This window comes from Hemiscyllium ocellatum, chromosome 3 (assembly GCF_020745735.1).
Source record: "Hemiscyllium ocellatum isolate sHemOce1 chromosome 3, sHemOce1.pat.X.cur, whole genome shotgun sequence".
Taxonomy (NCBI): Eukaryota; Metazoa; Chordata; class Chondrichthyes; order Orectolobiformes; family Hemiscylliidae; genus Hemiscyllium; species Hemiscyllium ocellatum.
In genome coordinates this window covers 138064292-138208470 of record NC_083403.1, presented here as the reverse complement: position 1 = coordinate 138208470, position 144179 = coordinate 138064292, and the positions used below count along the sequence as shown (strand labels likewise).

Sequence of the window (144179 nt, the reverse complement as noted above, 5' to 3'; positions counted from 1 at the left end):
CAAGCCAATCTTGTATCCAAATTGCCAGCTCGCCTTGGATTCCATGCAATCTAACCTTCCAGAGCAGCCTACCATGTGGAACCTTATCGAAGGCCTTACTAAAGTCCATATATACTAAATCTACCACCATGCCCTCGTTAACCTTCCTGGTCACTTCATCAAAGAACTCCAAGAAATTTGTGAGGCATGATCTCCCACTCACAAAGCTATCCTAATCAAACTTTGTCTTTCCAAATGCACATCTACCTTACCTCTCAGAATCTTTTCAAGTAACTTACCTACCATAGCTGTTGGCTTACTGGTCTATCATTCCCAGGTTTTTTTTTTGCAGCCCTTCAGGAATACGGGCACAACATTGCTACCTCACCTGTGGCCTAACAACGATGCAATAATATCACCCAGGGGCCCCACAATTGCTTCTCTTGCAGTGTTGTGGATGTATCTGATCAGGATCAGGAGATTTATCCATCTTCATACATTATAATATGTCCAACATCTCCTCTACTGTGAAATGTACTGTCTCCAAGGTATCACTATTAACTTCCCCAAGTTCCCAAGTTTTCATCTCTTTCTCCACAGTAACCACATAAGAGAAATATTCATTAAGGACCTTGCCCATCTCCTGCAGTTCTATACATACATGTCCACTTTGGACCTTGAAGGGCCCTATTCTCTCTCTAGTTATTCTATTTCCTCTAATGTACTTAACTGGTGCTTCAGTTGGCTGTCAGGGATATCTAAATAGTACCAGATGATTATAGCAGGCCACTGTTACATTTGTCAATGTAACACCCATTGCACCATCTCTTAGCTTCTGGATCAGTGGTGCTGGAAGAGCACAGCAGTTCAGGCAGCATCCAAAGTGCAGCAAAATCGACGTTTTGGGCAAAAGTCCTTCATCAGGAATAAAGGCAGTGAGTCTGAAATGTGGAGAGATAAGCTAGAGGAGAGTGGGGATGGAGAGAAAGTAGCATCGAGTACAATGGGTGAGTGGGGGAGGGGACTAAGGTGATAGGTCAGGGAGGAGAGGGTGGAGTGATTAGGTGGAAAAGGAGCTAGGCAGGTCGGACAAGTCCGGACAAGTCATGGGGACAGTGCTGAGCTGGAAATTTGGACTAGGGTGAGGTGGGGGAAGGGGAAATGAGGAAACTGTTGAAGTCCACATTGATGTCCTGGGGTTGAAGTGTTCCGAGGCGGAAGATGAGGTGTTCTTCCTCCAGGCGTCTGGTGGTGAGGGAGCGGCGGTGAAGGAGGCCCAGGACCTCCATGTCCTCGGCAGAGTGCGAGGGGGAGTTGAAATGTTGGGCCACGGGGCGGTGTGGTTGATTGGTGCGGGTGTCTCGGAGATGTTCCCTAAAGCGCTCTGCTAGGAGGTGCCCAGTCTCCCCAATGTAGAGGAGTCTCCCTACAACCCACCCTCCCATCCTGGCACTTTCCCCTGCCACCGCAGGAACTATAAAACCTGTGCCCACACCTCCTCCCTCACCTCTATCCAAGGCTCTAAAGGAGCCTTCCACATCCATCAAAGTTTTACCTGCACATCCACTAATATCATTTATTGTATCCGTTGCTCCTGATGCGGTCTCCTCTACATTGAGGAGACTGGGCACCTCCTAGCAGAGCGCATTAGGGAACATCTCCGAGACACCCGCACCAATCAACCACACCGCCCCGTGGCCCAACATTTCAACTCCCCCTCGCACTCTGCCAAGGACATGGAGGTCCTGGGCCTCCTTCACCACTGCTCACTCACCATCTGATGCATGGAGGAAGAACGCCACATCTTCCCCCTCGGAACACTTCAACCCCAGGGCATCAATGTGGACTTCAACAGGGCGATACCGCTGCACTTTGGATGCTGCCTGAACTGCTGTGCTCTTCCAGCATCACTGATGCAGAATCTGGTTTCCAGCATCTGCAGTCATTGTTTTTACCATTTCTCAGCTGTTAAATATATTCCAATTTAACTCCCATTTAGTCCAGCTACATATCATTCTTGGTGTATGAAAACATTCTCAAATACTGAGACCCAATTTTCTTTATGCCATTTTGATAAAATTACTCAGCTGTGTAAAACCATTTGATCAACTGTCATGTGAAATGGAAGACGTTCAGACATAACAGCAATCATAAATGGGTCTGATAGGCTGACTGGTATTTGCATGCTTTCTTCTACTATTGAAATAATCTTGTTTTTGGTGTTTGAAATGAAACAGTTCCTTAGAACTCAGACAGTAATCATATGAGACACAAATCATCTCAGTGAATTCAATCATCCTCATCATGAGGGGGATCTGGTGGTCCAGGTCATTCCTGTGGACATTTAGGCATGTGCACACACATGTTGTCATACATGTGATCCATATGATAGCAGGGGTTGGAGGTGATCTCCAGCCTATTGGTTTAACAGATAGTGGTCTGGCAGCCTGCCAGCCATTCACATGAGCAACAAAGGATGGCTCAGGCACGAGTTGACCTTGGGTCCATGTAGATTGCACATCCATTATATTTCCACATTACAAAACCCTGATTCTCAAATGCTGATTCAAAACAAAAGTATCTACTTCTTGAAATTCTTTAAGGCGGTGTTTGTCACACGTTGCTAATTTAATCCTCATCATTCTTCATTAATTTCCCTTTTCTCATTGAGATAGTGTACATTAAATATTGAACTATGTGGAACATACAAGGTTATTTCACATTAACCTTCCTGGAAGACAATCCCCATTCCCCTATCAGTCAGCTTTGCTTGACTTCAGTCTGTAATTACACTTGGCTTGCTGACTATTAGTGGAAATGCTGAATCTGCACTCCCAGCACATTCTGCAAACGTGCTTCATGTAGTTACACAATCACAGCTCATGATTTTCTGATTACTAAAACTTCTGCAAATGAAATCGCTGCTGCTGGAATAACTTGGGAATTCAGCATTCACTGATAAGACACAGATGACACTTTATGGGCACATGTTTAGTTTACACAAGTCAGGTAGGAGTAAAATTTCATGGCCAACTTGCATCAGACACACACAGTCTATATGTTTGACCAGTAAATCATTTTGACTTTATTTAGAGCAATATTAGCATAATGGTAGTGTTACTAGACAATTGATCCAATAATCTGGACTGATGCTTTGGAGAGAAGCTTTAAATCCAACTTTGGCAGTGGCAGAATTTAAATTCAATTAGGGTCACAGAGTCATAGAGATGTATAGCAGGAAAACAGACTTTTCGGTCCAACTCATCCATACTGATTAGATATCCTCACTTAATCTGGTTCCATTTGCCAGCATTTGGCCCTTTTCTCTTTAATCCCTTCCTATTCATATACCCATCCCGATGCCTTTTAAATGGTGTAATTGTACCAGCCTCTGCCTAGCAGCTCATTCCTCACTATGCACCAGCCTCTACATGGAAAGGTTACCATTTAGGTCACTTTTAAATCTTTCCCCTCTCATCTTAAACCTATGCCCTCTGATTTTGGACTCCACTACCCTGGGGAAAAGACCTATTCACCCTATTTGTGCCCTTCATGATTTTATAAACTCCTGTAAGTTCACCCCTCAGCCTCCAACACTCCAGGGAAAACAGCCCCAGCCTATTCAGCCTCTCCCTATAGCTCAAATCCTCCAACCCTGGCAATATCCTTCAACATCCTTTCTGAACCCTTTCAAGTTTCACAACATCCTTCCCAAAGCAGGGAGACCAGAACTGAATGAGTTGAATAAATCTGGAATAAAAAATTGGTCTGAGGAATGGAAATAATCACGTGACAAGATTGTTGTAAAAACTCATTTAAAATATCCTCCTTCACGTGATGATTCTTTAAGCTTTAAACTATATAGAACAGAAGTCTCCTCATTCTATTTCAAAACATACTTTATACTGTGTCGTTTTATAATCTTTCTCATCATTGCATGTCTTAAGGGGTCTTTCAAAGGAGGAACATGAGGTAGAGAGGTGGAGAGATACAGGCAAAATCTTATATGGGACTTAGCAACATGGGCGAGGTGAGGTGAGATTCTTGCTAGACAATAGCAAGTAGCCTATTGAGAGGGATTCTAGAACGTAGAACATAGAATGTTACAGTGCAGTACAGGCCCTCCGGCCCTCGAAATTAATCTAACCTACACTGTTCCATTATTATCCATATGCATGTCCAATGCCCATTTAAATGCCCTGAATGTTGGCAACTCTACTACTGTTGCAGGCCGTTCCATGCCCCTTCTACTCTTTGAGTAAAGAAACTACCCCTAATATCTATCCTTAATCTATCACCCCTCAATTTAAAGCTATGTCCCTTCGTGTTAGCCTTCACCATCTGAGGAAAAAAGCTCTCACTGTACACCCTATCTAATCCTGTGATCATCTTATATGTCTCGATTAAGTCATCTCTCAATCTTCTTCACTCCAATGAAAACAGCGTCAGTTACCTCAGCCTTTCCTCATAAGACCTTCCTTTCATACCAGGCATCATCCTAGTAAATCTCCTTAGAACCCTTTCCAAAGCTTCCACATCCATCCTATAATGTGTGACCAGAACTGTACGCAATACTCCAGGTGCGGCCTTACCAGTGTCTTGTGCAGCTAAAACATGACCATATGACTCCAAACTCAATCCCCTTACCAATAAACCCCAATGCACCATATACCTTCTTAACAACCCTATCAACCAGGGTGGCAACTTTCAGGAATTTATGCACCTGGACACTGAGATCTCTCTGTTCAAGAATTTTACCATTAGTCCAGTACTCTGCATTCTTGTTATTTCTTCTGAAGTGAACTACCTCACATTTTTCCGCATTTAACTCCATTTGCCACTTCTCTGCCCAGTTCTGCATCTTATCTATGTGTCTCGGTAACCCACAACATCCTTCAGCACTACCCAGAACTCTGCCTTAGTGTCATCCACAAATTTACTAACCCATCTTTCTACACCCACATCCAAATCATTTAGACCAATGGCAAACAGCAGTGGCCCCAAAACAGATCCTTGCGGCACACCACTGAGCTCCAGGATAAACATTTCCCATCAATCATCACCCTCTGTCTTCTTTCAGCTAACCAAGTTAAAAATCACACAACATCTGTTGGACTATAACCTGGTGTTACGTAATTTTTAACTTTGTACACCCCAGTCCAACACCAGCATCTCCAAATCATTCAGCAAACCAATTTCTGATCCAAACCGCTAAATCACCTTCAATCCCAAAACTCAGTATTTTGTGCAATAATCTACTGTGTGTAACCTTATGAAACGCAGCTTGGTAAATGTCTTATTAATTCATCTTATTAATATTCAGCTTCCTATCTTAGCAACTGTGTCGAAGAAGCTAGATGTTGAGAATTCTCAGTCTGGAGGTCAGAGTGAAATAGCTGCTACTGGCTGTGAGTTGCCTCCTTGCTGTTAAGCACCAAATTACATCTTGGACCATGTTCTGTGGCTACCAGCCTCATCACAATTTACTTGCAGACCTCTTATGAAACACAGACTCATGTTGTAGAGTACACTGGCAACTCGCACAGAGATGCTACAGCAACGATATTGTTCATGTAGGGACAGATGGCAGATTGGACAAGGCTATGTAACAAGGAATGCTCACCTGCTCTCCATTATGGATCAGGCCAAACCCCCTCAAATATATCAAAGAGATAGCCTCGACCATAACAATTTCTTATTTTAATGTTAAGTGCCAGGTGTTGTGTTCTGAATGCAATTCAATTGGTTAAACTACCAGATTTGAAGCAAAACACACTTTATTCATACACTATAATTAAAATACAATGAAAGACAGAGGAAATTAGAATAATTAACTCTGTTGGAAAACTTAACAGAATAATAGATTGGTTAACTACTAAACAGCAACTGTTCCAATATAGAAATATGCTATAAACACACCTCCAGCACGGGCATATTAAGTAAAACAGATTGTTTCACAAACAATTCTCCAATCCAGGAGTGGAAAAACGTCAAGAGCAAATTCTGAGACAGATGGAGAGAGAGAAAGAGAGAGAGAGAAAGAGTAGCAGATCAAGATGTACTGCAGCTTCCAAACCCAGCTTCAAAGCCCTTGTAGCTTTTACTGAAAAGCTAAAACTAAAAATCCTGGTTCTGTGAAAGCTTGCTCCACCCATTCAGGCTGCCTCTATTATTCCAACCTTAAACAAAACACAAGGCCTCGCAAGCTGTTTACTTTATGACTTTCAATAGACAGCTTTTTACCTCTGCCTTGAAACCTCCCTTCAAAAAAAGCCAGGACAAAATACAACTCTTAAAGCCATGGTATTGTCACATCTCTTAGCAGCTACCTGCACACACCATCTATGCTGTACCATGCTTGTTAGTGAGTTGACACTTCAGCCAAAGTCTGAGGCAATCATGGCAGATGCACAGTGTGTTTATATGGCCATCTCAGAAACTGGATGGGAGCTACTCACCCATTGAGTTAAAGAGTGCCCTCTTTGTCAGGTGGGTCTTCACAGCATCAATCATGGACACAGTCCACACGCAGTCAGGCATCTGGTTGGACCAGTCCAGGGAAGAGGATCTGTCCAAATACACTGGGAAACGAGCAATGGTCAGTCCCATAGGGTTAGCACAAGTAGTTTAGGGAATCACATGTCATGTGCATACTGATGATGTGCTGTGAGCAACTGTGGCTTTGTGGTTGCTGTGCCATTGCACTGCCATTGAGAAGCAATGCCAGTTTGATAACATGTGTCCAGGAGCTGCGGCCTTTGAAAGCTGGCACAGGCCAGTCTTCCCACGGATATGTGCTGAGTGATATGTTGCTCTGGGAATGGTGCAAGTAAGACTGGGGTAAAATCCGATTGAGGATCCCAAAGGTGTAGGGTAAGTAGTTAATGAGGTGAGTTTGGTAGGGTATTGCAAATTTCACTAGGCCTCACAGCAAGAAACACTCCAAAATATTTGATGTAAATCACCCCTTGGCCAGAATAAATAAGATTCAGCCTATAATGAGCGAATTCCAGAGCTTGGGGCATAGGCAACTGGAGATGCAGTCAGCAATGTTGAATCATTCAAATTAGGGATACTCAAGAGATCACAACTAAAAATGCCCAGATATCACTAAGTAGTGGGGGGAGGGGACAAGCTGGAAATTTAAGAAGGAAATTAAAGGGAAAGTGAGAATAAGAGAAGTTAAGAAAGACAACAGAATCAACAGAGCAAAAAACTCAAGAAGGGATCATGCAATATGGTGAAGTGAAATAGGGATTGATAGGAAAGGTGAGGGGAGTAACAAATAAAGAATATTATATATGGATACACGAAGCATAAGAAATAAGGTGGATGAGCTTGAGGCTTAGTTGGAAATTTTCAGGTACGATGTTGTGGGGATAACTGAGACGTGGCTTCAAGTGGTCAGGGCCTGGGAAATGACTATTCAAGGCTATACGTGCTATTGAAAGGACAGACTGAAAGGCAGAGGGGCTGGGGTGGCCCTGTTGGTGAGGAATGATATTCAGTCCCTTACGAGGGGAGACATAGAATCAGGAGATGTAGAGTCAGTATGGATAGAGCTGAGAAATTCTAAGGATAGAAAAACCCTAATGGGAGTTATCTACAGGCCCCCAAACAGTAGCCTGGATGTAGAGTGTAAGTTGAATAAGGAGTTGAAATTGGCCTGTCACAAAGGTATTACTCCAGTTGTTATGCGGGATTTCAACATCCAGGTAGACTGGGAGAATCAGGATGGTGCTAGACCCCAAGAAAGGGAGTTTGTGGAGTGCCTCCAAGATGGATTCTTAGAACAGTTCATAGGGAGAAAGCAATTCTGGATCTGGTGTTGTGTACTGAACCAGATTTGATCAGGGACCTCGAAGTAAAGGAGCCAATAGGAGATAGTGACCATAATATGATAAGTTCTTAATCTGCAATTTGAGAGGGAGAAGGGAGAATGGAGAGTGTCAGTATTGCAGTTGAACAAAGAGAACTATAGAACTGTGAGGGACGAGCTGGCCAATGTTCAATGGTTCAATACCCGAGTAAGGATGGCAGTGGGACAACAATGGCAGATATTTCTAGATATAATGCAGAAGGTTCATTCCAAAGAGAAAGAAAGATCCTAAGGGGAGGCAGGGGCAGCCATGGCTGACGAGGGAATTTAAGGACTGTATAAAGATAAAAGAGAAGTATAACGGAGCAAAGATTAGTGGGAAGCCAGAGGACTGGGAAACTTTTAAAGAGCAACAGAGGATAACTAAAAAGGTAATACATGGAGAAAAAAATGAGTTACGAAGGTAAACTGGCTAAAAATATAAAGGAGGATAGTAAAAGCTTTTTTAGATATGTGTACAGAAAAAAATGGCTAAGACTAAAATTGGGCCCTTGAAGACAGAAACAGGTGAATTTATTATGGGGAATAAGGAAATGGCAGAAGAGTTGGATAGGTACTTTGGATCTGTCTTCACTGGGAAGATAGTCGAATCGGGAGTTATGGGGATAAGGCAGGAACAGGATACTGATTGTGGATGATCAACCATGATGGGGTGGATTGCTCTTTGGAAGGTCGGTGTGGACTTGTTGGGCTGAAGGGCCTGTTTCCACACTTTACAGAATCTAACTGAAGATCAAATTTTAAAATCGAGCAATTACTTTTCTGGAGAAATATTTACAAGTATTATTTGTTCTAAGCATACAGCCCTCAAACAATATTACCGTGTTTTATTGAAATAAAATTGCTCCTAAATCAGAGCTGATTCTCTTGAGATAAACGGTTTGCTTGCAATGTAAGAAAATAAATGAACAGTGAAGCAGGACTAGAAATGGGAATCATGCATGAGCTAAAAAAATGACCAGAACTGAAGAAAACTAGCAAAATCTGAAACAAAACCAGAAAACACTGGAAGTACACATTCAGCACCTTTCAAGCTTGAAAAAAAAACACAGGCTGTGACATCTCAGGTGAATCATTGTAAATCTACACTGAACACTGTTCATCAAAAAGGCATGTTTGCCCCTAGTTGTCCTTGTTTGTTTTCAATTTGTTCATAGAATGTGGGTGTTACTGGCTAAACTGGTGTTTAACATCAAAAGTTTTGTTTGTCTTGACTTTATCTTTTCATCCATGGATCAATGATTGTTTTCAGTCGAGGAGATGATTCAGCTCATTTTTGCTTATGCCACCGTTTTTTCTAAACTGGTACAAATGAATTACATTGGCCTACTTTCTCCATGGTCCTGTGATTCATTATTTACCAGCTTCTTTTTTTAAATCACAATAGTCTCTGCCTCAGGCATTCCCTGCAACAAAGCATCGGCTGCTCCAAAGATTTGGTGATTTCAGAATAAAAATTACCAATATTCTCTATTTATTGTTTTTGTACAACAAACTGCACCAATAATTGCTTATTCCTGGCTCCTCATGAGAGGAAGTAGTTTCACATTCATTTGATCAGACTGTTTTCGCAATCTCATTTATTTGTCTCATTCTTCATTGGCCCAGAAGAAATATTCTCAAATTTTTAATTATAAAATGTCTTCTTAAAATAATGGGCAAACATGTAAAATTTAATTGTAACTAATTAAATTAATAATGAACTAAGTTAATCAATTCAAGCTATTTAATCAGGGGAATCCAAGATGGAGGACAGGAAAGATTTCTGGCTGTAACATACTGCTCCTTTTTTGAGGCATTTTAGGTATTGGAGGTGATTTCCTCAAATTCCAGGAGCAGCAATTATTGTTTTATATACTGTTGCATTGTTTTGGAAATTTGGAGGAAAAAAATAGCCAAAACAACGACATTTTTAAAAGGGAGAGGAACAGACAAAGGAAGCACATGGTGAGGTCATTGCAGGAGAGTGAGAGCGAAACCCACACTGCTAACTGACACAGTAGTGAATCTGCACAGTTACTGCATTTGCTGTTTTAATTCATATATTGCTGGATATTGGAGACCATCTGGGAAAATTAACAAAATTCACGACTGATCTTGGAGGAATCTATTTGGGAGAGGTCACAGCACAGAAATAGATAAGTGAATAGTGTTAAGTATACTCTTGCTGTAAATCTACAACAGTGATTTGAGAGGGTTCTTCCTTGATTATATATTTTATTGAGATACATCTCTTAAGTCATAATTATTAAGTTAGCCTGGAGCAGTGTTTTGTAGAGGAGTAAGACAGTGCTATTTTCTGGGTCTGTAGTTTAGAAGAAGCAAAAATGGTTTTTGGTAGAGTGATATACTCTTTTTGTCAGATGTGGGAGTTTTGGGAGATTTTACAGATTACAGGTTATTGAGGATTATATTTGCAATAAATGCCATTGGTTGCGAATTCTATTAGATCGAATGGATCAACTGAAGAAACACTTAGAGGCAATGAGGAATTTACAACAGCAAGGGGGTGTGATGGATGGTAGTTATAGGAAGGGATATAGTCAGGTAGATGGGTTAACTCCAGGAAAGGTAAGAGAGATAGGCAGGTAGTGCAGGAGTCTTCTGTGGCTATCCCCATTTCAAACAAGTATGCTATTTCGGAAAATGTAGGAGGAGATGGATTTTTGGGGGAATGTAGCATGAACAGACAAGTTTCTGGTATTAAGACTGGATCTAATGCAATGAGGGACACATCGGGTTCCAAGTGATCGATTATGTTAGAGGACTCTCTAGTCAGAAGTACAGACAGATGTCTCTATGGCCAGTAGCGAAAAATCAAAATGTTGTGTTGCCTCCCTGGTGTCAGGACCAAGGATGTCTGAGAGAGGGTGCAGAATGTTCTCAAGATGGAGAGGGCCCAGCAGGAAGTCATTGTCCACATTGGAACCAATGAAATAGGAATGGAAAAGGATGAGATTCTGAAGAGAGAATATAAAAAGTTAGGCAGGCATTTAAAAATGAGGTCCTCGAGGGTAGTAATATCTGGATTACTCCCAGTGCTACGAGCTAGTGAGGGCAGGAACAGGAGAATAGAGCAGATGAATGCATGGCTGAGGAGCTGGTGTATGGGAGAAGGATTCACATTTTTGGATCGTTGAAATCTCTTCTGTGTCCTGTATAAGAAGGATGGATTGCACCTGAATTGGAAGGGGACTAATATACTGGCAGGAAAATCTGCTAGAGCTGCTCAGTAGGATTTAAACTAGAGAAATAGTGAGGAAAGAGATCAATCTGAAACTGGTACAGTTGAGAAAAGAAGCAAGTCAAACAGTCAGGGTAGGCAGGGGCAAAGCAGAAAACAAGGTAAACTGATAAATTAAACTGCATTTATTTCAATGCAAGAGGCCTAACAGGGAAGGCAAATGAACTCAGGGCATGGTTAGGAACATGGGACTGAGATATCATAGCAATTACAGAAACATGGCTCAGGGATGGACAGGACTGGCAGCTTAATGTTCCAGGATACAAATGCTACAGGAAGGATAGAAAGGGAGGCAAAAGAGGAGGAGCAGTGGCATTTTTGATAAGGGATAGCATTACAACTGTACTGAGGGAGGATATTCCTGGAAATACATCCAGGTATGTTATTTGGGTTGAACTGAGAAATAAGAAAGGGATGATCACCTTATTGGGATTGTATTATAGACCCCCTAATAGTCAGAGGGAAATTGAGAAACAAATTTGTAAGGAGATTTCAATTATCTGTAAGAATAATAGGGTGGTTATGGTAGGGGATTGCCATAGTGTTCAGGGTTTAGATGGAGAAGAAATTGTTAAGTGTGTACAAGAAAATTTTCTAATTCAGTATGTGGACGTACCTACTAGAGAAGGTGCAAAACTTAACCTACTCATGAGGTGTCAGTGTGGGAGCAATTTGGGGCCCAATTCTATTAGTTTTAAAATAGTCATGGAAAAGGATGTGCATGTATTTGAAAAGACAAGGGCTGATTCAGGATAGTCAACATGGCTTTGTGCTTGGGAAGTCATGTCTCACAAACTTGATTGAGTTTTTTGAAGAAGTATCAAAGAGGATTGATAAGTGCAGAGCAGTGGACGTGATCTATATGGAATTCAGTAAGGTGTTTGACAAGGTTCCCTGTGGGAGATTGGTTAGCAAAGTTAGATCTCATGGAATACAGGGAGAACTGATTCAAACTGACTCAAAGGTTAATCTTAAAGGTTGTGGTGGAGGGTTGTTTTTCAAACAAAAGGCCTGTGACCAGTAGAGTACCACAAAGGTTAGTGTTGGGTCCACTACTTTTCGTCATTTATATAAATGAATTGGATGTGAACACAAGAGGTATAATTAGTAAGTTTACAAATGACACCAAAATTGGAGGTGTAGTGGACAGCGAAGAAGGTTACCTCAGATCACAACACGATTTTGGTCAGTTGGACTGAGAAGTGTCAGATTGATTTTAATTTAGCTCAATGTGAGGTGTTGCATTTTGGGAAAGCAAATCTTAGCAGGACTTCTACACTTAATGGTAAGGTCCTAGGGAGTGTTGCTGAACAAAGAGACCTTGGAGTGCAGGTTCATAGCTTCTTGAAAGTGGAGTTGAAGGTAGATAGGATAGTGAAGAAGGTGTTTGGTATGCTTTCCTTTATTGGTCAGAGTATTGAGTACAGGAGTTGGGAGGTCAAGTTGCAGCTGTACAGGATGTTTGTTAGGCCACTGTTGGAATATTGCGTGCAATTGTGGTCTCCTTCCTATCGGAAAAGTGTTGTGAAACTTGAAAGGGTTCAGAAAAGATTTACAAGGATGTTGCCAGGGTTGGAGGATTTGAGCTATAGGGAGAACTTGAATAGGCTGGGGCTGTTTTCCCTGGAGCGTCGGAGGCTGAGGGTGACCTTATAGAGGTTTATAAAATCATGAGGAGCAAGTATAGGATGAAAAGACAAAGTTTTTTTCCCTGGGGTGGGGAAATCCAGAACTAGAAGGCATAGGTTTAGGATGAGAGGGGAAAGATATAAAAGAAGCCTAAGGGAAAACGTTTTCATGCAGAGGGTGGTATGTGTGTGGAATGAGCTGCCAGAGGAAGTGATGGAGGTTGGTACAATTGCAACATCTAAAGGCATCAGGAAGGGTATATGAATAGGAAGGGTTTGGAGGGATTTGGACCAGGTGCTGTCAAATGGGACTAGTTAAGGTTGGGATATTTGATTGGCATGAACGAAGGATCTGTTTCCATGCTGTGCATCTTTATGACTCTATCAGTTAATTTTTTTTGGTTACCTATATTATAGCTGGACCCAATTGATTATTTTTTTCTGAGGTGATCAACTGAGTAATTAAGTTAATGTTTGAGAAGTGACCCTCTTTGACCCTTGAGTATTCGATACCAAATTCTCAATGTTTGCCTTCAAAATTTCCATGCAACAAATTGTACAACAAATTGCCACAAATTGTATGATATCAGTTCGGAAGTATTTCTTGAAATGATACTTTTGTTTCAGCACAGTGAAGCCATTGACATAGAACATAGACCATTACAGTACAGTGCCGTTGATGTTGCACTGACCTGTGAATCCTACCTGAAGCCCATGTAACCGACACTACTCCATTTTCATCCATATGTCTATTAAATTACCATTTAAATGCCTTAAAGTTGGCAAGTCTACTACTGTTGCAGGCAGTGCATTCCACGCCCCTACCACTATCTGAGTAAAGAAACTACCTCTAACATCTGTCCTGTATCTATCACCTCTCAATTTATAGCTATGTTCCCTTGTGCTAGCCATCACCATCTGAGGAAAAAGGCTCTCACTGTCCACCTGACCCTTTATCTTATATGTCTCAATTAAGTTATCTTTCAACCTTCTTCTCTCCAATGAAAACAGCCTCAAGTCCCTCAGCCTTTCCCCATAAGACCTTCCCTCCACACCAAGCAATATCCGAGTGAATCTCCTCTGAACCCTTTCCAAAGCTTCCATATCCTTCCTATAATGCAGTGACCAGAACTGTTCGCAATGCTCCAAGTGTGGCCACACCAGAGTTTTTTACAGCTACGACGTGACCTCATGGTTCCAAAACTCAATCCCTCTACTGATAAAAGCTAACACACCATATGCCTCCTAACAACTGTACCAATCTGGGTGGCAACAGGGACACTGAGCTCTTTCTGCTCATCCACACGACCAAGATTCTTGCCATTAGCCCAGTATACTCTGCATTCCTGTTACTCCTTCCACAGTGAATCACCTCACACTTTTCCTCATTCAGCCACCTCTCAGCCCTGCTCTGCATCTTATCTATGTCCTCTGTAACCTACAACATCCTTCAGCATTACCAACAACTCTACCGACCTTAGTGTCGTCTGCAAATTTATTAACCCATTCTTCTACACCCTCATCCAGATTGTTTATAAAAATGACAAACAGCAGTGGCGCCAAAACAGATCCTTGAGGTACACCACTCGTAACTGAAGTCCAGGATGAACATTTCCCATCAACCACCACCCTCTGTCTTCTTTCAGCGAGCCAATTTCTGACCCAAACCACTAAAAATCCCTCAATCCCATGCCTCCATATTTTGTGCAATAGCCTGCCATGGGGACCCTTCTCAAATGCCTTACTGAAATCCACATACACCACATCAACCGCTTTACCCTCAAAACCATGTCGACTATCCCTAATCAACTTTTTCCTTTCTAGGTGATTATAAGTCCTGTTGCTTAAAACTTTTTCCAACACTGTACCCACAATCAAAGTAAGGCTCATTCATCTATAATTACCAGAGTTGTCTCTACTCTCCTTCTTGAACAAGGAGACAACATTTGCTATCCTCCAGTCTTCTGGTTCTATTCCTACACATAATGGTGACATAAAAATCAAAGCCAAAGTCCTCCCTCGCCTCCCTGAGAATCCTAGGATAAATCCCATCTGGCCCAGGGGACACATCTATTTTTACACTTTCCAGAATTGCTCACACCTCATCCTTGTGAACCTCAATCCCATCTAGTCTCGTACCTGTATCTCAATATTCTCCTCAACAACATCGTCTTTTTCTAGAGTGAATACTAATGAAAAACATTCATTTAGCGCTTCCCCTATCTCCTCGGACTCCATGCATAACTTCCCACTACTATCCTTGATTGGCTTTAATCTTTCTCTAAGTCATTCTTTTATTCCTGATATACCTATAGAAAACCTTAGCGTTTTCCTTAATCTTATCTGCCAATGATTTCTCATGTCCCCTCCTGGCTCTTCTTAATTCTTTTTTTAACTCTCAAGTGCCCTAACTGAACCTTCACACCTCATCGTAACTAAAGCCTTCTTCTTCCTCTTGACAAGAGATTCCACTTCCTTAGTAAACCACTGCTCCTGTGTTTGACAGCTTCCTCCCTGCCTGACAGGTACATTCTTATCAAGGACATGCAGTAGCTGTTCCTTGAATAAGCTCCACATTTCAATTGTGCCCATCTCCTGCAGTTTCCTTCCCCATCCTATGCATCCTTAATCCTGCCTAATTGCCTCAGAATTGCCTTTTCCCCAGCTATAACTCTTGCCCTGCAGTACATACCTTTCCATTGCTAAAGTAAACATAACTTAATTGTGTCACCAACACCAAAATATTCATCTACCTGCAAATCTAACATCTGGCCGGGTTCATTGCCCAGTTCCAAATCTAACATGGCCTCGCCCCTTGTTGGCCTGTCAACATACTCTGTCAGGAAACCCTCCTGCACATATTGGGCAAAAACGGACTCATCTAAAGTACTTAAATTGTAGTATACCCGGTCAATATTTGGACAGTTAAAGTCCCCCATAACAACTACTCTGTCACACTCGCTCCTATTGAGAATTATCTTTGCTATCCTTCCCTCTAAGTCTCTGGACGTATTCGGAGGCTTATATAAAACTCCCAACAGGGTGACCTCTCCATACCTGTTTCTAACCTCAGCCCATACTACCTCAGTAGACGAGTCCTCAAACATCCTTTCTGCCACTGTAATACTGTCCTTGAGTAACAAATTCACACACACACTCACCAACCACCCCCCCCCCCCCACCCCCCCCCCCCCCCCCCCCCCCCCCCGCCCAACTCACCTTTTACCATCATCTCTGTTCTTAATAAAACACCTCAATCCCGGAACCTGTAAAAACCATTCCTATTCCTCTCTAAACATGTCTCTGAAATGGCCACAACATTGAAATTCCAGGTACCAAGCCATGCTGCAAGTACAGCCACCTCATTCCGGATGCTCCTAGCGTTGAAATAGCTTCACTTCAAACCGGTTTCTTGCTTGCTGGTGAACTCTTGTGACCTTGAAACCTTATTTTGGACTCTCAACCTCCTGTATACTTGAATGACAATTTGGGTTCCTATTTCCCTGCTGAAATACTTTAAACCCTTCCGAAGAGCAATAACAAATTTCCCCCCACCAGGATATTGGTACTGCTGTGATTAGGTGAAGACCATCCTGTTTGTGAGGTCCTATCTACCCCAGGATGAGCCTCAATTATCCAGGAATCCAAAACTCTCCTTCCTACACCATTCCTGTAGCCCCGCATTCAACTCCTCTCTCTCCCTATTCGTCACCATGCTAGCATGTGGCATGGGCAACAAACTACAGATAACGACTCTGTTTGTTCTAGCTCTAAGCTTCCACCCTAGCTCCCTGAATTTCGGCCTTAAATCCCCATCTGCCTATGACGTTAGTGCCCATGTGGACCATGATTTGAGGCTGCTCTCCCTCTCCCTCCAGGATCCCAAAAACACGATCAGAGACATCAAGTTAAGTTTATTTAGCTCCCCCAACAAATCCCTGCCACAGTTCCAAAAGAGTTCTGACAGAGTGGTTCAAAATGCCAGTGTGAGCAAGACATGTCAAGTTTGAAGTGCTCTGGTGGATTTGTCTTTGACACAGACTCACAATTAGACTGTTCAGCATCGATAGGTGGACCCAAATTCCCCATCTGTCCAGGTGACTCATCACTCCTTTGGACCAGATATCTTATACTTGAATTTTTGGGATGCCTGGTGGGGGTAGAATGCCACAGAAGTGCTTCCACACTACCCAGCAAGTCCTCCTCCAATTCCATGATCTTCAGCAACCTCGCCTGACAGAATTCCACTTGGAAACAATCCTAACAGATTTGTCAGGAATTCGGTCATTGGACTTCGGAGGTCATTCATTTTCATGGACCCCCGGGGCTACCTGTCAATATTCCACTATGGAACGTTCTGCATTAGCAGTGATGTGGGGAAAAAAATTCAAATGTACCTCACTGCCAACTGTGTAGAATTAGGATACCTTATTTCAATTTATAATCAAGTGACCTTGAGAGAGTTTCCAGCATGATTATTATTATTGATAACTATTTCATCTGGTTTCATTCCTGTGTAGGTATGTGTCACGACAGATGCAGAGTTATTGTTCTGTTGTAGCATTTGTTTGGAAAGCAATACTTTTGCAAAGATTGTAAATGATTATCAGTGACTTCTTCTTTTCAGGATTGGCCACAATGTAGTCAGTCAATGGGAGCATTGCCACAAATGGTATAATATCATTGTGGAAGAATCTAGGAGTTCTGAATATAACACACACCACAGATACATTTCCAAGAAAAAACATTACCAAATATAAAACAAAACTGTTATAAAACAACTACAAAGAATTTTGCAGGTAGTAACGTCACTCAATCTGAGGTCAGAATCTGAGAATGTCCTACTTCAGGATGTTAGAAATTTCCTTGAACCATTTTTTTCTCTCAACAACTTAATATTGATTCCTTTAAGATAACCTTGGAACTTGGAACTGCAGCTTTCCCACTAGGGAGAGTTACATTAATCATGCATTCCTCTCCAAATGAGAGAAAAAAGAAACTTGCAACTCTGTCTTGGATCACAGAGTATTTCTTTTCAGGTTCAGTTAACTATAGTTAAGAGAAGGCTGGAAAACAGCAATTTGCTTAAATATGAGTATTTGTGAATAATAATAATGGTAATAGCCAGAGTAATGAAAGGAAATAGAAGAAAAAGCCACAAGTCTCAGGCCCTTCTGCCTGTGGGGACCCCTCGATCAATGGCTGATCTGGAGGCTTAGATTCACTCCTGGTACCATTCAAGGAAAACTCCCGCTCTCGGAACAAAGCTCTCTCTCTCTTATACACTTTCAAAAACAGACAGTACAGAAACAGCTGCTGGTACCATTTTCAGCCCGTAAAAGGAATGTTTTTTTTACATTAGATTAGATTACTTACAGTGTGGAAACAGGCCCTTCGGCCCAACAAGTCCACACCGACCCGCAACCCACCCATACCCCTACATATACCCCTTACCTAACACTACGGGCAATTTAGCATGGCCAATTCACCTGACCCGCACATCTTTAGACTGTGGGAGGAAACCAGAGCACCCGGAGGAAACCCACGCAGACACGGGGAGAACGTGCAAACTCCACACAGTCAGTCGCCTGAGGCGGGAATTGAACCCAGGTCCCTGGCGCTGTGAGGCAGCAGTGCTAACCACTGTGCCACCGTGCCGCCTGTGCCATTCACAGGCCTCAGTCAAGGTCATCCAGCTGTCGAATATCATCAACAGCTTTTAGCCCTTCAACCCATCCTATACAACCTCCTATTCTTCATGTAGTGGCAGCCATTGATGATTAGTATTGTGCTTTGGTTGAAGATAGCAAGTTTCCAGCTTTGTATCACTGTCATGTCTTTCATTACACAGACACAGGTGATTCCCACCACTGCCCCCTCACCGCTTCTCCATCTCCTCTCCCACCCCCACCCCCCAGCCTTCACGTTCCCTCTTGAGATGCTGTACCTATGTCCCCAGTGACCTTTCAACGAACACCCTGCCTGCCATGGCCAATGGATGAGCCTCTTGACTGAGTGTGATAGTATCTCCTGACTGACTGTAGTCCTACTTGACCCCACTAGGGACTGCTCCTCTTTGACTTTCATCGTGGCTTTTCGCTTGAATCACATGCAGTGTCTTTACTGTGTAAGCTGCTGGCACATGCTGTAGGTGTGACATTGACATAGCACAGACCACACAGCACCATTTTCACCACCTTCACTGTGATGTGCTTCCAGCCATTACAATCCGCCTACCTCTCTTTTCCCATTGACAGAAAGGAAATCAGCCTTCAGATAAGCTCAAGAGGGGAGAGTATTAGGAAATGAAGCTTAGAGTTATAAGATGCATCCTGTTTAGATACATGTGTAACTGAGTACAGAGAGACTTGGCAAAAACATGCAAGTCCTAGGCATTCCTGAGTTCCAAAGACAAGTCCGAAAGGGTTGAAGTGGTATGAGGGATAGACCAAATATTGGCATGATGCTGTAGTGTTATTTGATTTATTTATTGTACTTTACAATGTAATACAGTGATACAGCTCTCTAATGCCACTATCAGGCACCATTGTACGACACAGAAAAATAAACCAAAGCATAGAATATAAAGGCAGAAGAATGAAAAAATAAAGAAAAAGTGTCCAGCTTTATAGTCCTTCCTTGTTAAATGCTCGGTCAAGAGCCTTGGGCCTGGTGGCCATAGCAAGTCCCTCTCACCGTGCTGTCACTGCCAGAAGAAAGGTTACCACTTTTTGGTACCATCTCACCTCCACTAGCACCCTTGCTACTGAGTCCTCGACAGACCATACCAATGCAGATGACACCGATGCCATCAGATACTGCCCCAACCCAACTCGCCTCCACTATCGCTGTGAGTCTGCTTCAGGCCCACCTCACCAATGCAGCTGGTGCTGATGCTGCAGGGTCTCACACTAGGCCCAAACCCACCTCTGCCACTGCCTCTATGAATCTGCACTGGACGCTGCCAGGAACCTAAACTCACCTCTGAGGCTGCCACCATGAGTCAGTGCTAGGACCGCCTTATTGATGCAGAAGTCACCAGGAACGCAATTCCGTTTCTGATATCACCGTTATGAGTTCCACTGGGCCTACTCACCAACATCATGCCCTCACCCCAAGGCAGTTCTTCAACAAGAGGGAGGTAAAATAAAAGAGAAAAAGAAAAAAAAACATGAGGACAGAGAGAAAGAAATGAAATGAAAAGGAAAGTGGACAGAGCAGATAAGCCCTGGGATCAGAAGTGCTACCAAAGTGGTTTACCTTATAAGGATAAAACATCAAGGAGGTTGGTGTTCATTCAGCATTCAAGGACATTGTGATCAGAATGATTGAGTTGGATAATGTCCAGAACAAGTAATCAGTGAGCTGCAGGCACCAAGTACCTATTCTGACTTCCATGTCAGGAATTTTCCCCTTCCAGTTTCTTGGAAGGAGAAATGAATTGGAAGTGACTTAGCAACATAGTGAGTTGAGCTATTAATGAGATGCAAGTGGTTGGAAATAAGATAGTTGCCACTCAATCGCAATATTCTGAAGTTTAATTGGAAAATTGGGAAATTTGTTCTTCAACATTGTGTTTCTGATTTTTTTTTCATTTTCATCACATTTTTCCAATTTTCTCACCAATACCCACAGTCAAAGTGGGAGACTAAAGCCCAGTTCCCTCTCCCTGAGGGCAACGATGAGAATTATGTTGGCAGAATTGCAAGAGATCAGGAGCAAGGAGATTCCCGAGCTTAAAGACAAAAAGTCACATTTTCCAAACAACTGTTGAACGACAGGAGGAGATTCTTGCTTGTGAGTAACACAAGGGCGTGGGCGTGGTCGTGGGCGGCACGCTGGCACAGTGGTTAGCACTGCTGCCTCACAGCGCCAGGGACCCGGGTTCAATTCCCGCCTCGGGTAACTGTCTGTGTGGAGTTTGCACGTTCTCCCCATGTCTGCGTGGGTTTCTTCCCACAGGTGCAGGTTAGGTGAATTGGCCATGCTAAATTGCCCATATTTTTAGGTGCATTAGTCAGGAGTGAATGTAGGGGAATGGGTCTGGGTGGGTTGCTCTTTGGAGGGCTGGTGTGGACTTGTTGGGCTGAAGGGCTTGTTTCCACACTGTAGGGAATCTAATCATGTGAGAGAATCCTTCCAGAACCATTCAGAATGTGACGGAGAACAGATAATCACAAATCTCTCGTAGCGTTAATAGAAGATTGTTGAAGTTGTGAAGTTTACAACAGGCGAGTAAATTCTGGAAAGCATGAGTTTGTTTCTCGCTCAGGATTGTCAAAGATTCATTTGAATTTAGAGAACCCAGAAATTGAGGGCTATTTGGGCAAGTTTGGATGTGACCACAATGGGGTTAGAAGCAAATATAGTTTCCTCTCCAATAAGGAATATAGGAAAGCTCAATTACTTTGTGCTAAGATTTAGCTTGTGAATTTCCAGACCATGAGTATTTGGCTAGAAATCTGGAGATTATTAAAATACTGAGAAAATCTAAGCTCTTAGTTCTGAGTATTCATGTAAGAAGACCTCCCAGTTCACAGGTTAGAACTAGAGAGAAACAGTTAATCTAAAAAGACACATTCTCTGTATCTATGTAAAGTGATTGTGTTGGGAAAATTAAATTTTGTTTTGTTATGTGTTTTAAGATCTTTCAAATCATCTCCTCAATTTAAATAGTGTGCTTTGTTTTATTTTATATGTTCCTCTCTTGCAATGACCTCCTGTTTATTGTTAAAGAAAATCTGTGGGCTTATGTTTCATTAAATGACTGCTACATCAGATGAAAAAAAGACATGCATACGATCTATCAAGCCAGATTTTATTCTGGGAATTGACTTATTGGGAATAACATCAGCTGGTATCATAACTCTGGAACTTAAGTTTCCTACATTAAAAAAAAATTCTGATTCCTCTGTGTGATAATGTAATGGGAAAAGGAGACATTTGTTGTGTTGAGAGCCAATGAACTGAAAGTCCAAACTGATTGACATAAACCAAAGTGCCCTCATCTATGGAGAGAATCTTGTGACCTTCCAATGGAGGGTTCATGCAGACCTGATCGGCTGAATGGCCTCTCCTGCACTGTAGGGCTTCTACTTTATGAAATGCTGACATGACTTGTGAGGAGACTTGTGCAGATCTGAACTGGAATCACTTTTCTTCTTAACATATTAGCATACCATTTTCTTGTGGATTACTAGCTGTCATTTGATATATTTTCATGGCACAGTGAAAAGCGCAAAACACTTTCTTTCCCCTGTGTCTCCAGGTATGCATTTAGCCAGCCTTGGTAACTTAACTACAAATAATGGCTTATCATATCTATGCTGCATTTATAAACTTTGCTCAACAAATAATATCCTGCACTGCATTAAGATTTGTGATTGTGTTGTTTTCTTTCCCCAAGTATTCCCTAAGTTCTTCACAGAGTAGAATATACTGAGGATAATTCTGTAAATTCAACTAAACTGATGGTCCCTGATCATGTTAGAATGTGATGATGTGTGCCTTTAAGAGGGATTTGTTCTGTTCTGGTTCTATTCATGAGAGATGTTGTAAACCTAGTGACAAAGTGGCTGTTCAATGTAAGTGGCACAAGAAATAGCTTTGTTTTGTTTTAATATACAAAAGAGGCATGCATGGGTGCAGTCAGGCTCACACAATCCCAGGGTTCTAGTTATTGCTTTTACTTGTTGAAGTTGGGGGTTTGGAGTTGCAGCTGCTGGATACAGCTCTCTCTCTGCTGCTGCAAAAAGCTTGCGTTCTCTCTCTTCTGCCTCATTTATGCTTTCATGTTTTCCTTTCTCCTGGACTGAAGGAGCCAGCAAGGGGGGGGGGGGAAATCTGTTTTGCTGAATTTGTCTTTGCCAAGGGTGTGTTTATTGGATGCTACGATATTAGAACAGTTGATGAGCAGTATTAAATAATATATTTATTTTTATCATTCATTTCTGTAGAGTTACAGCAGTGCCAATTCTCTGTTTGTTTGCATTTTAACTGTGGTATAAGAATAAAATGTGTTGTTACTTAAAGCTTAGTAGTTTGGCCAATCAAATCACATCTAGAATGCAATGCCTTAAACTTGCCATTAGATAAGGTAGAAGTTAGTGTCTGGATGGTCTCCTTGAACTGTTTTGAGGGGGTTTGGTATGGTCCACAACAACAGGCTTACTGCTACCATGGTCTTTAAGTGTAAAGATCTATAGAACCTGTTTGGTCTAGTGCAATAGAGGAATATTACGTCTTGGTCTAACTAGAAAAGGTTCTTATATTGAACAAGAGGAAAGTTATCAGAGGTCAGCAGGTTGCAGGTTACATTGATATGATTGACATTGTTAATCAGGCAATGAGGAGGACCTGGATTCTTGGCATTTTTCTTTGGCTGTCTACAAGTACATATCACATCATCGTAGTTGATGCATATACTACTCCACTGAATTGAACTTTCAGATCCACATACAACATACAACAGATACTTAAACGTTTCGTAAGTAAGTAGTGCAAAGGAAAACATAGGAAAAGGAAAATCGAACAGTAATATTAGTAGTTGATTCTTTTCTTACCTGTTACTAATGGTAAATTCCATCACAAAGTATAAAACTCTCATTCACTCACAAATACATGAATATTTCACATCATAGGTTAATTTTGAACATCTTTCCTTTTGAAATGACATTACTAAAACACCCTGCCAAAAATGTTGTGATAACTTGACACTGAAAACCAAAAGCCCTTGTGCTTAGAGCAAAATCTTTATTCAGAAATAATTACTGATGTGATTGGGGCTCCCTCTTTCAGAGGAATGAACAGGTCAATTTCTGAATGATGAGCAGGACAACACTATAGGAATCAGTTCTTGAACCCAACTATTCACAGTTTATATATTAATAATTTAGATGAGGGAACTGAGGATTGCTCTCCCATAGACAGTAGCTGAGGCCAGAACATTGGATATTTTCAAGAAGGAGTTGGCTAGTATTCTCAAGGTCTGAAAGGATCAGAGAATGTGGCGAGTAGACGAGAAGAGGATGCTGAGATTGTATGATCAGCCATGATCATATTGAATGGAGGAACAGGTTCAAAGGGCTGAAGAGCTTACTCTTGCATTAATTCCTATGTTCCTTTCCAGCTTTATAAAGGAAATTAGGAATGTGAGTGATTCCCCAACACCAACAACAAATACTGTGAAACCAACTTTAACTTTGAAAATGTCCATAGGAACTTTTGCAGACGGGCAATAAAAGTAAATGATTATTGAGCCCAGACTATTGCCTATGTCTGCGGGGTTGTTGCCAATTATTGGTGATGTTGATAACAAATGCACTCAAGTTTGAAAAAACCTTTCTGTTGGCAGCCACTTAGATTAGATTAGATTCCCTACAGTGTGGAAACAGGCCCTTCGTCCCAACCAGTCCACACCGACCCTCGGAAGAGTAACCCACCCAGACCCATTTCCCTCTGACTAATGCACCCAACACTAGGGGCAATTTAGCATGGCCAGTTCACCTAACCTGCACAACTTTGGACAGTGGGAGGAAACCGGAGCACATCCACACAGGCACGGAGAGAATGTGCAAATTCCACACAGGCAGTCACCCGAGGCTGAAATTGAACGCAGGTCCTTGGTGCTGTGAGGCAGCAGTGCTAACCACTGTGCCGCCCATTAGCTGCCACAAAAATCCTGTTAAACCTTGAATAGAAATGACCTGATCCAATATTCCACTCAATGCTGACAAAGGTCCTCAAGCGGGCATTCTTCATTTGTATCTACACAAGACCACTGACCCTCTTTAAAGTTGTTGCCTGTGACACCGAAAATGATTCAGTGCCATTACAGCATTTTTTATACATCTTGGGCCCTCAGACATAGTGCTGACTCCCCCTGTACCCAATGTGGACCAATTTTTACCACCCCCCCCCCGCCTTACCCTCAGCTTACCTAGCAACAAACAGCCCTCGTGTCGCAATTTAGTTTCCATTCTCAAAACAATCAAAGGTTTTCTTTATTGTATGTTTCATAGCAACAGAGTTCCTTCTTGATATTGAATAAACTGTTTTTATAATAAAGAAGCATCTAAAAGATGGAGGGCTTTTAAAAGGCGCTCAAGGTGAAATGGTGATTGAAGGCACAACGCCTGAGCGAGCCAGTAATGTTTGCTGGATCTATTATGAAGTCAAGAATGTGGCCTGCAAATGTTATTGATGTTTCTACAGAATACACATCTCTGTAAAACCTTAAAATGTAAATCCCTGGCTTGACAGCAGACACAAACAAAGTTTCTATCTGCACGCAATTCATCACTCATCGCTCATTCATTTTATAAAATGAGCCAGCTTACAAAGCATCTTTGTAGTTTAGATAACTTACAAGAAAACTAATTTACCAAACTCCAATGTTTTATAGAAGTAGCCTAAAACCAATAAATTGGGGTAAATTATAATTAATAGTCTATCTGATTCATAGTCTAACTAAGGAGCCAATTATTTATAAAATGTCAGGTCATAAAAGAGTCTGCTTTGTACTTTCAATTGTCAATTTATGTAAAAATCTCTGGCTTTGATTAGTGCACTTTACAATGACCATATGCAGTGAGGTATACTAACCAACATAATCTGTTCATCTGAAATCATTCCTGTTTTAAGAATAAGATGACATGGAAACGAATGCAGCAAAAATGTTAATGATAGAGGTAAGTGCACTCTCCTGACATGACAGCATCATTTATCAATATGTCAAATCTTATCCAGAAGTGCATGCTGTGGAAACTATAGTTAATTTAAATGAAAGAGCTTTATTGTTATCTGATATCAATCACAGCATTTATCATTGCAAAACATACCTATCCAGCAAACATTTATCAGTTCATTAAAGAGTGGAATTTACATATCGAAATTTTTGTAATTCAATGCTCCTACAAATATTGCACTGTGGTGGGTGTAAGATTTGAACCCTCCCCATTCATCAGCTTTTCTTTCATTTAACAAGAAAAACATGAAACAATGGGTAAGTAAATTAGATAAAATGAAAGCATATAATCCTGAATTAAAACTGACTTAACAAAGCAGTTAAATATCCTTGAAAAAGTAATGCAATTACTGTCTATTCATAAAATACAAAACAAAGGCTGTTTTCTTCAATTGACAAAAGGTGGTGAACATCTGGATCTACGATTACTCCAAATGATAATTACATATGAATGCTCAAAGCATTTAAAATAGCAGAGAAAGGAATTAAAACAGCAGAACTGAATCAATTAAACCTCAATATAACACATTAGGATACCAAAAACATTTTCTAAACTAAATCTCACAGATTAAATACACATGCTAGCTAATTTTCAAACAACGATTGGATAAATGGACTGGTTTGATGATGTTTATTAAAGCAGAAATATCGGTTAGAAGACACGATGTACTATTATGATAGGATTCATGCTAGTTCTGAGAAAGCTCTCTAAATCAGAATAAGAACTTAATAAATAATTTCTGTGAAACAATTTCACTGCTCAGCACAAACTGGGTGAAACTGATCTTCGTTGGTGGAAAATCAAACAGACTGTGAAAGGAATGCCTTTCCTTTTCATCTTCATTTTGTGTAACACTACACAGCACACATTTTTCATTTACCATAAGACATTCTTTGGTGGTCTTTGAAAATCAATCTGTATGCTGTGAGGATCTGTCTTATCCTGGCGTAGGTTCAATGGATATTGATCCGCTTATCCAATCAAGGCAGTTTTTCTTTATGGTCGGTTGATGTTTTATGGCTCATATATGCTTCTGAGTACTCTTGTGGCATGCTACTGAGCCAAGAGATCTAGGTTCCAGTCCCACCTGGTCCAGAGGTGTATCATATCATACCAAACAGGCTGATTAAAATAACTCTAAGATTCTGGTGCTGGTAAATGCAATGGATCACAGCAGCAGAGTGAGATTGAGGTCAAATTTCCCATTCTCACAAGGTCTTTTGTGAAATATTTGGCATAGATTGGAAGTTTCTCAACACTAATGAGGGCAAACAAAATATGTATTGTACATTAGCAATAAGCTATAAAGTTACTTTGGTCTGTGGAACCTTGTCATTAGCACAGAAGAGAATTCCAAACGTCTACCACCTTTTTGTGCTCAGTGTGGCAGGTTAAAGATAATCGATTGATTGGAGTGAGCAGATAGAAAAATGGCAGCAGTAGAATCAAGTCAGGCAGCATCCAAGGAGCAGGAGAATCGACGTTTCGGGCATGAGCCCTTCTTCAGGAATGAGGAAAGTGTGTCCAGCAGGCTAAGATGAAAGGTAGGGAGGAGGGGCTTGGGGGAGGGGCGTTGGAAATGCGATAGGTGGAAGGAGGTCATGGTGAGGGTGATAGGCTGGAGTGGGGTGGGGGCAGAGAGGTCAGGAAGAAGATTGCAGGTTAGGAAGATGGTGCTGAGTTCGAGGGTTGGGACTTGATTATCTTTAACCTGCTGCGCTTTTCCAGCAACACATTTTCAGCTCTGATCTCCAGCATCCACAGTCCTCACTTTCTCCTCCCAGCAGTAGAATCAAGCTTTGTATATGATTGATGTCATGATTTGCCTGATCTGTTTGGTGATTATTAGAGCTGTGTACATACATAAAACCTCCACAGATCATGCTTAAAATGTACCTCTACTGTTTTTGTTATGGAATGAGAATTGATGAGGAGGTTCATGCATGTCTAACATTATGTCACAAGTAAGCAGCAAAAGTTTTTTTTGTTCATTTTTTTGTGATTTGTAGAGATTCAGCTGTTCCTCAATGAACCTGAGCAGTTAACATGTAATAGATACCTTGTCAGACTTTAAATTTTATTATTTCTTGCAATTAAGTTACCATTATGCTATAGCTTGCTTATGTTGTTGCACTTCTCTGAAAGAAATTGAGGCAACACAATTTATTTTGATTATTTTGTGTACAGTCAGTAAACAGTCTCTAAAATACCAATTCTACAGGCTTAAATAACCGAAAGAGCAAAGCTCTGACACCAGAGGATATACAGGGGCTCCAAGTAGGTAAATCATTATACCACACCGTGTTACTGTCCAAAATGATTATTGAAAACATTACAGAAACAGTACAATTGGAATGTTAACCCAATCTACTCTTCCTCCTGCTCCAAATCTTCCCTGAGTTATCATTCAGGTTTGACTTCTTGTTGTTTCATGTGGCTTTTTTTTGTAATCTCTTAAACATCTCTAGATTATTCCTCTCCTTCCTCTAATGTACGACTTGCATTCTGGAGATTGTTTCTGAGTGACAGTTGCATTCTGAAACCAAGGCTATTTGGGGGCTATACACTCGTGTGTAAATCTCAACACTTTAGGAGACTACTTGACCAGCAGGAAGCATGCCTCTGTGACACAGGAGAAAGCACTTTGTTGCTCTTATTAACTGAAGCATTCATCCAACTCAGAGAGTGAATCCGAGCCCAATTTGATCTTTCTGACTCAGTTATTCCATTGACATACTGACTGAAATATTAGGCCCTCTCTGTAAAAGTCTATAATTCATAAGTTTAAAAATGTGGTGATGGAAAAACACAGCAGGCCAGGCAGCATCCAAGGAGCAGGAAAATCGATGTTTTGGGCATAAGCTCTTCTTCAGGGCTTATGCCCGATACATCGAATCTCCTGATCCTCAGATGCTGTCTGTCCTGCTGTGTTTTTCGAGCACCATATTTTTCAACTCTGGTCTCCAGCATCTGCAGTCCTCACTTTCTCATTCATAAGTGTCTTAATGTTTATAATGAAACACAATGGCCTTTGTATCAACAAAAAAATTCACACTGACTACGAGATTGGAATATACTGCCTTGCAATGAATACCCATGCCACACCATTGCATAGTCTTGTAATTAGACATGTGTCTTCAGGCATTATTGAGACAGTACTAAGTAATTCATTGTTTGATTGGATTTGTGGGTTTGAACTCCCTTGCTGAGATCAGTTCCCTGCTCTCAATATGCAGATGGTATAAAACCAACACTCCCATTTCTCCTGTATCCACTGGTAAGTTAATTTCTAACAGCCTCCTAATTTTCCCAACAGTAACTGGCGCAAAGCAATTTTAAACTTGTATCTCCATCAGCGCAAAGAGCAGAGCAGAACAATGCCTGGAAGTTGCACCAAGATTGTCCATGAACTGTGCAGGATCATCAATTAGAGGATCAAGGTCTGTATTAAATTGCTTTCGTTGGCAGGAAACAAATTCAGCCTTTCTCCTGCAGCACATTTAAATGTCCACGAATAAGTTCCAAGGATGTTAACATAAGCTTTATTTCAAGAGGCTAAGCATTGATAAATTGATAAATTAGTCAAAAATATTGCATGGCATATAACAAATGGAGATTACGTATGAATGGAAAATTAAACTGAACGTTCCAGACTTCAGCAAAGGCTGATATATGTCAGAACAATAATTGCTGTAATGTTGCATTTAACTGATGGTGAGAAGGTGTGGAAGATAAACAAATACACCAGTCAATTAAAATGATTGATCAGTTCTTCTGCTGGAAATTGCACATCTCAAAATCTACTGAGTAGTAATGTTAAAAATTGTTGTTTAAGTGAAATCCAGAAGTTTTGGAACATGAACCAGCAGCATCTGCCTTCATCCACCCAATCTCCCACCTTTGGCTGTTCCTCTGTCAAGCCATTGCCATTTACAGTACTGGAATAAAACCACACAGGCATCACTAGCTTCCATAATCCAGTCAAATGACAGTTGTTCCTGAAGGAGGCATAATAGGAATTCCAGCAAATGTTTAGTCCTGAGCTTGAAACTTTCCCAATGTTCACACATTGTCACGGAGTCATTGAGAATCACTTAGCATAGAAATAGGCCTTTCGGCCTACCAAGTCAATGCCGACCAACAAACGCCAACTGCACTAATCCCATTTACCTGCTCTTAGTTCATACCCTTCTATGCCCTGGCATTTTAAGTGCTCTTCCAGATGCTTTGTAAATATTGTGAGAGTATCTATCTCCATCCTGTCAGGCACCAAGTTCCATATTACCACCATCCCCTTGATAATCTTTTTTTCTCAAATCCCCTCTAAAACACCTAGTCCACCTTAAACCCATGCCCTCTGACCTTAGACACATCTGCATACATTTATTTGCCAGCTGTACCTGCACACATTTCAGATGGATTCATTGGGCAGCGATCAGGAGCTTGAACTCTGACCCCTCCATCAGCTTCTGAAAGCCTGCTCAGATTCTTTCCCTACATCATTATCAGGCCCATTATATCACCCAGATCCCTAAGGATATGTAGTTGTAATGCACAATCCTTCTAATGAGTAAAGCAACAGTTAAAGCAGCTGAAGGCAAAATTTGTTTTACACTGTAATAAATCTCTCTCCAAAGCATAGCAACTGACTGAGTCATTACTTTGAATGTCACAGTAACCGAAATCTACAAAATAGCACCAAGTTCATTACTTCAGATGTTCAATTTACAGAACACAGATGGTCTATTGCCTCCAGCGATACAGTTCTTCAATGGACTAATTCCAGGAGCTGCCTCTTAGTGAAACTCAACAGCTACTATTTCAAAGCTTTCCCCTTCTTTATCACTTAGCAGGCCTCTTGTTACAGAAGACTTCAAAACGAAGGATGGATAAAAAGATCAACATAATTGTCTCACTCCTTCAGTGCACTTCCAATTAACAATCAACTTATAAAGACTTGATGATGATGATAAAGAAATGATAATAGACTTCACAGGAACTGTTACTCAGTAAACAAAGCTGAATGTTGGGAATATGTTTGTTAAATGATTTTTCTAACACTTGACTAAAGGTTTTTTTTGGTCCCCTTGATGAAATGTGACAGAAAAATTAGTGTCTTACAATATATTTGAGTGTGAGCATTGATGAAAAAGGATACATTTTAGATTAGAATCCCTACAGTGTGGAAACAGGCCCTTTGGCCCAACAAGTCCGCTCCAACCCTCCAAAGAGTAATCCACCCAGACTCATTTCCCTCTGAATGATTCATCTAAGGCCAATTCACCTGACCTGCACATCTTTGGACTGTGGGAGGAAACCGGAGCAAACCCGCACAGACATGGGGAAAACGTGCAAACCCACACAGACAGTCACCCAAGGCTGGTTTGTGAACCTAGACCCCCTAGTGCTGTGAGGCAGCAGTGCTAACCACTGAGCCACCATGCAGCCCATAAGTTGAAACTTATTTTTTTGCATATTGGGACAATTTGCAGGAATGTTAATAAAGGAGAAAACCAACATTGTATGAGAAAAAAGAACTAATTGATTGGTATAAGCATTGTCATGGCATTTGTAGCAGTTAATGATTGACCGTTAACTGCCATGTTTCATTTAGATTTCAAATCAGGCAGATAGACTCCAATTAGTCAGGATCAGTGATGACTGACACCTATTTAAGCATACATTTTCTTTTTATCTCTAAATAACAGGACCATGTATGTTATTATATTCAGTTTCATACCACACTGTGACTCTGAATGGCTGTCCAAAATTGGTTGTCAGTGTAATTCTTCGCACACTCTGTTTGATGCATATTTTGGGACATACAGCCCACATCACACCCTGCACTGAAATGCATGTGCCGCATTACTCTTTTGTGTGACTTGACAGCAGCATCCTGTTCATGGTGAACACCACTCCTGTTTCTACTGATTTGTAACACGAGGAAACAGCTAACTTCGCTGGTAACTCAAACGTTTGAGATTCCTTACCCTTCCAGGATAACCTGAAGTGAACTGGGTGCTTTTCAGGACCAAGAATTTAGATCTTAGGACTTTTCATGTGTTTGCACACTGTATTGTAAGAAATGATCTGGTCAGGATCTCCATTATCCTGCACAGGGAATTTGATGCAACCTGAAGATAAAATCTCCATTGTCTTACCAAATCAGAGGGCTGCAGTCTCATTTGAGAAAGAGAGAGAGATGATGGTTTAACCCAAAGGTCACCATACATCAGGTGAGGGTGGAGGTGGAGGTTGACAAAGATAGTCTTTCATGGTAACCACAGCCGGTATGAAAAATGAATTCAAGCTGTTGGTGTCAACCTGCATCATAAATTGCTATCCCAGCCAACTAAGTGACCCCGAAATGCAACCTATTTCAGCATCACACTACAGTGAACAAATGGTTTCAGCTGTGCTTACAAGCTTGTCATTAAGCTCAATTTTCTATCACATGGAAATGTAAGAATCTAAATGGTACTGACCAGTGAAAGGTAGTTGTTTCTTCCTTTTAACCACCATGTGTAATCACCAGTGTGGCTAATTCAATATTTACAAGCAATACAAACCAGGAGATAATGAGGACTTTAGATGCTGAAAAGTCAGAGTCAATAAAGTGTGGCGCTGGAAAAAGTACAGCAAGTCTGGTAGCATCTGAGGAACAGGAGAGTCGATGTTTTATGCAGGATCCTTCATCGGGGTCCTGCTCAAGGGTTACATAGATACAAACATATCTACTTAAACTAAGCTACAAACAAATTAAGTAAACATCAAACTAAACTAAATTCAAGTAACTTAAATTATATCTCACTACTTTACTCTATTTCACTCACCACACCTCCACTGAGGAAAAAACAATGTCTGCAGATGCTGGAATTGTTTTTACCTAGTTGATTTTAACCCTACTGTGAATCCTCTTGCAAGGATGCCTGCCTTGAAGAAGTTTTTTTCCTCTCTCTACAAGAATCTCAGGGAGTCCCTCTCCCACTGCAACTTCCAGGTCATTTCCTCTGCCCTGAAGCTCTTCAACCATGACGTGAAACAAACTCGGTACCACAGCCACATTTGCTACTTGTTCGGACTTGTCCTACCTGCCTATCTTCTTTTCCACCTACCCACTCCACCCTCTCCTCCCTGACATATCACCTTCATCTCCTTCCCCACTCACCCATTGTACTCTATGCTACTCTCTCCCCACCCCACCCTCCTCTAGCTTAGCCCTCCACTGAGGCTCCCATCCCTGGGAGCACCAGTCATTGTACCCATTTTCTTTTCCCCCAGCCTCTCCCTCCCAGAGCCTCACAGCCACCCATACTGATTCCCATGGCTGTATCACGGCCCTAACTAATATTACTGATAAGTCTGTGTCAATATAATTTAAAAAGGACCAGCACGTCTTGTAAAACTGCTCCGTTTTGTGGTGCACCATATTTGTGAGGTAGTCTTGGGGGAGATGCTCCATCACCAGCCTATGCCACCCCATAAGACCTGGTGGTTTTTCCGACATCCAATTCACTAGAATGCTCTTCCTCGCACAATGGGTAAGAATGTTACACAATCTCTTCCCGTGTGCCCCCAGAGAGGGCAAATTTGGCAAACCCAAAAGAAGAAATACCGGACCCACGTTAATTTCAATCCCCAGGATGTCCTTTAGCTCCCTTACTGTAGCACTCCAGTATCTCTGGATCTTACAACATGACCAGTAGCAGTGTGTGAGAGTGCCTATACTAATGTTACATTGGGGACACACTGGTGACGTTCCTCTCTTAAACTTAGCTCACCTCTATGGCGCCATATGAGCCCTGTGTAAGATCTTCAATTGCATGGCCTGCACTCTGCTACATACTGAAATTCTTCTTACATTTCTCCATATATCTTCCCATACCTCCAATGAAATATCCTCTCCTAGCTCTCGATTCCACGTCCTGCAGAGTCCTTCCACGTCCTCCAAGGCATGACCTTTCTATAAATGATACAAATACTGTCTGAAAGAGCACCCGTCCATTGGAGTACTCTTTTCTCCATGTCTGACTTGTAACACTGACCCAGGAGCATGGTCTTCCTCTGTATATAACCCTTTACCTGAAAGTACAGAGAAGGTCCCTATTAGATAGTCCGTATTTCTGGCTTAACTGACTAAGTGACATCAGGACCTCCCCTTCGAACAAATCTCCCAGACATGAAATTCCCTTATTCTCCCATAATCTAAAGCGGTAGGCCATTGCCCCAGGTTTAAATCCTAGGGCTCCCACCAATGGGGATAAACAGCGCGGTCTTAGACCAATTGCTCTCATCTTATTATCCTCCAGGCTTTCACCATATTTAAAATGATTGGATTCTAGCACTGCTCAGCCATGGATTTCATCTTATCTATAAATAATAAATTAACTAGAGGACATCTCGACTGTGAGGATTCAATATCAAGCCAAATCGACTCCGAATTCTCCCCTACCCAGTCACCAACATATGTTGACAGGGCACTTATTTGATATTTCTTCAAGTGCGGAAGATCCACCCCTCCCACACCCTGCGAGAGCTGCAATTTGGTGAATTTAATTAGAGGGCGCCTGTGGCACCACATAAAGGACCCGAGCCAATCATTGAGCCTCCATAACATTCGTCTGGGTAGCAACAACAGAAGCATTCTCATGGGGTACAACAGACGAAGAAGAACATTCATTTTAATCAGGGCTATTCGGCCTAACCACGATAACAGTAACCCCTCCCAACGCTGCAAATCCCGTTTAATCCTCTCCAATACTTATACATAGTTAGCTTTATACAGCTGGTGGAAAGAAGGGGTAATAAAAATTCCCAAATACAAAAAAGCCTTTTGACAACCATCTAGACAGGAACTGCATTCCATCCTTCAGATTAGGCAGCTCCACCTGCATGGTTTCCGATTTTGTAAAGGTCATCCTGTAGCCCAAGAAACTGCCAAATAAATTAATTGTTTGAATCAATTGTGGAACAGACTCCTCCGGATTGGCCAAGAACAAAAGGACGTCATCAGCTTATAGGGTGATCTTATGCAGCCCCATTCCCACCCTTGCTGCCATTATTTCAGGATCCCTCCTGATAGCTTCAGCTAACGGCTCAATTGCCAAGGTGAATAACAGCGGTGAGAGAGAGCACCCCTGTCGACTACCCTGGGGTGTTTGGTGGGGGGAGTTAAAGGGGTGGGGTATGGCACAGATTCCAGCACAGCAGACCATTCAGACCACTGCCATCTTGGAGTTCTAAAATAGATTTGGATGGGGAAATAAAGCACTGTATCCCTCATGGTGCCTGTATCTCTCTAAAGGACTGAAGATAGTTGTAGAGAAACCTCTGGTTAATTTATCAACTAGAGCATAAAGGAAGGGGAACTCATTGGATTGTTCCATTTCAAATGTGTAATGAAGCAGAGAACAGAGTCCATTAAGACATTAAGGAAACACTTGCGTGTAGCGGACTCAAACACAGCAGACAAATCATCTTCATATTGGAAATACGTAAGGAACTTAGAAGTCATTCCGTCAAAGACACCTTTCTCGTGGAATTTAATAATGATGTTTGCTTGAGCTGAAAACTCTATAGCAACACAATTTTCTGGGATTTACATGTGGCACTAAAACTGAACTCAACTGTGCAAGTTGTTGAGCTTGTAAGTTCAATGAATTCTGATTCATATGGTGGTAGCCGGTCTAGTTTGCCATGGTATAGCGCTCACTGCTCTTAATGCCAAATTTAAATCTGTTGTCATTAGACTTGCCTCTCTATGACCAGACACATTTACTGAAAACAAGCTTAAAAAGCAAAAAGCTGGAAATATACGAGCAACAAGGTGATGGGAAATGATCTACAATAGGCTCATGGTTCACTGCATCAGAATATACACAAGCTGCCAGGATGCACAATAGTAATGTCCCTCTATTCCCTACCTTCTCTATGACTGCTATTACATAACGTGGACTAGCTAAATGGTTGTATGAATTGATACAAGCAATCTTGAGCAAGTTTTTGACTTACACAGTGAAGCCTTCTTTCAAATTTATGAAGATCACACAGGACAAACAAATCAAAAGCATTGTTCATAGAACATAGAACATAGAACAATACAATGCAGAACAGGCCCTTCGGCCCTCAACGTTGCACCGACCTGTGAACTATTCTCAGACGTCCCCCTACACTATCCCAAAATCATCCACGTGCTTATCTAAGAATTGTTTAAATCTCCCTAATGTAACTGAGTTGACTACATTAGCAGGTAGAGCATTCCACGCCCTTACCACTCTCTGCGTAAAGAACTTTCCTCTGACATCTATCTTAAATCTATCACCCCTCAATTTGTAGTTATGCCCTCTTGCACAAGCTGATGTCTTCATCCTAGGTTCATTTTGTTCATTGATATTGCTAGCTTATTCATCAATGACCCACTGAAGCTGTAGACATCAACACTACTGCACTGGAAGCTTTATGAATACGTAGGGCCCCTTTTTTTTGCAGACAGAAAGGACAGGTGCATGCACTGCACCTATTTCAACTCAAATAAATGATATCTATTCACTGGTTCATTTCTCATTGTTAAGACCTGACCACACAGTCAACCTGATTTGTTTGAAATCTAAAGAAAACCTGGTAGTTATCAATTAATCATCATTAACTGCTGTATTCCTCTTCAAAATGAAATTACCATCAGAGTTCACTTAACACTCTCCTCTCATCCAGTATAAATGTTTTTTTTTCCCTTTGTTGCCATGGAAGTAGCAACAGGTTTGGAAGGTGCTGTCAAAAGAGCTTGATTGAGGTGTTGTAGTTTATCTTGGAGATGGCACATGCTGCTATCACTGTATGTTACTGGTGAGGGGAACGAATGTTGAAGATAGTGGATGGGGTGCCAATTAAGTGGCTATACCACAAACAAGGTTTTGAATAGTTTAAGCATCACTGTTATGCATTTTTAACTTCAGATGTCTGTGCAACAGAGGGTCACCTCAGGAAGTTAAAGGTGCATCATCCATAATGGTTTTCTATCCATTACAAATCATTGAGGAATGTCTTCAAACATTTCCAATATGTTCTTTTGGCTTAACAGATTAGGAGTGTGGAATCTAAAATTTACTTCCACATGATTTTCTTACAGATTTGATGGCTGAAGACATGGGAATCAAATATTTAATTACAACAGTGACCATTTATACCAAAGAACAAAAAAAAAACTCAATAGATATTTGTAGTTCAAAAAAGAAATTCTGAGTTGGGATTGTACAAAATGATGAGGAAATAAAGTCATACTTTATTGATAAAGTCACCAAATCCCTCCAAGAAAGGTACATAAACTGTTATGCACAGCTGGGGAACTTGACACAAAAATGAGATGTCAATTTTTGTCAGGTGGTTACAGGTTGGGTAGACTGCAGTGAAATTGGGGTATGTCATTATTAATCAGTGAGGAATATGAATAGTTGTATTTAGACTCAGTAAGCTGATACATCTGCTTCATTAAACTCATTAGCTAATAAGTACAATGGGTGACATAGTAGCTCAGTGGTTAGCACTGCTGCCTCACAGAGCCAGGGACCTGGGTTCAATACCACCCTTGGGTGACCATGTGGAGTTTGCATGTTCTCCTCATGTCTGTGTGGGTTTCTTGCCACAGTCCAAAGGTCTGCATGTTAGGTGGATTGGCCATGCTAATTTGCCCATAGTGTCCAGGTTAGGTGGATTAGTCATGGAAATGCAGGTTTATTGGGAGGGTCTGGGTGGGATGCTCCTTGGGAGATTGGTGAGGACTCAATGGGCTGAATGGCCTGCTTTCATACTGTAGGGTTCTATAAACCGTACATGCAAGGAGCCTTTTAACAGTGTTGGCAGAATTGACCAAAACCACCTTCTCAGCTTCACCATATCCCTGCATGATATAATCAGAAACATTAAATGAAAGAGCTGGATGAAGAGAGAAGACAGCAGGTTCGTGTGGAAAGTAACTGCTAGCACAAGATGTATTGGGCTGAATGGCCTACTTCTGTGATTATGTAATCCCCAAAGAGTGCTGCTGGTGTGACAGAAAATAGTATGCTTTAAATTTTTATGCTTTCATTTCTGGAAAAATTCTGATTTATTACATAAATAAATCACCAGAGCTTCTTTTCAGGCAAATAATTTCAATATACTTTCTACAGAAAGCCCAACAGTGTTTGAAGAAATTACCAATCCTGTTCTCCTGAAAGAATAAATGGACAGCTGATGTAATGCTGTCTTTTTCACATGTCTGAGCTGGTGTTTAAAGTGACTGGTGATTTCTCACAAAGCCATTCCTTGTCACAAGTTTATATAATTTTGTCTGATGTTTGCAAGAGCTACTCAGCTTTGTGGTTAATTAAGAGTTGTCTCTTATTAGAAGCTAGTGTTTAAGTCAAGCATATTCCTGCCTCCATTTAGGGTGGATTAGAGCCAGGCTGAGTGTCAAAAACAAACAGCTTTATGCAAGTTATGTACTCATAGCTCAACAGTTGCTTGAACAGAATGAAGGGCTCCGGCCCGAAACATCGATTTTCCTGCTCCTCGGATGCTGCCTGACCTGCTGTGCTTTTCCAGCACTACGCTAATCTTGACTCTAATCTCCAGCATCTGCAGCACCCACTTTCACCTGATGAAACAGACCTGCCAGTCTCTATTGAACTTCATTTTGTTTATACCAATGGAAAGAAAACTGACTTGGCTCAACATAGGGTGTATGATGTATTGGTGGAAATATTTTAATTGGAACATCTGGTTGAGAATTCCTGCAGACTGCTGAAATCAGGGCACCCATAGTAAACATTCAAAAATTGACAGATATTTCTGCTTCATGAGGAAGTATCATTTCGGTAGCCATGATGTGGAGGTGCCGGTGTTGGACTGGGGTGGACAAAGTTAAAAATCTCACAACACCAGGTTATAGTTCAACAGGTTTATTTGGAATACTCGCTTAGAGAGCTTTCCTCATCACTAGTTACCTGATGAAGAGCAGTGCTCTGAAAGCTAGTACTTCCAAATAAACCTGTTGGACTTTAACCTGGTGTTGTGTGATTTTTAACCTCATTCAGGTAGAATATTGCTGGAAATCAATGATGCACAAGTATGATTTCTGCAAGTCCTTGTGAGTACCACCCTCTCTTGAATTAAAGTCCCTGTTTCACAAGGGTGATAGTCACTGCATCATAGGTTATTTTGAAACACTTTGGTGGGTGAAATTGGATAACATCCACCTGGCAAGGAAAGTTGCTTATGTATAGCACATCCACACAATGTAGGATAAATCCATATCAGCCAATTCTGCCCAATTTAGCTATTCTCGATCATCAGTAAAGTGACAGCAAGGATTGACCATAGTGCTATCAAGTTGAACCTGCTCAACAATAACCTGCTCACTGATGCTCTGCTTGGTTTCTGCCAGGGCCACTCAGCTCCTGGCCAAAGAGCTGAAATCTATAGATGTGGGGAGACTCGCTGCTTTTGACATCAAGGCCACATTTGACCAGTTATGGGATCAAGAAGTCCTCACAAAACTGGAATCAGAGGAAATCTTTCCACAGGTTGGAATCATACTAGGCACATAGGAAGATGGTTGTGGTTAGATGACTAGATTCCCTACAGTGTGGAAACAGGCCATTTGGCCCAACAAGTCCACACCGACCCTCTGAAGAGTAACCCACCCAGACCCATTTCCCTCTGACTAATGCACCGAACACTATGGGCAATTTATCATGGCCAATTCACCTGACCTGCACATCTTTGTGACTGTGGGTGGAAACCAGAGCACCCAGAGGAAACCCATGCAGATGTAGGGAGAATGTGCAAACTCCACACAGACAGTCGCCTGAGGCTGGAATCAAACCTGGGACCCTGGTTTTGTGAGGCAGCTGTGCTAACCACTGAGCCACCGTGCCACCCTGTTGCTCTGGGATATCCCTGCAGGAGTTCGTCAGGGTGGTGTCCCAGACCCAACCATCTTCAGCTGCTTCATCAATGACCTTCTCTCCATCGTAAGGTGAGAAGTAGAGTTCGCTGATGTTTGCACAATGTCCAGCACCATTCATGACTCCTCAGCTTGTGCCTATATGCAGCAAGACCTGGGGAGCAGGCTGTGGGCTGACAATAACATTGCTGCCAAACACAAGCCAGGCAGTGACTATCTCAATCAAAGGAGAATCCAGACATTGTGCCTTGATTTCCAAAGACATTGCCATCTCTGAATTCCCCCAATATCAATTTCCTGGGATTACCATTGACCAGAAACTGGATGCAAATACTATGGGTACAAAGGCAGGTCAGAGGCTGGGAATTATGTGTGAATGACTTACCACCTAACTTCCTATTGTTTTTCCACCATCAACAAGGCACAAATCAGGAGAGTGATGGAATAATCCCCATTTGCCTAGATGGGTGCAGCTCCAACAAAACTCAAGAAGCTTATAATCATTCAGAACATACCAAACCAACCGACTGATGTCCTAATCTTTATCTTCCACATTCACTCCCTTCATCAAAACTGCCCAGTAGCTCTTCTTCATTTCTTTTACTTTTTAATTTTTCTTTGATTTCTTTTCTTTAAAGCCTGGAGAGTGGCGGGTGAAGGAAGAGGCCTCTGGCAGCTGTGGCAGAAATACCAGGACTCGAAAGTTAAACCAACATGGCGGTCTCCTGGTGTGGTAGTCCTCTCCTGGAGTGGAGGTCTCATCCTCATGGGGAGGTCCTCTGTCTTTGGCATCCAGGTATTCCAGTGGTTCGGAAGGCAGTCTCATTCAGGATTGGAGTTCTCTGCCTGGCATAGTGGTCTTCTTCAGCGGAGGCTTCGGGCCTAGCAGTCCAGCAGCCTGGCATGGCAGTCACAGCCTAGAATGGTGTTCTCGTACCTGGAATGGTGGTCACATCCTGGAATGGTGGTCACGTCTTGGAATGGCGGTCTCGTACCTGGAATAGTGGTCACGTACCTGGAATAGTGGTCATGTACCTGGAATGGAGGTCACGTACCTGAAATGGTGGTCACATCCTGGAATGGTGGTCACCTCCTGGAATGGAGGTCACGTACCTGGAATGGAGGTCACATCCTGGAATGGAGGTCATGTACCTGGAATGGAGGTCACATTCTGGAATGGTGGTCACATCCTGGAATGGAGGTCACGTACCTGGAATGGAGGTCACATCCTGGAATGGAGGCCATGTACCTGGAATGGTGGTCACGTAACTGGAATGGAGGTCACGTACCTGGAATGGTGGTCACACCCTAGAATGGAGGTTGCGTCCTGGAATGGTGGTCATGTACCTGGAATGGAGGTCACGTACCTGGAATGGTGATCACATCCTGGAATGGAGGTCACGTCCTAGAATGGTGATCTCATACCTGGAATGGTGGTCACATACCTGGAATGGTGGTCACACCCTAGAATGGAGGTTGCGTCCTGGAATGGTGGTCATGTACCTGGAATGGTGGTCACATCCTGGAATGGAGGTCACATACCTGGAATGGTGGTCTCGTACCTGGAATGGTGATCATGTCCTGGAATGGTGATCACATCCTAGAATGGTGGTCACGTCCTGGAATGGTGGTCTCGTAACTGGAATGGTGGTCTAGTCCCTGCTGAATCTTCCAGGTATTCCATCATTCCTTCAGTGCCTTTCCTTGATTCCAGGAGCTATTAACTGAACTGTTCTGATTGTCTTAATTTTACTTCCTTTATTATTATTATTATGTATGACTTCTGTTATTGATGTAGGTGCCGTGGTGGGGTAACTTAGAGTCATAGAGATGTATAGCATGGAAACAGACCTTTTGGTCCAATCCGTCCATGCCACCAGGTATCAACATTTCACTGTATTTTTCATGTAAAAGTACGTAACAATAAATTTCTATTCTATTCATCTGCGAGATGTACTGCAGTAAATCAACAGGGAATCTACAGACGGCACTTTCCAAACCCGCACCCTCTACTAACCAGAAGGATAAAGGCAGCATATTTTTTTCTCTTTATTCGTTCATGGGTTGAGGTCATTGCTGATTTATTGCCCATCACTAATTGCCCAGAGGCCAGTTAAGAATCATCCACATTGCTGTGGGTCCAGAGTCACATGTAGTCTAGAACAGATAAGGATGGCAGTTTCCTTCCCTGAAGGAGATCAGTGAATCAGATGAGTTTTTCTGACAATCAACAATGGATTTATGGCCATCATTAGACTCCTAACGCCAGATGTCTTTTTTTATTGAATTCAAATTCCACCATGGCGGGATTCAAACCCAGGTCCACAGAACATTATCTGGGTTGATAGTTCAGTGGTAATATCGCTAGGCTATGAGAGCATCACAAACTGGAAGCTCCCTTCCAAGCCACTCACTGTCATAGCCAAACTCTGAGCACTCCCTTCCAAACAGCACTGTGGCAACTCCTAGACCTCAAGGAGGACTGCAGAGAATCAAGAAGACATCTCACGACCATCTTCTCCGAACAATTAGGGATACATCATAAATGCCTGCCCAGCTACAGACACCCAATATTCTATGAATTCATTGTATTTAAAAAGACCCCAAAATCAGGTGCAAGGGTCAGGATGCTCAGTTAACCCACGTATGTTAATTGCAGTGCAGGCCATGTACAAATGTTAAGCAGTCACTCGTGATAGATATATGTTCGCAAACAATGCTCACTTCTTTGTTGATTAGTTGCTTGCACTAACAAAAGTGCAAATCACAACTTGCCAGCACTAATTAGATTTTGTCTACATTGTGTAAAGGTGAAGCAGGTCCTGGTGGTCTTGTAAAATCAAATCTTACTTGGGCGGTTTGCCAAGAGAGGCACAACCTGTGTGTGTGCAGGTTGCAGGTTTTGGTGCTCAACTAGAGGCATTGATGGAGCAGGCTCTTTATTGAGGGTCAGGAGGTATGGACTCAAAAGGCAGAGGGAGTCGATGTCCATGGAAGTTAATGGTAGGAGTCTATCACTGAAGGATATATTGACCTTCGAGGGAGTACCATGCAGGTTTACCAGAATGATACTTGGAGTTCAGGGGTCACTTATGAGGAATGATTATATAAAATAGGCCTTTCTTTCTCTAGAATTTAGAAAGCTATTCTAGAGAACTCTGATCGAAGTCTTCGAGACATTAACTGGAAAGGACTGGGTAGATAATGATAAACTATTTTCACTGGTTGGGGATTCCAGAACTAGGAAACATAGTCTGAGAATTAGGGCCAGGTCATTCAGGGGAGATGTTGGGAAGCACTTCGACACAGAAAGCGTGGTCAATGTTTGGAACTGTCTTCCACAAATGGCAGTGGATGTTGGATCAGTTGTTAGTTTTAAATCTGAGATTGATTTTTTTTGTTAAGTAAAGGTAGCAAATACCATGGGCCAAAGGCAGGTTTATGGAGTTAGGCCACAAATCAACAACTAATTCATTGAATGATGCTACAGGCTCAATGGGCTGAATGGCCTCCTGCTACTACAGTGACATGAATGAAGTGCAGCATAACATTCAATGATCCTGTATGAGAGATCCAGGTCAGAGAAAGTTTCTTCCAATGCCGTATCCCACTGATTGATCCTTTTACATTTTAAACTGATCAACATGTTTAATAGTGCAGGGTTCAGAGAGGAGTGGGACCATTAGTCTCCAAAATGATAGCAGTGACATCAAGTCATCATTCTGCCATAGATGAGATGCTTAGCATAATGCTAGTGAATTTTACGATACCTGCATCAATGTGTCATCTGATATGTCTTCCACCATAAAGGTGTCACAGATCCACTTTGGAACATGAAGAGCATTTATAGCAACTCCAAGATCGATTTCTCTGCCTTTGTGAGATTATACATTTCCTATTTACATGGTATAATGTACTGGTCCTGGGATTCTTCCTCATGTAAATATAACACCATACTCATTGGTTTGATAGCTGTCAGGCATATTTTTTATTCATTTGTGGGATGTGGGTGTTGCTGGCTGTATAGCATTTATTATCATCCCTAGTTGCCCTTGAGAAGGAGGTGGTAAGCTGCCTTCTTTAACCACAGCAGTCCACCTACTGTAGGTTAACCATAATGCCAGTAGGGAAGGAATTCCAGGATTTTGACCCACTGACAGTGAAGAAACAGGTGTTATATTTCCAAGTCAGGATGGTGAGTGACTTGGAGGGGAACCTGAAGGTGGTGGTGTTCCAATGTGTCTGCTACCCTTGTCCTTCTAGATGGAAGTGGGTTTTGAAGATGTTGTCTAAGGATCTTTAGTGAATGTCTGCAGTGCATCTTGTAGATAGTGCAGACTGCTGGTACTATACATTGCTGGTGGTGGGAGTGGATATTTATGGATGTGGTGCCAATCAAACGAGCTGCTCTATCCCAGATGATGTCAAGTTTTTTGAGTGTTATTGGCAATGCACCCACTCAGATAAGTGGGGAGTATTCCATCACACTCCTGACTTGTGCCTTGTAGATGATGTTCAGGATTTGGGGAGTCAGGATGTGAGTTACTCACCACAGTATTCCTAATCTCTGATCTGTTCTTGTAGCCATTGTGTTTTTGTGGTGAGTCCATCTGAGCTTCTAGTCATTAGTAACTCCAAGGACATCGATGGTGGGTGAATTCAATGATGTCATCACAGCTGAATGCCAATGGGTGGAGATTGGATTGTCTCTTATTGGTGATGGACATGGACTGGCATTTGTGTGGCATAAGTGATACCTGCCACTTGTCAGCCTAAGCCTGGATATTAGATTAGAGTGGAGCTGGAAAAGCACAGCAGGTCAGGCAGCATCCGAGAAGCAGGAAAATCGACGATTTGGGCAGGATTCATCAGGAACAGAGACAGGAAGCCTCCAGCATCTGTAGTCCTTATGTTAGCCTAAGCCTGGGTATTGTCCAGATCTTGCATTTTAACATAGACTGTTTCAGCACTTGAGGAATCGCAAATGATGCTGAACATTGTGCAGTCATTGGCGAACTTCCCCACTTCTGACGTTATGATGGAGGGAAGGTCAATGATGATAAACAATATTTGTGAGGGTATGTATTGTTTCCTGTGCCAAGCAGGTATTATAGCCAGGCATTAGATGATAGTGTATGCTCCCTTTTTATCCACTTTGTGAGTGACTTACAGCAGCATGCTTTCAAATAAACATCTTCACTCGAGTGCTGTAATTGTCAGGAACAGACAAATTACATGTTTTAAAATAAGGTAAATGTCTCAAGACCTGAGTATAATGCAAACATACCCACTCTCCTGCTCATACAGATACATAAATATTCGAGATAAGAATTACAATTACAAAGGCATGCATTTAGGATGTATAACTTCAAGAGTTTCATTGATTTTCTCTTATTGTGAAGATTTGAAATGATCCAAGACTTTGGTGAATGAAGAAATACTCTAGTTTCTGAAGAGGACGGAGTTGTTGCTGTTTCACTTCTGCAACAATAGATTTCTCTTGTTCCTCTCCAGCCAAGCTTTCCATAGTGAAAGCCTGCAGCAGATCCTTGGTATCATTTGTCACGTGGAGAGTTCAAGTCTCTGCCTATGTGTTGTTCAAAACAGGTGTTTCTTAAACATGGTGGTCTTTGCCAGTGTGGTTGTTTAGGTCTCTGTCTGATCCGAATATTTCTTATGAGAATCTTTGATCAAAACCTTGGGTCATATAAACTACTGGGCACAGGGGTGAAGTTGAGAAGATGACTTGAGCTTACAGGTCCAGAAGAGACATGCTGCGGATGGACAGCCCAGCAGGTTAACGTCAGTAATGATGGGACTTCTCAGTATGAAGAGGTCCCACTCCCCAGCAGTCTCAGTTTGCACCAAAACTAGATGGTGATTGCTGGAAAGATTAAAAGCAGGAGAAAGTGAGGACTGCAGATGCTGGAGATCAGAGCTGAAAATGTGTCGCTGGAAAAGCGCAGCAGGTCAGGCAGCATCCAAGGAGCAGGAGAATCGACGTTTCGGGCATGAGCCCTTCTTCTCCTGCTCCTTGGATGTTGTCTGACCTGCTGCGCTTTTCCAAGATTAAAAGCAGTCCAAAGGAAAAAACCCAATACATTCCAGCAACCAGATAAGTCCTGAGCAGGGAGAGTTTTGGCTCCCTTAGCAGGAGGGGACAGAGTGGGTGGTGGGGTGGATTTGAGAATCTACTTGAACAGGAACAAAGGAACAGCCACTATCTCAGAGAGAGGGATATCCGCATTGCACACAGAACAACACAGTATCTTCCTTTTCTTCCTAAGAATTCAAACCCATTCTTAGAGAATCATGCTGCCCATGTCAATCAGATTATGGCTTTAGCAAGATAATTTAATACAGGGGTCAATGATTCTTGAATTAGATGGGGTAATTGCCAATTATATCCACCCTCCATTATGGAAGTCAGGCAGGAATAGGAGATGCCAATGGACGGGGCATCTGCCCAATTTTACATGCCCCTCCCACCCTCACCAAAACATGGCCAGAAGATGCATGTAAAATCTAATTCCGTGTAGCTGCCAAGTATTTCTTTCCATTGTCCTTAAATAGACCATTGTCAGATAATAAACCCAACTTTCCCTCATCCCCATGCATTGTTAAATTAGATCTTTTCACACCCATTTTCTGCACTGCAAGCTTGGAGTCAAAAAGTCTAGAATAGCATTGTGAAAGCAGTCTTTTTATTAGTTAGAGTGTAGCCACTAACCACAGGAAGGGTTATTTGCATTGAATGACTTCATCAAAACTTATCCAGACATGAAGATTAGTTCAGAGTTCTCAGTGTTGTGTATTGGCAGGAAACAAAAGGCCACTTGCCATGTTAGCTCTGTTTTGTTTTATAGCAAAGTGTCCATTTGAGATTTTATAAGCTCATATTTATAGCTCCTTAGCTCATACTGTGGGAGCACTTCACTGAGAGTCTATCTTCCCTCTAATTCCCTCAGGAGCCTCCATTTCCATGTCTGCATTAATAATCTCCCTCTCGAAAAACTTCAAAAAATTCTCAGACCAATGTTTACTTTCAATTGTTGATCCGTTCCCATAAATCGCTTCTGCAGTTATTTGAAGTTAAAAATCATACAATACCGGGTTATAGTCCAACAGGTTAATTTGGAAGCACTAGCTTTCGAGCGCTACTCCTTCATCAGGTAACTAGCTACCTAATGAAGGAGCAGCAGTCCAAAAGATTGTCCTTCCAAATAAATCTGTTGGACTATAGCCTAGTGTCGTGTGATTTTTAACTTTGTCCTCCCCAGTCCAACACCGGCAGCTCCACATCATGGCATTTATTTAAATAATTGTTGCAAAGTCAGCCAATCCAATTCAGACCTAATTGCCTGTCAGTGACATATTTCCTGCCAAAGTGTTCTAAATGTGAGAAAATATGAAATAAGGTCATTCTTTTCACATATCATAGAATTTTCCTTAGAATTTTCTCACTTCTTGAGATAAACAAAAAATATATGAAAAATATAGGAATGTTTATTATATAAAATATCTCCAGGTAAAATTTAAACTTGTTACCCTAATTATTCTTCAGACATTGGCCTGTCTTTTACTTTCTGTCAAGGTCAGGACTGCACTTGACGTCTGTAACGCACACATTGGCATCCACTCCCAGAGACTGTGTCATGGATTCCACATTTCTCAACAGGGTACATTGTTAAGATACCATCCCATAGCCCATTGTAAACCTATCAATTGACAAGAAAGTCCATTGCTGCAAATATCATTGAAGAAGTTACACCTCATAGAACTGCATAATATGTTCAAAATTATTTGTAGAACTAAATTAAAGATCTGGAATTTTAAACCTTTGTTATAATGAACATATCTTAAATGCATTTTAAATGTTTCTTTATGTTGATACTTCACCTTCAATCTAATTTAATGTTTGTTTATTCATTCACAGGATGTAGTATCACTGGCTGGGCCAACATTTATTGCCTATCCCTAGTTGTCCTTTAGAAGATGGTGGTGAGCTGCTATCTTGAACTGCTGGAGAGTTGAATCCCAGTTAGCTGAGTGTCCTTGATAGCATATTCTGCCAAATGCTGAATCAAGTCAATGGTAGTCACTCACACTTCACCCATAGAAAATTTACATTGGTATCTGATTCAATAAATTAAAAATGAAGAGTAAATTGCAGTTAACCTACAACTGTGTTGTTTGTAAGAACCACTTCGATGTGATTTATGTCACGATGCATTTTTTCTCACCATCTTTCATTTTTCACGTTGGCTCAGTGGTTAGTATTATTGCCTCACAGCATTAGGGACCCGGGTTTGATTCCAACGTTTGTTGACTATCTGTGTAGAATTTACACATTCTCGCTGTGGTTGGGGGTTTTATCCAGGTGCTCCGGTTCCCTCCCATAGTCCAAAGCTGCACAGGTTAGGCGAATTGGTCATGGGAAAGCTAGGGTTAAGGGGATAGGGAGGGTGGGGGTCGTGGATCTGGGTGGGATGCTTTCAGAGTGTCAGTTTACACTCGATGGGCTGCATGGCCTCTTTCTGCACTAGAGGATTCTATGATTTACTGCTTACCCACTTACTCCTGACAGATTAAAACTGCCATCAGGAAAGAGGAAAAACACGTCACAGAATGCAAATCTTTGTGGGCAACTTTTGTCGAGGTGAGTCACAAACACCCTTACCTCACTGTTAACCACAATATCCAGCCTAATCTTTCAATAAGCCAACAACATCTGAAGCATGAACATCTATGGATTACCTTTATCTGGTTTTATTATGGTTGATTTTCCAGCAATAGTTAGAAAATTATACACAGACTACACCAAAATTTCGAAAGTATTTCAGATTGATTAGGCTTCCGACCAGTCGAACTAAGTCAGAACATTATCCTGATAGTAGTATTCCACATCTTCTCTTCACTTTCTAAACTTAAACTCAACTCGAATCTTAACAAGCCAATTGAACATTATCTAAAACAAGTCAAAGTTTTTGGCAGAGGAAAACAGTATTTGAAAACAATTCATAACTTGGCACATAGAGTTGAGAGAAGCGCATCCCCCTGTTTAAAAAAGGCATTTGATAATATGAAGCAGGACAGGAACAGTGAAACATTATTAAAGCCAAATAAAACGAACATCGCGCTGCATGGAAAATTCCACTTCAGGAGTTATGTCACATGTTAAATCTGTTACATATTGTAATTGTATTTAATTCAACAGTAAGTTGGAAAATGGTCCTCACTTTAGAAAAATTAACAGCTCATAAATTAATTGTTGAATGTTAAAGTTTATTATATTTATTTAGTTATATCATGTACAGAGGAGCTGTCTCAGCCGATTGAAGCATTTCTTATCATCTACCCTTTCAAACCCTCCATGAATTGGATTTGTTTCAATGAGGTCCCCTTCATTCTTCAAATTTCCAGAAACTATACATAAATTATACTAAATGTCTCTTCATAGGACATTCCTTTCATCACTGGAATCAATTGAGTGAACTTTTGTTGCACTCTATTTGTCTTGGAGATAATGGATTATGCCCAGGTATTATGTCACTTCTAGATTAAACATTGGCTGCAGAGGCTGATTCATCAATGTCAGCACCAGCCTTAGTTGTCACAGATAGATGGCATTGACCCAAGATCAACCAATATGTTTTCCCTTTCAGCCCGCTCCTTGACTGCTCATTTCTTTTGTCCTCTGCTTTTTTCCATGCCTTTCCTAAGTGCTCACTTTCAGGCACTCTGATCAGGGTCAAAGGGCTTCCCTTGCATTAACTTCCTGGTCAACCTGAGGTCTTCTGCTATAGATGTTCTTGTATCACAAGGCAACTGTTGCTTGCATGACAATATTAAGTTGACCATAGAGCATATCTTTGGGGATGTGATTATCATCCATCTGGTTCATATGACCCAGTCAATGGTGTCACCAATGACTCAAATACACAACTTGGAGATCTCTGCATGCTGCTGTTAATCCATAGTCAACAGTTTTTGTCTGCCAGGAGAATGCCCATTGTTTTACTTGGAGATGGAAACTGTTCAGCAGATTTTCTATGCTTCTATGACAGTTCATGCTTTGCTACTGTAATAGTCAGTTGGTTGAATATTTGCTTAGTTTGTAGTTAGTCAATGTTTGACTTCTCAATTTTGACATGGCATCTTGGGCCTTGGCTCCCTTGTTGCTGATCTTGGATGCAAAGCAAAGGTTGCCGTGAGTTATTGATCTGAGTGGATAAAAAGTAGAGCTGGAAAAAGCACAGCAGGTCAAGCAGCATCAAAGGAGAAGGGGAGTCAATGTTTCAGGCCAAGGTCTTTCATCAGGACTGGTGTCCTGGTGAATCATCAGGAGTCCTGATAAAAGATACCAACCTGAAACACCAATTCTCCTTCTCCTCTGAGGGTGCTGACCTGCTGTGCTTTCTCCAGCCCCACCGTTTATCCACTCTGACTCTCCAGCATCTGCAGTCCTCACTATCTCCAGGGAATTATTGATCCAAGATCCATGATGCTGGCCAGGGTGACATTGTCCATGTTGATTGAATTTCTGTGCCTGGTACATTACTCTGTATTGGTCTGCCTGACACTGATTGTCCATCTGTCAGTTCAAACAGCTTATAAGCTCATGAGAACTGATCCACCAGCTATTGAGAGGGAGCTACAGTTTGTTCTTGGACTGTAACAATTCACACTCTTGGACTGTAACGTTATACACTCTGAGAATAGGATTACAGTGTCTTGAACTGTAACATTATCTACTCTTGGATTGTAACATTACACACTCTCAGCCTATAGCATTACACAGTCTCGGATTACAGGATTACAGGGTCTTGGTCTGTAGCATTACTCAGTCTTGGATTGTAATATTACACACTCTTAGACTAGAGGAATACACAATACACACTCTCTGACTGTAACATTACACACTCTCGGACAATAGGATTATATACTCTCAGACCGTAACATTACACAGTCTCAGACTACAGAATTGCAGACTCTTGGATTGTAACGTTATCCAGTCTCAGATTGTAACATACACAGTCTTGGGCTGTAACATTAAGCTCAGATTGCAACATTACACAGTTTCCTATTATACCATATCATGCTCTCAGACTGTAACATTACAGACTTTGGTCATTATGTGCATTCTTGTTGATTTCAACTTTGTGCTGTCAGCTCTGGCATGCAGATAGACATCCTCATTTCAGTCACCAATCGTGTACAATAGCAGCATGGGAAAACATATGCCAGAGAGAGTTGGCACTAAGATACAGGTGCTCTTTACCTCACTGCTGATCTCTAAAGTGTCTGTTGTAATTGACAAAATTCTGTGCATCTTGTGAGAAGGAAACAAAAGATACTCGGGATGTCAAAGAGGCCAGGCTATTTTCCACAGCAGTTTAAAGAGTCTGCTGATGAAATCAAACGCTCCAGAGATAACTCTGAAGAACTCTAATGTAGAACGACCTGTGCTTTTTGTGGTAATTCTCCTATAATTGTGGAAATGAGTAAATCACCTGTCAGCTGTTGAGGTGCCGGTTTTGAAGCTGTAGTAAGTCTCGGGGTACAGTGTGAGACCAGGGTCTGCAAACTGCCTTTCCCCTCAGCACTCAACAAGGTGGTGCCCTGATTTCTGTTGCAATTCCCTTTATTCTTGGACAAGCTGACTACATCGTTCCTTCCTGCAGAGATGGGATTACAGAGATACTGCCTTGTTGGCTTTTCACCTTTGCAGTATTTCAGATGGAATGCCAACGTTTCCTGAGGTTTTCCTGAGCTTTAGTTGAGTTTTAATAAAGTGGAAGCTTGCTGTGTAACCCATCCATAATGCAGACAGCTGTTGCGCTGCTAATGTTGTCTGTTGCTTACGGTTTGAGGTAGCCCACATTCCTTTTCAACTGTTTGCTTGTTCCATGACCAACTCACTGTTTGTGTTGTGTTAACAATGATTTCATTGTTGCTGGGCCTGCACCTTTTTGATTCCTTCACATATTGCTCCCACATTCCAGGATTTAGCAATAAGCAGTACAGTCGGTTCGGATATAACACGATAGATCCACTCTCGTGCGATCTTGCATTATAAGAAAATCGCTCAATTGCCACACCATTTAAACTAAAGGGGCTGGCCTCACATTATAGCCAGTATAGGCATAGAAAGTTTGCATTCAACAAATAACTGTCTAAATTCTTCAATCGTGTTAAAGCCAATTTGTGTTGAAGAAACTCACGTTATAGCAGAGCTGACTGTGTGCAGTATTATTGGCTGCAGCACTCTAGCTGAGCTGAGATCTGATTCAAGCAACTTGGAGAACAGAAAGATCTTGTTTTCAGGGGACTTGCTTATATTTAATTAGGGATTTCCTCTTTCATGCATAATTGAGTCCAACTCTTTCCAAATGGCTTTGAATCTGTCAGTGTTCCTCTGATCTCTTTTCCCACGCACTGAGTGCAGAGTTGCACAGATGATCCCATTTTGACACTGTACTCCAGCATTAATTGATGTTGAGGAACTTCCTGGGTTTTTTCCAGGTCAGTGACATAGCAAATGTTGATCCAAAGTTGAACTTTCTTCTTGCAATTGTAGTTTCCTGAGCTGAAACCTGACACTGCTACTCACTGATTGGTCTACACTGTGGTTTTAAAAATGGATGAGTACCCTGCTGAGGAGACCGCATCTGGTGGTGATGAAAGCTGACTGGTGTAATGGCTTCAGACAGCTCTAGAACATTTGGCATTGCATGGTTCATGGCAACAGCACAGGTCATAGACTGATAGAGCCATAGACAATGGAAACAGACCCTTCGGTCCAACTCATCTATGCCAACCAGATAGCCTAACCTAATCTAGTCCCATTTACCAGTACTTGGCCCATATCCCTCCAAACCCTTCCTATTCATATACCCATCCAGATGTCTTTTCAATGCTATAATTGTACCAGTCTGCACCATTTCCTCTGGCAGCTCATTCCATACACACACCACCCTCTATGTGAAAAGGTTGCTCCTGAGGTCACTTTTATATCTTTCCCCTCTCACCTAAACCTGTGCTCTACAGTTTTGGACTCCCCCACCCCAGGGAAACGAACTTGTCTATTCACCCTATCCATGGCCCTCATGATTTTATAAACCTCTATTAACCGTCAGCTTCCGATGCTCTAGGGGAAACAGCCTCAGCCTATTCAGCCTCTCCTGATAGCTCAAACCCTCCATTGTCCATTACTGGCTGCTTGCTGATCCCCTGATGCCCTTTCCATGGTGGCCAAGCTGTGTAGTTGGAACCAACTTCAGTATTGACGTCACCATGTCAGTACAGTCAGCAGTGCTGGGGATTTCGCTGATTGTGCCATGAGGCTCCTCACTGAATTGATCCTTGCTATCTCAGTGAGAGCTTAATGCCTGAGGCATGGGGGCACCTGAGGTTAACCAGACCATGTCTTGTTGACAAACAAAGAGTGAGGAGTCTCTCTGAATGTTCTGTATTGTGGGTGGGAGAGGCAGGATTCCATTATGATGGATAAATGATTTTTACTGCAAAACCCACTCCACACGTGAACGTTGCCTCTTGGTGTTTCTCCTGCCTGCAGAATGGTTGGTGTTTCTGCTTTTAAGGGACTCATGTTGAGCGAGGCCAGTTTTCTGCAGCACAGCATATTGCCCATATTGAAGTTTGTAAATTCTTTGTCAATCACACTTGTCTTTGGTACCACCAGCAGGTTTTTTTGAAGGCAAGGGTACCTGGCCCTTACATTTCAGCCTGTAATGCAAAAGACTGTCTTGTCAAGGGCTCAGCTTAAGACCCACCAGTCAAGTAATGACCCTGTAAACTCCAAGCACCACTGAAGCAAGCAGGGCAGGTCATGACATGGCATGACAGAAACCGACTAGCTGGCACAGCAATCCAATGTAACGGAGCGATCTCTCCCACTGTTGGTAGTGACACTTGGCACTGTTGTTTCCTGATGAAGGGCTAATGCCCGAAACGTCGAATTTCCTATTCCTTGGATGCTGCCTAACCTGCTGTGCTTTAACCAGCAACACATTTTCAACTGTTGTTCTGCACCAACTGAATTGAAAAGTGTGTTGCCAGAAAAGCATAGCCAGTCAGGTTACATCTGAGAAGCAGGAGAGCTGCCGTTTCGAGCATGAGGAATTCCTGATGAAGGGCTTATGCCCGAAACATCGACTGTCCTGCTCCTCAGACGCTGTCTGACCGACTGTGCTTTACCAGCACCACACTCTCGACTCTGATCTCCAGCATCTGCAGTCCTCACTTTCTCCTGCATCAATTGAATGACTGGTTCTAATGAATAACTGCTGCTTCTGATGTTGTGCCAAAGTAATGTCAACTCAAGCATTCTCTCCAGGGTATGGGCATTGGAAGATAGTATGGCAAGCCTGCAATGCCCAAGAATCACTCCCTCCCCACCCCCCCCAGCATTGTTAGTATTGTCCAATGAGAATTATAAAACCAGCGCTGAGCAGTCCCAGCTCTGTGCTGGATTTGTGGGAGTCCTTCTTGAAAATAGAAAATTGACATTTTGGACAAAAGCCCTTCATCATTCCTAATGAAGGGCTTCCGCCCCAGATGTTGATTTTCCTGTTCCTTGGATGCTGCCTGAGCAGCTGTGCTTTTCCAGCACCACACTCAACTCTAATCTCCCACATCTGCACTCCTCACTTTTGCCTTCTTCCTGAAAATGACTATTTCTCTCCAATTGGAGTCTGCTCCTGACTTCCAAATAATTGTCATCTAAATATGGAAATGTTTTGAACTGCTGTGGAACAGTATGAACTTCAAATTCCAAGAAATAGTACATGATAAACACTGATTTAAATTACACTTTAATATTTAGAACACATTTTAAATCTTGGCTATATACAGAAAGCTCAGAAAATAAATAAACTAAATGTATGGCTTGGTTCAAGTTTTATCAAATGCACTTAGCATGTAGGAAGTTTACTTTGGAATAATTTTCAGATCAGCCAACAGTAATTTATCTGGTTCAGTTTGTTACTGTTAATATGGACGGTGAATTGATAATAGGAGACAGTAAGGGATAATAAAAATAAACAGAAGCTACCGAAACATTCCTGGTGGCTAATATTGCGGGTTATCTGTGAAGAAAAGAGAAACGTGAACATTTTGGATGTGGTAAGCTCATTAAAGTCCATCCAAACTACTCTCGATCAGTATCATTTGGTGCTGAGTGCACCCTGGTATAATACAGCATAGCAAGAGGCAATTCAGCCCAAAACTGCACTGGCTCCTTTAAATAGCACTCCTTCCCCTCCACCCTGTATCCACATTGCTTACTACACTTGCAAGTTTTGTGTTATATTTTAATTTGAGATTTCTGTCTTGTACTGCACAGAAAGAGGCAATTCAGCCTAGGTCTGCACTCGCTCCTTCCTGTTTGTAATAGATACTCCCCTCACCTTTACTGTGTGGTCATTAGCATTTATTTATTTTGTCAGGTTTAATAGGTCAAAAAGAACTTCATTCTCTTTCACTCAAGAAAACCTTAGAATTGGCTCCTTCATTTTTTTTTATCTGATTCACTAAGTTTAATTGAAGTCTGAATAGCTTGGAACTAAAAAAATAAGAACTATATGTTTGGACTGACAGAGGGGAGCTGTGACCTCTCATAGCCATAGTCATGAGCAGGCAATGTGGATGCAATGTGTTCATTTAGTATCCTTATTGCCCCATATAGAAGGCATGATGGAGGTTCCTCTTTGTCCTTCATCAGCCCCACTGTGTCTCATAGGCAGAGACCTGAAATAGCTCCATGAAGGCCAGTAACCTGTCATCAAGTCACCCTTTATTGGCACGTACATGACACTGACCCATCAAGCTCAGAACCAGCTCCTAGAGTGAACAGAATCCCTGACACTCCTGTTTTTTTTGTGCTTTTTTTTTCCCCAGCACCCACGGTGTGTGTGTGCAGCTGTGAGACACAGTGAGACACAAAGTGTACAAATCTTTATTCAATTTCCACCACCAGGAAAAGTAGGAAAACACCCGAGTGGCCTGTGACAAGCAGTGCCCTTCACATCAAAGGGCAATGCTGTGTGATCAAAACAGAGAAGGGGAGGGCAGGGACTAAATCAAAATAGAGTTGGAGGGGGAAATGATGCACTCCACTCCCTGCGGTGCCCATCTCTCCCTGAACAACTCCAGGGTGTTGGTGGACACCACGTGCTCCTTCTTCAAGGACACCTGGGCCCTAACGTAACCACGGAAGAGGGGCAGGCAGTCGGCCCTAACGACCCCCTCCACGGCCCGCTGCCTGGACCTGTTTATGGCCAGTTTGGCCAGGCCCAGGAGCAGACCCATGAGGAGGTCTTCAGACCTGCCCTCCCTCCTCCGCACCAGGTGCCCGAAGATCAGGAGCGTGGGACTGAAGTGCAACCAAAAGCAGAGGAGAAGGTTTTTCAGAAAATCAAAGAGGGAGTGCAAACGCCCACACCCAATATACACATGGTCCACGGACTCCACAGCACCACAGAACAAGCAGTTGGGCTGGGAGTCCGTGAACCACCGCAATCTGCGGTTGCAGGGGACTGCTGCATGCAGCACCCTCCACCCCAGATCCCCAAGAGAAAGGGGGAGGACTCCCGCGTAGAGGGCCCTCCACTGGGGATCCCCACCACCCAGTGGCAAATGGGCGCGCCAAGGCGTGTCCGGGCGGTGGATGAGGGAGAAGAGGTGGACGGTGTGCAGCAGCAGTCGATATAGGGCACACCTTTTAACGTCCTTGAACGGGACAAAACTAAAATTCCGGAGGCGGCTCAGATTGTGGGGCACAGGCTCCCGCGGGAAGTACGGGACCCTGTGACCAATGTGAAATTCCGTTCGGGCTGGGGTGAGCGCAGACGGGATCCCACCGCACACCTGAGCGTCCTCCAACTGGTGCACTATGTCGGGTCCGAGCACCGCTGTTTTAAGGCGTCGGATGTGGGTGGCCACGTACCGGACATCTACTGCTGCCCTCTCGCTATGTCTTGCGGCAACGTCCAGCCCAGGCCCCCGGCACCCAGCACGTCCCCGACCCTGGTCACCCTCGCCGCCACGGCCCTCCCCTCCGACAGCCACTCGAACCCGCGAGCACGGAGGTGCGGATTCCTGAGCAACGGCTCCCTGACGACAGCCGCTACTCCTGCCGGAGGGTAGGCGCGTCACGATTCGACCATGTTCCAGACAGTGATCAGGTCCTGGTAAAAGACAGGCAGCACCTTGAGGGCGACCTCCAAACCGCCACGGTCGACGAACAGGAGCTGCGTGTCGTAGTTGAGGTTACGCACCTGGCGGAAAACAAACGTCGCCAGGGCGCACCACCTAGGAGGAGGCTCGACGTAAAGGTATCACACTCCTGTTTATTTATTTTAAAAAAATTTTTTTTTCCCTAATTAACCCCACACTACCACCTAACTGCGGTAGTGCTTATTTTCCCCAGCACCCATGGTGTGTGTGTGTAGTTGTGAGACACAGTGAGAGACGCAAAGTGCACAAATCTTTATTCAATATCCACCACCAGGAAAAGTAGGAAAACACCCGAGTGGCCTGTGACAAGCAGTGCCCTTCACATCAAAGGGCAATGCTGTGTGAACAAACAGTGAAGGGGAGGGCAGGGACTAAATCAAAATAGAGTTGGAGGGGGAAATGATGCACTCCACTCCCTGCGGTGCCCACCTCTCCCTGAACAACTCCAGGGTGTTGGTGGACACCGCGTGCTCCTTCTCCAAGGACACCCGGGCCCTAACGTAACCGCGGAAAAGGGGCAGGCAGTCGGCCCTAACGACCCCCTCCACGACCCGCTGCCTGGACCTGTTTATGGCCAGTTTGGCCAGGCCCAGGAGCAGACCCACGAGGAGGTCTTCAGACCTGCCCTCCCTCCTCCCACCGGGTGCCCGAAGATCAGGAGCGCGGGACTGAAGTGCAACCAAAAACAGAGGAGGAGGTTTTTAAGAAAATCAAAAAAGGAGTGCAAACGCCCACACCCAACATACACATGGTCCACGGACTCAACAGCACCACAGAACAAGCAGTTGGGCTGGGAGTGCGTGAACCACCGCAATCTGCGGTTGCAGGGGACTGCTGCGTGCAGCACCCTCCACCCCAGATCCCCGAGAGAAAGGGGGAGGACTCCAGCGTAGAGGGCCCTCCACTGGGTATCCCCACCGCCTGGTGGCAGACGGGCACGCCAGGGCGTGTCCGGGCGGTGGATGAGGGAGAAGAGGTGGACGGTGTGCAGCAGCAGTCGATATAGGGCACACCTTTTAACGTCCTTGAACGGGACAAAATTAAAATTTCGGAGGCGGCTCAGGTTGTGAGGCACAGGCTCCCGTGGGAAGTACGGGACCCTGGGGCCGATGTGAAATTTCATCCGGGCTGGGGTGAGCGCGGACGGGATCCCACCGCACACCTGAGCGTCCTCCAACTGGTGCACTACGTCGGGTCCGAGCACCGCCGTTTTAAGGCGTCGGATGCCGGTGGCCACGTACCGGACGTCCACCGCTGCCTGCTCGCTATGTCTTGCGGCAACGTCCAGCCCAGGCCCCCGGCACCCAGCACGTCCCCGACCCTGGTCCCCCTCGCCGCCACGGCCCTCCCCTCCGACAGCCACTCGAACCCGCGAGCACGGAGGTGCGGATTCCTGAGCAACGGCTCCCTGACGACAGCCGCTACTCCTGCCGGAGGGTAGGCGCGTCGCAATTCGACCATGTTCCAGACAGTGATCAGGTCCTGGTAAAAGACAGGCAGCACCTTGAGGGCGACCTCCAAACCGCCACGGTCGACGAACAGGAGCTGCGTGTCGTAGTTGAGGTTACGCACCTGGCGGAAAAAATACGTCGCCAGGGCGCACCACCTAGGAGAAGGCTCGACGTAAAGGTATCACACTCCTGTTTATTTTTTTTTATGCTGTGCAATCAAACAGTGACATTCCTGTTTATTTTTTTTTCTTTTTCTTTTCTTTTTTCTTTTTTTTCTTATTTTTTTTAACACTCCTATTTATTTATTTATTTTTTTTATTAACCCCCACACTACCGCCTAACTGCGGTAGTGCTTATTATTTTTAACCCCAGCACCCATGGTGTGTGTGTGCAGCTGTGAGACACAGTGAGAGACAAGGTGTACAAATCTTTATTCAATTTCCACCACCAGGAAAAGTAGGAAAACACCCGAGTGGCCTGTGACAAGCAGTGCCCTTCACATCAAAGGGCAATGCTATGTGAACAAACAGTGAAGGGGAGGGCAGGGACTAAATCAAAATAGAGTTGGAGGGGGAAATGATGCACTCCACTCCCTGCGGCGCCCACCTCTCCCTGAACAACTCCAGGGTGTTGGTGGACACCGCGTGCTCCTTCTCCAAGGACACCCGGGCCCTAACGTAACCGCGGAAGAGGGGCAGGCAGTCGGCCCTAACGACCCCCTCCACGGCCCGCTGCCTGGACCTGTTTATGGCCAGTTTGGCCAGGCCCAGCAGCAGACCCACAAGGAGGTCTTCAGACCTGCCCTCCCTCCTCCGCACCGGGTGCCCGAAGATCAGGAGCGTGGGACTGAAGTGCAACCAAAAGCAAAGGAGGAGGTTTTTAAGAAAATCAAAAAGGGAGTGCAAACGCCCACACCCAACATACACATGGTCCACGGACTCCACAGCGCCACAGAACAAGCAGTTGGGCTGGGAGTCCGTGAACCACCGCAATCTGCGGTTGCAGGGGACTGCTGCATGCAGCACCCTCCACCCCAGATCCCCGAGAGAAAGGGGGAGGACTCCAGCATAGAGGGCCCTCCACTGGGGATCCCCACCGCCCGGTGGCAAATGGGCACGCCAGGGCGTGTCCGGGCGGTGGATGAGGGAGAAGAGGTGGACGGTGTGCAGCAGCAGTCGGTATAGGGCACACCTTTTAACGTCCTTAAACGGGACAAAATTAAAATTACGGAGGCGGCTCAGGTTGTGGGGCACAGGCTCCCGCGGAAAGTACGGGACCCTGGGGCCGATGTGAAATTCCGTCCGGGCAGGGGTGAGCGCGGACGGGATCCCACCGCACACCTGAGCGTCCTCCAACTGGTGCACTACGTCGGGTCCGAGCACCGCCGTTTTAAGGCGTCGGATGCCGGTGGCCACGTACCGGACGTCTACCGCTGCCCTGCTCGCTATGTCTTGCGGCAACGTCCAGCCCAGGCCCCCAGCACCCAGCACGTCCCCACCCTGGTCACCCTCGCCGCCACGGCCCTCCCCTCCGACAGCCACTCGAACCCGCGAGCACGGAGGTGCGGATTCCTGAGCAACGGCTCCCTGACGACAGCCGCTACTCCTGCCGGAGGGTAGGCGCGACGCGATTCGACCATGTTCCAGACAGTGATCAGGTCCTGGTAAAAGACAGGCAGCACCTTGAGGGCGACCTCCAAACCGTCACGGTCGACGAGCAGGAGCTGCGTGTCGTAGTTGAGGTTACGCACCTGGCGGAAAAAATACGTCGCCAGGGCGCACCACCTAGGAGGAGGCTCGACGTAAAGGTATCACACTCCTGTTTATTTTTTTTTTATTTTTTTTTTCAGAGGACAATGCTACACTTCTGTTTATTTTTTTTTTCCTCTCTTTTTAGTGCTTATTATTTTTATCCCCAGCACCCATGGTGTGTGTGTGCGCAGGTGTGAGACACAGTGAGAGACAAGGTGTACAAATCTTTATTTAATTTCCACCACCAAGAAGAAAGGAAACACCTGAGTGGCCTGTGACAAGCAGTGCCCTTCACCACACTCCTGTTTATATCTGACAGCCATGGGTCCCTGACTGGGGCTATTAACCTGGTTCAATCAGAGAACTCACATCCTATGAAATTCACCTGGCTGATCTCATTCCAATCACTATGAGATCAGTAGTCAGAACTGGTCAGACCACATCCCAATTTGTTTCAGCTCTTCCAGGAGAGAATTGTAGAAACCTGGAAGGAAAAAATACATTGTTGTAAAAGTATATTAAAAATATATGGAACTAGGCCTGATCAATATATTTGGATTTGGAAAAGTCAATATTCAGCATTATAATGCAGAAAAGTTACATTGTCATGGCATCATAATTAAATTCAAATAATATTCCAGGAAGACAGTGGAACAATGAAGCCAGCCCTAAAATCTGGTCAACTTCAGTTGAAGCAGTGGAAGGTCATCTGCCTGATTAACTGAATCACTTAAACATCTTAGAGACAAACCAACAGTGGCTTTCAATGAGATGACACATCACATTTGATAGACTCAAATCTCTTTTCCATTTACATAAGGACAGTTTATCCTTATGTCAGACGTTTTCATGCCTCTGGGAATACAGATATTAGAGGATTTTAATTAACTTTTCCAATATCTCTAAATTCTTGATAGAGTGCCTTAACTCGCCTGTTTCCTGTCTGTTAGAGAGATTAGTATTACAGATTAATTCAATAGTGAGATTTCTGTGTATGTTCAGTTCGATAAACCCAAAATATCAACAGTCACTAAGGCTGCTCATTCACTGTAACTTGGCCAGTGATGTATCAAACAATAAGATTATATAAACAAAGATGATTTTCATAAGGATGTTGCAAAACCAATTTAAACAGAAGAGACTCCTTTGGGCAATTAGATTGCCAGGAGAAAGTGAGGACTGCAGATGCTGGCGATCAGAGCTGAAAATGTGTTGCTGGAAAAGCGCAGCAGGTCAGGCAGCATCCAAGGAGCAGGAGAATAGACGTTTTGGGCATGAGCCCTTCTTCAGGAATGAGGAAAGTGATGCTGCCTGATCAGTTGCACTTTTCCAGCAATTAGATTGCCAGGAAAGTAAATCAAGACTAAAATCAGGCAGCCCAAAAACTGGGTTCTCAAACATACTAAAAGGCTATAGAGCTAAAAGGAGGAACCTCAGCAAAGTCATCAAATGCTTGAGATGAAAAGTTATAAATTACAATTATTTCCCTCGAGGACTGAATTTATGGTTCATGTTTCCGTTAGCACTCATTTAGATAATCTCAAAGTTAAAATCTTCCATGCGTGCTAGCAATCAGAGAACGTTACAGAAGAAAATTGTTTCTGAGCTTGAGAAAATATTAAAGGATGGTACCCCTGTGCAGTTTTAATGATACTGCTAAAAACCAGTTAATCCCAAAAACTGAGTACTTTCAGTAAAAACATCTGTCAATGACCAATCTAATTTTAAATCGCTGAAGATGATTTTTAAAAAATACAGAACTAAACGATAGTTTGGTGTACAGAAGTATATTTTTTTTAGATATTTACAAGCATTTTCCAGGTGTTAATTAGAGGTTAGTATTGTTGCACCAAGATCAGTTTAATTTCAGGTGCTTTAAGAAAGTGGGCATTGTTAGCAGAAACTCAATGCTCTATTGAGTAAATGGAAGATAGCAAAATCTTGACATCTTCTTTACACAAAATTTGATGGTAAATTACTGAGATTTTTAATTGTTTCTCATTGAAGACAAACTGAAGAAGGGCTCATGCCCGAAACGTCAATTCTCCTGCTCTTTGGATGCTACCTGACCTGCTGCGCTTTTCCAGCAACACATTTTCAGCTCTGTCCTTCGCCAGCACCTACACTGTCTTTCAGAGAATTAAAGAAAATGACAATGAGACGTCAGTGCAGGGCCATTTAATTCTCATCCAGCTCTTTGATGGAACCACACCTGCTGCTTCTCCCATTGGTAGCAGAGTGGCAGCTGCTGCAATCTACGGGTCTTGTGACAATTTGCTCTTTCCTTTGATATTGTCTTCAGATTTGGAGCGATGGCACAGGTAACCAACCATACTGTTCATGTCCATGTGGACAGTTAAATTGTGGGGTGACATCTGAAAGAGAACAGCATTTTACTGCATGGATGTCAGAGCCCTCAAGTCTATTGTAATGATACCTCATGCCATGCTCTAATGCAATATCGTGGAAGCTTCACAAAGAAGTCAATGTTATAATCTTCAGAAGGAATTTTGAAGAGCTTATCCTTATCCAAATGTTTACTGCAGAACCAAAGTTTTCTCACAATATTGGGGGAGTAAAACTCTGCAAGTAAGCCTAATGATGTGGAGATGAAACTGTGGGGGTAATGCTACGAGATTAATACTCCAAGCTCATTATCTGGAGATATGGTTCAAATCCCACCATGACATTGATGAAATTTGAATTCAACTAAAAGGCCAATACTTTAGTCCAGGTTAACGGTAATCATCTGGTTCACAAAGGCCTATAGGGATTGAAAGCCATCTAATCAATCTATGGCCTACCTGGGACTCCGGGCCCACAGCAATCTAGTCGACTCTTAACTACCTGTGGGGCAATTAGAGATGGGCAACAAATGCTGGCCTAACCAGAAATGCCTAAACCCCAAGAACAAATTTTTAAAAACTTCCTTCCAACAAGAAACAGCACCTTTGTATAGCTTAAGTAAATAAGGCAGATTCAGCTATTAAGGAGATGCAACTTCTTGGAGATAAGGCCATTACCACTCTTTGGGGAGACACTGAAGTCACCATTTCAAGAAAATATAATTAATGTTGAAATTGTGATTTTTCTTCCTCCCCCATTGTTGCCATATTTTTCCCCAACCATTTTTTTTGCCATGCCCAAGCCACACCAGGGAGAGGAAAATTCCTCCCATTTGTTTGTCAAACGTTCACCTTATTTTTCAATCTTGCTCTCCTTTGAGGCCAGCATAATATTATGCATCGTCGCCAGTGTTTGTGGGGTATAGTCAGGTATATTGGTGTCTCAGGCCAATTTGCAACCAGCAGATTGCACAGAGGGTCCCACAAGCTTCAGACAAGCTACTGGCTTGAGATTTCTTCTTTGCCTATAGACAATTTCTTTCAAAGGGGGCCACACTAATTTTATTTGGTTTCATCAGATGCAGGAACCCTAGGTGAACTACTCTCAGTCAATATCATAGAACACAGAACATAACAGTGCAACACAGGCCCTTCCACACAGCAAAGATAAAGGCAGATAGTTTTTAACCAAAACACAAAAATAATTCATTAAATCATGTTTCTGGTTAGATGCATACATATTAAATAGAGTCATACAGCATGGAAACAGATCCTTTGGTCCAATCAGTTCATGCCGCACATAATGACACAATCATAGAGATGTACAGCACAGAAACAGACCCTTCGGTCCAATCCATCCATGCTGACCAGATATCTAGTCCCATTTGCCAACACGTGGCCTATATCTCTCCAAATCCTTCTTATTCATATACCCATCCAGGTGCCTTTTAAATGCTGCAATTGTACCAGCCTCCACCACTTCCTCTGGCAGCTCATTCCATACACACACCACCTTCTGCGTGAAAACGTCCCTTGACATAGATCTTTCCCCTCTCACCATAAACATATACCCGCTAATTCTGGATGCCCCAGGGAAGAGATTTTGTCTATTTATCGTATCCGTCATCCTTATGATTTTATAAACCCCTATAACGTCACCCCTCAGCCTCCGGAGGTCTAGGGAAAACAGCCCCACCCTATTCAACCTCTCCCAATAGCTCAAGTCTTTCAACCCTGGCAACATCTTTGTAAATCTTGTCTGAACCCTTTCAAATTTCACAACATCCTTCCGATAGGAAGGAGAACAGAATTGCATACATATTCCAATAATAGCCTAACCAATGTCCTGCAGAGCCGCAACATGACCTCGCAACTCCTGGACTCAATACTCTGATCAATAAAAGAAAGCATATCAAACGCCTTCTTCACTATCCTATCCACCTGCAACTCCTCTTTCAAGGAACTATGAACCTGCACTCCAAGGTCTCTATTCAGCAACACTCCCTAGGACCTTACCATTAAGCATATAAGTCCCGCTAAGATTTGGTTTCCCAAAATGCAGCACTTCACATTTATCTAAATTAAACTCCATCTGCCACTTCTCAGACCTTCGGTCCATTTGATTAAGATCCCATTGTAATCTGAGGTAACCTTCTTTGCTATCCACTACACCTCCAATTTTGGTGTCATTTGCAAACTTACTAATTACATCTCTTATGCTCACATCCAAATCATTAATATAAATGACAAAAAATAGTGGACCCAACACCGATCCTTGTGGCACTCCGCTGGTCACAGGCCTCCAGTCTGAAAAACAACCCTCCACACCACGCTCTGTCTTCTACCTTTGAGTCAGTTCTGTATCCAAATGGCTAGTTCTCCCTGTATCCGTGAGATCTAACTTTGCTAACGAGTCTCTTATGGGAACCTTGTCAAACGCCTTACTGAAGTCCAAATAGATCATGTCCACTGCTCTGCCCTCATCAATCCTCTTTGTTACTTCTCCAAAAAACTCAGTCAAGTTTGAGAGACATGATTTCCCACGTACAAAGCCAAGTTGACTATTCCTAATCAATCCTTTCCTTTCTGAATACATGTACATCCTGTCCCTCAGGATTCCCTCCAACAACGTGCCTACCACCGACATCAAGCTCACCGGTCTATAGTTCCCTGGCAATTCACAAGTTAAACTAGTCCCATTTGCCTCTGTTTGGCCCATACCCTCCAAACCTTTCATATCCATGTATCCAAATGTATTATAAATGTTGTAATTGTACCCGCATCCATCACTTCCTCAGGAACTTCATTCCACACACCAACCACCCTGTGTTTTAAAAAAACTCTATAGAATCCATCTACCAGGCCCACTGTCAAGGAAAGGCTGCCAGTATTCTCAAAAATCCATCCCACCCTCGCAATGTTTTTCTATAACTTCTACCAGAGAGAGGGTACAGAAGCCCGAACACACACACACGCACACCAGCCGGTTTCATAACAGTTTCTATCCTACTGTTGTTAGAATACTGAATGGACTCTCAAACTCCTAACATGCACCTGTACCTGTGTTTTTGTTTTTGCCACTGTTTACCTATTATTTATTTACTTATCTATGCTACTTAACTCTGTGATCTGCCTGTATTGCTTGCAAGACAAAAGCTTTTCAATGTGCCTCGGTACATGTGACAATAAATTCAATTCACTGCCTCTTGAGGAAGGGAATTTCAAAGACTCTCAATCCTTTATCAAAAAAATTCCTCATTTCTATTTTCAATGGATGTTTTTATTTTAAAACTTCGACCCTTTAGTTCTCGCTTGTCCCATGAGAGAAAATTATGAAGTAAATCTATATAAATTCTTGGTTTGGCCACACATGGTATACTGTCTGCATGATTCCAAAAATATTACTGCAATGCTAGAGACAAAAAAAAATGATAAAAACAAATAGGCTAAGTCCCTTTTCTCCTGAGCAAAAAGAGGGAGTAACTTTGAGGTCTTTCAAATTTTGGAAGGTCTTAATAGAGAAGACATAATGATGAATGTTTCCATTTGTGGAAAATTAAAGTTGTATACTATCATGATAAAATTAAATGGATAGGCCATTACTAATGCCTAAAAGTGAATTGGAGAGACCTTGCAGTAGGATATTGAGTGTTTCTGCTTCTCCAACCCAGAATGTGATGGGCAAAGAATACAGTACAGTTAAACAGGCTGAATATTAAGCAGCAAATTCTTGCAAGTGGTCAATGGGAGCAGGTCAAGGCTGGAGAAATCCTGATCAGCCATCTGATGGAAAGAACATTGAAAACTCCACTATCACTTTTCATAGCTGTTAGTGTGAATGCTGCCAGTGTTTCAACATTGTTTATGCTTGTGTGTTACAGACCACTCAATGTATTAAAATATATGGGGATGGCGATGGGACAGCGCTGTTATTGCTAGACCAATTAATCCAGTCACCTAGGTAATGTTCTGGGGACCTAGGTTCAAGTCTTACCACAGCAGATGCTGGAACACTAACTCAATTTTTTTAAAAATCTGGCATTAAGAGTCTAATGATTATCATGAATCCATTGTCAAGTGTTGGGAAATACCCATTTGTTTCACTGATGTCCTTTAGGGAAGGAAACTGCCATCCTTACCTGGTCTGGCCTACATGTGATTCCAAACCCACAACAATTTGGATAACCCTCAATTGCCCTCTGGGAAATTAGAGATTGGCAATAAATGCTGCTTAGCCAGAGACATCCACACTCTGTGAATGAACAAAAAAGAAAGAATGCAGTGACATGGAATTAATTTGATTAGGAAAGATTTATAGATGCATGGAGTAACAAGTGAGTTTCCATTTAGCTGCTTGAAATAATAAGTTAAAAATCACACAACACCAGGTTATAGTCCAACAGGTTTAATTGGAAACACACTAGCTTTCGGAGCGACGCTCCTTCATCAGGTGATAGTCACCTGACGAAGGAGCGTCACTCCGAAAGCTAGCGTGCTTCCAATTAAACCTGTTGGACTATAACCTGGTGTTGTGTGATTTATAACTTTGTACACCCCAGTCCAACACTGGCATCTCCAAATCATGCAATAATAAAAGTTTATTATTTTGACAAGCTTGCTTTTACCAAGTCTAGCTGTTATGGATCACTTAATTTCACGTTTCATACCTCAGGAAGTGTCAAAACCTGTTGCGAATTTATTGCACGCAAGCTCAACATGAAGCACAATTCAGATGGAGAAAGAAAATCTGCAGATGGGAATGAAACACGGTGCAGGGATCACACTGCATTGCATTAGTGATGAAATGCAGAATCTCTACCAGGATCAGGGTTTCCATACCTGTGCTATCTTGCCAAAATGTTGAACAGAAGACCATTACAACTGGAGTTGTTTGAACGGATGCCAATGCTGCTGTAAGGAGCTACATTGTAAATATAGCTTAGAGATACACAAGGGAAGAAAACCCCATTTCTTTGGCTCGTCAGCAGGAATTATCCTTTGAGCGATTATTAGGGATAGACAACAAACACTGGTCTAGCCAGCAACACCCACATCACACAAATAAGTTTTTTAAAAAAACTTGCACTGAGTTCTAGATTTAAAGCTGGTATCAATATTCCCACTCGTGTTATATCTTTCTAATGCACGTTTTATTACAGAACACTAGCTTAACGTGAAATTAACGCAGCATATGAAAAAACCATGATCCAGTAGGATGAACAATACGAGTGTGTGGAAACTGGAAATATTTACATGTCAATGCCCACCATGATTGGACAAAATGTGTTTCTTTTGCAATCATCAGTATTTATTTTGCATTTATTTTGCAATTTACTGAGATTCTATCAGTCAGAAGACAATGAAGGTGACAATTTTTGCAACATGGACAGTACAATTTATAACTTCAGTTTAAATTAGAAGCCTGGACATATATTGTCTTTTGAGAGAGAAGAGGAGAAAACTGCAGAAAGTGAACAGCAAAGGTCTCTGGAGAAATTATGGTATGGTTAGTTGCACTAAGCAGCTACATTCTCTTTCATTTGTTAAACTATCCCATTGATCTAATACCTCATCACTGGTGTGTTTGCATCCCAGTGCTCTGATACTCAATCAAGTGTAACAGCTGGGTCTATCTTTGTACATGCCAATATTTTCAAGAAAAATTCAGTACAGGTATAGATTGAAAGGCACTGCACATTTTCTGGTCTAATTGATGGGCTGTGCTCACAGTGGTAGATCCAAATACAACTCAAAGTAGGACCCTGCTATGAAATCGGAGACTGCAGGACTATGATTTCAAAAGAAAATTTGAAAATAATACTCACTCCAAATTTCCATTTCAAAATTGTAATCCAAGAAAAATAAAACTTGTGCAAAACGTTTACACTTTGATAAATGTGCATTTTCACAAAATCTGATGTAGGAGTTGGGAGGTCGTATTGCAACTGTATGGGATGTTGGTTAGGCCACTTTTGGAATATTGTGTGCAATTCTGGTCTCCCTCCTATAGGAAGGATGTTGTTGTGAAACTTGAAAGGGCTCAGAAAGGATTTAAAAGGATGTTGCCAGAGTTAGCGGATTTGAGCTATAGGGAGGGGCTGTTTTCCCTGGAGTCTTGGAGGCTGAGGGCTGACCTGATAGAGGTTTATAAAATCATGAGGGGGATGAACAGGGTAAATAGACAAGGTCTTTTACCTGGGGTAGGGTGTTCCAGAACTAGAGGGGCATAGATTTAGGGTGTGAGGGGAGAAGTTTAAAAGGGACCTAAGGGGCAACTTTTTCACGTAAAGAGTGGTGCATGTATGGAATGAGCTGCCAGAGGAAGTGGTGAAGGCTGGTACAATTATAATATTAAAAGGCATCTGGATGGGTATATGAATAGGAAGGATTTAGAAGGATATGGGCCAAGTACTGGCAAATGGGACTAGATTAGGTTAGAATATCTGGTTGGCATGGATGAGTTGGACTGAAGGGTCTGTTTCCATGCTGTACATCTCTAAGACTGACATAATTTTTGATTAGAAATGGTGGAGGTAGTTTTCCTTTTCATTGCATGGGATAGCAGCTCACCCTTTTCATACATAATTTGCTTGATTTTCATTTTAAATTGTTGATTCATTATGGAGAGGCATATTAAAAACTAAACTTTGTGAAAAGTCAATGCAGAGGAGTAAGAAAGCAGACTAACTCTCTAAACATCAAAAAAGTAGTAATGTTATCCTAGATTCTAATTCTTTAATCTAATGCAAACACGTTATTAGATTCAATATTTACAATATTCTAGTGGAGATTGACACATTTGTAGTTATTCACATATTTAGCCTTCCTACTTATTTAAAGTCTTCAAAAACATGCTGAGTTTGAAGATCAAGTTTTCTGGGTGGCACTCACATCACACTATAGTTCATAGACGCCTGATTTCCTGAACAGAACAATGACTTTTGACTGCTCTTTACAGTCTGGAAGGCTGCATGAGACAGCTATATCCTGTTATTTCATAAACAAGTGACGCCAGAGACCAAGAAGCATACAGTGAGTTACTAGCACCAATTTATCTCTACACAACAGTATTATCAAAGAATTGCATTGTTGAGTTTGGAGATGATTTCTGGGCATTGTCAACAGTTATATTACTTAGAAATAGGTGCACACACAATAAGCCATTAATATGCAATTGCAAAGTTCTGTTTTTCTAACAAACACAAAGATTCCATTACGTTTTACTGAAAATAATCTTTATCACCCACACCCTCACATTGCCTCAAAGCTCAGCAGTTCCAAAGCTGCTTTTGTTTTTAAGCAAGGAGCTAGCAATTTACAGACACCAGATTCCCTCGGGTGTGAAGTAAAACTTTGCTGATCAATGATGCTTCAGTGTTGGTTATTTAATTCACTCCACCAAAATTATATTTTAGTCGATATTACGTTGCTGGAATATCACAAGTCACCATAATCCTCTCAGACCATAGGGCTGCTGTTTAACCTGAGTGGTTTAACCAGAGGGTCACCTTGCCTCAAGTGAGTGGAGATGTTGAGGAGGGCACTTCTTCACAGTAACCTTGCCAGTGTGGAAATTGAACCCATACTGTTGGCATCACTCTGCATTGCAATCCAGTTGGCCAGCCAGCCCTCAGAATATTGTGATGCTGGTGAAGCCCGAGGCAAAATGACAGGCACCAATTATTTCCAAATTACTTCCACTTTCCTGTAGGGGTGTAAAATGTGCCCAACCTTTATCAAGCAAGTACTTGATTGTTTTGCTCCCTAGTTTTATTTAGGATTGGTTGTAATGTTGGTGCATTAAGAGAGAGGAGACAAACCTGCATCCAGCAGATGCCAGCTATCTATATGTGACTCCTTTCATTGGAGGTGGGGTGTGCATAAGGAAGCTAAGTGGCAGATTTGGCATTAGGGAGATGGTACTAATGATGCACTTGTTCAGGTGTGTATTGGCACTTTCTAAGTGAAACCCCATTGAGTGTTAGCAGCTACATAGAGTCATTTGAAAATCTTATTCAGTCTTCATTGAAAAACCAGTCAGGTGAATGTTCCAGCCAGTTATTGGGAGAGATCAGTGGGTGGTAGTCTGTGTTTCCATCAAAGTAGTAAACTGATCCAGTTGATCAAAGACAATAAATGGTCCTCTGTAGGCTACAGCAGCACTGGAATATCACAGACATGCTTGTAGCTTTATAAACAAACTTCACACATCTGGCAAACAATGCTTCTTGTCACTTTGAAATGAAGTGGTGTAGACAGAGTTCTCTTAATGGCAAAGTTTATTTTGGACTTGTCTCTTTTTTATAATAGATCTTGCTAACGTTAATGCATTTTGGTTGCCCCAAAGTACTGTTAACAGTCATTGTTTTTACCAGAATATAAACTTAGATTAGTCTTAAAAAACTTGTTTAGAAAGCTTAGATCAGTACAGAACATAGAAAAAACAGATTGGAAAATAGCTTGAAAAATGCTAATACAAAGATAATCTCCAATTAATTACTCATTAATTTTCCCAAAGGATAATGTACAATTATACCACAATAATACCAATTTAAGAAGGGTACCCTTCTCAAATTTGTACATGTCCAAAATCCAGTTAATAGCAAATGAAACAAAGTGTACTGAGTGTTTTTGATAGTTTCATATCAACTAATATTTCTTAAGGGCTATAACAGTCAATTATGACAATAAACACAATACTTAATTCTTTTTGCCCTATTCTTATTTCATCAGGATAAAGTACCATTGTTTTATTAGGTGATGCAAAATTTAATTTTACAAAAATGCATTAGGTTTTCAGTCACATTCACCACAATTTCCAGGTGCTACAGTGGAATTAACTACATCAACATTGAGACAGAGGCACCCTACACCACATCTAGAGGACAGGTGCTTAATCTTACACAAAGCAAAAACTCCTCACAAACCTTTCTGTTCGTTCATAATCTAAAGAAACATGAACACTTGCTACAATCACGTGGTCAATATATATGCGAAGATTGGAAGGTGACTGGAAAGTGAAAGTTACCAAAGCACTTTCTAGCTGCCCACCTGAACGAAACTGGCCATTTTACTTCAGCGGTCTTTCTGACACTGCTGCCATTACCCTGCAGTTTCCTGGCTGCCTGTGGTTGGAGGCAGACAGTCAATTATCAACGCACCTCCTGTTTAGGCTGGCAGATAAAACAGCAGGATATACAGATTTAAAATGACTTTCTACACTCCCTGTCCATGCTCACATAAGGCTTGGCTCTGGGTAAGGTGCACAAAGCATCTTTCACTGTGGATACATAGTCCATTGCCTATTATTGAGCTTGTGGAAAAGCACAGAAATCATCACATCAGAAAAAAAGTGTGACTACATTTTCTCTCACTATATTCGTCACCCTGATGTCCAGCAAGTAGGCACTGGTGGAGTAACTTTTGATTGTTGAAATTAGTAGTTTTGTAAACAGTTTGGATAACACATCCTCTTTTTTTAAGCATCTTCTAAATCTTTAGATGAGGACTTAGCATCATGTCTGACTACTACAACAACTAAATGAATATCCTTTACATAAACAAAGTTTAAATGATATGCAAGAATTTGGAAACCAATTCAGCCTTTAAGAAAAAGATTAAGAAAAACTTTGTATATTTGTATCATATTTTGACTCCATGAAAATAGAGTCCCTACTCAGTTACAACTACAGTCATCCCTCAATTTTACATCCGTGCATACGACATTACAACATACTATGGGAGAAAAGGTGCAAGGGGTGAATTGGTGACATTGGTTTTGTGTGTGTGTGTGTGTGTGTGTGTGTGTGTGTGTGTGTGTGTGTGTGTGTGTGTGTGTTGCAAGCAAGAAAGGAGTCATCAAGAACAATTAAACATCTGCCCGATTTCCCAAAGGTGGCAAAGACCAGATGACTCATTAGAGACTTGAAACAAAACTAGAACCTATTCCACTCAAGTCTGCAAAACCAGCAGGGAACATGTAATCTGCCTATTTACATTGACATGTGTAAGATGCTTTATTATACTCCATAGGTATATTGATCAAGTTAACCCTCACATTCTAATATAATGTTTAATTCAAAAGTTCTTTTACATCCCTTTCAAAACCTCTAAAAAAAACTATATTTAGCAGTTAAGTAGAATGGAAAAATTACTGCTTTACATTTCCTATATTTTATATTACCTCATACACTCGGAATAATTTCCCTGTTGTTTCAATTTTGCCAGAGAGAAAGCTATCTTTACAATAAATATTGCAGTTTCTGGACAAAAACAGGGATACTTGTATATGATCCAAAGGCAAGCATTTTCCCAGTCCCACCCAGTCTTCATTCCCAATGTTGCTCCTATATTTTAATGTGGCCACTACCTGCTGCATTACATCATTTATTGAGCTGAAAGAACAGACTGGAGTCTGAAGATCAAAGCAATGTCTGAGCCACAGCTTCTCACCAACAGATATATACATTTGAAAGCTAACATTTCTGACCTTGACATAAACAATTGTAGAGATGGAGGAATTCAATACCCAATTGTTAGTGAATATTGCAAGCTGACACTTAGAACTGATAATAATGCCAAGAGGCACGGATATTTTTCAAGGCCTTTATTTTTGAATTTCCATAAGGCCTTAATTTGTAAGGCTATATGCCACCAGGAATTTCTTTCTTGTAAGACAAAGAAAGAAAGGCATGACCTGATAGTTCAAATATTTTGTTCGTGAATCATTGGTGTATGTCACAGTTTTCTTCTTTGAGATTTACAATCCTGATAAACCGATTCTCACTACATATATAGGGCAATGCATTTATCTGGCTACCATGACCTTGGATGGGAGAGAATCAAAAACTGTAGCTATCTTGCTGCTAATTTTCTGATTAATTTTCACTGATTTAATTTCTTAATTTTCACTTAACTATGGGCAGGAATTTTCTAATTCAGAAGTTTCAGCAACTTGAATATGTTGCTTCTTTGCCTCAGAAACATGAAAGTGGCTATTTTAATTGTCTCTTCCATCCATGAGTGCAATTGGACCGTACGATGAATTGCTGGTAGGTCACGGAGGTTACTACTTAAAGCATTTGTGAGATATTGCTGGAGAGTCCTTTCAAAAGAGATCAAATGAGTCACTATTCAATTTCTCATTCTCTTGAATGTATTTCAGAATATCCAGTTCATCCATGTCAGCTGCCGTGTTTTTAAAGGAACGGTGTTCTGTTGCGGGATTGCTCCTCATTTCAGAGGACAACGCTGGTTTTTTGGGCACAGTTGGTTTAGCGGGCACAGTTGGTTTGGCGGGCACAGTTGGTTTGGCGGGCACAGTTGGTTTGGCGGGCACAGTTGGTTTGGCGGGCACAGTTGGCTTGTCTTTATTGCTGGAACTTAGCTTCAATAACTTCTCCAAGTCATCTTCAACCCTAAAAATGAAGAGCACAAGAACAACATGATCATGTATTTGATAGATGTACGTATTTTGTTTTTTAAACATGTTACATGTTGGAGTGTGAAGCAGGTGGCCGATTGTCCCCTCTCCCTACCCTATCATGGAAAATCAGTGTCAATCTGACTGGCAGAGAGCTCAGTGGTACTAAACGGTGCAGTGAGAATAGCAGTGGTGACTGGGGGCAGGTAAGCTCCAGCTGGGTATATAGCTAGCAGTTGGACTTTGGTCTCAAAAAAAGCAATGATTTTGCTCTAAAAATATTTCAGTTTTTAAAATTTGTACTGGAGTGCACTGCATTTGACATTGAGAGTTTCAATGAGTGCAGGAAACAGATATCCCACAGAAATCAGTAATTCAAATCTAGTATTTCTTTTTTAAAATTGGCGCTTCCAAGTTTCGTATGACTGATCCCAGATTTTAAATATAAGTCATATGTAGGCAGTCTATTCTCAAAGAAGTGAACCATTTAAAAAATCTGTTAATGTACTTTAATAATTTGATTCTGAGGCGGTACGGTGACACAGTGGTTAGCACTGCTGCCTCACAGCGCCAGAGACCCGAGTTCAATTCCCACCTTTGGCGACTGTCTGTGTGGAGTTTGCACATTCTCCCCGTGTCTGCATGGGTTTCCTCCAGGTGCTCTGGTTTCCTCCCACAGTCCAAAAATGTGCAGGTTAGGTGAATTGGCCACACTAAATTGACCGTAGCGTTGAGTAAAGGGGTAAATGTAGGGGAATGGTCTGGGTGGGTTGCACGTCGGCGAGTTGGTATGGACTTGTTGGGCTGAAGGGCCTGTTTCCACACTAAGTAATCGAATCTAATCCCGTGGAGATGGAACAGCACATATGAAGTTCTAAGCTGGCAGCTAAAATGCAGGTGGCCACATTTAAGGAAGAAAGGAAATGTCCAAACAATGTGATCAATGCACAAAGACATCAGGATAAATGGTTGAGGAGAGCAATGAAAAGCAAGTTGTAGATTTATTTACAGTTAACACACTGGGTAAAATGTAAAGAGTGGCAGAGTCAGTGGGGAACTTCAACTCACTGGGGAGGAAACTCCAACTCAGAGCTGCTATTTAACTGAATCGGTGAGTTTCCCTGCAGACCCAAACCACCATCAAGGACACTAGCCACATCTGGTACTATACACAGTCCCAGATGGAAGGTGTGTGCACCCATGTGTGTCTGAAGGACAGATTGGCTAAAACTGCAACTACCCACTTACAGGGAATCAGTTTAGCTCAATTGGCTGGATTGTTGGTTTACAGCAGTGTGATGCCAACAGCATGAGTTCAATTCCCATGACCGGTTTGAGGTTACCATGAGGGACTCTCCTTAAACTTTTCGCTCATCGGAGCTCTGATGGCCCTCCAGTTAAATCACCACCAGTCGCTTCTCTCTGTTGATAAAAGAGCAGCCCATATGGTCTGACACAGGGGAGACAGGACACAGAGTCTCTCTGGCAAGACTATGACAGCGGCGACAAAACAACAACCCCCTTAAAATTGTGGACAGGTCAAGGGGTGTGTGGACAGGTCAAGGGGTGTGTGGACAGGTCAAGGGGTGTGTGGACAGGTCAAGGGGTGTGTGGACAGGTCAAGGGGTGTGTGGACAGGTCAAGGGGTGTGTGGACAGGTCAAGGGGTGTGTGGACAGGTCAAGGGGTGTGTGGACAGCAGGTAGTTATCCCCTGAAATCCTATGGCCATTATTCCATGCCTACTGTTGACTCACTGGTAAATTTCTCCACATTACATTTAAAACAAAGCAACTTTAACGAATTGATTTTACCACCTCAGGTATGTTTCCAGTTTGCTTACTGGCAAATGGGTACAGGATCCAGTTTGGATCACAAAAGATATCCACATGTAACATCCCAAGATTAAAGGACGTAGAATTGAGTGTTGCGACGTTTTACCAGTGGAAGACAAGGTAAACACTTACAGGAATTACTACCACTGCTATCTCAGAATATCTAAGGGTCAAAATTTGTCATACTGACCAACAGCAAAGCACTTGTCCCGGAAAGCCTAAGAATCAAGATAATTGCCCATCCTGTTAACAATTAAATACCTGAATAGTTCTTCAGTGCTTTCATCAAAGTTGACATTTGTAGCACCAACGTGAAGATCAAAAGCAGCTGGAAGTAATAAAGGGTCACCTGCTTGGACAATTCCTCCCAAGTCTGGGTCCTCAAATAATCTGAAAGCAGCTACAGAAAGGGCTGGTATTAACAGGCAAGTTATCACTATATTTTGTACATTTCAATTTGAATTTCCTGCTGGTAGTCCGTGCAATACGTGTCCTTCCAATGAACCAAAATCTGATTGTGTTTATAAAGTCCTTGAGGTGAATTATGAATCTGTCTGCAATATGATATACACTAGAAAAGACAGATCTTTTTCTGTAATTAAGGACCCTTCCATGTTGGGGGGAAAAAATGTTATCAAGCTATATGGTTTTGGCCATGTATTAGTGATTGAGAGATAGAGGAAAAAGGAAATGGATTAGTTAGCAAATTGGATGCAGTAACAGAAGCGGATTTCTCATCCACACTGAACAATTTGGTGGGCGGCATGGTGGCACAGTGGTTAGCACTGCTGCCTCTCAGCGCCAGAGAGCTGGGTTCAATTCCTGCCTCAGGCGACTGACTGTGTGGAGTTTGCATGTTCTCCCTGTGTCTGCGTATGTTTCCTCCGGGTGCTCTGGTTTCCTCCCACAGTCCAAAGATGTGCAGGTCAGGTGAATTGGCCAGGCTAAATGTAGACAGGCCAACAAGAGGTGAGGCCATACTGGATTTGGTTCTGGGTAACGAACCAGGCTAGGTGTTAGAATTGCAGGTAGGTGAGCTTTGGGGACAGTGACCACAATTCCGTGACTTTTACTCTAGTGATGGAGAGGGATTAGTGTGCACTGCAGGGCAAGAGTTACAGCTGGGGGCAGGGAAATTATGATGCAGTGAGGCATGACTTAGGATGCATGGCTTGGAAAAGTAGGCTTCAAGGGAAGGGCACAATCGATATGTGGAACTTGTTCAAGGATCAACTATCGAGTGTCCTTGATAAGTATGTACCTGTCAGGCAGGGAGGAAAGGGTCGTGTGATGGAGCCGTGGCTTAATAAGGAATTGGAATCCCTTTTTAAAGGGAAGAGGGCGGCCTATGCAAAGATGAGGCGTGAAGGTTCAATTGAGGTGATAGAAAGTTATAAGGTAGCCAGGAAGGATCTAAAGAGAGCTAAGAGCAGCAAGGAGGGGACATGAAAAGTCCTTGGTTGGTAGGATTAGGGAAAACCCAAAGGCTTTCTATAAGTATGTCAGGAATAAAAGAATGGCTAGGGTAGGAATAGGTCCAGTCAAGGATCGTAGTGGGAAGTTGTGCATGGAGGCTGAAGAGATTGGGGAGACACTGAATGAGTACTTTTCATCAGTATTCACTCAGCAACAGGACATTGTTGCTGATGTGAATATTGAGTCACAGTTAATTAGAATGGATGGTTTTGAGGTATGTAGGGAAGAGGTGTTGGAAATTCTGGAAAGGGTGAAAATAGATAAGTCCCCTGGGCCTGATGGCATTTATCCTAGGATGCTCTGGGAAGCAAGGAAGGAGATTGCCATTGGCCTTGATTTTTATTTCCTCGTTGTCTACAGGAATAGTGCCAGAAGACTGGAGGATAGCAAATGTGGTTCCCTTGTTCAAGAAGGGGAGTAGGGGTCACCCTAGTAACTATAGACCGGTGAGTCTCACTTCTGTTGTGGGCAAAGTCTTAGAGAGAATTGTAACGGATAGGATTTATGAACATCTGGATAGGAATAATGTGATCAAGGATAGTCAGCATGGTTTTGTGAAGGGCAGGTCGTGCCTCAAAACCTTATTGAATTCTTTGAGAAAGTGACTAAAGAGGTGGACGAGGGTAAAGCGGTGGATATGGTGTATATGGATTTAAGGCGTTTGATAAGGTTCCCCATGGTAGGCTACTGCAAAAAAATACAGAGGTATGGCATTGAGGGTGCGTTAGAGGTTTGGATTAGGAATTGGCTGGCTGGAAGAAGACAGAGGGTAGTAGTTGATGGGAAAGGTTTATCTTGGAGTGCAATTACTAGCGGTGTTCCGCAAGGATCTGTTTTGGGACCATTGCTGTTTGTCATTTTTATAAATGACCTGGAGGAGGGGCTAGAAGGTTGGGTGAGCAAGTTTGCAGATGATACGAAAGTCGGTGGAGTTGTTGACAGTGAGGAAGGATGTGGCAGGTTACAACGGGATATAGATAAGCTGCAGAGCTGGGCAGAAAGGTGGCAAATATAGTTCAATGTAGCTAAGTGTGAACTGATTCACTTTGGTAAGAGTAACAAGAAGATGGGGTATGTCCACGTACACAGATCTCTGAAAGTTGCCACCCAGGTAAATAGTGCTGTGAAGAAGGCATATGGCGTACTGGCTTTTATTGGTAGAGGAATTGAGTTCCGGAATCCTGAGGTCATGTTGCAGTTGTATAAGACTCTGGTGAGGCTGCATCTGGAGTATTGTGTGCAGTTTTGGTCACCATACTATAGGAAGGATGTGGAGCACTGGAACGGGTGCAGAGGAGGTTTACCAGGATGTTGCCTGGTATGGTAGGAAGATCGTATGAGGAAAGACTGAGGCACTTGGGGCTGTTTTCATTGGAGAAAAGAAGGTTTAGGGGTGTCTTGATAGAAGTGTACAAGATGATTAGGGGTTTAGAAAGGGTTGACGATGAGAACCTTTTTCCACGTATGGAGTCAGCTATTACGAGGGGGCATAGCTTTAAATTAAGGGGAGGTTGGTATAGGACAGATGTTAGGGGTAGATTCTTTACTCAGCGAGTCGTGAGTTCATGGAATGCCCTGCCAGTATCAGTGGTGGACTCTCCCTCTTTATGGGCATTTAAACGGGCATTGGATAGGCTTATGGAGAATAGTGGGCTAGTGTAGGTTAGGTGGGCTTGGATCGGCGCAACATCGAGGGCCAAAGGGCCTGTACTGCGCTGTATTTTTCTATGTTCTAAATTGCCCATAGTGTTAGGTAAGGGGTAAATGTAGGGGTATGGGTGGATTGCGCTTCGGCGGGTCGATGTGGACTTGTTGGGCCAAAGGGCCGTTTCCACACTAAGTAATCTAATCTAATTTTAAAATTATATCTTGAAGCGGTAGCAGTTCTCAATGTGACCAAGCATCTGCTAAAAATGTTTTTAATGTCAGAATTAAAAGATTAAACAAGAGCTGACACAGAAGGAAGTGAACTAAAGAATAGGAACACATGACAATTTTACAAATCATCTTTCCTCAATATCTAACTGAGCAAGCTGTCATTAAAAATTAAATTTACTCACATTTTTAAAAGTGTATAATTGGAAAACTCTTTGCATTAGTTGGTCATCAACCTGATTATAATAAACATGAAAAAAGTTTGTGTTCATCTGCTAATATGCTTTACACATGTTGAGAATGATATATTTTGCTATTTCATGTGCAAAGATCTGTCTAAAATATTTAGTCCTGATGTGTACATGTTTTAAACTCAGTTCAAGTTGAATCCTCTTAACAGACAGCTGGCTTTGTTCTGGGAAACAAGAATCGAAGGAAAACATATCATGGTAACACGTACAAAAGGTTGTGATCAAGCTGATGGATGAAATTGGGGATACTAACATGGTGCCAGCTTGATCTAGTGGCAATATCCTTCCTTGAGTCAGAGGATCAAAGGTTCAATTCCAATTTTAGGGTTTTGAGTACATACATACATACATTTCATTGCAATTCGGATGGAATTCACAGCTAGTGGATGAGATGTTAAACAGGATAACAATAAGTGCACAGACACGAGTAGAGGCAGTATTCATTTGTATAATAATTAAATAATTGAAACACTATGAAGATGGTAGGACAGGTGGTGCCTAACTGCAGCATTGTGAGAGGGCTCATGGATGCCAATACACCCCAAGTCAATTACGTAATGCAATTCAAGGACCTGTAGCCTGAGAAACTTCTGCTCAGAGTCAATGAGCTGGAGTGAGAGCTTCTGGATGCTGGTGTGTCAGGGAGGGAGAATGTAACCTTGACATGTTGTTCTATGAGACAGCTACATCCCTTAGACCAGAGTCGTCTTGACCATGACAAGGAGGAAGAAATTGGTCCTTCGTCACCCACTGTTCCAATAAAGAATTGTACAATTTACATCCGAGTTTAATTATGTTGCATGCATCAATCTGCACCTGTTCTACTGGCGCTGCAACACTTACAAAGGTATATTTGTAGATAACTTTACTGGTTGTCTAAAAGAGTCATCAACATATGCAAAAGAGTCATGTAAGGACAGCCAGGCCCCTTCTGCCAAACAGAGGGCCTCAAAAGCAGTTTGCATTAGGCCTGTTTCCTCTGGTTTTCCTGCCTATCAAGTGGGTGTCATTGTGTTCCTTTTTAAGGCTTGCCCTCTTATCAGTTCTACATATCTCCCAAAAGATTGCTGCTGATCTAGGATTGGTCCTCCATCCCTTTAAAACCCCACAATCTACTCCAGAGAGCCATTGCTCATGAGATAAACAAGCCAAAATGGATCTTACAAAATGAGTGAGCTACCGTTTGAGATATCAACTGATACTTGGAAGGAGGGGATTAATCTTATGAGGAGGTGATGCCAGTATCCATTAGTGTTGAGAAAAATGCAGACAATTGTATTACAACGAGATACACAGAGGACTTGACAGGGTGGATACTGATAGGAAGCTCCGGGGCTGGGGGAAACTATAACTAGGAAATGCAGTTTAAAAGTAAGATGCTTCACATTTAAGACAGATGAGGAATTTTGCTCCCGCCAATTGGTTAGAAATCTTGGAAACTTTCCTCCCCAGGGAGGAGTCATGGGGGTTACTGAATAAGAATAATGGCAGCAGATGTATCGGAACACCACCCCATGGGGACTCCCCTCCAATCCACTCACCATTCTGGGTGAAAATCCTGAAATTCCCTCCCTGAAGGCATTGTGGGTCTACCCCCAGCACGTGGACTCCAACGGTTCAAGAAAGCAGCTCATCACCACCTTCTCAAGGGGCAACTGGGTGGGTGGAGACAATAAAACCTGGCCAGCTAGAGATGCCCACATCCCACGAGTGAATAAAAAGAATATTGCAGTGGTCAACAAATATTTGATTAACAAGGGAGACAAAAGGTATTGGGAGTGGGCAGGAATGCAATCAGATCAGTCACGCTCTTTTGATTTCTTTATAAATGTGAGGTGCTGCATTTCGGAAAGGTAAATTAGGGCAGGAATTATACATTTAATGGTCAGGTCCTGGGGAGTGCTGCTGAAGAGGGAGACCTTGGAGTGCAGGTTCATAGTTCCTTGAAAGTGGAGTCACATTTACAGAGGATAGTGAAGGCGGCATTTGGTGTGCTTTCCTTTATCGATCAGTGTATGGAGTACAGGAGTTGGGAGGTCATGCTGCCGCTGTACAGGACATTGGTTAGGTCACTGTTGGAATATTGTGCGCAATCCTGGTCTCTGCTGTGGAAAGGATATTGTGAAACTTGAAAGGATTCAGAAAAGATTTACAAGGATGCTGACAGAGTTGGAAAGCTTAAGCTATAGGGACAGGCTGAATAGGCTTTTTTCCCTGGAGCATTGGAGGCGGAGGGTTGACCTTATAGAGGTTTATAAAATTATGAGAGGCATGGATAGATAAAGAGGTAAGGTCTTTCCCCCAGGATGGGGGAGTCCAAAACACGAGGGCATAGGCTTAAAGGTGAGAGGGGAAAATTTAAAAGGGACCAAATGGACAAGCTTTTCACGCAGAGGGCGGTGTGTGTATGGAATGAACTGCCAGGGGACGTGGTCAGGGCTGGTGTAATGGCAACATTTAAAAGGCACCTCCATGGGTACATGAATTGGAAGGGTTTAAGAGGGATACGAGCCAAGTCCTGGCAAGTGGGACTAGATTAATTTAGGATATCTGGTCAGCATGGATGAGTTGGACTGAAGGGTCTGTTTCCATGCTGTACAGCTCTATCTTATTGAATGGCAGAGCAGACTCAAGAGTCCAAATTTACTACCCTACTCCTAATTCACATATCCGTCAGAACAGAGGTCAACACATTCACATGAGCAAAAAGGAGACCTTAATTTCACGCGAGCCTTAGGCTTTACAATAGACGCACTCACTGACTCCATGTAGCGGTTAATGTACCAAGAAAGGACCGTAACCAATTTCTATCCTAAATCCAAGCAGTATGTTCTGAACTTCTATCAAGTTAAAATATGTAACTCCGTTTGTGGATATAACCACATGAATACATTCCACTACAGATACCTGTCTAGAATGAATATCATTACAGTTAGTAAATTGTCATGTCTTATTTATATACCTTAGAAATAATAAGCTTGCACTGTAAATTGTCAAAGGAAAGATTCATAAAAATAAGGCTTCAGGAAAATATCTATCATCTCATAAACTTGGCAAATTAGCAATGTGATTGTAGGATGAGCTGTATCTGCAATACAGGTTACCCAGAGAAATCTTAATTAAGTGACAGACATCTCAATCCAATTCAGTCATTAGACAGATCATTTGCGGTGATCTCAGTGGACAAATGTTATTGAACTAACTTCAAATGAAACAAATCAATAGCTGCATTAAAAAGCAGACAGATGTATACTGGAGGTGAACATGTGCAATCTCTATTAGGACAACTGCAGGAACTCCACATCAGTGAAAAGGAGGAGTAAATGCAATTATTAGCTTTTAAGTCAAAACTCACCAGCGTTCAGAAAGGATTTCTTTGTGGCTGGGTTGGTGAAACTTTTCACTGGTTCAAAAAGCCCAGCATCAGCATCCACTTCCTCATCAAAAAGTGTCAGGTTCGGTTTAGTTTCCTGGTTCGAGGCCTCAGTTTTCTTCAATCTGTAGCTGGACATCAACAAATCAAGGAATCAGGACGTTAAAGGCAATATCTCTCTCCACAACCCTTCCTCCAAACTTAAACAATTAATGGCTCTACAAAGTTTACGTTTTTAAAGACGGGCCGTCCAATAATTATAATACGGTCAGTTTTACTATAACGCAGTAGTTCCGTTCTTGTGCAATTCCCTGTTATAGGAAAATCGCGTATTAGCTGCACCATTTAAACTAATGGGGCCGGAGTCACATTTTAAACCAACAGTTTAAAATTTCATAATTAAAGTATTGCCAAATCACCAATTGCGTTGTAGCTAATTTGTGTTAACGAAACGTGCTTTATACAGAACAACCTGTATTTCCAAACGACTTATGTTTAAATGAAATTTTTAAGCCATTAAAAAAAAATTCATTGTTCCGCAAATTCAGAAAAGTGGGATTTTAAAATTCATAGCCATATAGAAACAGACTCTTTGGTCTACCCAGTCCATGCCAACGATAATCCCAAACTAAGTCCCACCTGCCTGCTCCGGGCCATATCCCTCCAAACATTTCTTAATCATGTTGCAATCTCTGTGGTTGTCATTTACAAAACATTGAAGAAGAATTAAGAGTAATTGTCATTGTGAGCACTGCTCTTAAGCAATGCAATTATTATTAGTTAACATTTAAACTTAAAACTCGGTCACTGTGATATTGCTTAGAACATCCTCCCCATCTGTATTTTTAAATAATATAATTTCTGGTCAATTGCATTGATTGTTTCTATTTTAGGGAACCATTGTACATTTTTAAAATGTGCTGATTGTGGAAATAGCACAATTCTACTTTCTTGAGAGTGGAGGGGGCGAGGAGCCAGGAGTATTTGAAGATTGAAGCAACTTGTTCCGAGTCTGAGTCAGCCGACAGGAAACCCTGCCTATTAAATGAGTCCTTCTGGCTTGAGTCATGTTCCTGGGCTAATTATGGCTGGGTCACCACTACCAACTTTCCTTTCTCTTAGGTTTATTCTCCACCTAAGGAGAGTTATATTTGGCTGGGAGATGGGGGTTGACAGAAGTGGAGCACTGGGGAGGATCTGACCAGCTGAAACAGATGAATTAGGCCAGTTGGCCCCTTGTACCTGCTCTGCATTTGATAAGATTAGGGTGAAACTGATTGTGGCGTGAACTCCATTTCCCTGTTGAACTCTAAACTCACCAACTCCCCGATCAAGTAAGATTCTCTCAGTTTAAGAATAGCACATGACTGAGCCTGCACTGCTCTCTGGGGTAGAGAATCCACAGACCAATAACACGGAGGAAATAAAAAAGACCCTCAATTAATAACCCATCGGGGTCATTACTGTCCTTTAGGAAAGGAAACTACCATCCTTACCTGGCCTGGCCTACATGTGACTCCAGAACCACCGCAATGTGGTTGACTCTTAATTATCCTCTGGACAATTAGGGATGGGCAATAAATTCTGGTGACAAACTCTTATCCCATGAATGAATAAACATTTTTTTTTAATTTTAATCTGTTCATGTTTCTCCCACAAGGGGAAATATCTTCTCTACATCCTGTACTAATATTTTGTGACTCATGTACTGGGACAGTTTTGTTGATATTCATAGAACAGAGAACATTACAGCACAGTACAGGCCCTTTGGCCCTCGATGTTGTGCCGTCCTGTGAAACCAATCTGAAGACTATCTAACTGACACCATTCCATTCTCATTCATATGCCAATGCAACGACCATTTAAATGCCCTTAACATTGGTGAGTCTACTACTGTTGCAGGCAGGGTGTTCCACGCCCCTACTACTCTGAAACTACCTCTGACATTTGTGCTATATCTACTACCCCTCAATTTAAAGCTATGCCCCCTTGTGCTATCCATCACTACACGAGGAAAAAGGCTCTCACTGTCCATCTGTCCTAACCCTCTGATCATCTTAAATGTCTCAATTAAGTCACCTCTCAACCTTCTATCTAATGAAAGCAGCCTCAAGTCCCTCAACCTTTCCTCCATACCAGACAACTCTTAATAAATCTCCTCCGAACCCTTTCCAAAACTTCCACATTCTTCTTATAATGCGGTGACCAGAACTGTACGCAATACTCCAAGTGCGGCTGCACCAGGGTTTTATACAGCTGCAACATGATCTCATCGCTCCAAAACTCAATCCCTCTACCAATAAGAGCTAACACACTGTATGCCTTCTGAACAGCCCTATCAACCGGGAGGCAACTTTGAGGGATCTATGTACATGGACACAGAGATCTCTCTGCTCATCTACGCTATCGAGAATCTTACCGTTTGCCCAGTACTCTATATTCCTTCCAAAGTGAATCACCTCACCCTTTTCTGCATTAAACTCCATTTGCCACCTCTCAGCCCAGCTCTGCAGCTTACCTATGTCCTCTATAACCTACAACATCCTTCAGCACAATCCACAACTGTACCAACCTTAATGTCATCTGCAAATTTACTAACCCACCCTTCCAAGCTCTCATCCAGGTCATTTATAAAAATGACAAACAGCAATGGACCCAACACAGATCCTTGCAGTACAGCAGTGGTAACTGAACTCCAGGATGAATATTTCCCATCAACCACCTGTCTTCTTTCAGCTAACCAATTTCTGATCCAAACCACGAAATCACCCTCAATCCCATGCCTCCATATTTTGTGCAATAACCTACTGTGGGGAACCTTGTCAAATGCCTTACTGAAATCCATATACACCACATCAACGGCTTTAACCTTCATCCAGCTATTTGGCCACCTTCGCAAAGAACTCAATAAGGTTTGTGAAGCACAACCTACCCTTCACAAAACAGCGTTGACTATCCCTAATCAACCTATGCTTTTCTCTTATAACCTTTTGCAACAGTTTACCCACAACCAAAGAAAGGCTCACTGGTCTATGATTACCAGGGTTGGCTCTACTCCCCTTCTTGAACAAAGGAACAACATTTACTATCCTCCAGTCTTCTGGTATTATTCCTGTAGACAGTGACAACATAAAAATCAAACCAAAGGCTCAGCAATCTCCTTCCTCATTTCCCAGAGAATCCTAGTTAAATATCCTGGGTCTGATGGGATTTATCCTATTTTCACACTTTCCAGAATTTCTGACACCTCCTCTTGAACCTCAATCCCATCTAGTCTAGTAGCCTGTTTATCAGTATTCCCCTCGACAACATTGTCTTTTTTAAAAGGCATCTGGATGAGTGTATGAATAGGAAAGGTTTGGAGGGATATGGGCCAGGTGTGGACAGGTGGAACTAGATTGGGTTGGAACATCTGGTCAGCATGGACAAGTTGGACCGAAGGGTCTGTTTCCATGCTGTTCATCTCTATGACTCTAGTGTGAATACTAATGAAAAATATCCATTTAGCACTTCCCCTATCTCCTCTGACTCCACGCACAAGTTCCCATGATGGTCTTTGATTGGCCCTAATCTTACTCTTGTCGTTCTTTTATTCCTTATATACCTATAGAAAGCTTTAGGGTTTTCCCTGATCCTATCTGCCAACAACCTCTCATGTCCCCTGGTAGGAGCTTTGGAACTTAAGCTTCAATCCAGTCTTGATAGATGTTTTTAAATCAATCTGTTTGGATATTTATAACATGTTCAGGGCAGTTGGGACTTGAAACTGGGCCTTTTGACCCAGAGGTAGTCCACAAGAAAGTTACCAAGCCTCGATATAATGACCTGGTTCCCAGTCAGACTAGACTGTCATTGTAACATTTACAGCAACTGGCAATTTAACTCAGTTAGGAGGGCTGGTGTGGTGTTGCGTAGGGAATAAAGCAACAATAATGGATTGGAATTTTTTTTAAAAAAGGCTTTGCAAAATGTCTTCAAATGCACTCACAGTTATTGTTAAAAATAAAGTTCTAAACTGTTGGAAATTAAATAAGCCACCTGTGACATTTGTAAATTCTGGATTAGTGGTGCTGGAAAAGCACAGCAGTTCAGGCAGCATCCAACAAGCAGCGAAATCGACGTTTCGGGCAAAAGCCCTTTATCAGGAACGTCGATTTCGCTGCTCGTTGGATGCTGCCTGAACTGCTGTGCTCTTCCAGCACCACTGATCCAGAATCTGGTTTCCAGCATCTGCAGTCATTGTTTTTACCTCATTTGTAAATTGTCAACCCATATTGGTAGATATCTGGGGGAAGCAAAAACAGCAATTCATGATTTTTTTTATTCCAAATCTCTTGAATTTTAAGGATTTGTCTCGATTTATCGTCAGAATAGCAAAACTAAACCTGCACTTTAAATAACCGCTTTAACTAGTTTGTCCTTTGGGGTTTGGCTTCATGACAGAAAAGATGTTACCAAGACTTCAGTTTCCAGCCCTTTTAGACTTCTTCTGTCTATGTTTCCATAAAGTATTTTCTTCTTTTTGATTTTACTTCAAAACATGTTTAATTGCAAATCCGTAATTTCATGATTTTCATTGTAAACAATATTCCGTTGATTAATACCCAATTTTCTTATTCAAATCTACACGTAAGAATACTGTACTGCATGAAACCATTGAAGCTAATTACTTTTGCTTTCACTAAACCTGCTGGAGCTGAAGCATTGAATTGTTTTTTGAAAAAAAAATTGCCCGCTCTCATTTTTTAAAACAAGGTGGAACTGGGAGCTCAAAGTTGCCATACCCAAGCTTTCAGCATCTAACAATGGGACCTTCACTCTGCTTCCTGCAATTGGTTTCCATCTGAAAAAGGAAGCAATCTGCACAAAACGTACTGAGTTTAAAAGTGCAGCAGGTAAGTTCAGACAGGAAACATCTTACTGCCCTCCCGCTGATACTGTGTACCTTAAAGAGGGAGTGTGCTGGATTAGAGCTTGTCCTATAAATAAAACATTACATTGTACTAAAATTGGCGTCACTGTAAGAAATTAACAGAAAAGCAAAATGAAATAGGATTAAAACCCAAAGGATTGCAGGTCTGAAATAAAAATAGAAATTGCTGGAAAAGCTCAGCAGGTCTGGCAGCATCCGTGGAGAGAAATCAAAGCCAATGTTTCAGGTTGAGTGACCCTTCCTCAGAACATGAAGTAGAATCATTCGATTATATTGTCTCTTTATATTATGCTGCTTTCCTCTAAATGAACTCAAAGCAATTAGGGTGACACTGTGGCTCAGCGGTTAGCACTGCTGCCTCACAGCATCAGGGACCCAAGTTCAATTCCACCCTCGAGCAACTGTCTGTGTGGAGTTTGCATGTTCTTCCCAGTTTCTTGCAGGTGCTCCAGTTTCCCACTACAGACCAAAGATGTGCAGGTTAGTTGGAATGGCCATGCTAAATTGCCCCATAGTGTCCAGGGATATGCAGGCTAGGTGGATTACCCATGGGAAATGCAGGGTTAACAGATGGGTCAGGGTGGGATGCTCTTTTGAGGGGGTCAGTGTAGACTTGATGGATGAAATGGTCTGCTTCCACACTGCTGAGAGTCTGGACAATCTGACCGCAGTTTTGCTCTGAACCCAGTGAGGACATCAATGGGTATTCATACCCTGACAATTCATACTTCCTATTAAGCATTCTTCACAAAATAACTGATTACAATCGGCCACACAATTTAAAATCTCACTTTCCAATCTTCAGCTCTAGGTAATTATCCCTTTCTACAGCGTCAATGCATTCCGAAATGGGGAGCAGGCAGGAGTATGGGGTTGGCACAAACAACTGATGGAGCAGATTTGATGGGCTGAATAGTTTAATTCTGCTTTATATCTTATGATCTTTTGGAAACCAGGTACCAATTTTCTAACCGATGGATGTATTTACACAATGTAATATTACTTATCTGCCTCCTCCAGCACTGTGCCCCAGAGGTCTCTTTTTATCTGTGCTTTCAGTATTTAATCAATCTATGCTGTTGACCTGTATTTCTTAATCTTATTATTACAATTAAATACCATGTACAATGGCAAAACAATTTGGTTCCTCAAAAAAACAGCGAAGTTTACAGTGTTATTAAAGATTGGTTACTTTGTTAGTGTTGAGCGTTTACATGACATCCACATTCAAGTGCTTCCACAGAAGTAGTAATACACTACTTCCAAATATCAGAGTCAAACAGCATGGAAACAGACCTTTCAGTCCAACCAGTCAGAGTCAGAGCTGAAAATGTGTTGCTGGAAAAGTGCAGCAGGTCAGGCAGCATACAAGGAGCAGGAGAATCGACATTTTGGGCAGGAGCCCTTCTTCAGGAATTCCTGAAGAAGGGCTCATGCCCAAAACGTCGATTCTCCTGCTCCTTGGATGCTGCCTGACCTGCTGCACTTTTCCAGCAACACATTTTCAGCTCTGTACTCCACCATCTGCAGTCCTCACTTTCTCCTAGAGTCAGAGATGTACAGCATGGAAACAGACCCTTCGATCCAATGCCAAACATAATCCCAAACTAAACTAGACCCACCTACCTGCTCTGGCCCATATCCCTCCAAATCTTTCCTCTTCGCGTACTTAACCAAGCGTCCTATAAACGTTGTAATTGTACCCACATCCACCACTTAGTTGGGAATTGCATTCCACATGCAAACCACTCTCTACATAAACATAATTGCCCCTAATTGACCACGAAGCATTCAGAAACGCTGCAACTAGATTCAGCCTCTGCCCTGAAATGTGGACAAGGAAGATCTGCCTGACTATAAAGACATAACATTGAAATTTCTGTTGGTTTATTTTACAGATTTTTAGCAGTTTTTTAAAAAATTTAGATGCTGAAGAGTCCATTAGAACGGAGTTTAGCCTTGACAAGCGCAAGCATTCCTGGCACCTGCGGTCAGTTTGAGATTCAAGCAAGTGCGTAACTATTGACTACGCACACATTGCACTGATGCTAATGTTTGTAAGGTACGGACGACAGTCAAACTGAGGGAGGATTCCGTTGTAATTCAGCCACATACATAATTTAAATCCAGTGTTAAATTGCAGCAAAGCACAAGACGATTGTTCTGGTCATTTAAAAGTGCAAAATGCAAAACAACTGTGAAAGCATCATTTAGAATTAAGTTCCTCTGCTCCCATAAATATTTAGAACTACCAAGGAGAAAAAGCAGCGTTGATTTGATGGTTATTGTTTCATTCAAACTCACATATAACTTTCAATTTGAACTCTCCGGGCAATTTACTTACTGATTTAAAACACAATGCCATTTTATTAGTAATTGGAAAAGGAAGCCTCAGAGCACTATTTTAAAGTGGTTACATTTCTGGCAATCACCCTCAACAGGAGGTTGAAACTCCTGAGTCATCCTTTTGTAATTATATTTCTGTACAATGTCCCCAGCTGCCCTGTTTTAGCTGGGGTCAGACTTTAAGTGATAAAATGTAAAACTGATTCGCAGTGGAGGAGAAAATGAGGATTGGCAGCTGAGACATTGCTGTTCAATTTTCTATTCAATGATCAGAAGTGACTCCAGTTATGAACACTCCTGAAGTATATAACTGCAAATGACTTCAAAGAAGTGACATTTACAAAATAGTGGTGAAAGTGAGGACTGCAGATGCTGGAGATTAGAGTCAAGATTGTGGCACTGGAAAAACGCAGGTAAGGCATCATCCAAGGAGCAGGAAAATCAATGTTTCAGGCAAAAACCCTTCATCAGCATTCCCAAAGAAGGGCGGGCTTAATCCCAATCCCAGAATGTCAACTCTCCTGCTCCTCAGCTCTTGCCTGACCTGCTGCGTGATTCTAGGCCACAGTCTCAATTTATACAGTAGTCCTCAACAGAATAGAAAATATGCTTTTTGCAAGTCCATTGCTCATTGCTCTTTGCTCAGTTAAAAAGCAAAGAAATGTTACTGAACACTGCCGAGATATTTGTATCGATAGTCGCAGGTGAGGTGCCTGAAGACTGTAGGTTGGCTAACATGGTGCCGCTGTTTAAGAAAGGTGGTAAGGACAAGCCAGGGTAAGGCATTCAGCAAGGTTCCCCATGAGAGTTAGCAAGGTTAGATCTCATGGAATACAGGGAGAACTAGCCATTTGGATACAGAACTGGCTCAAAGGTAGAAGACAGAGGGTGGTGGTGGAGGGTTGTTTTTCAGACTGGAGGCCTGTGACCAGTGGAGTGCCACAAGGATTGGGGCTGGGTCCACTATTTTTCATCATTTATATAAACGATTTGTAGGTGAGCATAAGAGGTATAGTTAGTAAGTTGGCAGTTGACACCAAAATTGGAGGTGTAGTGGACAGCAAAGAAGGTTACCTCAGATTACAACGGGGTCTTGATCAAATGGGCCAATGAGCTGAAACGTGGCGGATGGAGTTTAATTTAGATAAATGCGAATGCTGCATTTTGGGAAAGCAAATCTCAGCAGGACTTCTACACTTAATGGTAAGGTCCTAGGGAGTATTGCTGAACAAAGAGACCTTGGAATGCAGGTTCATAGCTCCTTGAAAGTGGAGTCACAGGTAGGTAGGATAGTGAAAGCAGTGTTCGGTATGCTTTCCTTTATTGGTCAGAGCATTGAGTACAGGAGTTGGGAGATCATGTTGTGGCTGCACAGGACATTGATTAGGCCACTTTTGGAATAGTGTGCGCAATTCTGGTCTCCATCCTATCAGAAACTTGAAAAGGTTCAGAAAAGATTTCCAAGGATGTTGTCAGGGTTGGAGGATTTGAGCTATAAGGAGGGGTTGAATAGGCTAGGGCTGTTTTCCCTGGAGCGCAGAGGCTGAGGGGTGACCTTATGGAGGTTTATAAAAACATGAGGGGCATGGATAGGGTAAATAGGCAAAGTCTCTTTCCTGGATTGCGGGAGTCCAGTACTAGAGGGCATAGGTTTAGGGTGAGAGTGGAAAAGATATAAGAGACACTTAAGGGGCAACATTTTCAAGCAGAGGGTGGCACTGTATGGAATGGGCTGCCAGAGGAAGTGTTGGAGGCTGGTACAATTGCAACATTTAAAAGACATCTGGATGGATATATGAGTAGGAAGGGTTTGGAGGGATATGGGCCAGGTGCTGGCAGGTGGGACTAGATTGTGTTGGGATAGCTGGTCGGCATGGACTAGTTGGTCCAAAGGGTGTGTTTCCGTGCTGTACATCTCTATGACGAAGCCCAACATGCAACTGGTCTCTGCACGACTACTTAATGAGTTCTGCATGTGTGTAGTTATTAAAAAGACAGAGTCCTGTTCTCCTAAAAAGGTTTGGTAAGTAACTTCTTGTTTAAACATACCTGTCCAATTGAAAAGCTGTGAGATGGTCATTGTACTTTCAGAATGATGGATTCCTAATTACTCAAAGCCTGACCTATTTTGCTGCCCATGATTTGGACTTTTTCATTACACTAAGCTTGCAGTTCAATTTCCATCTGGGTGCCCAATTTTAATAATGTTTCTGTCCAGCAAAACCATCGGAGAGATCACAGGTTTGGAAGGTGCTCTAAGGATCTTTAGTGAATTCCTGCAGTGCAACCTGTAGATGATACACACTGCTGCTACTGAGTGTTGTGGGGGGTGGGGGGGGGGGGGATATTTGTGGATGTGGTACCAATCAAGCAGGCTGCGCGGCTTTGGATAGTGTCAATCTTCTGGAGTGTTGAGGCATGGGAGGAGAATGCCATCACACTTCTGACTTGGGTCTTGCAGATGATTGACAGGCTTTGGGGAGTCAGGAGGGGGGTCGGGTGGTAAGCCACTCACTGCAAGGTTCCTAGCCTCCAACCTGCCCTTGCGAGCCCAATTCAGTTTCTGGTCAATGATAACCCTCAGAATGTTACTACTGTAGTACGCAATAATGACAATACCATTAAATGTCATGGGGCAATGGGTAGTTACTCTCTCATTGTAGATGGTCATTGCCTGGTCTTTGTGTGGCAAGAACGTTACTTGTCACTCTTCAGCCCAAACTTGGATATTGGCCAGGCCTTGCTACATTTGAACATGGATTGCTTCAGCATCCTAGGAGTTGCAAACAGCGAACATTGTGCAGTCATCAGCAAATATCCCCACTTCTGACCCTACAATGGATGAAGGTCATTGATGAAGCAGCTGATGATTGGGCCTAGCACAATCCCCTGAGGAACTGCTGCAGCGGAGATGACTGTGATATCCAGATATGACTTCTTGTTCCGGGTAGAACTCCAACAAATAAAAAGAATTTCTCCCCTCTCCCCCCAATTTTCATTGACTCTACTTTTACTAGGTCTCTTTTGACTGAGTGGGGCGTCAATGTGCTCTCAACGTCAAGGCCAGTCACTCTCACCGCACTTTCAGAATTCAGTTCTTTTCTCCATTTTCAAATACGAATTGTAATGAAGTCAGGAGCTGAGTGGCCCTGGCAGAACCTGAACTGATACCTGACTTTACAATGTTATGCTGTTGCTTGATTGGTTGGTGAGACAGCCCTTCCCATTTTGGCAGGAGCACCCAGGTGTTGGGAAGGGAGGACTTTGCAAGGTCAACAGGTTTGAGTGTGCCTTTGGTGATTCTGGTGCTGAGGTCAGTGCCTGGTGAGACTATTTGTGAGACATTTTAGCTGTTTTATACAACTAACTGGCTTAATAGGCCAATTCCAATGGCAATTAAGAGTCAACATGTTACTGTGGGTTTGCAGTTACATGGAGGCTAGACCAAGTAAGAGTGGCAGCTTAACTTCACCAAAAGGACACAAGTGTACTACTGAACAATGTCTTCACGGTCATCATGAGACTTTTAATTCCAGGCTTTAATGAATCCATGTTCCTCAGTCTGCTGTGGTGGGATTTAAACCTGGATTCTCAGAACATTACCTTGGGTCTTTGGATTCATTGTTCATGGACAGTAACCCCAAGATATCACCTGTCACAAAGGATTAACCATATTTTGGCTACATATTAAAATGGACAAGCAGATGAGTAATCATACAATGTTTCTGAACCAGAGGAATTGATATACAACTTCATCTCAAACATAGAATGTCTGGTTTAGGTATGTAAGGTTATAAAGCACCTAGAGTGCTGGGAACGCAGCCAAAATTCTCTGACAAAACAGCAGACCGACTGGCGATTTTTAGCATTTCTGCAGATACTGGAGCAGTCTGGAATTGCATTTTGCTGGGCGGCATGGTGGCACTGCTGCCTCACAGCGCCAGAGACCTGGGTTCAATTCCCGCCTCAGGCAACTGTCTGTGTGGAGTTTGTACGTTCTCCCCGTGTCTGCGTGGGTTTCCTCCGGGTGCTCTGGTTTCCTCCCACAGTCCAAAAATGTGCAGGTTAGGTGTATTGGCTGTACTAAATTTACCCCTTCACCTAACACTACGGGCAATGTAGGGGAATGGGTCTGGTGGGTTGCTCTTCAGAGGGTCAGTATGGACTTGTTGGGCCGAAGGGCCTGATTCCATACTAAATAATCTAATCATCTTCTCAGTGTCAAAAGCACACAGTTTAATTCTTTGCTGAGAGTAGTGTTCAAAATCTGCTGTCACTTCACAATAAATCTGACTATTTTGTCAGAATGCCTACACGCTATATGTTTGTGCTGCAAAATCCTAGGATCTGGCTCAATTGCAGTTGTTAGATTAAATTTCAAAGTATGCAGTTTAAATCTTACCCTCAGGTCTATCTGATTCAGTTAAAAGACTAAACAACAACCGAAACACAGACTATTTCAACCGGAAACTGAAATTTAATGGACGTCTAGACCAGTAATCAAGAGTTGCCAACACATTGACAGCTTTCAATAGGAGCCCTGAACAAACATCAGAGCACCTTCCTATTAAAAGTTTTTTTTATTCTAAATGGAGACATTTTTGTTGGGTTTGACTTCTTGGATGCAACAGAATGCCAAACTAGACAAAAACTTGATGGAACTTAAAAAGTAAAAACAGTTTCCTCAGCAGTTTGGGAAATAAAGTTAAAACTTAAATTTTAAGATCAAATTTGATCTTTCCAAAAACCCACCACTTTATGACACACCGAACTACATAACAGTTGGCATAACATTGTTCCAAAAGGCATTCAAGCAAGCATTTTGTACAACTTCTGTCTCAAGCTGTAGCCTTTGATGCTTTTGTAGATAACCATTTTGAAAAGAGGTACAGAATAAAAACCACATGTTTCAAAATATTTTTTCTGCATAAATCGAGTGACAACAACTTTCAGAACAGCGAGCCATTCCACACGGTGTCCAGAAGTGAAAAATAAACAGTTAGAGGTTTCACTGATTTTATCACTTTAACAATTATTAATTCAGCTACGTAACTATCCAGTGTAAACTGCACAAAAATTTTAAAGTAAACAATAAAAATAAACTGCAAAGAGTATGGGCTGTGGATCAGAGCACAGCCACATACAGATGCTTATGCACAGAATACTTAATCTTTTTAATGTCGTATTTAGGTACCCATTGCAGATTATTCCCACAGGGAGGAAGGGAAAAATCCAGTAACTTTTCTGCATCTTTTAGCAGTCAGCTTGAGAGCTGCCCTGGCCAAGAATATTACAGCAGGAACTCTGCACATTGTATTAACTGGTAGTGGAGCTAATTGTGGAAACACGAAGGGAAGAAACATTGAAATGTTTACTTACAAAGCTTTACACTTTAAACAAAATTGTTCAACTTTTTACAGTGCTGATTTTAACTTCCAGTATGACAATGCCAGAAAGGTAACAAATAAATTAAGAAAAGCTAGCCACACAGAAGGTTTACTTGAGTCAGTTTGATTTGGCATTTCACAGCTTTCTTGACTTAACATCGCCGATCAACAACTTCAAATCACAACTTCTGCCTTCACTTTTGCAAGGTAGCTGCTGGTAATAACTGTCCTATTCATAGTTACACCCTTGTTTCTAGTTCACCATTGTCCATATTTGACTCTATTATCATTCTTACATTGAACTTAAGGTGATGGCCACCAGTTCCAAATTGTCTCTCATTCAAATTATTTGCCCCATTTAGTTTCTAGAACTAAGAGAAGCAATAATCTTTTCACTCTTATACTAAAAACTTCAAACATTTTAGAAAATGTTTGTTCATGGATTGAAGGCATCACTGCTAAAGTCAGCGTTTATTAACACATCCCTAAAGGCACGGCCCATTGGGGGAACATGATTAAGCGCTCTCTTTGTGGGAATTGTCATTGTCTGGCACTTTTTAGATTACTTACTTGATGGGCGGCATGGTGGCACAGTGGTTAGCACTCCTGCCTCACAGCGCCTGAGACCCTGGTTCAATTCCCGCGTCAGGCGACTGACTGTGTGGAGTTTGCACGTTCTCCCCGTGTCTGCGTGGGTTTCCTCCGGGTGCTCCGGTTTCCTCCCACAGTCCAAAGATGTGCGGGTCAGGTGAATTGGTCATGCTAAATTGCCTGTAGTGTTAGGCAAGGGGTAAATGAAGGGGAATGGGTCTGGGTGGGTTGCGCTTCAGCGGGTCGGTGTGGACTAGTTGGGCCGAAGGGCCTGTTTCCATACTGTAAGTAATCTAAAAAAAAACTTTTCTGACAGGATCCTTGCCACTTAAAATCCCTTGTCAAAGTTACGTTGCATACAGACACAATGTGTCAATATGCACAGTTACTAACCCTCCTTTCAACTTCATAATGCAAAGATGGTCACTGAAAAACTAGCTGAAGAGTTTCCGGCCTAGCACAGAGTTTTGGAACAACATCAGTCTCTCATTGCTGGGTCAGATTTATCCCCCATTCCTAATTGCAATTGTACCAAATGGCTTGTTAGACCATTTCAGAGAGCAGCTAAATCATTACTGGTCATTCTGATATAACGTATGTCCCACTAACACGAATTAGCTATAATGCAATTGACAAACCGTGGACGCTGTTTGGATAACACACTCTGTACTGAACAGGTAAAGCGAGTTTCTATAGCGATCTTGTACAGCACGATTTTCTGTAGCAGTTTTCCATAGTGTGATTTTCTTTAGCATGGGAATGAAGAACATAACTGTTGTGTTACAGCAGAATGACATTTAATTACAAGCTCACAAGATATGAATCTTGGAGTCTGCAGGCCAGGCCAGGAAATGATGTAGATTTCATTCCCTGAAGGATGTTTGTTTAAAAAAAAAAGATTGCTGGAGAAACTCAAAGTCTGGCAGAAAACAGTTTTAATGCTTTGGGTCCAGTGACCTTTCTTCAGAAAGGAAACATACGTATTTTTACAATCAAAGGTAGCATGGTTAGTGGAAGGCTCGTTTTTTGTGGAATTAAAATTTCACCATCTGTTAGGGTGGGATTTGAACTCTTGCTCTCAGAGTATTTATTCAGCTCTCCAGGTTGCTAAAGTGATAATACCACTACACCACAGTGCAATCTAGCATCTGTGATGATGGAATCTTTAGGGCAAGCAGAGGTGATTATACGCCCGACACCCCTGGCTGGAAATGAGAGATGCTCTCTGAAAACAGTCAACATTTTTGACAAAGGTATTTGTTCTATATGGCAACAAACTTTTATGCCTTTACAACCTCAGCACAACAAACCAAAAACCCAATGTAATCTCACGACCTACACGACACAGATTTTTCAACTCACTCATCTCCAAATTTGTTAAATCTTCCAGAAAATAAATCTCATGAGTTTAATAAATTTATTTTGAGCGCACACTCAAAAATATGGTGTTATTTGGAAATCAGCTAAATGATCTTAATTTTCTGAAAGTTCTATTGTTTAATAAACTGAGAAGGGGAGAAACAAAAACATCTTCAAAGAGTAGGCAATTTTGAAAAGTAAATATCAGAGCTCCTTTGATTGTTTTTTTGGAACTCTGTCCCGATGAATTCAAGATGATAAACTTTGAGTATTACTGAAAAACAGAGACATGCTATCAATGTTATTATTAAATTCTAACAGAGGATGTAGTTAATGCAGAAATTTAGATTCAGATCAGAGAGTCCGGGTTTCTGCCAAATAGATAATTAATAAATATTTTTCTTCATCCTATAATTTGATGACCCTGGATGGATTCAGTTTCCTCGGTTCTGATAGACATGTGCAGTGAGTCATTACCAAATACATAGATTTTTCACATAATGGCTCAGTTTCAGCAATCCATTTTGAAACCACTTGGGAAAAAAGATTTTACATCTGAACAATTACATCACTCCCATCCATTTAAAAAGGAAATGCATTGCCTTTTTGCCTGTAATAGCTTAATCTATTCATTTCTGATCCCATTAAACATCATAGTCCTCAAATTCTGCAGAAAATTGTCAAAGCAAATAATGAACTGAAGCAACACTCTCACTTGGACTCAAATGTTTCAAAATAAAAAGCTATTTTCTGAGATTACAATCTGAAAATGACAAATACAGAACTCTCAATAACACAGCAAGCGACAACTGCCCGAAAAAGGTCCACACTGTGCTCCAAACCAGCCTTTGGCCATTTTACTCTATTCCACACTATCAGCGTACCCTTCTATGCATTTCCCCACTCCCCCTCACTTTACATAACACATTTTCCTCTTTTTAAATAATTAGTTCATGGAATGAGTCCTTCAGTGATGGGCCAGCATTTATTTCCCATCCCTAATTGCCCACAAGGTGGTAGTGAGCTGCCTCCTTACACCGCTGCGGGTTATGTGCAATAGGTAGACCCACAATATCCTTGGGGAGGGAATTCTAGGATTTTGACCCAGCAACAGTGAAGGGACAGTGATATAACGGAGGTGCACGGTGGCTCAGGCGTTAGCACTGCTGCCTCACAGCACCAGGGGCTCAGGTTTGACTAACTGTGTGTAGAGTTTGCACATTTTCCCCATGTCTGCATGGGTTTCCTCCGGGTGCTCCAGTTTCCTCCCACAGTCCAAACATTGTGCAGGTCAGGCGGATTAGTCATGCTAATTTGTCCATAGGTGTCAGGGGTGTGCAGGCTGGGTGGGTTAGCCATGGGAAATGTGAAGTTATGGGGCTAGGATGGAGGGTGTAGGTGTGAGTGGGATGCTCTTTGGAGGGTCAGTATGGACTCAAATAGCCTACTTCCATCCTATAGGGATTCTATGATATATTCCAAGTCAGAATGGTGAGTGGCTAGGTGATGTTCCCATGTCTAGATTAGAGTGGTGCTGGAAAAGCCCATCAGGAATGAGGTGTTCCCATGTATTTGCTGCTGTTGTCCTTCTAGATGGTAGTGGTCATGGATTTGGAAGGTGCTGTTTAAAGGACCTTGGTGATTTTCTGCACGAGTAAACACTGCTGCAACTGAGCATCAGTGGCAGAGGGAGTGAGTTGTTTGTGTAATGTCGTACCAATAAATCAGGCTGCTTTGCCCTGCATAGTGTCTAGCTTCATGAATATTGCTGGAGCTGCACTCATCCAGGTAAGTAGGGTTATTCCATCACAGTACACTTGTGCCTGGTCAATAATGGGCAAACATTGATGACTCAGGTGATTATTTACTTGGTAAAAACAATGACTGCAGATGCTGGAAACCAGATTCTGGATCAGTGGTGCTGGAAGAGCACAGCAGTTCAGGCAGCATCCAACGAGCAGCGAAGGGCTTTTGCCTGAAACGTCAACTTTGCTGCTGATTATTTACTTGCTGTAGGATTCCTAGCTTCTGATCTGCTCTTGCAGTCACTATTTAACTAACTAGCCCAGTTCAGCATCTGCACAAACGGTAATCCCAGGATATTGAAATTGGGAATTCGACGATGGTAATGGCATTGAATGTCAATGGACTGATAGTGAAATGGTCTCTTGGTGGAGATGGTCATTACAAGGCACTTCAATGCAATGCAAGGCAAGTCTGGATATTGTCCAGGTTTTCTGCATTTGGCTGTAGATTACTTCAGTATCTGAGGAGTCACAAATGGTGCTGAACATTGTGCAATATTCAGCAAACATCATCACTTTTCACCTTATGGAGGGAAGGTCATTGAAGATGATAATAATTGGGCCAAGGACACCACCCTAAGGAGCTGCTGCAGAAATGTGCTGAAGCAGAGCTGACCTTTTTCCAACAACTTTCAGATATAACTCCAACCATTTCTGGTTTCACAACATCCTTCCCATAGCAGGAAGAGCAGTACTGCACACAGTATTCCAAAGATGCCCATCTAATGTCCTGTAAAGCCACAACATGAAATCCCAACTCCTGTATTCAATGCACTGACAAATAAAGGCAAACATACTAAATGTCTTCTTCATTATCCTAATTACCTGAGACTCTACTTTCAAGGAACAATGAACCTGTATTCTGTTCAGCAACACTTCCAAGGACCTTACCATTAAATATATAACTCCTGCCATGATTTGCCTTTCCAAAATGCAGCAGCTCTCATTTATCTAAAGTAAACTCCACCTGCCACTCCTTGGTCCACCTGCCCATCTGATAAAAATCAAGTTGTACTCTGAGGTAATCTTCTTGGCTGCCCAATACACCAGTTTTGGGGTCACCTGCAAACTTACTAACCATTTCTCCACTGCTTGGACACCCCTTTGTGAAATGGAAACCAGAACTACTCCCAGTGTAATCTAACCAAGGTTCTGCAAAGATTTACACCTTTACTTTTAATTTCATTCCTGTAGAAATTTATTTTGCTCTTTTTCCAGCTTTGTTAACCTCTGTCGCTACTTTTTGTAAAGTGTAAAAATGTTCCTTTAAATTCCTTTATGCCATTTAGACTTTCTCCCCTCACTCCCAAACACAAAAATAGATAGCCTCCTGATACCTTCTACCATAATGCAACATCTCTTAGCTATATTGAAATTAATTTGTCATTTCCTTACCCATCTACATTTTTAATGTCTCTTCAATTTTGCTACACTCTTCAGTATTAAATGTCCCATGAAACTTGGTAATATCTGCAAATTTGACACTGCAATTCTGATTCCACAATCAAAATCACTTCTTTAAATTGGATATTTCTGCAACAATTTCTGTCACTTAAAAAAAAATCACTCATGGTTGTTCCTGGGTGGCCAGTATTTATACCAGGGCAACTGGGGACTGGGCAAAGGTGGTGAGCTGCCTTCTTGAACTGCTGTAGTTCATGTGAGTTAGGTTGACCCTCAATGCCCTCAGGGAGACAATTCGAGGAATTTGACCCAAGGACAGTGAAGGAACAACAATATATTTCCAAGTCTGGATGGGGAGTGGTTTGAGGGGGCACTTGCAGGCTGTGGTGTTCCCCATGTATCTGCTGATCTGGACCTTCTTGATGGAAGTGGTCGTGGATTTGGAAGGTGCTGTCCAAGTATCTGGTGAGTTTCTGCAGTCCATCTTGTAGATACTGATGCTACTGAGTGTTGGTGACGGAGGGAGTGGATGTTTCCCACTTTCAGTCAGTGTGTACCTACCTTTAAGCTCTAGCTTTTGTAGCTAGTTTACTATCCATTCTGCTTTTGTGAACAAATCTTCATTTAAAGAGATCCCACACTTCACAACCTTTAAAAATAAAGAAATAAACTGCAAAACTACAGTCTGGCTTTATGATATCAATCAGAAGACTCTGGCAATGTTTACTCCAAGTCTGAACATGTGTACTATTTTAAAATCATTTGGCTAGAGCCTTTAAAAAAATTTTAAAGGGTTATAAGTTTCATGCAATTACGCTCCAGACCCTCCCAATGGAACCTTTAATTGATTGCCTGGAGAATTAAAGTAGTACTATAATTAACTGGTGCATTTAGTAATGTTAAGTATACTCATTATAAACGAACAGTTAAATATTCTCCCTAAAGTCAAACCCTTTTTCCAAGATTGTAATTTACTTTTGCGTCTCAATGATAACATATGAAAAGCTACAATAATTTTAGACTCCACTTTCTTGTAATGCATGGATTTTTGTAAGAAATTAATTCTGACAAATTTAAGTCCTCTATCTTGATTTACATTCTAAGGGAGACAATTAAAATTGTAAAGAGAAACTCAAGGAGCACGTTCAAAACATTATTAGATGAAAGAGTTTCATACTGTAGAAGGTTCACCATTACAAACAGCCAGGTCAAATCACTGACAATTAAAATCTGCAAGGGATTTACAGATCAATGTTGGATTAAGTTATAAAACACAACTGGATCTAGTTTTTCATCCCAAAAACTGCTTTATACAACCAATGACTTTTTGATATGGTTCTTGTTCAATTGCTACTAAAATTAAAAAAATCATAAATATTTTGCTTCATTATTAATAGTGAAGAGGTTTAATAATATTTTCTACATCACACTGCAAACTCCCTGCCAATAGAAAATAATCATGTGTCATCAACTTCCATGTAAAGATGATGGGCTTTGTAAATGGGACTCTCAATTTTCAGATATTACTTACATAGTTAGACTGTGACATGCCAAAGGACTCAGTCTTTTGTATCTTCAACCTACATCAATATAAAGCAATCTATCCACTCACACAAGGATGATTCAATTTTATCACTAATAATTTGCATACTATTACTAAAACTACATGGGCAATGATCAGATTGAAGGTTAAAATGGCAGTGAAGCAGATGCAATTGTTAAATGTTCAAAATTTGCAACTCTACCAAATTTAGGATTGAGAATGTTGAAACGAGGTTAGAATGTGGAAATACAGCAAGTTGCACTCTGTGAATCATAGCAAGATATTTCTCTCAGTTTCTCCCCGTCTAGGCCTGGTTTACATAAACATTTCACTTTGGCTTTAAATCTAATCTTTCTGGCAGATAATATTTATCCTGAAAGACGTCAGACCACAACTGGAATGCAGTTCCAGGTACGTTATCAAAAGGAAAGATAGTGACATTGGAGAAGTGGCATTTACCAGAGAAGGTTCATTAGATTGATACCAGGTATGAAGGTAGCGGCGCATGGCTGCAAGTGTGGAGTGGAGGATCCGGAGGGAGGTCTGTTGTTGGAGGCTTCAGATTTGTTGCAGGTACTGGTTGTCCTGATTGGGTCCAAATTTTGTTGGTCTGAACGTAGTCCGGAGTCCATGCGGGGTCAGTCGGTTCCGTAGACAGGTGCTGAGGAAGGAGATGTAGCTGTGGTAGCGAGTCTGTTTGAGGACATGGCTGAAGAGCTCAGGGCAGAGGAGATGACCTGGGGGGTGCAGTGAGAGGGGGACTCATTGAGATCCTCGTAGAGGGAGGAGGAGAACTTCTTCAAGGAAGGCATCCTTGCATGAGGATTCGTAGTAGGTTAAAATCAACTAGGAGAAAGTGAGGACTGCAGATGCTGGAGATCAGAGTTTAAAAGTGTTGCTGGAAAAGCGCAGGTCAGGCAGCAAAGGAACAGGAGAATCGATATTATGCCCGAAACGTCGACTCTCCTGTTTCTTTGATGCTGCGCTTTTCCAGCGACACATTTTTAAGCTCTGATCTCCAGCATCTGCAGTCCTCACTTTCTCCTACCAGGTATGAAGGGACTGTTTTTTTGAGGAGAAATTGTACACGTTGGGCCTGTACTCATTGGAACTTAAGAATGAGAGGTGACCTGATTGAAATGCAAAGATTTTGAGGTGATTTGACAAGATAGATGCAGAAAGATTGCTTCCCTTCTGGGAGAGTCTGGAACCAGAGGACAAAACCTTGAAATAAGGAGTTGCACATTTAAGACAGAGATAAGGGGGAATTTCTTCTCCAAGAGGATAGTGAATTTGCAGAATCCTTTACCCCAGAAGGCTGTCGAGGCTGGGTGATTAAGTAAATTCAAGGTGGAAATAGACCTTTTTTTTGTCAGCAGGTGAATCAGGGGTTAAGGGAAAAAGGCAGTGAAGACGATTATCAGATTAGCCCTCATCTTGATGAGCAGCAGAACAGACTCGCTGGGCTGAATGGCTTTCTTCTGCTCCTAAATCTTATGGTCATAAATGTGTTCTTTTGGCAAATAAACTTCCTTATTCGAATGGTTCTGAATTTTTTTTTTGTTTCTGATACACCTTTGTCCATGTTATGAAATTTTCATACACAACAAACCATTTTCTCCGTATAAAAATTAGTGATACAGTGCAACACGCATCTATTATTTTTGATTCAGTTAATCTCAAACAGAGCAGGGATGGCCAGCGGGCTGGAGAGAGAATGATTTGTTGACTGGGGATCCATGCGTGCGGTCAGCAGCCTGGGAGCCCTTTCAGACCACGTGTGGGAACCTCTGCTTCACGTCCTTTATAAAAAGATAAGCATTACAATCTTTCTAATTTTAGTTCTTACTTTTCTAACTTGTACTACAAATAACTAAAGGTAACGCAACCATTTTTCTCTTTATTTCTCGATCTTGTCTCTAAGATTTGTACCTAGGGTACTTTGTGGCACCATTGTAAGCATTTTTGCTATACTCCTGGACTCGAGTGCGTGTGACAATAAATCCAATTCTGTTTTATGCACACACATTTTGTCAAGATGAAAGTGAACATACTGTAGTGAGGAAACAAAATTTCACAAAAAGAAACCCTGCAGCCCAAACTGGGAAATGCCAACACCAAAACATGAATAACGTCATAAAAGGAGAAAAGCTGTTAATCAAACTCTCAGACACACCAAATTCAAACTATCGCACAAGTGGCTTTCTGAGACTGTGCTGCCCTCTGCAGACATGGATGCAGAACTGCCTTGGTTAAGGATTTCACATTGTGCACTTGGACAGTATTTTGTCCCAATTTCCAACTTGCTGAAAATAGTTTGTGATGCCATATACTGTTTGGCTAAGCAAGGTCAGAGGGTGAAATAGGAACTTCACTGCATGGATGGGCAATTTCCTGTGATAAACCTGGGGGTGGACTTTCAGATCTCTTCCACGCTAGACAAAAAGGCTTCATGTTATTGAGCTGGAATTTGGTAGGAGGTGGATGCAGTAATCAGCTTGTGCACTTGCACCTTTGCCAGGCAGTGAGATAACAGTTTAACAAGGGAAGAACCATGAAGAGCACAGGGCCAACCATTGTAGGTACTTGACTTGGGCTAAAAACTGGCCAAATATTGGTACTCTGACTAGCCTGGTCAACCTCCAGGAAACTGCGCTGACTCCCAAAATCTATCAAGGTCAACCTATTGAATAAGTGGAAGGTTGCTCCCTGCAGGTTTGATGGTCACTTTGCTTCAGATTAATTTTCACTTCAGTCACTGGGCAGATCTGACCCTGTCAGGTTTGGATACTCCTGGGCCATTATCCTAGCCAGTGAGACCACAGATCAGGAGGTCTTACTGTTTTTGTTATTCCTACAGCAAAGTAGGAGAGAGTTAGCTGACAACAGTCTGCTCAATGCAGAACGAGAAAGGAAGAGAGACAGAAATCAACCTGCAAATCTCACTACAACTGACAATGAGCGGGTGCTTTTTAAAAGCTCAGTGTCTCAACATGCCCTACCTTTATTTCAAAAGCTGGCAAGTCTTTAATTTTTTCTCTTTTGGTTTAATTTCTTCTCTTGGCATTTTCTCACTTAATTTAATTTAGTGATTGTCTTTTATCTCCTAGGTTTCTCCATAATCTATTGCTTTAGGCCCCAGTTTGGTTCACCACTACAGAAGCATGTGCTTCAATTATCATACCACAAGGCCAGGTGAGGCTGCTGCACCTTTTTAAAAATGTCAAATTACCATTCGCTCAAAACACCTGAACTACCATATTCCATTAAATTTTATTTGAAGTTGTCTGTACAAAAGGTAAGTTCTGATGCCAAGTTTGAAATTAACATGCAATCTGCTCAATTACAGACACTGAACACAGACAGGAAGCAGAGCATGCTTTGAAGTCATACCGAAATTTACAATTGTAGAAAGCTATGACAAATTAGGAGTGCAGAGATATTCATGCATTGCATACTCGGGCATTGTTTTAATAAATTGAATGCTTTTCTTTTGCAAGTTAGATGTATTTTACAAGTTAGCACCATTCAGATGCTTTTATTCCATTATTCAGTCATATGCATTAAGGCATGAGATTTTTTAACTGACTGTAATTTATAAGAACCAAAATAAACTTCAAGACTAGAATCATGAATGACTTGGTTTAACATTCCAAAATTTGACAAGAAGCACGAATGCATGAGAATGAGTTCTATCAGATTGAAATACAGGAGACGGTGCTTCTGAAATGGAACTTCTTGTTTACCTGCTTTTCCGCAAGGTTTTAAATCAGTTTATGAAACTGTGGGGACAGAGTATGTCACATCGTTGTCTCATTTACAGCACTGTAAGCCACAATGTGGTAGAGGCTGAGGAACTGGAAGAACAGGAGCAGCTCTCAGAGGAAGAGGACTTTGAACTGGAGGACTCTCTCCTCACCCATGACTGAGTTCAGTTGGATCAGACACTACAAACCAGACAGGACTTGACGGACAGCCGGTTCCAGTCAATGGGAGCTGGGTCCAGCAGACCATCCATCAGCTGTAAAACACTCATTGGTGATGGTGCCAGCATTGAGACAGCAAACTGCAGCTTCAACATAGAAACAAAGATGATAAGACCAGGAGAAGACTATTCGAGTCTGCTTTGCCATTCATCAGGATCATGGCTGATCATCCAACTCAATAGCCTAATCCTGCTTTCTCCGCATAACCTTTGGTTCCATTTGCCCCGAGTCTATATCTAGCTGCCCCTTGAATACATTCAATGTTTTGGCATGAACTCCTTCCTGTGGTAATGACTTCCCCAGACACACCACTCTTTGGGTGAAGAAATGTCTCCTAATCTCCACCCTAAATGGTTCACCCCGAATCCTCACCTCTGGACTCACCCAACATAGAGAACATCCTCCCTGCAACTACCCTGTCTGGTCATGTTAGAATTTTATAAGTTTCTATGAGATCGCCACCTGTTCGTTTTGCTGGTGTTTGCTTTTACAGGCTGCCAATCTAAACTCTTGTTCAGAATTGTCAGATCGCATGCCTCTACGTGACAATTCCCTCTTGGACAATGACAAAATACAGGCCCGCAGTTGTCAGTGGGAATGGAGTAATGGCGACGTTGGAGGGTGTAGGAATGGACAGGCAAAGCACACACACCAGTGGTTTAACAGCAAGTGCAGCAAGCTAACGGGCAAGGATATGTCTGCCACAACTGCTCAGTGCTGTAAGCAGCCGGGTTTTGTGGCTGTTGTGCCACAGATTTGCCTGTAAGGGCAATACCAGACTGCCAACATATAGCCAGACGTACAGCAGCCTTTCAAAGATGGCAAAATCGTCTACGACATGGTCTATTGGTGGATTGCCAAACGGGTGGCAAATTGCTCTGGGCACAGTGACTGTAGGATGGGGACTAGTGCAAAGTGAGACTGGCCCCATAACAGTGGGGTGGGAAGTTAATGAGGCAAGTTTGGCAAGACATGACCTTCAAACACTCAGGGGAAAAAAAATTCAGCACAAAGAATCTGCACAGGGACAATGACAGCTTAAAGTGAGTGGACAGATAATTGGTAGATGAAGTGTAATAAAGGAAAATATAAATTTGTCCATTCTGGCAGGTAAAATAAGAAAAGCAGCATACTAGCAAAAATGGAGGTAAAGCTCAGGTACAGAGGAATAAAATAAAGAACTGAGGATGCTGGAAGTCTGAATCAAAAACAGCAATCACTGGAGAAACTCAGCAGATCTGGCAGTATTTGTTGAGAGAAAGCAAAACCTTCTGGTTCTAAAGACTCAGTTGGTCTTGACTCTGCTTTCCACCGGCAGATTTGCTGAGTGTCCCCCAGCAACTTCTGCTTTTGTTTCAAGTACGGAGGAATCTAGGTCTTCTGGCCTCTGAATCTCAAAGTTAGTGTGGGTGCAGTAAGTGATTAGAAAAGGCAAGTGGAATGTTGTTTATTGCAAAGGGAATAATTATGGAAACAGGGATGTTTTGTTCAGGTCATGCAGGCCATTGGTGTGAGCACCGAGTCAGAGTCAAACAGCACAGAAACAGACCTTTCAATCCAATTTGTCCATGCTGACCAAGTTTCCCAAACCAGACCCACTGCCCATATCCCTTTAAACCTTTCCTTTAACATACCGTTCCAAATAACTGTACCTGCATCTACCACTTCCTCCTCATTCCACACGCTAACCACTCTGAGGGGAAAAACATTGCCGCCCCCCCCCCCCAGTTTGTTTTAAATTTTTCTTCTCTCATCTTAAACGTATCCCCCCCGCCCCAGTCTGAACTCATCCACCCTAGGGAAAAGACACCTGCTATTCACCATTCTATACCTCTCATGATCTTATCAACCTCGTCAAACTGGAGAGTAGTGCAGAATTCTGGTCGCCTGACTTAAGAAAGGAGATCATGGAACTAGCAGCAGTTCAGGGAAGAGTCGTTCATTCCTGGAATTCCTGAGCGGAAGGGATTATTTTATAAAATTGCTTCCATTAGTTTTTGGATGAATAAGGAGTGATCTTAATGAAATACAAGATCCTGAGGGGAATTGGCAGGGTAGATGTGGAAAGAATGCTTCTCCTTATTATAGAGATGCAAAATAGGATACGCAGTTTAAAAATAAGGGATCGTCTCTTTTAAAAAGTGCAGCTAGAACTTGGTTCTCTCCGTTTAAATGTGTGGAACTCTCATCCTCAGTGAGCAGTGAAGACAGTCAATTGATATTAAGACACAGGTAGACATAGGACTAAGGAAGTAAAACCTCAAGGTAAGTATAAACATGGAGTTGAGGCCATCGTTCGATCTACCATGATCTTATTGAATAGCAGAAGAGGTACAAATAGCAGAGAGCCTACTCCTGCTTCTAAGGTGAACATTCAAATAATTCATCTAAAGTGAGACTTCCTTCAAGTGCATACAGACTACACAAACACATGGACAGATTGCCACTGGATCTAGACAACAACAGGAAATAAAAGAAACGCATAGAGGCAGGTGTTGGAGTATGTCAAACAATCTTCCATCCAAAACTCAAATTGGCACAAGGGTCGGAAAGTATAGACTCACGTCTCTTGCAATTGGGAAGGAAATGTCGATGAAATGACTGTCCAGCTACAACACTATTAAAGCTGCAAATGCCTCAAAATATTCAGGAAAGAGATGGTTTTCTTTTCAGCGGTTCTAGCACTGTCTCAACGGTTACACTAAAAATACAATCCTTCTACTTTTTCCCTTTCTGTAAAATGACTTCATAGCAAAGTCTGATCCTGCTGTGTAGAACGGTCAGGTGTAAACAGCTGTGGAAGAGGACAGTGGATAGTTTGCAAACAAGGAGGCAGGTTTACATTCCATTCAATAAGGCCAGGCATGCAGAAAGCAAAAAGGCAGACACAGGTGGAGCTTGCAGGACAGACTCAGACAGACAGAGACACACAGAGTCAGCAGAAAGTTCTATACCTAATACAAAGTAAGATGGTCGTGGTTGTCGGAGACCAATCATTTCAGTCCCAGGACACTACTGCAGGAATTTCACAGGGTCGTGTCCTATGTCAATCCATCTATAGATAGTTCATCAATCACTTTTCCATCAACATTGGCCAAATGGGAGCACGTTTGCTGATGTTTGGTTATGGAGCATCATTTGTTGCTCCTTAGATACTGAAGCAGTCTGTATTTACCCATAGCAAAGGCCTACACAACATCTGGGTTTGGACTGATAAGTGGCACATGGCATTCTTGTCACAGAAGTACCAGGCAGTGATTATCTCCAACAAGAGAAAGTTTAAATATCATCCTTGATGTTCAATGAGATTACCATCATTGAGTACTGCAATTCTAACACTCTTGGAATGACCTGGATCAGCTAGTTAAATACCGTGGCTACAAACGCAGGTCTGACAACGGGAATTCTAAAGCGAGTAAGTCATTTTCTGTGTCTCCAATGTCTGTCTGCCCACTATGAGATTGTGGAGTGGAGCTCTTACAACAACAAAGAAACTTGACACCATTCACGACCAAGCAACTCACTCGAGTGGCATCCCTTCCACCATCTTCAACATTCACTCACATCACAACTGATACACAGTAACAGCAGTATGTACCATCTACAAGATGCACTGTAGACACTCTCCAAGGTCATTTCAACAACAGGCTCCAAATCTGCCACCACTACCATCAAGAATGGCAAGGGCAGAAAATGCATAGGAACACCGCCACATGTAGACTCCCCTCCAAGACACAAGACAAGAAATATCATCACCAGTCCTTTGGTCGCTGGATCAAAACTCTTGAACTCCCTCCCAGACAGCATTGTGGAGCTACCTACAATCTTTCTTGAGTAGCGTGCAATTTTTAATCTAAAGAAAACATTCCCAAATAAAGTGAGTTTTTTTTAATGATTATAATTAGGACATCTGTAAAGTTTTCACTGACACCCTTTGATGGGAACTCTCTTGTCCAGAGGATTTTTCACTCCAGTGTCATGATCTTTTTCATTATTGATTTTTTTCTTGGTATACAAAATAATATCTGAAAAGGTTTGCACCAGCAACAAGTACTTCATCTCCACACTTGGTAGGAAATTATTTAGGTATCTCTCCTGGCAATCACAACCTGAATAACATGTGGCACATTAAAAGATAATTTGTACTGCTGTTGTTCTTGTATTAATGTTTTTTGTCAATTGTCAACATTAGATAATCACAAGAAAGTCATGAACAAGCTATTTTATACTGGGGAAACAAGATTTAAATGAAAAGAGAAAGAGAAAGACTGTACCAAACTAGTCAGCCCTGCCAACAGTAAGCAATTCAAAACAATTTGTTGATAAAGTCACAATCAGCTCTTCATAATAGAAGTTACAGCTTCATAATAGGAGTTAAGTATTTTAAGATTATCTGATCCCAAGTCCATTAATTCTGTTGGGATGAAATTATTGAAATATTGGAAGAGTACTCTGTCTATTAAGAGTAAGTTCTTTTAATTCCAACACAAAAATCTATAACGTGGAGGTGCCGGTGTTGGATTGCAGGGAACATAGTCAAAAATCACACGAAACCAGTTATAATCCCTCAGGTTTATATGAAATCACAAGCTTTCAGAGTGTCACTCCAAGTAAACCTGTTGGACTATAACCTGGTGTCGTGTGGCTTTTGACGAAAATCTATAGAGACACACATTCCTGTGATTTGTTAACTGAGGCACAATGACCACAAACTGGGAGTATGCCTCTTGCCAATATAAAGAATAGAACTGAAAACTACATTTGGTTTTCAAATATCAAGCATTAACTTCAGAAAGCCTCCAAAGCATTTCTCCCAACATATTGTCCTTTCAAAGATCTCCTATCCAAACAGGAATCAAAACAGTGAGTCAACTCTTACAGGCATTGACTCACAAGCAGATCTACCTTCTTGTGTTTTAAAGTCTATTTAAGCTACTTTAAATTGACAAAGGATGCTTTAGATTTTACAGGATTTTCATACATCCAGTCTCATGAATGAGATGAAATTGAAGGTGGGGAGAAAAGTGAGGATGCAGGGGTGCTAACTTTACAAAAACGGGAGAACTGCTTCTTCACTGGCTATTTGTACAGCCAACTGGCAGGAATCCCCAGATTTAGGGGATTTAAAACATAGCGAAGTGGAGCCCTACAGGCACAATTGGGTCATTCACTAAAATAAAATAAAGAAATGCAAATACTGGAAATCTGAAACTATAACAGAAATCACTGGCAAACCTCAGCAGGACTGGCAGCATCTGGAGAGAGAAAGCAGTTAATGTTGAGTCTGGTGACACTTCATTTGCACGATTTTCATGCCCTGTCGTGGACCTTGACACTGGCAAGCTGGGTCACCAGAAGGTGCCAGCCAATAAGCAGCCAAGAGTTTCATGGCCCATTAGTCCTCCAGGGTTGAGGCCTACTCTATGAACAGTGAAAAGGTAAGTCCTCGTTTTGCCTTCTTCTCATGAAGTGAGGGGGGGGGGGGGGTTTGGAGCAAAGGGTAGGAGATGGCTTCTAGAGGCCACCTTGTTGCCCTTCATTCATGCCTCGGAATGTCTCCAATTCTCCCCCAACCAACAAACAAGGCCTTGTTTCCCACTGAAGAAACTAGCCAGCCCTCTCACCTGATGGGGAGGCACAGGGTTGAGTAATCTTCAACAACTCCTATTCTCAAGGATTTTCCCAGCACTTTCCCAGCTCTCCAGAGTCAACGTGCCCAATTTCCCTTAGCATCATCTCCAGGGAGAATAAGATCACCCCCAAATATTCAGATATTTCTGCAGTCACCTCCACACTTGCATCCAAACATTGTACATACAAATTCAAAACAAGAGTAGGCCACAGCTCATATCGATACTCTTCAGCTCTCTCATCAGTTAAGAATCTACCTACCTCTGCATTAAAGATATTCATTAGTCTGGTCTCCATGGCTCCCAGGAGAGAGTTCTATGACTCACCCTCCAAGGGAAATATATCCTCATTTCTACCTTAAATAGAAGGCATTGGATTTTTAAAAACTCTGGTCCCTTAGTTCTAGTTGTCCACTCATGGAGCAACATCCAACTAGTGTCCATTATGTCAAATCCCCTCAGGATCTTAATTACTTCAATAAGATCACCTCTTATTCTTCTGAAGTCTAATGGATACAGTCCCAGATAATCCCTCCAATCAAGCAGCAGTCAAGTGAACCTGTCTGAACTGCATCTAATATATTTTCTTAAATAAGAAGAACATATTCTAGAGATGGTCTCACTAATGTCATGTAGGAGAATGTGAGGACTACACATGTTGGAGTACCAGAGTTGAAAAATGTGGTGCTGGAAAAACACAGGTCAGGCAGCATCCGAGGAGCAGGAGAATCGACATTTCGGGCATGAGCCCTTCTTCAGGAATGAGGCTGGTATGTCAAGTGGGCTGAGATAAAAGGTAGGGGGCAGGGAATTTGGGGAAGGGATGTTGGGAATACGATAGGTGGAAGGAGGTGAGGGTGAGGGTGATAGGCCGGAGAGGGGGTGTGGGCGGAGATGTCGGGAAGAAGATTGCAGGTCAAGAGGGCGGTGCTGAATTGGAGGGTTGGGACTGAGAGAAGGTGGGGGGAGGGTAAATGAGGAAGCTGGAGAAATGTACATTCATCCCGTGTGGTTGGAGGGTTCCTAGGCGGAAGATGAGGCGCTCTTCCTCCAGGCATCACGTGGCCAGGGTCTGGCGATGGAGGCGGCCAAGGACCTGCATGTCATTAACTGCCCCTCCCACTCCACTAAAATGTTCAGCAATGGGGTGGTTGAGTTGGTTGGTGCGGGTGTCCCAGAGGTGTTCCCTGAAACGTTCCGCAAGTAGGTGGCCTGTCTCCCCAATGTAGAGGAGACCACATCGGGTGCAGCGGATACAGTAAATGATACGTGTGGAGATGCAGGTCAATTTGTGACGGATACTGAAGGATCCATTGGGGCCTTGGAGGGAGGTGAGGGGGGGAGGTGTGAGCGCACGTTTTGCATTTCTTGCGGTTGCAGGGGAAGGCACTGGGAGTGGAGTTTGGGCTGGTGGGGTGTGTGGACCTGACGAGGGAGTCGTGGAAGGAGTGGTCTCCACAACGCTGATAAGGGTGGAGAGGAAAATATATCCCTAGTTGTGGGGTCTGTCTGGAGGTGACGGAAATGACGGAGGACGATACGATGTATCCGGAGGTTGGTGGGGTGGAAGGTGAGGACCAATGGGGTTCTGTCCTGGTGGAGGGGCGGGGTTCAAGGGCGGAGGCGCGGGAAGTGGAGGAGATGTGGTGGAGAGCATCATCGATCACGTCGGAGGGCAAATTGCGGTCTTTGAAGGAGGAGGCCATTTGAGTTGTTCGGTCGTGGAATTGGTCCTCCTGGGAGCAGATGCGGCAGAAGCGGAGGAATTGGGAATATGGGATGGCGTTATTACAGGGGGCAGGGTTGGAGGAGGTGTAATCTAGGTAGCTGTGGGAGTCGGTCAGTTTGGAATAATTGTGTGTTGAGTTGGTCACCCAAGATAGAAATGGAGAGGTTTTTTTTAGATTAGATTAGATTACTTACAGTGTGGAAACAGGCCCTTCGGCCGAACAAGTCCACACTGACCCGCCACCCAGCCAGACCCATTCCCCTACATTTACCCCTTCGCCTAACACTATGGGCAATGAAGCCTGGCCAATTCACCTAATCTGCACAGATTTGGTTTGTGGGAGGAAACCGGAGCACCCGGAGAGAACCCACGCAGACACGGGAAGAATGTGCAAACTCCACACAGAGAGTCGCCTGAGGCGGGAATTGAACCCGGGTCTCTGGCGCTGTGAGGCAGCAGTGCTAACCACTGTGCCACCGTGCCACCCACAAGGTCTAGGAAGGGGAGGGAGGAGTCTGATACGGTCCAGGTAAATTTGAGGTCGGGCGTGGGTGGTGTCCTGAAAGTAGGTGGGGAGTTCTTTGACTAAGGGGGACAGGACAGTGTCGAGGTATGCAGAGATGAGTTCAGTGGGGCAGGGGCAGGCTGAGACAATGGATAGGCCGGGACAGTCAGGTTTGTGGATTTGGGGGAGGAGGTAGAAACGGGCAGTGCGGGGTTGTGGGACTATGAGGTTTGAGGCAGTGGATGGGAGATCTCCTGAGGTCATGAGGTTATGGATGGTTTGGGAGATGACGGTTTGGTGGTGGGAGGTGGGGTCATGGTCAAGGGAGCAGTAGGAGGTGGTGTCCGCAAGTTGGCGTCTAGCTTCAGCGGTGTAAAGATCGGTGCGCCAAACTACTACTGTGTCTCCCTTGTCTGCCAGTTTGATGGTGAGGTTGGGGTTGGGGTTGGGGTTGGAGCGGAGGGAGTGGAGGGCTGTGCGTTGTGAGGGTGAGAGGTTGGAGTGAGTGAGAGGGGTGGACAGGTTGAGGCGGTCAATGTCGTGGCGGCAGTTGGATATGAAGGGATCGAGGGCGGGTAAAAGGCCAGCACGGGGTTCCAGGTGGATGGGGTGTGTTGGAGGCGGGAGAAGGGGTCGTCAGAGGGTGGGCGAGAGTCTTTGTTGAAGAAGTAGGAGGCGAAGACAGCAGAAGAAATGCTCGATTGCTTGCCACGTGTCGAACTCATTGATCCGGGAGCGTAGGTGGATGAAGGTGAGGCCTGTGCGGAGGGGGAGGTCTGGAGGGATAGTGAAAATACGGAAGGGCTAGGAGCTAGGACCTGGTGTGGGGCTGGAGCTGGGAGTGGGGGTGGAGTTAGTCATGGGGGCGGCGTGGTCCTTGAGCAGGTGAGTGACGTCACTGGGGGCAGAAGTGGCTGCGGCGACGGCCACTCCAGGGGTGGAAGTGGCGCATTGGGCAGAAACAGCGCTGGTCCTGGTGACCGTGGATCCGGTGGCAGCCGCGTATCTGTCGGCGTATTTATCAACACCTTATCTTCACGATGGACATCCAGTCCTTATACACTTCCATCCCCCATCACAAAGGCCTCCAAGCCCTCCGCTTATTCCTCTCCTGCTGACCCAACCAGTACCCTTCCACTGACACCCTCCTTCAACTGATTGAACTGGTCCTCACTCTTAACAACTTCTCCTTCCAATCCTCCCACTTCCTCCAAACCAAAGGAGTAGCCATGGGCACCCGCATGGGCCCCAGCTATGCCTGCCTCTTCGTCAGATATGTGGAACAGTCCATCTTCCGCAGCTACACTGGCACCACCCCCCACATCGATGACTGTATCGGCGCAACCTCGTGCTCCCACAGTTCATCCACTCTACTAATACCTTCCATCCCGGCCACATGATGCCTGGAGGAAGAGCACCTCATCTTCCGCGTAGGAACCCTCCAACCACATGGGATGAATACAGATTTCTCCAGCTTCATTTCCCCTCCCTCCACCTTCTCTCAGTCCCAACCCTCGGATTCAGCGCCGTCCTCTTGACCTGCAATCTTCTTCCCGACCTCTCCGCCCCCGCCCCCACCCCTCTCCAGCCCATCACCCTCACCTCCTTCCACCTGTCATATTCCCAGTACCCCTCCCCCAAGTTCCCTCCCCCCACCTTTTATCTCAGCCCGCCTGGCACACCAGCCTTATTCCTGAAGAAGGGCTTACGCCTGCTCCTCGGATGCTGCTGTGTTTTTCCAGCATCACATTTTTCAAATCACTAATGTCATGTACAACCAAAGCAAAACATTACTACTTTTATATTCCATTTGCCTTCCTAACCTCAGGAAGGGTCACTGGACCCGAAATGTTAACACTGATTTCTCTTCACAGATGCTGCTAGATGCTTTTCCAGTAATTTCTGTTTCTGTTCCTAATCATTTGTTGTGCCTGCACATTAAAGGTTTGAAATTCATGTACCAAGACACCTAGGTTCCTCTGGAGAACTTGGAATTCTGCAATCTCTTCCATCTAAATAATATGCAGCTTTTCCATTTTTCCTGATAGTTAACTCTTCAATTGCCACCACCCCCAACAACTCCTCCGCCACTCTGTAAATCTAGGCTCATGCCTCCAAACCTTAGTTGCCACTACCCTAATTTGAGACAAAAAAGCTGCAGATGCTGGAATCCAAGGTAGACAAGCAGGAGGCTGGAAGAACACAGCAAGCCGGGCAGCATCAGGAGGCAAACTGCCCTAATTTGTACCAAGCTCTGCTCAGCTATCAACACTGCCATGCAAAGTTAAATTAAATTAATTCTCCTCCCAATGTTCTTTTCCCTTTATAACCTTCACTGTGCACATTTCTGCAAACAGCCTCCAAACTTCCATAAATTCAACCTTTGTCCAGACTTGGGCTTGTTATACAATCCCGGCTCCCTCTGCACGGTTACTGGCAACTACTACTGCAGTCATCTTGACTCTAACCTCTTAGATTCTCTCCCAAACCCCTCTCTCCTTCTTCAACTGCTTTTTAAAACCTGTTTGTTCAAGTATTCTAAGCGCACCAATCTCTACTTCTTCAGCTCAATCTCAATTCGTAGCATTTACCTTTTTGAAAGCACTTTGGGACCAACCTTTTGCACAACTCAATCAGCAACATAACTGCAAGTCGCTTGGAATAAATATTTTCCAGGTTTAATTAACTGTCAGTCATACATGTTTACTGATCTGGGTTTGGTTGGTCGAATCTTAGTTTGTCACTCTCTCAGGCATTATGAACAACTGATAAAACAAACCTTCATATTGAATTCGTACACATGACAATTAAAAAGTCCCCTAAGAAAGTAACTCTTCAATATGCAACAGAATATAAATAAATTATGGACACTGGAAACTCAGCCCTGGCAGCTTCTGTGGCAAGAATACAAAGTTAATGTTTCAGATCAAGTGACCCTGTTCCACCTGCTGATTTTCTGCAACAATTTCTGTTTTTGTAATACGCCCACTTTTAGGATTGTTACACTTGCTGTACAGACATGTTGTAAATAAAGTTGAATTCAGCCCTTTGCAAAATCCAAATGGCAACGTGGAGCAAGATGGAACAGGTCAATGAGAAAGGTTTGCTGCTTTACTAAATGAGAGACCCTCCCAGGTTGAATTGGAAAGATACATAAAAAGACAGACATAGGAAATACTTCATACTTTATTGTTGGTTCAGGAACAAAACTGAGCAATTGCTGCTGCCAATATTTTTCAATCATAAAAAAATATAGAGCACCTTTTGGTGTCTTTTTTGGGAAATAAAATGACCTTGGAAAAAATTCCTCAGTTACTACTCTGGCCAAGGTAGGACTGTACTGCACTCACATGGTTTCAGTGGAAAGATAGTCTGGAGACTATGTGAGATCATAAGATCGTATTGCACAACAAACGATTTCCACATTCCAAACTAACAAAAATAAGCCAGGATATTCCAGGCGCAGACTGTGGAAATACACAAATGAAATAAAAGATGAACATGCTCTGGCAAACATTATGTACAGCATACCAGTCGTTTTACATTGTTGCCATTTACAAGGTTCGTCAAGTCCTTTCTGTATTGGGGATTCTTGATCCTTTGGAGCCAGTACTGGTTGTTCTACTCAACAGCTACTGTTTAAAGATTTGTTAAAAAAAAACAAGAAACCCCCACCCCCCTGGAAGTGCTTGGGGGAAGAAAAATTAACTTAAAAAAACTTACAGAAAAAGGGAAAAAAGCCATTATTTTGAACAAAACTAAACTTAGATTTTTAAAAAGATATTTTCAATTATGCTGAAAACCACAAATCAAACCTTTTGGTGCTGAAATGGGAAGAATATAGGAGTTTGGAATGAGTTTCACAAGAACAATGGAAGCCACATCTGCAAACAGTCAGGGAGCTCTCTGCAGCCATTAATCACTACTGACTGGACTGCAAAATTCCAAATCGATAGCCTTTGAGAGTCAGCTTCAAACTATGGCCCTCTCTATTTCCAGTAGATCAATTCAAGATCCAGCTGCATCCTCGCCTTCAATGCAAGTTAAAAGCCCAGGGGATGAGCCAATCAGATATGTTGGTCCCAACAGTGTGAAACTTTCTATCTTTGTGCTTTTCATGAAGTATCATTTTTCCAAACAAAACAGACATGTTTCAAACAAAACCATTCCGTTTTTCCTTCACTACAACCTCCTAATTATGCAATTTTAATTTTCTTCTCATTCCTCATTGTGATCTAAATACCAGTTACATCCATTTCAGAGATGCATGTAACTTTTTTTTTAAAAGAAGTCTTAGTTAGCTGAAAGTTGGCCTCTGAAGACAATTTCAGTCAATTATACAAAGGAGCTGAAATAGAACAGTTCTCCATCTAAGTTTAGTGTTTGTGACAACAATCAAGAATGAACAAATGAATTAACGATTGCATTAGATCAAAAGGAAGCCAGAGAAATGGTAAACTTGAGGATTGGGAGCCAGTAAAACTCAAAAAAGGTGAGAGGGGAAGCTGTTCAAGAGAGGAAAAAGAAAATGTGAATGCAAACAAAAGGGAAACAAAGGTGGAAAATAAAAATGTTTTCAGAAATGGGGAAAGGAAAGGATTTACTCATACAAATGAGGGCCCATTACAGGTGAGTTGGCAGAAAATACAATGGTGTGCCACAGAGTTCAGTGCTAGGACTTCAGCTGTTTGCAATTCATACCAATGACTTAGATGAAAGGATGGAATTTACAGGTGGCACAAAGAGAGATCGGAAACTAAGGTGCAAGGATGACACAAAGAAGTTCCCAAACTATGTTGCTAGGTTAAGTTTGCAGACAAAGATGTGGCAATACAGAATAATTTGATAAGATGCAAAATTTTGGCAGAAAGTAAAAATGAAGCACATTACCTAAGTGGTAATGGAGCTCTGAGATGTACAGAAATATGGCTGTAATGATGTGCAAAATATTTGCATGTAATTACATTTATTATAAGCGGAATTGATTAGGTATATAGGGACATTACAGGTTACTTTTATAGCGTACTATTAGACCACCTCAAGTAGTGTCCAGTGATAGTCTCTATATTTAAAGGAAGAATATATATACATTGGTGGCAGTTCAAAGAAAGTTTGCCAGACTAATACCTGGAAAGGGCAGGGTTTCTTATGAGGATGGCCTGGACTTGTACCTACTGGGATTTAGAAGAGCAACTTTCATTTTAGACTAGATTCCCCACGTTGTGGAAACTGGCCCTTCGGCCCAACAAGTCCACACCGACCCTCCGAAGGGTAACCCACCCAGACCCATTTCCCCTGACTAATACACCTAACACGATGGGCGATTTAGCATGGCCAATTCACCTAACCTGCACATCTTTGAATTGTGGGAGGAAATCGGAGTACCGGGAGGAAACCCACACAGACACGGGGAGAATGTGCAAACTCCACACAGACAGACAGTCACCCATGGCAGGATTCGAACTTGGCTTCCTGGTGCTATGAGGCAGCAGTGCTATCCACTGAACCACCGTGCTGCCTCTTTCAAGATGCAGAAAGTCCTGAAGGGTCTTGGTAGGATAGATGCGGAGAGGATATTTTCTCTTACTGTAGAGTTTGGAACTAGGGACATTTAAAAATGAGGGTCACTCAGTTAAAACGGATTTGAGGCAACTTCCTTTCTCTCCAAGGGTTTCAAGTCTTCGGTGGCTTTAAATGTTTTCCAGGCAGAAGTAAACAGATTCCTGTTAAACATAATGGTCAGATGGGCTTTTCCTAACAATCAAGAATGGATTCATGATCATCATGATGCTCTTATTTCAAATTGCACCATCAGCTGTGGCGGGATTTAAACCCCTCCTCTCACAGCATTAGCTGAATTCCTGGATTAATATTCTAACAGGAATACCACAAGGCCATTACCCCACCCCCACCACCCCCTTTACAGCAGAGACGGAGATGTAACTGACATTTTCAATATCACATAGGGATTTGATCGTTTCTTCCCACATTCTCCATTTCCATTGGCCAGTAACCATAGGAAAAAAAAAGTTTTGCCAAAATCTAAGAGGGAAATCAAGAAAAAGATTTCTCCATACATAAGAACTAGGAGCAGGAGTAGGCCATCTGGCTTCTTGAGCCTACTCCACCATTCAAAGAAGATCAGGGCTGATCTTTTCATGGACTCAGCTCCACTTACCCACCCTCTCACTGTATCCCTTAATTCCTTTATTGTTCAAAACAAAATCTACCTAGCTTTAAAAACATTTACTGAAGTAGCATCAACTCATTCACTGGGCAGGGAATTCCTTAGTTTTACAACCCTCTGGGTGAAGAAGTTCCTTCTCAATTCAGTCCTAAATCTGCTCCTCCTAATCTTGAGGCTGTGCCCTCTTATCCTGGTTTCACCTTCCAGTGGAAACATCTTATCTACTTCTACCTTCACTGTTCCCCTCATAATTTTATATGTTTCTAAAAGATCCCCCTACCACCCACCCCTCCATTCTTCTACATTCCAATAAGTATAATTCCACTCTACTCAGTCTCCTCATAAGCCAATATCCTCAACTCGGAACACACAAAAGAACTGTTAACATCTGGAAGAGACTAAGTGGTGCAATTAGATCACAGAGGAACTTGCAAAGGACAACTGGATGCCTAGATGAAAACATATAATTTGTAACGTTACAAAGAAAAACCGACTGAATGCCAAGAGCCAAATGTGTCAGCTTTGCAAGATTTTACAAAATATCAGACTATTTTGAAAAAAATGAACCCAACAGAGAGAAAATCAGCACATTCATCACAGAGATCCATGTCTAATAGATTTCAAACTTTAGCTGTATTGGAGCCACAAATAAGGGATGCTGAGAAATGGCATTTTTGGAATAGGTAACTTTTGTTTCTAGCATGATCAAGGATGCCAATTACAGTATCTCCAGTTTTCTGATCTTTAACTAAAATTTATATTGTCTTAGTATAAATGATCTTTTTTCAAAATGCTTAAATATGCTTTAATCATTCAAGGTGAAGCAACTATTTCCAAATTTGAAATGGTAACACTTCTAGGAAGCATCTCAGAGCTTTTACTATATTAAAAAGTGGTTGATAAATGCTAGTATGCTTGACTTCTGAAATTATTTAAAGCAGACATCACTATCCCACCAAACTGTTGGAATTATTGAGATTAAGCTGACGGCATAATTTGTTTAGGGGCTTAACGTCTCACTGAAAGATGAAAGGAGAGGTAGAGTTAACATCTCTAAATCCTCATTAGCAAATAACTATGTGGGAAAATATCCAATTTCATGTTAATTTTGACACATAAGACCACTTTGGACAAATAATGATACTTCAAATATGAATTAATTTTTAAAAATACCTCACAACACCCAGCGGATCAGAAATTTCTTCAGTCTTCTCCACAGCAGGCATAAGAGTTTTTGATGACCTCAGCACACCAATATCTTCAGAGGTCTCTTGATTGAAGAAATCTCCAGAGTCGTCCCCGTCTTCTTGCAGTTCCTCATCCATAGAATTTTGAGTTTTAAATTTCAAATCACCAAGGTCTTTCGTTTTTGCTCCTATAAGGAAAAAGGTGAATTTTGTTTTTAGAATTGGCAAGTTAACAAACTAAATGTAAAATGGCAGCAAACAAACATTTTGAAACATTGCCCTGGAAAGAGAGTACCGCATCTCACTCTGCAAAACAATATTGCACATTTCTGGCAAGAGAAGAAAATAAGCCTCAAACATATGCACGTGAAGTATTGTTGAAGCTCGTAACTTATTTCTCCAGCTTGAGTTAAGGATAAGTGTAGCTGTCCTGATAGTTATATTCGTAATACGCTGGATTATACTTTTAACTCTCACCATTTCCTAATCTCTAGTTCAAAGCTTCTACTTTTCTTCATATTTCATTAAAAATCTTGACAAAGTATGAAGGAGGCCAATATCTCCACGGCTAAATTATCGCAGAATACAATCTTGTAAAGCAAGGTCACCCATCTAGAAAAATGTACACAGAATCAAGAAAGACATCTCCCATAAAAGTCACATGACTGTCCTTGTTGGTTCATTATAGCCTCAAAATCAGACAGCGCGCTCAAAGGAAGACATTCAGACAAAAAAAAAGAACTGTGGATGCTGGAGGTCTGAATCAAAAACAGAAAGGACCACAGCAGAGTTAGTATCATCTGTGGAAAGAAAACACAGTTAATGTTTCAGTTTCAGTGACCCTTCTTCACAAGGGGGGATATTCAAAAGTTGATTAAACTTCTGACAACAGAACAGACAGGGAGAGGGGGCAGGGGATGGGAGTTCGGACTTCAATATTTACAAATTGCTCTCTCTCTCTGGAAAGAGAATTTCCAAAAAACGTAATTGGCCAGTCATGATAAGAGACTCATGTTACATATCTCGCCATAAACAATTTTAATACATACTTACACTTAGCTATTAACTGCGATGTTCTTTACAGAGTAAATTTCAATGGTGGTTCCACAATTAACTAAACATTGTTAAATTTATGCAGCAAGAAAATGAGGAGAGTAAATGAGCGATACAGATTGACAGTTCATGGGCCACCTCACAAACAGCCGGCCTGGTTGTGAAACCAACTTCAATAAATGGCACGGGTGGCATGTGTATACAGTCTTAACTAAACCATCAGGAAAAAGCAATTTAAAACTTCTAAATGTCCTACTTTTAATTTCTTAGGCAATACAGCAAATTTTCCAAACTTCTGGAGCCAATATTTTTTCCAAACTGCTTAACTTGCATCTCTTTAATGGGCGAGACGTGCTCACCTCAACTCTCAACCATCTGCAACCCAAGCACAGTTTGCCAATTTATTTCCCAATTGTTTCACACATCTGGTCTCAGCCTCACAACAACCAACATCAAACAACAATGGCCACCAACAATAAGGTCTCTTTGGGCAGCTCAAACATGCCCTAGGAACACACACCATATCCTCCACAAACAAACAGGTAGACCTTCACTCTTGCTGTACAAACAAATTCACATCACTTAATCCCTCAACAAAATTAAAGTTAAAAACATTGAATGACAGATTTATATAAACCAGACATCCACATTGTCTCAATGAAGACTGGAAATAAAGATTATTTTAATAATAATTGTAAGACATGAACAACTTTAACAAATATGCATATCTTGCTACTTCAACTACATTTGTTTTTGTCAAAAGGAACTAGTCTTGTCTGCTGCAGCTACTTAACACTAATTAAAAATCCCATTCACAAGATCATGAAGTGGTGCATAAAATATATTAGAGTAAAGATTAGATTCCAGGTCTCCTATCAACATTCTCCTGCTTTTGAAAAGGAATCCCATTAAAAAGTCATACATTTCACTCTGCTCCTTGACCCTGACCCCCTCCATAATAAAAATGCCATTTTAACTCCTCTACAATGCATTTAGAGTCATAGAGATGTACAGCATGGAAACAGACCCTTCAGTCCAACTTGTCCATGCTGACCAGATACCTAAGTTAATCTAGTTTCACTTGCTAGCACCTGGTCCACATCCCTCTGAACCTTCCTATTCATATAACCATCTGGATGACATTTAAATGTTGTATTTGTACCAGCCTCCACTTCCTCTGGCAGCTCATTCCATACCCATACGACCCTCTGTGAAAACATTTCCCCTTAGGCCTCTTTTACATCTTTCCCCCCCCCCCCCCCTCCATCAGGATGAAGGGCTTGTGCCCGAAACGTCGAATTTCCTTTTCCTTGGTTGCTGCCTGACCTGCTGCGCTTTAACCAGCAACACATTTTCAGCTCTGATCTCCAGCATCTGCAGACCTCACTTTTTACTCCCCCATTCCAGAGCAAAGACCTTGCCTGTTTATCCTATCAATGCCCCTCATGGTTTTCTAAACCTCTAAGGTCACCCCTCAGCCTCCAATGCTCCAGGGAAAACAGCCCCAGCCTATTCAGCCTCTCTCTACAGCTCAAATCCTCCAACCCTGGCAACATCCTTGTAAATCTTTTCTGAACTCTTTCAAGTTTCACAACATCTTTCTGATAGGAAAGAGACCAGAAATGCATGCAATCTTCCAACAGTGGCCTAACCAATGTCCTGTACAGCCACAACATGACCTCCCAACTCCTATACTCAATGCTCTCACCAATACCAAACGCCTTCTTCACTATCCTATCTACCTGCAACTCCACTTTCAAGGAGCTAGGACCTGCACTCCAAGGTCTCTTTGTTCAACAACACTCCCGAGGACCTTACCATTAAGTATATAAGTCCTGCTAAGATTTGCTTTCCCAAAATGCAGTACCTCACATTTATCTGAATTAAACTCCATCTGCCACTCCTTAGCCCATTGGCCCATCTGATCAAGATCCTGTTGTACTCGGAGGTAACCTTCTTCGCTGTCCGCTACACCTCCAATTTTGGTGTCATCTGCAAACTTACTAACTATACCTCCTATGCTCACATCCAAATCATTTCAACCAGACAATTCAAATTCTAACCATAGAGACAGAGACAATAACAATGTTTCAGTTACTGGATTTTTCGCATCACTCCAACATGTTCTTCACATTATTCCACTGCCCAAGACAATTCTAATGCCAGAGGCCTCAAACTACGATTAGTGAACTTTGAAACACGAAGAACAGTTTAGAAAAAGAGAAATACAGGCTGCATGAGATCTGAACACTCACCTTCTCCTCCTCCTCTCCCTTACTTGGGTCAAAGACAGAACTCAGCTCCAGGTTACACTGGAAAGTGTCTGACTTTGAAAGCAGCTACAAAAGGTCCTTCTGAAAACTAACTGCTCCTGATATCTACATTACAATAGAGATGATTAGCAATCGTAATGCATGCTATGTATAAACAGGAATAGATCCAATATATTTTGCAGTTCAAGGGTTAATGCAAGTAGTCTGTTAGGTTTTGCATTGAATTTAGCTCTCTTTTTCAAAGTTCACTTTGCTCTGAAGTTGGACAATCTTAAATAAAACTCAACTGTCTGGTTGTTACAGTCTGTATCTCCTAATATCGCTCACTCCCTTCCCTGTTACAGCCAATATTGCATTGTTTTGACAAACAGCAAGTTGTCGGACCGACTGGAAAAGAATCAAGAATCTACTGGCAGTTGGGCAACTGTTCCTGACATCTTTCTGGATAGAAAGAAGAATTTGGATCTTGTTTAAAATAGCCAGAATGATACTATTTCAGACTTAAACAAATTAGTTCGTTTGTACATTACCAATTCTAAATGCTTGTTAGTTGACCTAGTTAGATATTACAACAGAGGCTAAAATCCTCCTATGGCCCGAACGAACGTATTAAGGTTTAATGCAAGGAGCTTCTATACACACACACACACACACACACACACACACACACACACACACACACACACACACACAAATAACTCATTTGAGACATAATAGTAATCTTATCCCCAAGCTCATCATTTTGAGTTCCGTGTCGGAAAATGAATTTTATCTCAAATATTTCAGTCATATATTTTATTGAGAACCCAAATATTACAATCAACCACCATTTCGACTGGGACAACACATCTATCCTGGGACAGACTAAGCAAAGACATGCCAGAGAATTCCTAGAGGCCTGGCATTCCAACCACAACGCCATAAACAAGCACATAGATCTAGATGTCATCTATCAACCCCTCAGAAAACGAACAGGAAATGACATCACCACAAACCCCAGGAACCCCATCCAGGAGAAAGATATAAATAGAAAGCAGGAGACAACAGCTTCGCTTCACTTGGAGGTCGCCACTGATGATGTTACCTAGCCAGGTAATGAAACGTCTGGATATCAAACCTACAGCTTAGTGAGCAAACCTACACTCTATTACTATCAACGCTCCACACTGGAAGTAAACCATCTCATTTGTTGAAATTTCACAACTACATATCTTTAGCGTTTACGTGAGTCATCAGAAATATGTTTACACACAAAGCACATAGGGGTGGGTGGGGGGTGGAGGTGGGGGAGTCAATCCTACAAACTGGAGGATGACAAACATAAGCTGTCTATTTAATAAAGGAGGGGTACTGAAAACAGAATGGTGAATTGCTAGAGTCCGAGGGGGTCTTGATTAGCTCCATTAACTGCACAGTTAGTTTGGATGCAGACTGACTGCAAAAGCACGAGTTCAAATGAGGAAACTACATGGAGGCTTCAGGGAAATGTGGATTAGTTGAGTGAGTGGGGAAAGGTATGGAAGTTGCAGCATAGCATGGGTGACTGTGATGTTATACACTTTGGTGTGACAAATAAAGGCACAGAATTATTTAAATATATTGGAAATGTGGATGTACGCAGGGATCTGAATGTCCCTGCAAACCAAAGAAAATACTTAGACAGGTGCAACAAACAATTAGGAATGCAAATATATATTGGCCTTATTACAAGTGGATGAAAGTTCAGAAGTTTTATATCGTCTTAGTAAGTCTTGGACTTGAGCACTGTGTGTGCAATTTTTGATCTTTTTGCCCAAGATATACTTGCCAGGGAAGGAGTGCAACAGAGATTCACTAAGATGACAACAGTGATTGCAGAATTGTTGCACAAGGAGAGATTGGCTTGAGTGGACCTGTGTTCGCTGAATTTTAAAGGAATAAGGGGAGATCTGATTGAAAGGCATACAATTCCAACAAGGCTAAATAAAGCAGATGCAGGGAGAATGTGCACTCTGGCTGGGGAATCTAGAACCAGGAGAGTGTGCCTTAGGACACAGGACAGACCATGTAGAAGAAGTGAGACAAGGTGAAATTCACTACCACAGAAGGCTGAGGAGGTTGGGTCATTGATTATATTCAAGAAAAAGATAGAGATATTAGAAGCATTGTGGGATATGGAGATAGTCTGCTGTTACCATATTGAATGGTACAGCTGGCTCAAACTTTATTGCTATTCTGCGTCAAGCCAACTTGTGTTTAAACGCTGCCATCTGACACTGAAGCAGTTCAGTTTGCGCAGGGATTGATTTCCTTATTTGTGGCCACAACACAAGGAAGTCTTTTAAGAAACACCAATTTCTTCTTGTACTGAAAACAATTACCTAAAAACTCCAACAACTCAGGGCTCGATGCGAGAGTTGTGTCCTTCGCAATGAATCTGAAGATTTCATCAAAAATCACTCTTCTTTCCCTTATATCAGCGTCTGCCACGAATAAAACTTTTCTAGGCATGGGGGGCAGTTTTGCCTTTGGATACTGGGTGATCAGCTTTTGATACAAATCATCAATCTCACTGTACTTCTTGGATACCTGAAAAGCAACAAAAAAAAGTCTAAGTTTTGTTTTACTTTACAAACATCAACACTAAGCATAACAAAAGGGCCTGGGATTGGCCTCAGAGTAAACCTGTGGCATTTGCTGATGTTTGCTCGACGTAACCCGTACTTGCTTTGGATGGAGGCTGTAGAAAAACTGATCTCAGCTTCCAATGGCTTGAGCTAATTGTCAGACCAAGCAGCGAGGTTGTGACAATCGCTGCCAAACCACACACCTCTCAATGCCACAAGCTGAAGACACTGACCTGCAAGATCAATCTTCTGCTTGTGAACAGGTGAGGTTATAAACTCTTAAAGATAATGGTCTACCAATCAGCCTGCTCTCTGCCATGCCCAACCTGTGCCAGTCAATGGGACTGAGGAGTGGCAGGGATGAGGAGAGCAGCAGAGGCCATTTATTAAAAAAAACAAAAGTCAATTCAATTCACAATAATTATAACCCTCTGTTCATTTTCTGGACGATGTTGTAGGTATTTGAAGGACGTCCCCGATTGTCAGCTCTGACAAGACCCAATACAGTTCTGAAATTGATGGTCCTTGTCACTTTAAAAAATGTGAACTGCAGAGGAACCAGTTTTAGATGAACTGTAACTTCTGGAAATATTTACCGGGAAAATAGAACAAGTCCATGGGATTTTGATGATGAGTGAGTGCTGTATTAAGCATACTTTTTTTTAAAAAAAGACTATGCAATAAACTAAAACTCAGAAGGTGAAGTTTGTTGAATGTACAATACAGCAGTATTCTTAATACATGATTTTATTGAAGCGAACCTATAATTTTATTCTATAATATGTGCCTCACATTGCTGCACATAACCACAGGAGACGGAAAAACACATTGGTACATAACTGCTTTCAATTCAAAACATCATTTTTATACAAAAAGACAAAACAATGTAAACATCATCTACGTTGAGTTACCCATGTTACTACTTTTCTGTTCCATTTTGTTGTTCCGTCAGTGACTGTATATACGTACTGTATTACATTCTCCTTCAAATACATTGGTCTCGAAATGGGAGACGCGAGTTTCACTGACAATAGTTATTATTTCTTGCAATAGGGTAGCGAGATAGACAAGCAGGAGGCTGGAAGAACACAGCAAGCCAGGCAGCATCAGGAAGTGGAGACGTTATTTCCTGAAGGGTTACACCAGAAACATTGACGTCTCCACCTCCTGATGCTGCCTGCCTTGATGTCTTCTTCCAGCCCTCTGCTTATCCACCTTGGATTCCAACAACTGCAGATTTTTTTTGTCACTATAGGGTATTGAGGTCTCTTCGGGCCTCTCTTTGGATCAATGTATCCTTTTAAGCTTTCTGGGCTGGTTTTACTGCTACTTCCTGCTAATCCATTCTGTAGGACGTCACTCCCTTGATTATTTCCTTCTTTTTCAACTCTTGTCTTTCAGAGTGGCATCGAGAGCAACTGGAACGTCCCTCAGAGATGCTGAATTAATCACCGGCTTCAAGATGACAATCTTCTAGTCAAAAAAAGAAGGGTGTTTTGCTTTAAAACCTATTCCGCAGTCACTGGCTCAGTGTGCTCGGACACGCTGCAAATCTCTTTCGACACATCGAAGGTTACCAGTCCAAGCTGTAGACTTGTTCCAGATAAGTGGCATCTGGTTGTGGTCTTTAAACAAGCTCCTTATTCATGTCCCTGCCATAGGGCCGGCAGAAACATCAGAGTCGAAAAGTGTAGCGCTGGAAAAGCACAGCAGATCAGGCTGCATCCAAGGAGGAGGAGAGTCGACGTTTTAGGCATAAGCCCTTCATAAGAAATGTGATGGTAGAGACATCTGTCCTCTCAGTGTGATTATGGTGCCATCATATGGTCTTTAGGCCACTTTTGAGGGCTTCATTTCAGAGATACTTAGTACTGTTTGTGAAGGTCATGATGTTGCATGGTGCACTAGTATCTAACTGATATTTTACGTTGACCTGATGTACTCCTTCTGCAGCCCTCAATCCTATAGTTACATCTCAGCTAGTCCCGCCTACCAACTTGATTAAACCATACAACAGGTTGGCTCAAAGTGGCTTGGCAGAATTTTCAGTTCCAGTGGTAATCCGTACCCAGGGGACTGCAGATGTTGGAGATTAGAGTAGAGAGTGTGGTGTGGGAAAAGCACAGCAGGTCAGGCAGCATCCAAGGAGCAGGAGAATCGACATTTCGGGCATGAGCCCTTCATGAGGAATGAGGGTTGTGGGTCAGGGCTGAGAGATAAATGGGAGGGGGTGGAGTTGGGGAGAGGTAGCTGGGAAAGGGATACGTGGATGAAGGTGAGGAAGAAGGCGATAGGTCAGAGGGAGCACTGATGCACGGTTCCAAAGGGTGGTGCCAAGTTGGAGGCTTGGGACTGGGATAGCGCGGGGAAAGGGGAAATGAGGAAGCTGTTGTAATCTACACCTACTAGTTCTGCTTCTCTGACATCAACTTGTGTGTAAAATGATTGTTTCTTGCAGTGAGAACACTGCACTGCCTACACTGCACAATACTTTCTTTTGCTATGCATGATGTTCTCTGAAGTATTTAAATTCTGCCTTTTGCCTGTGATTGGCCTATTGTTTGTCCCTGGAGGATCTGTCTGCATTATCTGGTCCGTTCCGTCATGAATTTGATCTTGCTGATGATTCATAACCTCAGTACTTCAGCACATCAGGGAAAGTTGCTAGATGATCCCTGGTACGGAGGGATTATTTTATGAGCAAAGGTTAACCATTTGGGGATTCTACTCACTGCAGTTTAGAAGAATGAGAGGTGATCTCATTGAAATATATCGGATTTTTCAATGGGTTTGACAGGATAAATGCTGAAAGCATGTTTCCCCTCACGGGAGATTCTAGATCTAGAGGGCAGAGTCTCAGAATAAAGAGGCTCAAATTTAAGACCGAGATAAGGAAGAATATCTTCTGAAGGTTGGGTCTTTAGAACTCCTTGTCACAGAGAGCTATGGGGGCAGAGTATTTGGATCTATAGAAGGCTCAGAAAGATAGATTCTTGTTCAATAGGAAATCAAGGCATACAGGAAAATTGCAGGAAATGGATGTGAGGAATGTTGGATCAGCCATGATCCTATTGGATTGTGGACAGGCTCGAAGGGCTGGACTGGCTTCTCCTGTTCCTATTTCCTTTGGCCTTATTGGACTCCAGACAAATCTGACTTGTGACATCTATCACAATGACCTGCAGCTGCATAATTTTACTGTTCTGTCCTTTTGTAGTTACTTGGCACCTCCCAAAGAGGGATCCTGTCCAAACTGAGCAAAGAACCCCAGGGAGGTCCGGTTTACCCACCACGGTGTGAAGGGCAGAATGCTGTGTTTGGCCATCCTCTCCTGACCCTCTTGTTGCCCAAGTCTCAATCCCTCCCTTACTGCTCCCTCACCACTGACAGTTTCAAATAGGCCAGACATATCATACTTTGAGTGGATTTAATCTGGGCTTCAATATCACTGCTACATCCTCCGACAACCTCTGTATCTGCCATTCCCTCACGCTCGCCAGCCCCAACCTCAGCTTACATCACACCTGGACTCCATTTTCTCTTTCACAGCTCGAAGGATCACAGACCTTCCTCACAGACCCTTTGGATTACATTGAACCAAGCTATTTGACTCAACTCTCTGTACCAATTCTGAACTACTCCAAGGACATAGTAAGTCAATGCCCTCATAGTCTGACCTTTCTCACACAATTGGATCCCATTTCAGCTTTTATTTTCTGCTGCTGTTGTAAAGTCCTTGTTGCTCATCCATCAAAACTGTGCACAGCTGCAACTTTGCTGTAAATGGAGAAAAGGGAATGTTCAACAAGACCTCGGTATCCTCGTGCACCAATCACTAAAAGTAAACCTGCAGGTGTAGCAGGAGTACAGACTTTTGTAGGGTTTACTTTCCACACAAGCTTCATGACACTATGTCAGTGTCCTTCTATTCTACTGTTGTTAGCATTGCTGCCTCACATTGCCAAGGATCTGGGTTCGATTCCTGCCTTGGGCAACTGTCTGTGCAGAGTTTGCACATTCTCCGTGTCTGCTTGGGTTTCCTCCGGGTGCTCCAGTTTCCTCCCACAATCCAAAAATGTGCAGGTCAGGTGAATTGGCCATGCTAAACTGCCCATTAGTCAGAGGGAAATGGGTCTGGGGGGATTCCACTTCGGAGGGTCGGTGAGGACTCATTGGGCCAAAGGGCCTGTTTCCACACTGTGGGAATCTAACTAATCTAAATCGAAACCTCCTAACTGCATCATTGCTATCTACTTTAGCCACTCGTGTGTGGTGGGAGGTTTCTCATCACTTTTTCCTGACAAATTAGCTCTTTGCTCTAAGGGTCACCTTTCCACAATTCTGGATTCTAGTTTCTCTAAACGTACCACAATACTTTATATTTTTAAAAAGTCTCCAACAAAATCTTCTCTGGAAAAAAAAGTGAAAGTAAATCGAAATATCTAAATCGTGTATGGTATTGGCACTCTCCCCTTCCTGGTTCAAAAAGGAAATCTTCTCAATCCTTTTCAAGGGTTGCAAATTCTTGTTTGTAGGATAGGGGATCAAATATAGACAGAACAAACAATCGCACTTCTCAAACTAGCATCTGCCTGCTCAAACCTTCAACTTTAGTGCCATCTCATGGCTTCCTCAAACCATTACATCTCCTATAGGAATGCAGACAGGATAAAGAATTCAATTTTTAAAAATTATTTACTTGTGAGATGGGGCATGGAGGGCTAGCAAGCATTCATTGCCCATCCCCATTTGTCACCGAGAGGGTGGGAGTGAGCTGTGTTGTTGAAATGCAGCAGTACTCAGTATAGGGATGCCTACAGTGCTGTTGGGAAAATTTCAAGATTTTGACCTTGAATGATGAAATAGTTCTTAAGTTAGATTGGTGTGTGGCTTGCAGGTGAACTTGCAGATGGTGCTGCCATAGATCTGCTGCCCTTGTCCTTCTGTGATGTGGAGGCGCCAGTGTAGGACTGAGGTGGACAAAGTTAAAACTCACACGACAGCAGGTTACAGTCCAACAGGTTTATTTGGAAGTACAAGCTTTCAGAGCGCTGCTCCTTCATCAGGTAGCTAGTGGGGCAGGATCACAAAACACAGAAAAGATTACAGTGTCATGGAGTTTGATTTAGATAAATGTGAGGTGCTGCATTTTGGGGAAGCAAATCTTATTTGGACTTTACACTTAACAGTAAGGTCCTGGGAAGTGTTGTTGAACAAAGGGACCTTGGAGTGCATGTTCATAACTCCTTGAAAGTGGAGTCGCAGGTAGATGGAATAGTGAAGGCGGCGTTTGGTATGCTTTCCTTTATTGGTCAGAGTATGAAGTACAGGAGTTGGGAGGTCATGTTGCAGTTGTACAGGACATTGGTTAGGCCACTGTTGGAATATTGTGTGCAATTCTGGTCTCCTTCCTATTGGAAAGATGTTGTGAAACTTGAAAGGGTTCAAAAAAGATTAGCAAGAATGTTGCCAGGGTTAGAGTGTTTGAGCTATAGGGAGAGGCTGAACAGACTGGGGCTGTTTTCCCTCGAGTGTTGGAGGCTGAGGGGTGACTTCCTAAGTTTATAAAATCATGAGGGGCATGGATAGGGTAAACAGGCAATGGCTTTTCCGTGGGGTGGCAAGTCCAGATCTAGAGGACATAGGTTTAAAGTGAGAGGGGAAAGATAGAAAAAGGGGCAACTTTTTCCATGCAGAGGGTAGTGCGTGTATGGAATGAGTTGCCAGAGGAAGTGGTGGAGGCTGGTACAATTGCAACATTTAAAAGAAGTTTGGATGGGTATATGAACAGGAAGGGTCAGAAGGACATGGGCTAAGTGCTGCCAAATGGGACTAGATTTATTGAGGATATCGGGTCAGCATGGATGGGTTGGACCGAAGGGTCTGTTTCTGTGCTGTACATCTCTCTAACTTCTGAGAGGGAAGAGAGGGGCTAATGGTTAAAGTGTGGGGGATCCAGCTGAGGGCCCTGTCAATAACAATGCTGGGAAATGCTCAGTTGAGGAAGAAGGTGGACATTTCAGAGGACCTTTGTCCACGTTGGCATCATCAGAACAAATGCGACGGAGACAGAGGAACTGGGAGAATGAAACAAAACCTATACAGGAAGCAGGGTGACATGCTGGTGTCATCATTGTAGTGACTAGGTTCTAGAAACGTGAATCAGCTCCCCCTTTTTGTGAATCCCCTTTCAGCCAGTCACAGCAAATATTGTCATTTCCTTCACAGCACAGATCACACTTCAATTAAAATAACGGGCTCGTCAAAATGAGGAGCCAATCACAAGGTTTTCCTGGGTAACTACTCACCCAGACATCAAACACACAGAATTCAGGGAGCAAATTGAGAAATGAGAGACTGTCAGTACAGGGAGGAAGGGTAAAAGCAACACATTTAAAAGTGCTGCGGCTTTTTGAGGTGCTGGATTTTGCCCAAGGCCACCGTTGTTTAATGCTTGGCTAGAATCCCCAACATTAGCAGAGTCAGTAGATAACTTTGGAAACAAAATATAGGGCCAGGTAAAGGCCATTCAGCCCACAAGCTTGCTCTGCTATTCAACATGATCCTGGTTGATCAAACTCAGTGCCCTGTTCCTGCTTTCTCCACATATAACTTGATCCCTTTAACCCTAAAATCCATATCCAAAATTACACTGAAAGCCATAGTCTTAGAATTGCCCAACATGGAAATCTTCAATGTTTTGGCCTCAACAGTTTCCTGTGGCAAAGATTTCCACAGGTTCACTACTCATTTCTTCTCATGTGTCCTAGAAGACCATCTCCTTATCCTGTAACCCACTGATTCGAGACTCCCTGGCCACTGAACAAAAGTGTTGACTGCAGATACTGGAAATTAGAGCCAAGAGTGTGGTGCTGGAAAAGCACAGCAGGTCAGGCAGCATCCGAGGAGCAAGAAAATCCATATTTCGAGCAAAAGCCCTTCATCTCTGGCCACTGAAGTTATCCTTCCTAAAACTACCCTCTCAAATCTACTTGGAATTTTATAGATTTCTAAGAGACCCTGTCATTTTTCTAAAGTCTAGTTAATATAATCAAAATGATCCAGTCTCTCTCCAGATAACAGCCCCACCATCCCAGGAATCAGTCTAGTAAACCATCGCTGCACCCTCTCAATAGTCAGAACATCCTTCCTCAGATAAAGAGGCCAAAGCTGTACACAATACTCCAGGCGTAGTCTTACCAATGCCCTGTATACCCCTTTCCGCCTTCTGCAAAGACCATTCCCTCCGTGACTACCTGGTCAGGTCCACGCCCCCCCTACGACCCACCCTCCCATCCTGGCACTTTCCCCTGACACTGCAGGAACTGTCAAACCTGTGCCCATACCTCCTCCCTCACCTCTATCCAAGGCCCTAAAGGAGCCTTCCACATCCAAAGTTTTACCTGCACATCCACTAATATCATTTATTCTATCCGTTGCTCCCGATGCGGTCTCCTCTACATTGGGGAGACTGGGCGCCTCCTAGCAGAACGCTTTAGGGAACATCTCAGAGATACCCGCACCAATCAACCACACCGCCCCGTGGCCCAAAATTTTAACTCCCCCTCCCACTCTGCCGAGGACATGGAGGTCCTGGGCCTCCTTCACCGCCGCTCCCTCACCACCAGATGCCTCAGAACACTTCAACCCCAGGGCATCAATGTGGACTTCAACAGTTTCCTCATTTCCCCTTCCCCCACCTCAGCCTAGTTTCAAACTTCCAGCTCAGCACTCTCCCCATGACTTGTCCGGACTTGTCCGACCTGCCTAGCTCCTTTTCCACTTATCCACTCCACCCTCTCCTCCCTGACCTATCACCTTCATCTCCTCCCCCACTCACCCATTGTACTCTATGCTACTCTCTCCCCACCCCCACCCCCCCTCTAGCTTATCTCTCCACGCTTCCAGCTCACTGCCTTTATTCCTGATGAAGGGCTTTTGCCCAAAATGTCGATTTCGCTGCTCGTTGGATGCTGCCTGACCTGCTGTGCTCTTCCAGCACCACTGATTCAGAATCTGGTTTCCAGCATCTGCTATCATTGTTTTTACCTCATTGTGGCAAGACATCCCTATACTTGTTATGAAGGCCAATATACAATTTGCCTTCTCACCACCTGCTGCACCTACAAATGTTTACTTTCAACAAATGATTGTCCTCCAAAGTTTGCTTTTTCACTGAGTACTGTCTTCCAACATGAGAAGAAAACAGAGGGAGAGAGGAAGAGAGAGACTTAGACAGAGGCTTCCAAATTCTGCTATTATGAGGCATAATTTCTTCTCTCTGCTCCTCAAAAACAGCTACTGAAATATGATTTGTTTGAATGTCCTAAAATCTGATTTCATTGTCTTTCTAGGCTGGCTAACTGACAGGCAAATCATTCAGAATGATACAATCCTTCAACTGCAGAACAAGCCATTCAGCCCATCACTTCCACACTGACCCTCCAAACAGCATCTCACCAAACCCACCACAACCCAGTTAAGAGTGAACCACACGGTTGTGGATCTGGAGGTCATATGTAGGCCAAACCAGATACAGGCTGTAGTCTCCTTCTCTAAAAGACATTTGTGAACCAGATAGATTTTTCTGACAATAAAGCAAGAGTTCCAAAAGGTCATTATTAAATCAAATATAAACTCTACCAGGATTTGAATCCTGGTCCCCCCAAAACATTACCTCAGACTCTAGCAATAAAACCAACAGGTCATCACCTCCCATACAAATGCTGGTCTAGCCAAATAATGGCCAAACTCCACAAGAGTGCATAAACGCAATGCCAATTCACCAGGGGGCTGTCTATGGACATAGCTTATCTAAACCGGGCTAGAATTCCAATATTTGATGCACATTGAGCCTATACACTCTGGTGACAGGATTGTGTGCTGCATCTAGTTCATGCTGGGACATCATAATCTCTGGAACAAAGTCCTCTACATCTGAGAGAGGTTGGCTCTAATTCTCACTTGCTTGTCCTATCGAAAACGGTAAGCCTTCTTTCTCAAAGCAAGGTCAAAATCTCAGCCATCACATTGCAATTTGCAGATTAAAAAAAACTCAAAGTATTTAAAATTCTCTATTTTTTAAAAATCATTCACCCTTTCTCACCATAAATTTTCAAAATGGTGCAAAACAAGTAAACACTTTTGCTATAAAAAGAATAATATTTCAGTAACGTTATGACTTTTTCTACACCAAAAGCACTGTAGTGTAACTCAGTGTATAGTGTCAAAGACATCTCATAATTTTCTATTTTTCTAACAGAATCAATACACTTTACCAAGAAAATGGTTACAGGTTTCCAAACACCTTGTTAGGTGGCATAAGTACAGCTATTTTAAACTAACTTTCTCATTAACAGAGTGGAAAATTGCTTTTGATCATTAATTCCATAAGTAGATTCAAGTTGTAGAGGATGAGAACCTTTACATTTGTGGAAACAGGCCATTTGGTTCATCAAGTCCATACTGACCTTCTGAAGAGAATCCCCTCCCACCAAATCTCTGCAACCTTGCAATTCCCATGGCTAATCCACCTGACCTGCACATCTTTGGACTGTGGGAGGAAACCAGAGTACCTAGAGGAAGTCCATGCAGGCATGGGGAGTACGTATGAAACTCCACACACAGTTATCCAAGGCTGGAGTCGAACCCTTGTCCCTGGCTGTGAGGCAGCAGTGCTAACCACTGAGCCACCATGCTGTCAAATGCATTATAAAAATATTCTTCTTCACTTACCACTAACTGAACAACATCTTTGGGTTTGTGCCTTGCAGACTTGAAGGAGGCCAATTGAGTGACAACAACAATTTGATACTCCACATGGCCTGACATCAGTTTGCCATGGATCTCCTGGTACTCTGGGACTGCCAAGTCTATTCCAGTGTGTACATTCTGGATTGACCTGAATCGAAAACAAAAGTTACAGGAAAAGGATTTGTTACTGAAAGCATTTCAATAAATGAGCCTCTCAAAGGCCTCGCAAGCTTTGTAGCTATCTGACAATCCTACTTAGCAAATGTCAATGGTACAGGTGTGTGCTTCATCAGCTATAATGTGTGTTTCATCAGCACAAATTGGCTATAATGCAATTGATAAATTTTGAACATTGTTTGGATAATGCAAACTCGCTACTGAATGGGTATAGTGATTTTCTATTATCAGTTTTCCATAGCATGATTTCTCTAGCGCGAGGTTGCAGTGGAACACAATTGCCCTGTTGTAGTTGAACATTTCTGTTACCCAAGTACCATGAAATGGAAATGTGGATAATCCTAGAACATTCTGAATTGAATCACACTATTTGCATGAACTCCCCAACAGATGATAATGCTGCAATGTTAAACACAGTTGCTACCAAAATGTATTCACAGTGTGAAAAAATGTTACTTGATTGAGAAAGCTAGAGCCATACACCTGATAATTGGTATGACTTCTAAATAATGATCAAGAAATAACAAATGAGATATCTTGAGTCTCTACATTGTTCAATCTGAAATCCATCCTTGAATTAGGTGGATGTACATTAGATGTCAATATTCTCCGAGTTAACACAATGGTGACAACTGTGTCAAGTCCATTACTGAATGATTCCAGCATTTCTCAAATCAATGTTAAAACCAGTTGTGGGCCCTACCCCTATGTTTACACTGGTATAGCCAGACCATTCAGTAAAAGGCTGACATAACATCGAGGGATGAAGAACGTAAATGTACTATAGTTAAGTTTGCAGATTACAAAATTAGGTGGGAAAGCAAGTGTCACAGATTTTCCAAAGATATATGGACCGGTTAAGTGAGAAGAATAGAGAAATGAATATTATTTAAATTGTGAGAGAGATATGCAGAAAGATACAACATAGAGGGATTTGGGAGTCGTGGTCATAAAAAAACTAGCATGCAGCCTCAGCAAGTGATCAGAAATAGTGATGAAGAAAGCTTTGAAAGCTAGTGCTTCCAAATAAACCTGTTGGACTATACCTGGCATTGTGTGATTTTTAACTTTCTCCATTCCCAACAATATCCTGGTTATTCTCTTCTGAACTATCTTCAGTTTAATAATATCCCTCCAATAAAAGGGCTACCAAAATGCACACAGCACTCCAGAAGAGACCTCAGTAACATCCTTTGCAACCTCAACATGATGCCCCAACTCCAATACTCAAAGGTCTGAGCAATGAAGACAAGCATGCCAAACACCTTAACCACCCTGTCTACCTCTGGTGCAAATTTCATCTACGCAAACCCCTAGCTTTTTCTGTTATACAACACTACACAGTGCTTTGTAATTAATTGTATAAATCCTCCCCTTGTTTGTTTTGGCAAACACAATACCCCATCTTTACTCAAATTAAACTCCACCTGCCACTCCTCAGCCTACTGACCTAATTGATCAAGGTAACCTTCTTCACTGTCCACTACACCACCCATTTTGGTGTCATCTACAAAGTTACTAACCATGCCTTCAATATTCTCATCTAAAATCATTTATATAAGTGGCAAAAGTGGACCCAGTACTGATCCCTGAGGAACACGGTTGGTCACAGGCCTCCAGTCCAAAAAACAACCCTCCACCACCATTCTGTCTCCTACCATAAGGCTAATTTTTTATCCTATTAGCAAGCTCATCCTGAATCCCATGTGGTCTCACTTTAACAAATAGTATACGATGCAGAACCTTGTCAAATGCTTTACTAAAGTCCAGGTTAAAAAATGTCTACTGTTCTGCCCTCAGTCTTTCTGGTTCCTTCATTTAAAAACTCAGATCAATTTTGAGACACTATTCCCTTTGCACAAAACCATGCTGACTATCCTAATCAGTCCTTGCCTCCCCAAATACATGTAAATCCTATCTTTCAGGATGTGTCAATTCTATTTATATGTAAAAATGATAGGAATTTTCACATTTAAGAGGAGACAGTAGGCAATCACTGAATAAGTATATCAAAGACTTTAACTATTCTTTTGGTATTTTATTCAATTAGCACAAAATCTGTTTTGCAAGTATCCATCACCAGCCTTAAATAGTCCTAATTAGAGTATTATCCATCATACAACCTTATCACAATGTGGGTTGCAGTTAGGAAATGTCCCAATTATCCAACCATGATAAGCATTTATATAATCAACAGTACAAGTTGCTACACAACATTCCAATTAAATATGATGCCAAACGTTTCTGTGGAGGATAAGGATAGCTTTGGTGAAAGGTAAAGAATTTAATGACCATCTTAAAAAGGAGTGAGAGATGGACAGGGTTAGAGTGGAAATTCCAGAGCTTGATCACAAGCAACTGAGGGTATGCAGCCAATGGTGAAGTAAAACCAAGGACAGATGAAGCCAAACTTGGAGCAGTGCAAATATCTCAGAAGGCTGTGGGGCTGGAGAAGATTACAGCGATGGGGAGATGGGGAAGGTGTAGGCTGTAACGAAAAATAAGAATTAGAACTTTAATAAGAGGATGCATTCAGACTAGGAGCCAATGTGGGTCAGAGTGCAGGGTTGATGGGTGAACAGGACTGGTGCCAGTTAGGACATGGGCAGGAGAGTTTTGATTGAGGTCAACTTTACAGAAAAGACAGCATAGGAAATGGTCAAGCCGAGAAACAATAAAACCTTATTATTCTACAAATCAAACAGCAATCCATCCTGTTACCAGCAATAGAGGGATTGCACACAGCAAAAAAAAACTGCTTTTTTAAAAAAAAACGAGCATCTCCGGCAGTGAAACGAGCTACTATATTTTATCAGCAACATTATATTTCTTCATTGCAAAACTTGAAAAGAAAACCACACAGATCGATTTGACTCCAAGGAACCTGAGAGAGAATTGTTCAGGCCCGCAATGCTGTTCAACCTCCATCTTAAAGAACTGGTTAAATTAAAAAAATGAACACAACGACGTGTCCGTGTCTTAAATGCCAGCTGATTAAAAAGTGCACAATATTACACTGAGCAACTGCATTTCGAGAGGAGGCAAATGTAAGGTTTTATGTGGACACCCTGGTCCACATCAGAGTTCAGAGTAAAGACTGAGAGTCCAAGTTTGCTTTTTTAAATCCACTTTTCCAGCTAAACTCTCAGTGTAAACACAGAGTAAGTTGCTCTTGTTTAAAAGATCACCCCCTACTGCACCAGTGTGACATTTTCCAGCCTGTCTTCCCGAGGCCTTCGCGAGAATTACACTTTTACGGTTCTCTTCCGCAATGATAACAAAACTGCACCAGTCAATTCATTTCAGAGATAAGACCAAAGCCAGCCCTCCCTATCCTGCAAGGTCCGCACTCGAGTTGCTCTGCCCCTGAGCGGTGCTTGTAGTTTTAAGCTCAAGTGACAATACGGAAATAAAGGGACAAACAGCTGAGAGCCCTGTGCAGGGACAGGGACAGCCGCGGAGTGAGTGGGGCATCTGACACCTCTCCCCCTGTCACACTGTGCTGTGGCTGCACAAACCTCCCCTACCTGGAAGTGATGAGACCCTCAGGCATGTTTGTGAGAACTGCCTGCACTCTCAGACTCACACTGAAAGAGAGAGAGCTGGGTTTCAGCGCAGAGAGACTCTGCAGCTTGTGACAGTCACGGGATTCAGAGAGAGAGAGAGTAGGCAGTGACTATCCCTCCCAGGGTCATACTCCAAACATTGCCCAACAACTGCAAAAACCCATCACAGCTCTTTAAACTCCATCGGAGACACTGATCTCTCTCTCTCTCTCTCTCTTTCTCCCTCCCTCTGTGCCACGCCTGCCGACAATTAAAGTTCAGATTCGATGTTTCCCCGGATCTCCAGCTGATCCTGTTTGTAACAAAATATATTGTCAACACGTAGTCGGCAGGATTCGAACCTGCGCGGGGAGACCCCAATGGATTTCTAGTCCATCGCCTTAACCACTCGGCCACGACTACTTGCTTGTATACTTTCTGCTACTGCCAATTCATTCACTTGCTCCTCGTCTGTTTTAAAATCACACAATACAAGATTATAATCCAATAGTGGTGCCTCTAAACACTGTAAACCTGTTGGACTATAACCTGGTGGTTTATAACTTTGTACACCCCAATCCAACAAGGCGCCTTCAACTCATGACTTTTAAAACGTGTGTGCCATGTATTTTTAAACATAGATTTCACTGGTGTTGGTGAACACTCTCTAAAACTAACACATGCACCGGTCAAATGTGGATTAGAAGGCTCTTTCTTCCAGACCTTGCTCTGAACCTCCTGTTCCATTCTGGTCTCTAAATTACTTTTAGGTTTGACAGAATTTTTGCACCGCTCCAAGTTCCATTTTAAGGAGGAGAATACTGCAGCTGGAAGTCTGAAACCGTAAAATTTTACAGTACAGAAGTAAGCCATTCAACCCATCTGGTCTGTACCAGCTCCCAAAAGAGCCACCAGCTAGTCCCTCTCTCCAGCCCTGTCTCCTTAGCCCTTAAAATTCGTCACTTTCAAATGCATATACATCCAGCTCTCTTTTTAAACCTCCCATGGTATCCAACTCCACCACTCTCTCAGGCAGTGCATTCCAAATCCTAACAACTCTCTGAGTGAAGAGGTTTCTCCTCGACCAAGAACCAAAACATTATCTCTGACCGCTCGCAGATGTTGCCTGACCACTGAGCATTTCTAGCATCTCACTGTCTTATTGTTTCAAATTTTATGAAGATGCCAGACTCAAATTCCAGAAACATAGGAGCACAGGGAGGCCATTCAGCCCCTCACACCGGCTCTGCCATTCAACATAATCATGGCCTATCATTGAGCTCAACACCCTTATCTTGCACCCCCACTGTAACCTTGATCCTTTTAGCTACAAGAGCATGATCTATCTCCTTCTTGAAAACACAATGTTTTCTGGTCAAATTTGAATGCAGAATACAGGGTTAGAGGCAGGATTCTTGGCAGTATGGAGGAACAGAGGGATCTTGGCGTCCATGTCCATAGATCCTTCAAAGTTGCCACGTAAGTTGTTAGGGTTGTCAAGAAGGCGTATGGTGTGTTGGCTTTCATTAACAGAGAGATTGAGTTTAAGAGCCGCGAGGTTATGCTGCAGCTCTATAAAGCCCTGGTTAGACCACACTTGGAATATTGTATTCAGTTTTGACCGCCTCATTATAGGAAGGATGTGGAAGCTGTAGAGAGGGTGCAGAAGAGATTTCCCAGGATGCTACCTGGATTGGAGGGCATGTCTTATCAAGGAAGATTGAGGGAGCTCGGGTTTTTCTCATTGGAGTGAAAAAGGATGAGAAGTGACTTGATAGAGGTGCACAAGATGATGAGAGGCAGAGAGAGCATGGATGACTGGAGACTTTCTCCCAGGGCAGAAATGGCTATCACGGGGGAGCAGAATTTTAAGGTGATTAGTGGAAGGTTTAGGGGAGTTGTCAAAGGTAGGTTCTTTACACAGAGAGGGGTGGGTGCATGGAATGTACTGTCCGCAGTGGTAGTAGAGTCAGATACATTCGAAACAAACTGGGTACCACAGCCACATTTGCTTCCTCAGTGCCTGATCACCTTCCTCTCCTTCCCCACTCACCCATTGTACTCTATGCTACTCTCTCCCCACCCCACCCCCCCTCTAGCTTATCTCTCCATGCTTCCAGCTCACTGCCTTTATTCCTGATGAAGGGCTTTTGCCCGAAACGTCGATTTCGCTGCTTGTTGGATGCTGCCTGAACTGCTGTGCTCTTCCAGCACCACTGATCCAGAATCTGGTTTCCAGCATCTGCAGTCATTGTTTTTACCTACTTGATTTTAACCCTACTGCGAATCCTCTTGCAAGGATGCCTGTCTTGAAGAAGTTTTCCTCCTCTCTCTACAAGAATCTCAGGGAGTCCCTCTCCCACTGCAACTCCCAGGCCATTTCCTCTGCCCTGAAGCTCTTCAACCATGTCATAAAACAAACTCAGTACCACAGCCACATTTGCTTCCTCAGCGCCCGATCACCTTCCTCTCCTCCCCCACTCACCCATTGTACTCTATGCTACTCTCTCCCCACCCCACCCTGCTCTAGCTTATCTCTCCATGCTTCCAGCTCACTGCCTTTATTCCTGATGAAGGGCTTTTGCCCGAAACGTCGATTTCGCTGCTCGTTGGATGCTGATCCAGAATCAGATACATTCGGGACATTTAAGCAACTCTTGGATAGGCACATAGAAGTTAATACAATGAAGGGTTTGTAGGTTAATCTAATCTTAGAATAGGATAAAAGGCCGGCACAACATCGAGGGCTGAAGGGCCTGTACTGTGCTGTCCTGTTCTATGTTCTATGTTTTGGGCTCAACCCTGTTCTGTGGTAGTGAATTCCACAGGCTCAACACTCTCTGCCGCCTCACCTTTAGAATTATATGAATATTTTAATACAATCATTTCTGCTGTAACATGGTAGCTCCGTTCTTGTGCAATCCCATTATAAGAAAATCATGTAACAACAGCACCATCTAAACTAGTTGGCTTGGAATCACATTATAACCAATACATGCTTTAAACGTTCACTCTATAGAAACAGTGGCACAAACTGGTTAATCACGTTATAGTGCATTTGCATTAATGAAACACACGTTATAGCAGAATGACCTGTATTGACTTTCCTTATTCCTCCCAACAAAATGTATCAGCTTGCACTTTTATATAACTCAAATCAAGCCATTCAGCTCAACCAATTCCCATTGGAGTTTTTTTGCACAAAAATCTCTTCCCATCTTTTTGAAACACTTCATTCTCCATCATTGAAAGAACAAACCTATTCCTTGAAAAGTCCAAGTCTGGCTGAAATAGAGGAATGAAGAGATCATGGTGTGCATCATGAAATGTTGGAGGTAGGCGACAGGAAAGGCCAACCTAGAACTAAGCTTAACTTCAAAGAGAAGATGGTGAGGACTGCAGATGCTGGAGATCAGAATCGAAAAGTGTGGAGCTGGGAAAGCACAGCAGGTCAGGCAGCACCCGAAGAGCAGGAGAATCAACATTTCTGGCATAAGCCTTTCATCAGGAATATCATCCCTTATACCTAAAATGTCGATTCTCCTACCCCTCGGATGCTGCCTGACCTGTTGTGCTTTTCCAGCACCACATCTTTCATCTCTTAATTTCTAAGAGGAGTGCAATTGGAATGTAGGGAGGGTTATCCTAAAATTGTATCAAAACTTGGTCAGACCATACGTAGAAAACTATTTCCAGTAACGGTCACTATATTATGTAAAGCATATG

At 42.4% G+C, this 144179-nt stretch overlaps 1 protein-coding gene and 1 non-coding gene across 4 annotated transcripts; both read right to left on the bottom strand.

The window, feature by feature from the left end:
* Positions 1 to 72815: 72815 nt before the first annotated feature.
* hs1bp3 (HCLS1 binding protein 3) lies at positions 72816 to 140677 on the bottom strand. Of its 3 annotated transcripts, none has more exons than XM_060853756.1 (7): positions 140436 to 140677; positions 136714 to 136879; positions 126733 to 126940; positions 121033 to 121234; positions 82437 to 82585; positions 75741 to 75879; positions 72816 to 73641 (listed from the first exon to the last, which is right to left on the bottom strand). In XM_060853756.1, exons 1-7 carry the CDS (start codon positions 140459 to 140461, stop codon positions 73332 to 73334), a joined length of 1200 nt encoding a protein of 399 aa, XP_060709739.1. In that variant the 5' UTR covers positions 140462 to 140677; the 3' UTR covers positions 72816 to 73331. The 3 variants fall into 3 exon arrangements, with proteins under 3 accessions (XP_060709739.1, XP_060709748.1, XP_060709731.1); XM_060853765.1 differs by lacking the exon at positions 140436 to 140677 and adding an exon at positions 140109 to 140255; XM_060853748.1 differs by lacking the exon at positions 140436 to 140677 and adding an exon at positions 139630 to 139760.
* Positions 140678 to 140794: 117 nt separating this feature from the next.
* trnas-aga (transfer RNA serine (anticodon AGA)) lies at positions 140795 to 140876 on the bottom strand. The gene has a single exon. It is a non-coding gene; the product is annotated as a tRNA-Ser (tRNA).
* Positions 140877 to 144179: the final 3303 nt, after the last annotated feature.

What these genes read in the sequence shown, in the direction of transcription:
- hs1bp3 (XM_060853748.1), bottom strand. Translation starts at nt 139,730, where the DNA reads ATGTTGCTGATAAAATATAGTAGCTCGTTTCACTGCCGGAGATGCTCG. An exon ending in GTGCAATCCCTCTATTGCTG is followed by an intron (nt 136,880 to 139,629) that starts GTAACAGGATGG and finishes TTTTCGATTCAG; the next exon opens with GTCAATCCAGAATGTACACA. An exon ending in TGAGTTGTTGGAGTTTTTAG is followed by an intron (nt 121,235 to 126,732) that starts GTAATTGTTTTC and finishes TTTTCCTTATAG; the next exon opens with GAGCAAAAACGAAAGACCTT.